Below are 144,179 nucleotides of genomic sequence, written 5' to 3'. Positions count from 1 at the left end.
AATTTATTTTCTAAACAAATGCACATTATTCACTCAGACTACAGATGCATGGTAATATTGAGTAAGTCAGAAACCCTGGGGGTAATTACTGATGCAGACCTAAGTTTGAAAAAAGCTAATAATCCATATGACCAAGACATCATTTTATTATCTAACAAATAAATCTAAGAATAGAGGTTTTCTGTCCTTCTTTCTGAGGAGGTGGCCCATCCTTTTTATTCCTACTAGATTATTGGGGTCTGACTCTCTGGAATGGGCCTCCTGAGGATTAACAACTGCTGACACAGTGTTTTAAAAACAAGTTTTTATTTTTTTGTACAGTACTTCTACTGTGCATTGTATAGACATTGGGCATAGCCACTACAATCACTGGTGTAACAATGAGATATTAAATGAAGAAAATAATGACACTGGCATTACATCAGAAAAATCTATTAGCACCGTATTTGTGAGCACCACTTACGAAACAACCTCAAAAGAATGGAAAATATTTGTTTTAGATTGGCTGCATACAAGTAAAAGTTACTTTTTAGTGGCATAAATAGGACCAAACCATAACTGCTAATGATTGGCACTATAAAAACTCTTTTAAGTGGGCAACAAAAAAGGCTGTAATTACTTCCATTAAACAACAAAGTTCCAAACTTTTAGCTTTGCTGGAAATGATTTTAAGATAATTGACAATAACGTGATATATAATAACATGAATAAATGAATTATACTGATTATTCTTAAGATCTTTAAGTTTTAATTGTGAGATCCTCAGGTCATTATGTGAAATTAAAATTAAAGTGAAATCAAAGCTCAAGTTCTTTGTTTTTATTTGAAGGTCAGCCAGTGTTTTGGGTTCTCGATGAGGATTTTATCCACCTGGTGCTGAGAGATGCCTCTCGTCAGCATCTTCGGCACGATGTTCTTCAAAATGTGAGAGTAGCCGTGACCGCCGTTGATGGTCAGACGGTTCCTGGTGTGGATGTCGTGTGCGACAACGATCTTGTCCTCGTAGCCCTCCTTTACCAGGAACGCCAAGCTGAACAGGAACAAAGAAGCGTCAAGTAAAGAACTGAAGCACAACACTACTGACAGTAAAGCTAAAGAACATACTGTAATTTCCGATCTGCATCTGTCCATTGTTAAACAAGTCAGTGCCAACAGCATCATATACACCGATACTAACTATATGTATTTATAATTTCCATCAAAAATGTACCTTATGGGATTCTGTAATGACAATGTAGACAATTTTAACCCTGGCTAATGTTACTCACATCTTGACTCTCTGGCTGTCACTGGGCATGTCCACCTCCAGGTTAAATGGGTAGTTTAGCATCTCTGTTCCGAATAGATCATACTCCAGGTAACTCCCCAGATTAGCAAACTCGAGCAGTTCACCCTCATCAAATATAGTCCTGCATGAAGAGAGGAGAAAGGGGATAAATCAAGGTGCTACATGTTTGTTTCTTCCATCCATCCATTACTGAAACCACCTATCCTGTAAAGGATAAAGGACTTCTTACCTGTCCAAGTGAGACATGACAGTTTTGCTGATGTCACCACCGGCCTCCTGGAGAATCCGGACTATTTCTGCCGGAGCAGCACGGTTCCTGCCGGGATGAATGATAACAGGGCACCCGAGCTGAGCCTGAGCATGAGCTGTGGCCTGCAGCACCTTCTTCTCGCTGTCTGTGATGGGCCAGCCGGTGCCGATCTCTCCAATCACACCACAGCGGATGTCGGTGCCGTCTGCACCATGAATCACCTCACTGATAATGATGTCGGTCAGCTGATTGGCAGAAAATGCAAAGTTAGTCAAAGCAATGTATATATTACAATGATTCTCTGTTCAGTCGTGGTGTGTAATTCAAGGACTAGACAGTGCTGCCAGAAACCAGTTCACATCAATCAAAACTCAGAGAAGAACATAAACAAACACAGCACGTCTCGACACAATCAAATTGTCAGCACCACAAATTGATGCAGCTCACTATCTTATCTTTCCAGACACACACTATAGGGATGAAGCTGAATTTAAAACTGCTTCGTGTGGCAGGTTTTGGGTGAACACACCTTCTCCACACTCATTTTCTTGGTGGCTTCAGTGTGGGTGATGTCCACGTAGTACCCTGCTCCTGCAATAATGTGGACCCCGGTGTCTTTAGCCAGCTGCCTCAGGGATGACATGTCCCGGTCAATGCCTGTTGTGGTGTTCTCTACTATGGTGCCCCCGCCAGCCTTCCTGTAGGCCAGCAGTTCGTCCCGCACAGCACTGATATCTTTCTTCAGCTGCAGGTTCGCGTGGCAGCTGTAGGGGTTTTGTTGCAGCCAGTGCATGTGTTGCATGTGGAACGGGTCCTCTGCCGCTGCCTCATCGCCTGCAGCAGGAGGGACATAGCAGCATTCAAAGCTCATTGTCAGGTGTTCGTGGGTCATGGTGCGGCCCAGCTGGTCTGGATCCACCAGACCCAGGACTGTTTGGACCTTCCCTCTTAGCTCTGACATGATGCTCAGTGCAATATTCAGGGTTTCCAACCACCTGAAAGAAAACAAACTACAGACAGTTGATATCAGACTTAACCTTTTCTGTCCTGTGCAACATTTACAGATCACACAGTAAAAGTAAAGACGCTCATACTGAGTGACCACTGAGTAGCAGTACATGCAGGAGTGAGACCTTTGGACTGCACGGTGCAGAATCCCTATTAAACTTATTAAACTCCGGTCTCAAAGCAATTTATTTCATGTAGCTTAATACTAGTGTCGTATTTTGCAAAACATAGTTAATTGACCTCTGCAACATGTTAATCTTTAAGTAACTCTACATAACTAGCAGCGTTTTGTGCAAGAGTAAAGTCAACTAAACTCAAATAAAATAACAATCACACCTGCAACATGAGACAGGCGGTTACTTAACACTTCAGCAACGTTAATTCTGAACTGTATCTGAACTGCAAAAACATATTGCTAACCTAGTTTTCCTCGCAGCGACCCACTTCCTCCGCTGAGCACCAACAGCTGATCCACCGCTTTACTGGTAACAGCACCATAACACGTCACGGGAAGTGGGAGTTATCGCGAGAGTTCAGTGGCGCTGACTGCCATGGTTAGAAATACATTTTATTTCTTTATTTAATTTAAATGTTTTTGTCTTTTATTTTGAAGCACTCTGGAACCTTACAAAGATTTCTGTAGTTTAGCTTTAATAAAAACGTAATGTACTCTACAGTATGTACATTTTGTACACTGTGTACATACTATGTGTGAAATGGAAAGAAGCATCCCCATCCTTAAATAAAATACCAATCACAGATAAGACGTACTCTGAATTAAAAGAAGGTTAAAGGTAACACACAATCAACATTACTCATATTGAATTAAGACATAAAATTTGCCTGATGTTACTCATGAGTCCCATCCCACTTCAGGCTATCATTAGTGACAAGAGACATTTATCTGGCTGACATGTTTCATACACTGCTAAAGGGAGACTAAAACAGGTCAACCACTGACACAGATCTGAGTTTGCCTTTTAATCTGTACACTGATCTAAGTGGCAAATGTAAAAATGTACTGAAAACATCGATTCTCATGGCCTAAACTCACCAGTGGGTTCACTATGCATTGTCACAGAATTGCATTTTCTTTGTTCCTCTTGTGCAATGATTATATTTTAAACATTCCTCTGTAATATACAGCTTAAAAAAGGCAGACTGTCATACTGAGTGTGACAGTGCCCTCTGCAGACTGAGCGGTGCAGCACTGAGTTTATTACACATTACATAGTAACCAAAAAAGCAGTCGGTCTATTGACTCTTGTGGAACACAATGATATGACATAGAGAAAAATACAAGATATGATTTGGACTGTGGATACAGCTTCAGACAGCAGGTATTGTGCTATGAGGAGGTCTAGGGTCTGACTGCTGCGGCTGAAGGACATGTGATTGAGCATCTCATTTCAAAATCTAGGCTTTAATGCGACACTATCCCAGGCTCCACTTTTCTGGGAAGGCTTACCACAAAAATTGGAAACTTGGCTCCAGGGATTTGCCCCCATTCAGTCAGAAGAACTTTGTTGATGTTGGGTCATAAGACCTGGCTCAGAGCCTCCGTTCCACTTCATATCAGAAATATTAGATATGATTGAGGTCAGCGCTCTGTGCAGGCCTGGTCAAGCTCTTTAACAATAAAGTGTGGATTTCTTTATAAACCTCACTTTGAGTCGATCAGTATGGTGTTGTTGTGAAACAGGATATGACCATCATCAAAATTGTTGTAACAATGTTTGGAGCACAGAGTTGTATGAAACATGCTGAGGCATTAGGAAACTGGAACCAAGGGACCAAACTCAAACCACGAGTATCAGCCCCAGACTGAAAGTATGTGGACAAAGTGTTCACAGTTCTTCATAGTTCAGCAATATGTACATCTAAGGCTGTGCCTTGTCTTTTAAGTTCATTAATGGGTTCTAATATGCTATAATGCAATAGTCAGATATTGGTGTTTATTATTAATTAATTTTAATTATTAATCTATCAACAACTACATCCCCTTCTGTGGACACCTGTAAGTGGAGGCTGGCATATAAGCAGATCATTAATAATAATATAGTAAAACACTGTTGTAATAATAAAAAATAAGAGATAGATATAATTAATTACATCCAATAATAATTGATGATAATTGATAATTGATAATTATTAAGAAATCAGTTTAAAATGTTTTTAATGTGTTCAAAATGTTGTTCAAAATAATGCAGTAAGAGTAATTTACTGTTGATAGTATGAAGAATAAATTTTTTTAAATGGTCTAAAAGCTAAAAATGTTGAGAAATTTCTAAGTAGAGAAAGTTAAGGTAAACAAATGATTACAACATAAATAACTGTACAATTCAACCCTGTTGGTGTACAAAATGCCCCGATGTTCATGTGAAGTGTCATGCAAATCACTTTTCCATGGGTCCACATGACAAGCGGGTGATGTTCAAGTTGGTGACTCATGAAGCATTATGTAGAAACTGGGACAACAGAAGCATCCACAAAGTCCTCTGAAGTTTTTGCCACCAGAACAAGAACCAAACTTTATGATGGCTGTAAGGACTATGGTTGTGGTCTGTGCTCTCTTTTTGGGAATGTGCAGCTTCACAAGTGGCAGGCGACCTGAAATAACACAAGCCTTCTGCAAGATTGGCTGGTAGGAGTTGATGTATCTGTGATCGATGCTAGATTTTTGAATTTAGCCAGTGTTTCATGCAGTGTGAACAAGGAGGCGGTGTAAGATATATTTTGTTCATTTCTCTTTATGTATTCAGGTTACTGGGTTTGCGGTGTGATCAGGTTAACTCGGCTATTGTGACTCACATCAGAGCCATGAGCTCATACAAGGTGAGAAATTTAGATTGTCATGGGTTTATTCTAGTAATGGACACGTAAGCAACAGTTAAATGCTTCATTTGTGGATTCAATGCAGCTCGGCCCAGTGACTCCACACCTTATTCAGGCCAAACACACTTCTGCTGACGGCCAGACTGAGAGCGTTAACTTCACTGTGAAGCCTGCCTTTATGGACCAGGGCTGCCACGTAGAGGTGAGGGATCCTTTTTTCTACCTGTATCCAAATCATCTCAATAACCACCAATAAAATTTCCAAAGAAATACACACAAGGACAAACTTTTACGTAAATGAATTTGGTTGTTGTTCAGGGGTCATCCGTGTCGGCATTCTGGTATGGCCTGTTCAGTAACGGCACCAACTACTGTAACCTCCACGATGTAATCCAAGGTACGTTTTTACTCTCGAGGTTTTTCCAGCAGTAATTATTGATCTTTTCTGATTAGTTAGTGGGGCAAACCTTGCTCAGAACCTCTAAAGGGGAATATATGCTTGGTATAAAATGGTATAAAATTACTTCCCACTTTTGTTTCTTGTCTGTGCAGGAAGTGGACTGTCCAGAGCTCCAGGCTTCACTGAATTCACTAACGCGTGGATCTGCCTTGGATATGGGAGTTCAGACTGCACATGAGTGTAAACTATGAACGATGCATTTTCTGCTTTCTCATGGGGGGAAATTCTATCCCGTCATTAAAAATAAAGAGAATGGATTTCCTAAATAAATGCTTGATTGTTAGACCGACTCTGTTGTGATGTGTTCTTCTCTTTCTGATCAGTTTGATGTCATCATAACAGACAAATAAAATCCGTTTCCTTCCAAAAACTAGGGCATTTCTTTTTCTGAGGACGGACCTCAAACATTTGGATGTTAGTGTACCTTTCTGTCATGAATCATATGCAATACAAGGCTCAGATTGCTTATGGTAACACATGGTGGTACATGGGACATGGTGACATGAGCATATACAGTACAGCTATTCTATTAACTGAGCGAGTTGTGCAGTGTAATTGTAATTTGTTGGTGAACTACATTTTAAAATTAGACTTAAAGATATAATTTCTAAATTGCTAACAGCGATTTCAAAACTTATCTCTCAAAACTTATTGGGGGTAGTTATTAAAATTAAATATGTACTGAAACGGCCATGCCATGCTTAGTTTAGGGTTTATATTTTATTTTAGAACCCCAGACCCGAAACTGGGGCATTTCACTATGAGGCAGCATGCAAACATACACTGACCCCAAGGTTTTGGGCTTCTGACCACGTTTAACAATGGTTATATGTTTCCTAATAGATAATACAGAATTTTCCCTAATTCCCAAAGACTTTTGCACAATCAAAGCTGTGAAATTGAACCCTACTGGTCTAAAAGATGCTATAACATTCACATGAAGTGTCATGCAAATCACTTTTCCACAGATCCACTTGACAAGCCCGTAGCATTCAAGTTACTCACTCAGTTTGTTAGAGAAGCGCTGACAGCACAAGGACTCAGACAGTCCTGTGAAAGCTCTGCCTCTGGAACAAGAACCAAACTTCATCATGGCTGTGAGGACTATGGTTGTGGTATGTGTTCTCTTTTGGGGAATGTGCATCAGCACAAGCAGCAGACGACCTGAAATAACACACGCCTACTGCAAGATTGTCTGGTAAGAATTCATGCATTTGTAATCAAATGTTAGATTTTTGACTCCAGCCGGTGTTTGCTGCAGTGTGCACAGGAGGGTGTAGAAGATAGATTTAGCTTATTTCTCTTTATGTATTCAGGTTACTGGGTTTGCAGTGTGATCAGGTTAACTCAGCTATCGTGACTCAGATTAGAACCATGAGCTCATACAAGGTGAGTAATTTAGATTTTCATGCATTTGTTATTTATTCTGGTGACAATCGTAACAACAACACAACAATTGATTTCATTTCAGCTTGGCCCGGTGACTTCATCCCTTATTCAGGCCAAACACACTTCTGCCGTTGGCCAGAGCGAAAGTGTAAACTTCACTTTGAGGGCTACTTTTACGGGCCATGGCTGCCATGTAGAGGTAAGTGATGCCTTCTTTTCCCTGAGTTATTTATATCGACATGCATTAATTTTGACCTTGTTCAGGGATCATCTGTGTCTGCATCCTGGTACAGCCTGTTTGATAATGGCACCAACTACTGTAACCTCTACAACATTATCCAAGGTAAGTTTTTAGTGTCTGGGATATTGTTGCTGATTTTATTTAGAAATGTATGAAACTCAAAGTTATATGTTCTGCAACTTGTGGGAATCAAGATGCAAGATGCTCAAACTGGGTGCCATTAGTGCACACTTTTTGTTTATTATTTCCCTTTTATTTCCTGTCTGTGCAGGAAGTGGACTGTCCAAAGCTCCGGGCTTCACTGAATTCACCAACGAGTGGCTTTGCCTTGGCTATAAACGCTCAATGTGCAATTGAGTGTGAAATCTGAAATCTGAATGCGTTTTGTCATGGTGTCATGAGAATATAAGTGGAGAGAATAAAATAAAATAAATAAAAGCTTGTTTGTGATGAAAGTGATGTTCCTACAAGTACAAGGCTTCTATTCTTACTTAAATGATTTTTTGCTTGTTGCACGTAGGGTGCACCATGATAACATGAACGTGTACAACGGAACAGTTTTTATTACAGTATATTTGTCGATGAACTCATTTACAAAGTAAAAGAATCAGTTAATGTGACAGCAATGACGACTGAGAATGACTTTGTTTTAAAACTTACCACTCAGCCGTCTCTTCTCAGTGGGATGGAAATGATCAGTATTTGGCTGATTTTATAATTTCGTCATTTTTAACATTTAATGCTGCCAGTTGAAAAAAGTGACATTCTCCTGAAGGAAGTGACTCACACTGAGCGATGTAATTTACATTTAAAGATTAAGGCAGGCAGACAGGATAAATTACTCCTTGACTAAATGTTGGACTTCCCAGAGGAACTTTCATGAACTTACCAAAAAAGGTTTAGTTAACAACAAAACGAAAATAATCTATATAGATTATTTGACCATTATATTTGTGCAGGTTGGGTAAAATTAGGTCACGATTTTAATATATGTTTTTAATAAAAATAAAACCAAAGACCACATTAGCCTAGCATTTTCTATTATTATGCTTCTGCAAAAAAGATAAACTTTGAGAAAACCATTTTCTTTTCATTTTCACATAGAGTCTGTTGTGTTCATTGCTTTATTCTTGTGGTATAAACAGGGTTAGACAAACTGTTGTTCTGAAAATAACTGTAAAGTGATTATGTATACAGAAGCATGATGCATAAAACTCTGCTGTTGTCACGATATACACATGACTCTTGAGTATTAAAAAAATTATTCATGCTCCATTTTCATTGTTTCCCTTCTCAAAATAATTGTTGTCTCTCGACCTTGTCCAGCCTTTTGCTTACTGTCTGGAGGATGTTGGTGTGTTTTATTTATTAATTTATTAATTTTTTTTTACCAAACATAATTTAATTCCCTTACTCATTTATTTATAATAGGACAATACATCATTAGTTTTTTGTCTTATTTTAGCGTGACTGACAATAGTTGGGGCACAGAAAATAATGTTCTCAGGATAACACTGGCTCTAAAACACTCTCAACAAACAGGTTTAGCCCACTTTGCTGTGCTATGCTGTATTAGGATTAGACGTTTAACGCATCAAAAAACGTATTAAAGACTACTGCACATTTTTCATCCAGCCACCAGATGCCCTCAGACGATCCCTCCAGATCCAACCACCTGACCTTTCCTCACCCACTCATACACCTGCTCCCACTGTGCATATGTCTGATATTTTCAGTAAATTGTTTGAATAGACGGAGAAAATAGTTTCTTATCATACCTTCTGCAAATTACTGAGTTAGGCTTCTTGGGCTTTATATTTTGTGTTTCATCTTTACTGTCAAAGACTGTTGGTGCTGTTTCTTCATTTAAGCATTAATCTATCTAAACGTGTTTCTCTTCTTCTACAAATTTTATGCAAAATCATTACTGAAATTAAAATAGTAACAGACTCAAGCTCGCAGCCTTCTGATTGGCTTCCTTGTTTTGGTTCCTTGTGCTAAAAGTCAGAATATATTAAGTATATATATATTATTATATTTATAAGTATTATTTTTATTTAGATAGTGCTGTTTAGTATTTCAAGTCATCATTAACAAATCACCAACTCACCATAATGTTGCAAAAGTAAGTTTTTCTCTTGGTAGACAACAGCAAAACCCACTGTGTCTTATTATATTTTCTCTCTAAGCCTCTCAGTATCCAAGCCATAAATATACTGTATGTGAGTGAATCACTGATAAATGTGTGGACTCACAGCTAATAATTTTTAGTGGGCAATTGTCCCAGAGCTCCAGAAGTCCCTGAAAGCACCAGTTGTGCAAACAGTTAAATATATCTTGTGCAAGACTTAAGCCACAATTCCTAAATAGTCTTTTCTTTCTCTTTGTTTTGGGTAATGGACTATAAAACTTAATTCACCCACATCTGAATTGAACGATACAGAACACACTCTTTGTGCACTTGTTTTATTTACAACATACATCTTTTTTCTTTATCCATGGAACAAATGGATTAAAAACAAAATCCTCCCGAGCAGACAGTATACACTCTGTGTTTATGTACACATTATGTTTACTTCTCATACACTATGCCACGGAGTATCTGTGTATAAGATCTTGACTGCATTGATTACAAGATGCTTCCCGTCTCTTCTGCATCCTTGATTTTTGTGGCGCATCAACTTCTGTCTAATCAGCTCCATCCACTTCCCTTAATGACACTCCAAATTAGCCCTAATGCTTAGCAGCATGTGTCAAGGCAGACAACAAAGCACTGAAGAGTCTGGAGATAAACAGGGACAGGCCAAAATAAATGAATAAATAAAGAAAAACAGACTTCATTCGTTGACCTTTTCTGCATTTTAAATGTTGGGTATTTCCAGCAACTTACATATCAAGAAGACCGATGTAAACATGTGTAACCTTTTAGTGTGGCTTAACCCGTCATGGAGAAACATTCACACCAGATAAACTGTCTATTGTGGAGGCAGTAACAGAAGGATCAGGTTTACATGTATTTTGTAGAAGTGAGTTAAGAAAAAAAATGCATTTCAGACCCACTTTATTGACAGCTTCTTGCCCTCGGTACAATGCAATGCGAGATTTGAGGTGCCGAGCACGGAGGAATAAATACAACGATAAATACAGTCTCAGTTCACCTCACTGGTTGTCTTTAATTCACACTCGCTGGAGCCCTCAGACCCTTTCCTCACACACACTAATTGATAAGACGTCATATGCAACACTGAGCTAAAGGTTTTTACTTCCACCTAAATTATAGTTGTCATGGATCAATGAGGGCTGATGATAATGACTGATGAACTTTTTCGTTCATCGTTTTGCCTGAAGATCAAACCCGGGAGGACAGATTGCAAGCTAGTCCTTTCTGTGGTTTGATTTGGAATCAGTCAATGCATCCAACAGAAATAATGATCATCCAAGACTGAATAGTAGGAAAGTGTCCATGGTCAACAGCTGTGACAGAATTACATCTTAGTTTAACAACGGCATGCATTGCCCTTATATAGGATTTTAGTTAGAGGTATTATCCCTTACAAATGATAATAAGATAACCCACATCTAATAAAGGTTCAACCCACCAACTAATTCATCTTTTTTTATTCTACATAATTTAAAATAAGTATAATATAAATGATCAAATTCCTTCTCTGATATGTTGTAAGACGACATTGGCTTGATATCAGCAGAAGTTTATGTCAGATATCCTGATTGTTGTTGACCATTTCAAGTAAAAAGGAGGAAAAAGGAGCAGAAATATATATACTTTTAAATTCACATCATGAATGCTCACAGGCAGGTCATCTGGCAGAATGTAAGAGACGTACACCGCACAACCACATTGTTACATGAATGGCAGGAGACCAAAAGGCAATTCTGAGACAATATACAGTATTTCATTAGGATCCGGGCTACGTGTTGCATTTATAACGCAATAAAAACGGAGAGAAAATTCTTCTGCTCAGCTTGGCTCCATCTCACACTAGATCTTCATAACTCTATGCTTTTAAATGCCTTGTATGATTTTTTTTTTCATTCTTACCTGATTAAATTAGTTTGAAACATAAATACTGTATGCATAAAGATATATATGTGTAAGATCACAGATTATGACATATACTTGTCATCAAACTTACGTTTGCTGGTTTAGTTTTTCTGATATGCCTGTTAATTCCAACAAAGTTAGTTAGAGTACATTTATTAGTAATTTGGTAACACTGGTGTTGTTTTTAGTATGGTGGTTAATTACAATTACAGTGCACAAAATGAAATTTGGCCATGTGTTCAATGTAACCAGGACACAGCCAAAACCTGTTTAACGTCTTTTCTAACATCCAGGATTCATTTTTTTAGTTCTGATTCATGTTATTTTTTCAGAACAGCAATTTTTCTTTGCATTTCCTTAAGAAATATTAGTACAACTTGGTGAAAAGATGGAGCAATCTGGGCGACGGCCACTGCTACAACGTTGGAGTTCCTAACTAGAAAAGCGGAGATGACGATTTTGTATGTTTGTCATTTGTCAAAATAGATACAGGTAGCTTTCTTTCTCTCTCTCCTACTTCTTTTGTCTTGCGCTATATGTGAAATATTATGCAAACTTACAAACTTTGTACAAATTTGAGAAAACAAAAAAACATGACATGGGTTAGTAAAGTTGTTTCAAATGTATGGACTGACACTTGTTTGGAGTATTAGTGTCCAAACATGGCAGAGAAATTAGAAAGCAGGATGTTAGGTGTTCCATAACCACATGACACCACAGTGCAATACGCATACAGTAATCTCTCGTTCACTCGCACACGCACACACGCGCTATCCTTCCCTTTCTCTCTCATGGCCTCTGGAGAGGCAAAACGATAGCTGGTATCATTTACTATCGTCATTTTACTTGCCAGCAGGTAGTACAGTTTTTCAGGAGCAATAAACCTATTGTGTATCAAACAGTCCTTTACGACGGGTTTTGAAGTTGCATTATGGGCAAAAAATAATGGCTTCACACACTGTGTCCATCCCAGTACACAGCTACCAGAGAAACAGAGAGAGAAAGAGGAGGGTGTTTAAGCAATCTGTGATTAAGGCAGTCTCATAAATATTGCAGAGAGAGTTTTGGCCCCTGTTTTGGAGATAGACTGCCACAACAGTCTTGAGTTGCGAGCTCTTAGTAACGGCTGCTTCCTATCCCCACAGATTACAGAGCAGACGGGAGGATATGAATAGAAATGGCAAAAGAAAATCTGAGTATGATGCCACAACGATCCATCCACGGAGGAAAATATTCCATCAAAAACAACATCGAGCAGTAATCCTCTTTGGAAGAAAAAGGTCATATTTGGTTTGCGTACCAGTCCTCCACACAATGAATAATCTTTTACAGGGACCCTACATTAAAAAAGCACAGCTCAGGGCAATTTAATTAAGAAATGAAAGAAACGTAGAAGCCTATATCTAATTTGTCCACAGAAGTTAGTGCTAGGGGCTTTTTAAGCGGCGTGCAGAGACAAGGATGGACAAAGGTCCCACTTACAGTACAGTAGCTTAATTCTGTCTCGTTTAATTGAGTTCATTCCAAGATACAGAAAAAAGTCTAAGCAGATACATACATATTAGTTGGACATAAGAGATGTGGCTGCCTCACTGTCTTTAGTTGACTTCTGCTGATAATCTTGATTCCTTGCAGCTTGTACATTATGAGTTCAAGCAGTTTTAAAATCTGCCAACATGGCAATCCTTATGTACTGTAGCCTGTACAGTGCTTCCAATTATTGTACTTAGGGCTTCAAGCAATTACTAGACCTTTATCAGAGCTTCACACCCCTCTCCATACAATGTAGGGACAATCCCTCACACCCACTCCTGCATGGAGCGCTTGCAGTACAGTATGTGGCGCTGCGTGCTCTTCCTCCTGAATTGGAAAACGGTGTAGAGGAGGACCATCATGCACAGCGCCAGGACACAGGGGATAGCAATGGCAACTGCCTTCTCCGTGCCCCCCACGCTGTCCAGTTTGATGACAACGTCCACATCACCGTTGTCATAGTGGCGCTCCTCTGCCACAGGGGGGCTCCAGTCCCAGTCCGGGTCTGCGGGTAGGCCATCGCAGCCCATGAAGTCCCTTAGGATGGATCTTGGGTAGCCGGGCTCCACACGAAGAAGCTGGTTATTGAACTTCCAGTACTCCTTTCCCTTGTAAAAGTAGGTGAAGCCTAAGTGGAGAGATTGTGGGACAGACAAGATAGAAAGTACAGTGTATAACAAGTACTTAGAGATTTATGTTGGTTTAAACATTAATTTTAGAAAAACTGTGGTATATAAAAATATTTGGCTCTATTGTCACTGTTTTAACCTCAGTAAATCTGGCATACTGTACCATTGGCCTTATCCACAAAAGCACCCTGCGGAGAGTCTGGGATGCCCTTCCAGATGGTGATAGGTTTGGGATAACCTGGGTCCATGGTCCTCATGTCCTCATTATACCTCCAGTATCTACAATAGGACAAATAGAAACATCAGAACAGAAACTGTGTTGCCGTTACTCTTCTAGTATGTATGGTATCAACTTTACACTGTAGCCTGATATTATGACAGCAAATCCGTCACTCCATTGAACTTGACTGTATTTATTATACTACTGTTTTTAACTTGCAGCTGGACTTAAAACGTCATTCTCAATTTGACCTTGCAATGATCACCAACTGACTTAATTCACATGACCTGAGACAGACTAACCTGTATTGTGTTTATCTACCTCGCAGATTTGTTTAAGACGTCATGATTGATCTGCTTCTCACACACAGACACACACACAGACACACACATAAATCTTGTTCCAACAGTGTCATTTCTTCAAATTAGAATAAACACCACTCTGTCAAACACAGCTTGAGAGATAAAATCTTTTTTGTGAAGCGATGGACATAATGTCCTGTTTGTCATGATATGCAGCAGCAGGTTGAAGGATGACAGTATCATGACAAAGCATTTTGTCAGCTCTCACCACAGGGTCTCCAGACCTCTGAGGATATGATTTATCATGACAGCTGGACAAACATGTGAGTCACACTGGCATTCGCTCAAAATGTAGGACCCTTGAAACACACATACGTAAACAACAGATTCTCTGCAAAGGTCTTCTTGGTGTCACTTCATTACAGGTAACAAACTACAAATATGTTTTCTTTTTAATTTTTTAAAAAGAAACCTGAACTCTCTGTTATCCTGAAGTAACACAGTTACCATTATAATGTAGCTTTAATACTAGATCAGAACATTAAGCAGCATTTGTCAGATGTTCAAAAAGCAATCAACAGTTTATAGGCAACACAAAATGTTCCAAGCACAAGTGAACATTGCATCGATTATTTGGAACAGCAGTGAAGATTAAGATTAAACTAAAATATAGTGTGTACTGATTGTGTATTTGTTGGATGTGCTATTTGGTAACACCGTTGACAAACAGCTTCACATCAGTGTCCACCTTTTCTTAACTTCTTAACAGCACTAATAATCATTCCACACAGACCTGTCTCCTTTGAAGAAGTAGGTTTTGGCGACATCTTCCCACCAGACAGCTGTCTCGATACTCTGAGTGGGCATGCCGCTCCCGAACAGCGAGATGTCCTGAGGGTACGAAGGCTGCAGAGTTGTGTCCTTGAAGACCCAGAAACGGTTTCCTAAAATACACACACAAGGTTGGGAGGCTCAGGGACAAATACATTATCATAAACATGACCTCAAAAATCATGCTAGACAAAACACTGCAGACTCTCAGCTCGTTCAAGCCTTCTGTGTGGGTTTTTTTTTTTTTTTTGTCTGTGAGTCTGTTTTATTTCTATGCACATGATTTCAAAGGTCAGATGCTCCACCTCATTCACAAAATATCTGCACAGCAGAAAATCTATGCAGTGTTATCTGTAATACAATAAACAGCAAAATGCTCTGGAGGCATCCCCACCAAGACTTGTTGTTCGGATTTTTGTTGAAGCTATTGTTGCATTTAATTCATTTTGATCATAAGTGCCTCAGACAGTGTGAGAGGAGTTGCGGTGGTGGTGTGCTTGCACTAAGTAGCTAGACGCTCACACAAACAACATGCAAAACACACACATCCACACGCACAGTTAAGTCCCTTTGAGTGACTAAATAAAGCATGAGGCACTGTGATCCCACAGGGTGACAGATGTCACGTTAATCTGGCTGATGGATGGATGGATGTCTGTACCACGCGTGTGCCTGTTCTTTTACTGTATAGAACACAAAAAGAAAAGAAAAAGCTCACGATAAAAGACTACTGTAAGTTTAGAGAGCTCGAACTCCACCACAATATGCACTTGTTGTGGTGCTACACAATAAAAGATGATTATTTTTTATTTTAATACTTTACTCACTACTCTTTTTTGTCATTTGACAGTTATTACAGTACAGTAGTGTGGTTTAAAGAATAAATACCATTATTAGCACATTTTTTAAAGGCCAATTTAATGTATTTTAATGTTATTAGACATTATTGTGATTTACTAACTTAATGTATTTTTACATAACATATATTATGTAAGAATAACATAGATAATTTTTAGATTTTTTTACATAGTCACTGTAATTTTGAAAGTGTTTTTAACCAAAATACATTGTGTCCTTGCAGTCGGACACATGTGTTGTGCATACCCATCTACATAAAGTCGCTACAGAGTTGACTGCAAATATTAATATATATTTAAAACAATATTTCTTCTGTATTTACTTGTTGTCCTTGGTTTCGTGGGTGCATTGCTACGTTCACCAATCTTCCTCTACACTACCTACTGGTGTTAATGTTGTATCTCATTTGTAGTTTATCTGTGGTGTGTTACCACAACCAGTTATCAACTAGCAAACACTGCAGCATTAAACTGGTGGTAGAAATACAGCAATACCTATCATGTAATCTTTTTTATTACCTTTGAAAAAGACAAATTTTCCTTCACTGTTTTCATAGACGGCATCAATTTTGGGCGGCAAGCCTTTCCAGAAGTAGTTGATCTGCATGGGGTATCCAGGGACGACTGAGTTGTCCCGTACCCTCCAAAACCACTGGTCCTATAGAAATACATGAAGTAAAATCATCACCAAAAACAGTTTTACACACTGTAGCCATGTTTCCTCAACCTGATGATCTATTCTACCTTGAAGACAAAAAGCTCCTGACGGAGGATGGCCAGAGTGTTGAAGCCTCCATCACAGATGTTGGGTTTGGAGTTGGGATTGGAGGGCTTGGCCCCCTGTGGAGGGCGGTGGGGTCTGGCATGGCGGTCATGCTTGCGGGGGTCTGACGGAGGGTGGAAGCGGGGAGGAGGAACGGTGGGTGGGGGCCTGGTAGGCTGCGGGGCTCTATCTGGTGGACCTAAAAAAAACAAACAAAGTAATGCTTTGTTCTTCCATAATTCTGCACTTTGTTAATATAATCCTTGTACGTTTGGATTAATTAACTATTTATTTATTCTTTTTGTAGATATCAAGTAGATATTAAATACGTTTACAGTTGATGACCAGTACACCTTTAATGTTGGCACAGATGATTTGGCCTCTTTGGATTTCTATCAGTTGACTAACTTTGTTTTGAAAAAGCCTGTTGGCTGCCCTGAATAACAGCTGACAAATGCTGCTTACTGGCACCATGAATGATGCAGCATTTGTAACCGTGATTGTTACTTCACAGCTTCATTATTTATTTTTCTTTGTTACAAAACTTCAAACAAATGTTTGAGCAATGCAATGTATGTGTAACATTTATAGAAGAATTACTTCAATGTATGAAAGGCAGGTTTACCATAGATTTTCTGGATGCCCTGTAGGTCATCGTGAGGTAGTTTGAAGTTCTCTGTGTCCATGTACTGGTAGAAAGGAGCCATGATAGCAGTCGGGTCATTAGAGTGCTCCAGGCCGAGGGCATGGCCCAGCTCATGAACCGCAACCAAGAACAGATCATTACCTAGAGAGAGGACAAGGCGAAAACGGCATTAAGAGCGCAATGTACAATATGACAGGTACAATATTTACAAGAGCTATACAAGAATGAATGCGAGAGAATTTGCACAGACACACTCATTAACACAAGAGGGAGGCAGATAGCACAGAAGGGATCTATCAGGGGATAGAAAATTAATAAGACAATGATACATTTTTATAATTAGTGTTTATAACTGTGTTATTTGATACTAGTTGCTACAACCACTTTGTTTTTCCAAAAGAGGGTACTGTCCTATATGCTGCACAGTGCAAGTGAAGATAAGATCGTGGTCAAAATATGTTGGTAGTAAAGCATTGATACATTATACTGCATTACTTGGCACTGAGAATCTAAATTTGTGAAGTTACTACTTTAGTTTATAGACAAACCATTAAATGTATAATTAAAAAGTAATGCTATAACTAATCAAGGAGGAAAGTAAGCATTACTTGCAGCACTGTGTTCCAGAGAAAAGTTCGATTGAGGAAATGTAGTTAAGTGCTGTCAAGCAAATTGTCAAGCATGAGCACTTTCTCTCTTCTGCTTCATAAGAGAAGATAAGCCACATGTGAGCCACTGCTCAGTGAGAAGAGAGGGAACCACACTCACGTTGCTGCCCAAGGCACCGGAGAAGAGTGAAAATACAAACACACATTCATGCAATGCACCTGAACACATACAAATGTTGGCCTAGTACCAGTAAACATTGCGAGGTAGCTCATTTTGCATTCAAACACACGTATGAAAAAAAAAGAAAAATGTCACGGTCAGTGTCTATGGTCAGCACTCAGCTCACGGTGTCAACCTGATTTAGAGAGAAGTGCACCATTTACGTATAGCTTGTGACTAAAGCTGTCCCTAGGAGATAGTTGCCCTTTAAAACATGATATCCACTCCTGCCAGCAGCACCACAAAGAACAGCCACTGACCCTCAGTCAGCAGCTACTAAAAGGTTACAACTTCTCCCCTCCCTGTATAGCTAACACAAACAGCCTCTTCCACCTAACCAAAAATGTACCACAAAGACTCCCAAGAGACAGGCCCGAGCTACCATTAGCGCACATGTCAACATGCAACATTTACAGTTACACTGCTGTGAAAGCCCATTAAAAGTTACACAGCTTTCTAGACACATAAGCTGAGACGGGAGCTTTTCAGAATCAGTCTCAGCACTCCACATGGATAACCATGGGACACTGCACAAGGGTGAACATGAATTTGACTTGGGAAGCTGAGACAATTACCATTTGGGTAGGGGAACAAAAGAGAAAGAGGGAGGAGAATTGATGGGTGGCAGGCAGTTTCCCAGAAGAAACACAATGTGAGCTGTAACCCTCCTCTCACACTAATGGGAGGATAAAGTATAAGTGTATGGCACATGGATATTAGTGAAGCACCCTGGTGCTCTTAGAAGGCTGGCACCCTGTAGGTAGGGTAATTAAAGTGAGTTTGGTTGTGCAGCTAAGAAAGGCATCTTATTTTTCTCTCTTACAGTAGCTGCTGCCCTTTGTCGGCTTCTACACCAGTTGGATGCACTTCACTTATCATAACATTACACAAAATAACATGGTACACCAGAACATAAACCATTTATAATTCTATATCTATCCATAACCAATCATAGCACAGCAAATGACAAGACATGATAATATAACCCTTAATACTGACATCATAGATGGCATCACAATACATAAAGTAGGGTATGTTATGATGTATAACATACTGTAACATACATTATAATATAACATGACGTATGGTACAGCACAAACAGCACAACACAACAGACAATATAACACAAGATGACCTGACCTGACATTATAATACAACTGTGGTAAAGTACTGGTGTGGTGTTTATTGGGTACAGTCATGAAGACGTCTTTTACATTATACCTCTGAGCTACATTAAATTCACTAAAAACAGAACAGCCATAATCATGTGCCAACAACCAACGTCTTAAAATAGCAGGGCTCTCTATCCTGTCATCTGAAGAGCTTATTATGCAGGAATAAAAACATCAAAATCCTGACAGATGGGGTGACGCGTCTTTACAGCCTGATCAAAGACATCTCTGCATTTTTTGTTTTTGGTTAAGCATCCCTCATACCCTGCCCTGTGATATCATCTCTGTCCCGTTGCCCTCCTGCCCCGCCATCTGTACTTCCATCAGCTGTTATCTTTCTTTCTTGATGACTGTATTTTTCTTCACATCACTACTACCCACTTCTTCCACACCACTTTCTTGTTTTCCTCCCTGTCAACAATCAGCATTTAACCACTTTTTCCTTATCTTAATCACTCCCTTTCATAGTTCACCTTCGTCTCCCCTGCTGCATTTTGTCCATACAGTTGCTTACTTATCTTTATTGGGGGCCTTGTCTCTCTACCAAAACCATTTTCTTTCTCCTGATTCAAGATTTACCCCCATTTTCGCCTCCACTTACCATCATGGTTGGGGTTCCCTAGAGTCCATGGTTCATCTGAGTCAAAGTGTGTGTCCCCTCCTATGCCTGGGCCAGGGAAATAGGCGTGGGCGAGGAATCCTCCCTCCCCGTCGAACGGTGAGCTGTCACCATGAAAACCCGAAGCGAAGATGATGGTGATGTCCACGTCACGCCTGCCAGTCTCCAGGGCACTGTATGGAACGGCCTCAAAGCGTAGGGGAGTCACACCCTGCCACACATCAAATGCCCTCCGGATGGCATCGTGAGTCTCGCGTGCGCCCACCTTAGGCGTGACATTTTTTATACTGTGGGGAAGAAAAACAAGTAAACCAGGTGAAAACGCAGTTCAGAGGCGAAAGCTATCTGATCAGAAACATTCTCTATAAGTCGTTTTCACTGTGCATACCCATTGTAATGTTTATAGATGTTAGGAGGTAGTTTTAAACTAAATATTAAGGAAACGCTTTAATAACAATACTGCGTCATTACCCTGAATCGTTATTTCATTAATTTCAAGAGAACATTTTTACTTTTTAAAAAAAAAAAGAAGGCACTCAAAAAAAAAAAAAAAAGTTGCACTTGACACAACTATTTCAAGCCCGGCAGCATTCAGTGAACTTTTAACACAGGAGTCGTTATCAGTCCCTGGCAGGCAGAGAGGACGGGAAATCTTCTCCCTCCCTCTCGCTCTCTCTCTTTCTCCATTTTCATGAATAAAGTGCAGTCAGCAGCAGCACTGGCTCAGCACTGATTGACATTCCATTAAGTGAGGTGGCTCATCAATTCAAATTCGGGCAAGAAGGAAGGATTTGAATAAATTGACAGTGTTATCGTCTATTACTGCTGTAACCTGTCAATTTGCAGTTGTGCCAGAGACCCATTTATCGGTTCTCCCCAGAACCTATTAAAAGCTGGAGCTTAATCAGGCGAGATATGAAGAGAGTTTGAATATTTCTGCTGAGATTATGAACGATTTACACTCAGGATTTTCCAACTATTTAATATGAGGCAGAGAAAAGCCTTCAATCTTCATGCTAAATTTGTTTTGTTTTAGGAAAAATGACAAACTAAATGGACAAGCATAAAGAAAATAAAACACACAGCCCGAGGCTGGTTTTCATTTTGCTAGCAAGGTATTTATACACTGGAAAGTAAACATACTCACAGCACACATGGGCACATTTATGTGTTAATATATGTGTTTCTGAATGTGTGACTGTGACTGTATTTTTGTGCGTGTGCCTCCTCATACGGTGACGTGTTTGCACAGTCTCTATGACAACACAGAACATGTGACCCCAGGTGGTTAAAGGATGAGGAGAACGGAGACATAGGAAAGCTGAGAAATTTAACACTCGCACATTTGAACCCCACAATAAGTCCCGTTAAAACTCAATGGTCGCTATGACGACTGCCTTCACTGTCTCTCACCTGTAGGTAATGTGTGTACGCTGCCACTTCTGCCCTGTGAGTGCATATCGGCGTGTCCGTGACCGCGAGGCGCTTTTAAATTTGTCCGGAACTCCACAGCGAGGCTTTTGCATCCAACTTGAGAGAAGAGAAGAGAAGAGAAGAGAAGAGAAGAGAAGAGAAGAGAAGAGAAGAGAAGAGAAGAGAAGAGAAGAGAAGAGAAGAGAAGAGAAGAGAAGAGAAGAGAAGAGAAGAGGGCTCAAATTTGCTGACTAAAAGTTGCGAGGTAAACACCATCACAAGACAACACAAAGCACTGAAGTGAACTCTGTGGTTCTCTTCCTGACGAGTGCCAGATAATCACAGCAACAAAATACGAGGATGTTGTGCAAAATAACACTAAACTACTCCAAACTACAGCCATTAGGACGTTTAAGATCAAAACCCCCAAATGGGAAAATCAAGAGTTACATGTCTCTCATTCATACTACATCAGAGTATCACAGGTACAAAACACACAATACATAGGCAACGCATTAATTCTCACCTCAGCGTGATATCACTGCATCATCGTGCAAAATGAGAAGAAGGAAAAGTGTTAAAACCTTCACCTGACGGTGTTTCAGGTGAGGTGATAGGGGTGAAATGAACATCTCTATTTAGGTTCGTATGTTCATGGATTCATTAAAAATATTGACAGCCATTTTTTTCTGCATTTTAAATCAATGAGTGGAACATTTGCATCAATGTGACATCAGTGGCCTAGTAAAAGTTCATGTGCTCTTCAGGCTGTGTATGATGCACGTGTGTTTACTCACTCCTTGGTTTTCTCATCCAGTGTCCCTGTGACATTGAGGCCATAGACGCGCTGCATGGCAGCAATGGCTGAGTGCATGGTTTGGGCCGAGCGCATGACAGACATTCCCGGTTCTGTGCGGGGAAGGTAGCCATATCTCTGTAGCCATCCCTATTAGGGGGGACAATGAGAACAAAATTGGACCTTCATATCAAGGCTAGTTCAAAACATGTTTTAGATTCAGTGCATTCATTAGAAAACATAAGAGTGTGATAGAGGGAGGGTTCAAAAGGAAGTGATGTGAATTACGATCCTGGGCTGAAATCCCATCCAGGACATTTCACATTTGCATTTTTCTGCCATGATGATGCCCATTTTGGTTCAGATAATAAATGAGAGTATGAATCTACTTCAGTGCACATGTTTCAACAGTAACATGCATAACAGCATATAAAATAGAGTTAGTACTTTAGAGACTTTTACGTTTTTCCCATTAGGACTTAATATGAAGTTAAATTTCCTTAATGTCATGCTGCAAATGTTGTAACCATCCTAATCACGTAAATGAGGGGGCCAAAACGTTAGAAACACCTTGACATGCACTCCAGTATGAATCCACCATGCCTTATGGACATAATAATAAACATATACTAGAATTATCACCTCTCTTACTATGTTTTCACGTCACGCCACAGGGTGGGTGAAACGTTGAGTTAGATACAATTCACTGTTCTATTGTTTGCTTAAATTTCTCTTTCCAGCAGTGGTTTAGGTTCAAGTTTGTCTGGATGTTTGCTCAGAGGCTCTGAGCAACCATTTGCATTTGAATCCCCACTGGTGACCTTAGTCAGAGTTGGTGTCTTGTGGCTGCCGGTCAGTGTGCATGTGCAGGACTGTGGCCCTGCCTCCTCTTGCCCTACAAAGTAAGAGTGCAGCGTGATACAGAGGAGAGAGGTGGGACAGAGCATCATGGAGGGGTCATTGCCAGACTCAATCCTGATGCCACAAGGTGCCCACGCTATCCACAGCTGTCCACACGCCAACCAGCTGCCTCCACATCCCTACACAGTCTATGGGATATGCTCCAGCTAGCTAATCTCACTAGCTATCTCCTCTGTCCATCCCTCCCCCAGTACTGCTTCTACCCTGTTTCTGCTGAGCTAAACGCCTTGTTTATCCCCCTTTTTTTTTTCCCCCGGCTGTTTCCTCTGGGTGTGTTTCCTGTGTGTGTTGTGTTTGTTCAAAAGCACCGATCTCAGAGAGATATCAGGCAGATTTCAGTGAGCCATAAAATTGAATAATGATGTGTGTGTGTGTGTGTGTGTGTGTGTGTGTGTGTGTGCCTGTCAGCCTCAGCATTTAATTTCTTCCGAGTGGTGGGAGGGGAGCCTGTGGTGAGGAGGAAAATGACATCAATTAATAAGGTACAATAAAGCAAATCCTATTATGCAACTTGTGTCTGTGAATGTTTAATCTCCTCCAACACTATGATGCTGCCACAACACGTCTGACTTTATGCTGGCCTGTCATAAAACTACATCTAGCAATAGGACCATAATGATGTAGAGCATCTCACTGTAAGTGCAATCATATCTGGGTTGCACATTTGGGATCAGCTCAGCTCACGCACCGCAGTGTAATAACCTCAAACGAGCAACATCCTTCTGTTTCATTGCACCCTACAAAGAAGAAATGTTGGTTATTTTCGCCATTCAGCGCCCGGGCTGTGTCGACAGGCTTGCGACGTCTCCACCGTTATGCGTTATGGTGATTGTGCCCACTGATGGCGTGGGGAGTCAATATATGTGGTTTTCACCACGGTGAGGGCAGGTGATGTGGAGGAGAGAGCACGGTCGCTTATGAGAACCAGGGATGGAAGGCCATTTATCTTACCTCAACGCTGAACTGATGAGTCTCCTCTCCGGACACGGCACACGAAATCCAAAGCACAAGATGCAAGCAGAACGCTGCCGCGTAAAAGCAATCCGGTGGTTTTCTTTTACTGGAGGATACTAAGGTCATAATGACCCGTTTTTCCCAAATGTTTATTAGAAGAAGCCGCCCGTCTGCTTTTGGCTCTTGTGTCAAATAAAAACCATCAGGCGAGCTGTCAAGGCAGTTTCCGATGAAAGCCAAAACGGCGTTTTTTTTTCTAAAATCCAGACGGTGGCATAAAATGTTCCGATGTCAAGCAGAGATAACGCGGCACGTTAGACCCGCTGGCCTCGCCATTCTTATTTACATCAGGGGCAACATCTATCCAGGAGCATCAATGGCCATGTACAGTATCCAGTCTGCGCAAGATAGGCTCCCTCCCGACTCGACGCCTGCGCTTTGATTTCTCACACAGTGCTGCGCTGCTTGGCAGCATCATGAGAGGCTGCACTACCGAGTGCATGAGGGATGAAATGCCATTTCCTCACAGCCGCCTGTTTGGTTGCCTTTCACATTGCTAAGACGACGACTGAGTGCAAGCGAAGCGCACATGTGCAATTTGATATACCGATCTTTAAATCCTGGTAGTAAACAAAAGGCCTGGACCCAGATCGTGGATTGATGTAACCTACATTATGTTGCTGGTGCCCGAATCACATCTACAGTGTGTGCAAGGATAAATGTGCATAATAATATGCAATAATATAAATTAATTCTAGCGTGAACATAGTAAATCCTGGTTCAGTGAACACCTTAATTATTAGAAGCAGGGTCTCTGGACATAAGGTGCCCATTAACCAGATTATTCTCACTTATCTTAAAATATTTGTCCCACACTTCACACATTTGTTGATCTCTGGCTTAAAGACTCATAACAGACCTGAAAGCTTGTCGGAACATTTTATAGCCCCTTCAGCTTTATCTTTATAGCCCTGATATGGCCTAGAATAATCCTGCCTGGAGCAAACACGCCACAAGATGGCGGTGTTTCATTGAAGACTGTGGCCGCCAGCTAGTCGCTTGCAGACCTGTGAGGACACAGGAGACTCTGGGACCTCTAAATCCACCCCCATAAATTAATGAACCGAGAAAGAGATCTGACATTGATTAAATATGACAGACAGAAAGGGCAAATGGAGAGCAGTGAAGAGTGTTCGTGGACTTTGGATGAAGTGTGTGTGTGTGTGTGTATTCTTGGTACTGATTTGGCAATTAATCAAAACTGATAACACAGATAACAGATAAATAACAAAGGCACATTTTCCATCCATCTTTCCATTATCAAACTAATCATTGATTCCTACTTACCTGTTCAAGGTAAGTAGCAATCAATGGAAACTTAGTGGTCTGGTTAAGATTTAAGTCTTGCTGTGTGTCCTGGGTCTATGCAGTGTGCTGTCAATAAACCAAGCATTTAAAATCTTAACTGAGCAGGTCCTCCTCACACTGAATCCGTCTTTGTCTTGTTACCCACAAAGAAACCCATATCTTAGCTGATTTACATGCATGTGCTCTATATATATCACACGTACCAGAAAGATTTTTGAATCACCTTCCAAGCTAACAACAGATTTGTGGTTCGGCAGTTTCTTGTCACCACAGATACTAAATGTTTAAGCCATCGGTTCTCTGAGCTCAGTCGACAGTCTTTTTGATTCCTTTCATCAAGATTTGTGAATGACTCAGAGATTCCTGCAGTTAGGTGCACATTTTACTAGACCTGAACAGTAGGAACAATGACACCAGCTTTGAGAGCGCAGACCCTCACTCCAGCTAAATCACACTGACTGAGCGACCTCCTGACCTTAATCAACGGGTGGGACTGTAAAAAGGGGGGTATGCAAAATTATGGGACTTAGTAACAGGTTGGTTACAGGTTTTCTAATGTTTTAGACGAAATACACTTGAAAGTCTAATTGTGGAGAGTTGCTGTCAAAGGTACTGTGAACCAGACTCGGTGAAGAGGGGGGCAGCAGTACAGAGTTTGACATTTTACCTAACTGTGAGCCTCTTTAGTCTCTTCTAAACCAGTCAGAGAAGGCCAAAATCAAGGGCGGGAACTCATGGCTGTAAATTTATACATGAATAAACTTCTGGTCTACTACAACCCTAACTTATATCTATAAAAGCTGTGAATTACTATTATTATATCCACGATGAGCCACACATATCATATTTCATCAAAACCTAAACTTCAAGAACCTTCATGAATTTATTTGTATTACACTTAACTGTGAACAATCTGCCCCATGTTTTCAAACAGGATGTAACTGGTTCAGAAGTTGAGAAACGGATTCCTATTGGATTAAAACAGGTTCACTCATTTACTTTGAGGTATTTACTGTGTAACCCATTGGGCTGCCATGGAGACTGCATGCTCTGGCAAGTGAATATGGCTCAGAGCCAACGAGCAGGGCCTCATCAGGAAATGGTAAAACACAGAGCAATAACACACATGGCAGAAATTTTATCGTTCTTCATAGCAAGAGAAAACAAAGTGTGCCTGTGTGTGTGTACTCACTATAATAAAACACTGTTCATTCCTACATTCAAATATTTGCCTTTACTATTTAAGTTTAGCTTAAGGATAATTTCCTATAGGGGGCAGATGGTGAGATACAAGGTAATCTCATTGGCTTCTCTAATTAAACCTAATTAAATTGGTACTTGACAGTTTGTTCTGAATGCCTGAGGCTTTTCAAACAGAATGCTGAAAACAGAATTTAGAAAGCTGTTATTAAAGCTTTAGTGAATTCTGTCACGGTTGATCCAATTTGTATCTCACATGTCAGAGATATGGCAGCCATGACAAAACATGAAACACAACATGAGTTAGTTTTCTAAATTTTAATGACATGTTTTATAAAAATGTATTTTTAGAATCAGTGAAATCAAGATGACGTTGATTACGACTTTATGAAACATCCTCACCAATGACACCAGTCAGCAACAAACCTCATTAGAGTTTGATGGTCAGATATCAAAGGTCAAGGTCACAGTAATCTTGTGTCTTGTGCTTTCATTTTTAACTGTGTGTCATCTCAACCTTTACAAGATACTCCATACGTATAATAAGGAAATAATCCCAACACTATGAGTCGGTGTGTGCGTGGTCCACATGTGCATGATTTCTTAATTGTATTGGACCATTTAGGCCCTGCTGTGCAGATCAGGCTAATAATCACTCATCTGACCTTTCTGCCTCACCGAATCACTTAACTAATTAAATACCATGTGTGAACATTAGTTAATAAAACCCTCTTGGAAGTTTTCTTATTATTTTACTGTTGTTGGAAAACAGATGCTGCAATCAAGCACATGTGCTGCTATTCAGGAATATTTGTGCTAACTCAACATATGAGATGGAAAATGTGAGAATACATGTATTTACTTTATTAGCCAGTGGCTGTCATCTCTCTTTTGCTGCACACACTTTCTTTTTCCCTCTCTGTGGGGTTTGTTCTCATGTTTTAGTGTCTCCTCTGAATCTCCAGTGGTCTGTTCATTATTCTGAGTTTGTTTAGCGTTTCTCCTTGGCTGACAGACAGCTGTGTCATGAGACTCTGAGTAGGCCTGGGCAAAACACGCAGTCTCAGGACGGCGATGGATGGCGACATGAAACGCTATAACAAATGAGATGTCTTTCTTACTGTGGAACATTTCATAATTGAGACATTTTGGCGAGTGGTGTAGAAATCGGTCACTGGTGAGAAGCCAAGGAGAGATTTCTTTTTTTTTTTTTTTTATACTTTAACAAGCCTCCTCTGTAGCTCAGTATGTGGCAGACCTTGACTTTTGTACATTTTAAACCAACCCCAAAAGTCAAAGTCAAACATAGGCTATGACCCTGAAGTGAAGCTTTGTTTTCCACTGAAAGCAGAACTGAGATATGTAACGTTTCTTGATCCACTTTGCAAGACTTGGTCAATCTAGACATGCCTAACCTTGCAAAGAGAAAGTTGCAAACTTTCTTAGTTAATGGGGTTACTTCAGTTATTTTATTTTTATTTTTTTAAGTAAGGCCCTGGACCGTTTTTCTGTTACCCAACAAACAGTAGAACATTCAAACAGACAGTTGCCTCACATCCACACCACAATGAAAACAGAGCATAGTGCCATCTCATGTGAAACGTTAGCCTCACATTAGGTAATATGTCCTCAAAGAGAATGGTCATAATTTCACCCAACACAATAACCTCTTCCTCTAACAGTACAACCGAAGACAATTTGCTGAACCATTAGGCTGCGGTAATGAAATAAACACCAGTGTGAAAAATGATTTCTATCACTCCTGTCCCCATAGAGTCTGATCTGTGTACAACAACAAACACATTTAAGCAGCTTGACATCAAATTAGAGTCCAGTGCAATCAGACAGACTCTCCATCAGCTGTCCAGACATTTCGTCCATTCAGCCCCTGTATGACAGCGACACTGATGACATGCAGATCAGGAAATAAATAAAAGTGAAAGAGTGATTTTAAGGATGCCAGAACTTACTGCTGACTGGCTCAAATTCAGTGAAACTTTCAGAAGTTAGGTTCGACATACTGGATGAGTCATCATCAGCCGTCTCTGTAACTTTCTATATGTCAGTGTTCACCCTAAAATAGCTTCAGGCACATTTGTGTCAGATTTTGTGGTTGAGATTGGAAGTGATGGAAATTCAATAAAAAGGAGACTTTTTTTTTCTGTAAATACAGTAAATGTTGAGATCTTGATGTTGATCTTTTGAATGCGGATAATTCTGCATGGTCATAAAGCACAGTCTCAGACAATTTGTGGTAATCTCACTGTCTTTGGGGCTGTGTCTTCCGGCAAATGGCCCAGATTTGGCCACTGACCACAGAAAATCTGAATAACAACAACAAGATGTTTGTTTACATACATCACAACAGGAAAAGTGATATGATTAATGATTAATAATGATAATGATTAACATCAGTGATGATTCTGCACCAGGTTGGACACACCAAACGACCCACTTCAGGGGATAGGAGGGGTGGGCATAGGTGTGACTATTAACAACCTCCCCTTCCACTGTTTCACCTAAAGAGCCTATTCAGGCCATGGGTGGAGTGAAACCAAGTTTGTGGTCTCTACCAAACTATCTTCAGACTGAAGAAGCTACTTAGTAGTAGTGAAAGGTTTTGACCTGACAAACAGGAAGTCCAGTTGCCGTGACTCAACTTCCAGATATAATGAATAACATGTATGGTGGGTACACTGCACTTTGGTGGGCCAGTTCCCTTAACACTGAAGTTGGTTGGGACACTGACATGGAAGTGAGTCAATGTCCGTGTTAGTGAAACATCATAAAGTCAGCTATGAAAAATATTTTTTACATTCTGTTACTGATTAGTCATAAATTGGAAATACAAAATGAGTTTTCTTATATTCTTTCTTGTTTAAACACATGCTAAATCCAAAATTCCCTATAGAAATACTACTGGAGCTTAATGCATGAATATACTATTGAGCAGGAAGAGAAACATGTTAGACACAAGTTACACAACTGTTTAATGTGAGAAATACTCATTTAGAAATGACATTTAGAGTTTGTCCACCACATAGATTGGTGGGTAGTTATTAAAAGAATGTATATATTTAAAATATAAAAAATAAAAGTATTAATAATATATAAAATGAGTGTGACAGTAAAAGGTTCAAATAAGTAGCCTACTTCAGTCTGCAAGTGAAAACCTATTGTGTCACTTTTCCACTTTTTTTTAATCTCATTTGAATGCAACTAAAGAAGCAGACCATAAACTCCTGTCATTTCCCAACCGCTATTTTGTTTATTATAGGACATTCTTCTTCTTATTATTATTATTCATCCAGCATTTTACACATCACTGCATCACAGAGAGTAACTGGTTCGAAAAAAGTGGGACATATATTAGGTTTCTGAACATTTAAGGTGTTTAATGCAGATGATGTGACAGTATCTCCTCTGTTTGTTTTTTATTGTTTTGTTTTTTTTAATCTGTCCTCTGAGCTTCTACCTGAGACGCGCAGATATCCTCCCTCCTGCTGACGTCACGGCAGCCAGTAGTTTGTCCCCGCTGCCTGAAGTCGGACTGTTGGAGATATCTGCGGGAAGGAGGAGCTGTCAAAGTTTCCCAGAGAAGGGGAAAAAGCCTTTTACGCTCAAAGAAGAGATTTTCCAGGTTTTTCTAAAGCGGGCTATCGCGTGTTGCTGGCATGGACTGAGCCCCTCTTCGCCGGGAGCTTTAAAAACACGATGGCAAACCGTTCCGTGAAGTGGATCAGTCTCACCTCTCTGCTTCTCTGCTTGGGCTCCCGTGTTCTGGCGGAAAAGAAAGGTATGTCAGGGAGCTTTTACGGCATCTACATGGACGTGGCTGCGCTGTAATGCTGAGCAAACTTTCGCTTTCCCCCTGTGATTGTCCCGCATTTACATAAATCTCACAGGAAAAATCACAGACCGCGCACAAAGCCGCAGGGAAACTTGATCCAGCGTTGGAGAAAAGTTTCTCACAGGCTCGCTGTTCAGCCTGTGACCTGCTAAAAGCGACAGACAGAGAGAGAGAGAGAGAGAGAGAGAGAGAGGGGCTCCAGCTGAAGATAACTTCGGCTGAGTCCTGTTGTGGAAAAAGTTGTGATTGATTAGCCAAATTACCCAATTGCGCAAATACGCTCTTAAGCCATATCCAGCGTGAACGACGACGATCCAAGGACAAACATTTGCGCCACAGGGGTGATGATGATGATGATGATGATGCAGGGAGGGGATGTGGGCTGTGGACTTTATTTAGTGGCGTATGTGTTTCTTTAAAACGTTTGTTGGGAGCATAGTGTGAGCAGTTTATCCTTCACTGTTACGCGCAGCGTTTGACCCGCTTGTTGGCAAAAATAGAATTAAAACTGGGACAAGCTGAAACACAGCAAAAGTGCAGAGGATGCCTTTTTTTCCCTCCTGTTATTCAAACACAGTCTCACATTCATGAAGGATAATGCCATGTTTTTAGGTATATTTCCCTGTGTCGCTCACTCAAATGTCCACGTTTACTTGAACATCCTCTTGCATCATAGAGACTCATGCTTGCGTGCAGTTGGTGGATGTCTCAAAGAAATCAGAACAACATGTGGCTTGTTTCATAAAGGATATGAAGCAGAGTGTGGTATTGAGTGATTAAAAGTAGGAGTAGAGGAGTAAGTGGAACAGGTTTCCTTAGTGGCTCTTGCTTTACTTGCCTTGGGCCCTGAAGTTATGGTCATGGCACTTTTAGTTTTTAATGATATGGCTGCGTTTTGGTTGTTACTTCAATACTAGGTTTCCATCTTTTACAAATAATGTCTATTATTTAATTAGCAAAAATTGCATGGCTGCCATATGGATGCCACACTAACGGCCAAATCAAAACTGAACCTAGATAGAGCTGGTTAATAAACACAGGTAGGATGCTGCATCTCAACGGTTAAATTAAATATTAGTGTCAGATTGAAAACACTTATGATGTCAAGCTTAAATTTGCTGCTCATGAAGACCAGATGTCAAGAGCGAAAGTGACCCAAAGTATCACTTTACTCTCTGATGACTTTAACTTCCTATTCCCATGAATCATCATGGTCCCATCACTGCAGTCTTGTTCCTCTGCACGTGCAAGTTGCATCTTTCCTGTCTGGCTGCAAAAAGTTACAACAAGTGCCAGTTTTCAGAGAACCATAACAAATCAAAGGTGTTTGTGAGCCAAAAAAGACAGAGCGCCTAAATATTTCTGCCCAGCTAAACAAACTGGACTGCGCACACTTTGACGCAGCAGCAATAAATGAGGATTTGAGGATTTTATTAAGACCTGGGAAGGTTAGGAAAGAGCAGCTGTAATGGTAATTATGGTATGCTTCACAGTTTGGTTTAATTACAGTTCATTTTTGGGAATGATCCCATTTCTGTTTCCAGGGAAGCTATGCCATATGGTGTGAGAGTTTTAGTCGTTGTTAGTTTTTGTTTTTGTTTTTGGCCGGGGGCAGAGACAGATGTTTGAATGTGGCACACCGTACTTTTCTAGCACACATGTCCATAACAGTCAAACTAGATGTGAGATGTCAAATTCCAATTATGTTTTTAGGCTTTACAACACACACACACACACAAATGGTTGCATACGTGGGCTGTTTTACATCTTGCTGAGCACAATTAACACATATTAGTTGTTGTTGTTGATTAAACATACAGTTTGGTATTTTTAGCATTATTTAATCTGCATTTGGGGAATTTTCTATTCCACAAATAGATATTAGACAAGTTTTATTATGAAAATCAGAGGTATTGTTTTCCTGTCTGGCAGGATAATAAAGGATTACCTGAATTTTCCTGACGCAACATGTCGTATGTGTTTGAATCTGAAAACATACCAACTAAAAATATGTATGAAGTTTTCTGTCATTTTTTTTATTTAAGGTCATTAAAATGGAGCGATTCTGTAATAACATCGCTTTCCAGTAAAACGAAGTATTTCCAAAATGTCTAAACAAGAAGAACTAGCATCGTGTCCTAATTTAGTAACAATGCATTTCTGAGATAATCCAAAGGGTTTCAAAAGGTTTTATGAGCCTTAAGAAGGAGGATAATTTTCTCAGCCCACAAAGGAGCATGTAATCCTTATTTTAAAATTACCAACCCAGTTGATACATGGTTCTCAGGGATGGCGACTGTTCGATTTAATGTAGTAGAGTCTGTTTGACTCTGGAGTGCTGCTAGGAAGCAAGTGAGAACATCTGGTCAGTTGTTTACATTTGGAAGTGGTAAAAGATTTTCCAGTTGAGAAAAACTTGAAATTGATTGAGCTCACAGATGAAAAATAAACCTTTGGTCCGTATTATTCTGTGTTTGGGTGTTCTCTTTTGGAGCAATCTGAAAAGGACAAATATTATCACAATTCATGGATCAATGGGCTGAAGAGGGAGAGAGAGCACCTTCAGTGTTAACAGTGTCCGCTTTATCACAGGTACAGGAATAAAACTATTAGTGGAGTGAAATGTGTATGCACGTTAGCACATGCACGCTTTTCATTGACAGTTTGCTTAACCCCTCTCCTGACTAGTGAGTGGTGGGGCTGAACTGATTCTCCAATCAAAGATGAAAACTCACAAAAATAAAAATCATACTTAGGTAATAAACAACCATGTGGTCACTCTAGTTCCATCCCTATTATGGTCAAGATATCAAGCCTCTCCCATAGATAACCACCTATCAGTCCTCTGGCCAGTGGCAGCCTGGTGTGATGGCTTCTGTGGGACTCAGACAGGACTTGCTGAATAATAGAAAAGCTTCTCATCGTGCGTTCTGGCATATTCAGTTTATTAACTGTCATCATCTGTGGGGAGGTTGTAAATAATGCCCGCAGCTTCATCCAGCCGCCAAGCCCAAGTAATAACTGGTGATTTATTTCCCAGATGAAAAGCTAAATGGTCTGAGAATCAATTGAACTCCTGTTTGTGACTAGAGCTGCACTGAAAGGAGATGATTACATTTTAAATTGCACACTTAGGCATAACTAAACTATCCTACCTTTTGCTGTATAAAGCTTCCAAGCTGCAGATAGGAGGTGAACCTGTCTGAGAGCCCCTGTAGCTGGGCAATGAGTTAACCTGTGAAAGATCAAACTAATCTCAGGGACATGTCAACGGATAAATCCTTAATCCATACTGCGGGGCTCCATGGCTCGTTTTGGGCACAAGATAACCCGCTTATATCAATATGCTTTCTCTGAGTTAATGGGTTATTTGAGTTCTCAACAGAATGAGATTAGAAGATGATATATTTAGGTGAAGTCCGGCGCCATCATTTCTGCATTTACAATGTGCTTGCACACCTGCAAAAGCAGAGTTGAATCATGAAAAAATTTCCCTCCTGCAGTGCATTTCAGCATCCTGACTAAGTGCTTTTCCCTCTGGCTTGTGTTGAGATCTAACAAGCCAGCGTCTCTCATCAGTCATCTGTTTTTTTTCCCCCCTTTCAGAACACCATGCCTTTTCTTTTCATTAAAGCCCACTCCCTGGGATTAAATGGATGTTGTTAGTGAAATATAGGTTATGATCCAGTGTAATCCTAGAATCTCTAGTCTGTGCTTGAGGGTCCAGAATGGCTCTGGTGCTACTATGGCCGCTGCTGCTGTGTTTTTGCTGGGCCTCTGACGACCTTCCCAGACTTCCATCTGCTGCTGCCATTGTTGGAAATATGGCTTTCTGGTGTAAGCCGTGAGAGCTGGAGGATAATTTCTCACTGCCCTCAACTCTCCTTGCTTTGATGAACTGCCTGTGTTTGAGTGGTTGAGATTTTAGAGAGCTGCTGGTGAGGGACAGGATTTTGGTTTCAGTCTGGGACAATGGTGCCTCTGTAGAGGGCAGGTTATCTAGCAGCACTGATACTTCTGTAGAAGAATCATTTTGTGTCGCGCAGCAGACGCACCCGAGGCTAGACGTGTATGTCATTGAGAGGAAACGCAGAAGTGAAACAGTTTTTGTTCTTTGACACTTCTGAATACAGTAAATGCATTGTGTAGCTTTAAAAATCAGGTAGTACTGCAGACATGCAACTGCTAATTACATGTCTGGTTCAAGTACTTTTGTGTCTAAACAAACCTCAAGCAACACAGTTTTATTTTTCTGAATGCCATTAGTATGTAACAAGCAAAGAAATAATGTCTACTACATCACTGTTGTCTGTCATTCCTGGTAGATCACCTATCGTGTCATAACCACAGCTATTCTAGTGTACTATACTCTTTACAGCAGTGTATACATCCACTGAGAAACACAGCGCGGAATAAGTGGGTGAACGTGGTTACTCATTGAACTGATTTGCGTCCCTTGTTTGTACATGGTGACACAGCCAACCACTGCATTTATGGCCTTTCCATGATCCTCCGGCTGTGCATGGAACCTCCATCGGAAAGAGACCCAGGAATTCAAGTTGGAAAACAGGTGCTGTGCTATCTTCTCCTTCCATCAGGTGCAAAACAGGCCACTAGTCTAGCTGAGTAATTAAGTCTGTCTATCTCCCAAAGCTCGTCTTACTTGAAGGGGTTTTATTGTCTTAATTTAGTAAAATATTGTTCTTTTACCTTTGCATAAAAGTGACCCAACTGTAGGGTATGCAGTAACACTGACAGATCATCATTAGTGTTTATGAATATCTTTCAATTAACTGTTTAATTGGCTAAAGAATAACACCAGCATAAACTTTGATATTTTTTAAATTTTTTTTAAGTGGCTGGATGAATAACCAAAGATCTTTGTGGGAACAAATGCATGACTTCGCTTGAGCTCATACAGAAACTAATGTTTTCTTTTTGTTGGCTTGTACACGTTTGCCTGTGCAGTGTACATGGCTTTTACATTTATGCATTCATGCTTACCAGCTAATTTCATCTTTGAGGGAAATTTTTGGGTTTTTTTGTGCTTGACAAAGCATTTTTGAATGTGTTTTGTCAGGCTGGAGCTGGTGAAACCTTAAAGTCTGCTCCAGTATTGAAGGTAAAGATGGAAAGTGGGCATGGAACACGTTTCCATCCTGGAGGCCTGGATGAAAAACATGGCTCTAACACTCTGTAAATCCTGCTTACGAAGTTTTTGCAGCTCAATTTTGTTCAGGTTAAAATGACAGTGAACAGATGAAGCTGTATGCTTTTTTCCTTGGAGCTGAAAGTATTTAGCACCATACTCTGTGGATCTTTGTGTCAAAATGCAAATATAAGCTATGGACAGGGGTGGTGCATAGAGCAAAGTAAGGATCACGGCAGGGTAGGAAAACAGGAAAGTCGAGGACACTTAAACAAACATAAAGGATAGGGTGAGACCTTTGACTTTAAGTTTTGAGCCATTCCTTAATCACGCATCAAAAAGGCTTCAAGCTGTCCTTTCTAGTTGCTGCTGCTTCACTTTAGTTTTGAAACTGGTGATGAGAGTATCTCCCTACTAGGCGTGGCATCATCTCTAATGACCCCCAGGTCATTTTGAGGAATACCCTGTAGGGAAAGGAACAATAGCTTCACAAATAAAACACAATCTCACAAATTTTCAGAAGAAAGCATTGGATGAAGGGTGGTGGCTGATGTCTGCAACATACTTCCCTCAAAAATTTAGCCTCTTCCTGTGTGGTCCATTAGCCTAGTAAACTAAATAGTGCATTCAAAGCTGTGACTCACTGTTTGCGTTGCATTATTGTTAAATTGTCATATTTTTTATATTGAATTCCTGCATTTGTTAAAAGCTATTGTAATAGTGATCCAGGATGTTTAATTTGTAATCTCTTCTGCAGTATTAAGAGGTCCCACTTGTAGACAGCTAAAAATATGTGGCATCGCCTTAAACTTTTTTTCCATTGCTCTACTTGAAATTACTTCAAACAACTGACAGTATTTCACTCAATGTGAGGGTGAAAATGTTAACATCAAAACATTATCTTTTTAATTTATGGATAACATAATCATTTGTGTCAAGACAGTCCTGATCAGACTTGTCTGGTGGTTTTCATTGCTCGACTACCTATGAAAAAGAGTTTTCTTTGCCAGTGTTATTAAGGCATTACACGCTTCACTGCAAGGGTGTGGTAGAGTATCAATCAAGATCAGTATGTAACTTTCCAGTATTTAATGAAAAGGTAGTAGTTGTGGGTAATAAGCAGTCAAATAGAAAGAGAAGGGGTTTATCTTTGTTTGGAGTTTTTGGCCCATATAATGTATCTTCAGCAGGGAAAAGGAAAAACAGCTTCACTGATGTTATAGACTTTTATCTTTCATTGAACTGCACTCATACATGCACTCACGCCAGGAAAATAGCTTATTACAATAGGAACATACTTTTAAAAAGCAGTTTCTCATGAGCAAAGTAAATATCTACAGACGTGCAGAATCACTTGTTAACTGATACCTGTATTGCCTCCAGGTTTCTTCTTGTCTGGCCCCCATCCGTCACATCTTTGAATGGGTCTGGTTTTGACAAGTTGCAGAGTGTGAAATTGGGATTCCCAACTTACAGTGTGCCTATTGTGGTATAAGTTTAAGAATAAGACTGAAAATTAGCCAATATATACGGTGGGTGGGTGGCAAAGCTCCAAACAAGATACAGAGAAAACATGCGTGGCTGAAAAATGTACACAAAGAATAAGTGCATGTGTAGAGCATACTTGGACGAATGAATCCTTCCCTGCAGAAACTCTTTGTCTTTGAACAAAAGATTCTTTATTTGGGACTGTGTTGTCCTCTTTGACACAGACTTATCTGTTTTCCATGACCTTAACTTGCCATGTAGACATGACATTACAGCCCTATGTCAACAGTGAGGAATAAGGAATCCCTGTTGGCTAAAATGTAGAAATCCACTTATATGTTTGGAGCTAGTAACTAATCTCACATACAAATAGCAGTAGATAATATCTTGTGTCTTGAAACAGTAAGCAGACTAAGAGTTAGCAGCCGTGCTCGCAGCTCTGTGATGATGTACTTAGGCACCATGGTGCTGAATGCTATGGTGATCATGGTTACACAGTTTAATGACAACGCTACCATGCTGATGTGTAGCAGGGATAATGTTTGCTGAATAGCTCTAAACACGGGGCTGGATTGGACCCAATGACTCAGCGTTAGATGAAATGATGAAGCATCCACAAATTTACATGTTCAACTATAGCACATTTTATGACATGTCTGTCAAGTAGCTGTGGAGATATTTGACTCACTCCCACAATTGTTAATCTCATGATGGTGCAGGGGAAAAGTCAAGGGTGTCACCATGGGTATCCAAACATACGCCTCAAGGTTTCTCCAGAAGTACTAAAACTCAGCAACAAAATAGGAAACCAACAAACACCTCTCATAATAGACAGTTAAGCAGAATTCTGGCAAGAAAATAACAGATGTTCCCCCTCGTGACACAACTGTGTCTGTGATGATAGTGCTGCTGGCATTGTGTTGTGTTGGGGCGTGTTGGTAGAGTAAAAGAAGATGTCATCCTTTCTCTTGCTACGGTTCCAACATTTTACAAGCCAACGTCACCTCTCAGGGATTTCATCCTAGCCATTTAAAAATGAGATGACACCATTGTTCATAATATTATAGCGGTGACGAGTCTCAGCTACACAGTTGATGTGTCATTTGTCTAACTCCAGGAGCACTAATATATAATATGCCCTAAACACATCTCGCCCTGTGTGCTACCTTTTTAAAATTGCCTAGTATATTTCAACAACATCAATGCTTCCTTGAGCTCAGAATTATTTCTATGGGGACTTTGAGCGGAACATCTTCATTATAGCATGTTTTCGTAATTGAAGCCAGATCCTAGTAAAATGAAGGAATTCTGATTGCTTCACTTCAGCGTTTCCTTCCAAAAAAAAGTTGGAACTGACCCTCTTATTGCAAGATTGCACACTAAATCATTAGTAAAGACCGTATATTATAAGTGTATACCTATGGTATACAACACCCAAGACACTTAAAAGACCACTGATAAATGATCAATATCTATTTCTCTCTCCTTTCATTTCCAATAACAACCCACTTCAGCTTAATAGTTGTTTGGCTCAGTGGAGAATGGGTTCCCTAGTAGATATTCCCTGGAGTGCATAGTTGGACTAGTGCCAGCCAGTAAGGATTAGCCCTCAGGACCTGCGGCACATTCACTACATCAACAGCTTCCTCCTGAGCTGATTAGGAGGCAGTCTGAGATTTTTTTTAATAAGAATCCACTTGTTTAGTTTTTATCTAAGAGATAATGCAATAATCAGGCGCCCGCAAGATTACCGAGAGATTAAAAATACTCAAAATCTAATTGGGTTTTCAGGTCAAAGGTCACATAAACAACCCTGGGGGTATTACATTTTCCTTTAGCCATCACAATTTGTCTTTTGTCAGTAAATAGTAAGTAACTCAGTTCTTTATGCCTGCACGTGTCCTACTTCCAACACATCAACATCAAGAAGTGACTGTTCACTAGCTGCATAAAATATCCGACCCTTTCACAAGTGGCATTGTAACAAGATAATCAGTGTTATCCAGGTTAGTAGTTTTACTGTGTGGCTGATCAGTTTATGTTTTAGGTGATTTGTTTGTTAACAGCAGTTCATCAATTATTGATTAGTTATTGACATCTCTATCTAAAACAGCTACAAATAGTGGACGCTATGTTGAGACAGTTATGTAAACTACTGTTTCCAAGGTCAAGAACTAGTTTCAGTTTCTAAATGTTTATAAAAGTCATGTTCAATGTGTAATGTGAAGTAATCATTGCATTAAAACTGGTTATATTTTCTGTCTGTAATTCAGTGGATTAACAGGAGGAGGAAGCCGATTTCCCTTTTTTAACCTGGTCTAGACATTGAATAACTATAATGTTGGAAAGGTTTCCGGCTTGTACACTGATTGTCCGCTCTTTGGAGTCTGTGTGTGTTTCACACACAGTGTCTCTGAGACAGGCTCCTTGTGTTCAGAAGTGTAGCTGATAGCAGCGAAGGGTCTAGTCTACCAAGTCAGATGCGTTTGATGATTGATGTAAAGCAGCCAAGCCTTAGGTTGTGCAGAAGTCCCCCTGTGTCTCTGTCGTAAGTGGGCAGCCTTAAAACAACCACCCTCATCAGACACAATCATCTTAAACAAGCGAACGCATTGTTTTGGAGTTTTGTTAACCGTGTGTGATGTGCTTTATTTGTCAGGAACAGGATAACGCCCTGCAGTTAACAATGGATGAAATCGGAGCCGTGGGCTTATGGAAGAGGTGTTTGATGAGAAACGAGCACTATTTTCTGTCAGTCCTTCCTGTTCACACTACTATGGTGGAAATAGAACTGTTTTGAAAATACTCTGAAGATTATAACTGAGCACTCAGGGGCCACAAGTATTTGGCAGTGGCACCCCATTGCATTTCAGACATTTCAGTTTGGTGTGTCATCCGGAATATGCAGCTAAGTTCTTCCGAGCTTTCCTTTGCAAATTAAATTGGTCATACCATTGGCAAGTACGGCACAACATGTAACAATATACCCCTTCACGGTGTTTAAAATGATGAGATATCCTCAGCTGTACAAACTAATTCCCGTAGCTGCATTTGCCCCTTACTCCTGCCCTCTGCCAGTGCAGATGAGAAGGAAAATACTCATCAGTGGATTTAAGGGCCTGTTGATGTGTATAGCAGAGGTAAAAATGGTGAGTAAAGGCTGAGCAACAGAGTAAATCTTACTAACACAAACCCTGGGGCTTTAGTGTAGTATTCCTTTTATGGGGTCTCTCTCTGAAGGCAGAGTTGCTAGAGACATGACTAAGGCAGTAACAGAGTTGTTGGCAGGCAACACACTACAAAAACGGCAGTCAGACCTACACAGAAATAAAGCCTCTCAGCAATTGGGCTAAAAATAAGAAACCCTTAAGCAGAAAGCACGCCTCGAAGAGCATCTATCTCCATTGTTTAGATGAAGTGTGAAGTCCAGTGAGTGAGAGTTATCTGTCCTCTGTGCTCCAACCTGGGCCTGCTGCTCTGCGCTGGGAAATGCTTAAACCAACAGGGGATTCCCGAATTGCAGCTGTATTCTCCAGCTGGAATGATGTGTGAAATGTGTGGGTTTCTTTGCTTGTCCTTTGTTGTTGTTCTTTCTCTTTCTCTCGCTTCGCCTCTCTTCCTCTGCTCTTCTTTTCCAGGCATGGCTCTGTGGCAGTTGGCGGTGGTGGGGTGGGTGGTGGTAGGGACTATGAGCAGTGAGTTAGCAGCAGCAGCGCTTGCCGCCCACTGCCTCTCCAGTCTTCCTCTCCAGCTTCCTGTGGGATTCGAGAAGACTATGGTTTTAACAGGGAAGGAGAGGGAGGGGAAAAAAAGAACAGTCTTGGCTAGAAAGGGCTTCAATAGGGAGAATGTCTGGATCTTTAAGAGGAAGTGGGCTGTGTGTTGGAACATTTCAGGAGAATGGTGGGTGCATTATTGGAATTTAAATGGAGCTGGGGCTGGTTGGAGGTTGTGTGAGTTTTGGGTAACAGGAGTGGGATTGTGCATTGCTTCTACAGAGGAACAGAGTTAATGGACTTTCCAACAGGACACATGGGAGAATTGTCTAACTTAAGATCTGTACTGCTATATAATTTGGGCCATCATGTTGAGACCCACTTATGTTGGTCACAGCTGTAGCATAATAAAAGTACAGCTGTGTTTTACTAACTCCAATAAATCTTGGTGCTCAGTAATTAATGCCGCCATTAATGCATCTTCTATAATTTATGGTTTATTTATCTGTTCTGTTACATGTGTCACTATTGGGTAATGAAAACAGCAATGACTATAGAGATAAATGTGCAGTATGTTGATTTTTAACAGCAGTAGCTGAAACCATTACCAGCATGAATACAATGAAAGATCCTCTTATAAGCCAGGAAGTGTATTATTAAAGAATATTTCCTAAATCACTGAATTTATTCACAACATTTACATAAAAAGCATTATATCTCATACCGTCTGTGGTATCAAAGTTATAGATATATTTTACCAGATATTGAGAAATTAGCTTTAAGATTTTGGGTGACTCTCTTGAAAGGGGGTGTATATTTAGGCAATTGCTTATTTTCAGTTCCACATTTGAATTAATTTATATTATTTTGTAGAGATCTGTTTTTACTTTGCCATAAAAGGGGCGTTTTTGTAAAACATTCAAGTCATTTTGGATTAAATATTAATATGTGAAATACTTTTTATAGGCCAATATAATATAGGGTGATCAGATTTTTACAAGGGAAGGAAAACATGTTATCCTACAGGTGCTTATTTATCCCAACAGATGACAAGGATATTATGTGATGTCATGTTTTAGGTGACCTGACAAATAGAACTTGTGTCGTCAAACTCTTTTCAATTCCTGTGGGAAGGATCTCGCTTCATCACTGCTAAATGATCAACTATGTTCACCAGCTGGCTGTTAACCTTTGCTGTCCGCAGTTGGAGGCTGAGCAGGTGGTGCACATCACATCGTCTTTGCTGAAAAGCAGCTGCCTAATGCAGCTGGAAACAACACTGATGAGATGTGAGAGGCAACTAAAACAGTGAAGTTTATGGGATGGAAAACCAAAACAATGAGCTGAAAGAGACTTTAAAGCCCTTTAGTTAAGAGCTGAGGAAATATGGTTAAGCAATATGGCAAAAATATCCTTTTCAAGCAGCATCACTTCATATTGGTTTTAAATACCAGAGACTACTTTTAGAACTTTGCAAGTTTATTTACAGTTTACAATTAAACTAATATTCATATCTTGAAAAATATATCCCTACAAGTGCAACTACCCCTAGTTGGAACTAAGTTCTTCGAACAGTCATTTCCATAAAAACAGACACATTTTGGTATTTAACCATCCATTTTAAAAGACACACTGTTTGCAGGTTGGAAAAATAATAATGATTCAGTTAGATACCCTTAAGAATGTAAGAAAAATATGTTTATTTGCTCCTTGGCTGAACCAGTACTGTATCTATATACTATATATTAATTTAAATCTAAGAATGAATTTCCTCTGAAAGTCTAAACTGGCTCTAGTTTGTCGACTAGACATTATTGTGGACTAATTTATATGCCTCGTGGTTTTGGAAATGCTGATCACAGTATACAGGAGTGTGAGTATACAGGCTGTATTCCTGTGTTTGTGCAGAACCTAAATCCACAGTTTCCTCACACTGAGGTGCAGAGTAAACATTATGATGGGTCCAGCCACAGGTATCTGAAGTGTCTCACTGCCTGGTAGAGAGCACTCTTCTGGAGCGAAGAGTAAACATCAGCCCTTTTGGTCTTTATTTGGTCACTTTGCTGAGCTTTTAGCAGACTAAACTTCACTGACTGTGCTCAAGTTCAGTCAGGACCAGCGGCTCTAGGCACAGGGGTGAACTGTGTAGCAGACACATGACTTATTCAGTGGGACTCTTCATTTGCTTGCGTTCTACAGCTGTCTGCTCAGAGTTTGTCCCCTTTGTTAGCCTTTAGGTCAGCTATGTTCATACATCAAATGTGACACTTTACACCCCCTTTCCACAGTTTGACCCCTGCATCCAGCCGCTACATCTACCACCTCTGCTAGTTAAGCCACAAATCACCCTCCTTTTACTTCTCAGTTTCTTTTTTGCCCTCTCACTTCCTTTCCTTTGGTTTTCTTCCTCAAATAGTACATTTAGTTATATTTAAACTGTCCTCTTGTCCTCCCCCCTGGAGACGACAGTCAGCTACCATATAGTTCAGCATCGCAGGATAGCCGTATGAAGCTGACCCTGTGCAAAGATCAACTTCCTGAGATGTCAGAGGGGCTTGTGTTGTTGCATTCACTGGGGATAGGGAGGGAAAACGGGGAGGGGGTAGTATCCTCTGGCCCCTTTTTTCTTTTCTGAGGCCCCAAGATGTTTTCTCAAAGGGATTGATGCATCTCCCACGCAAAGGAAGATTGTGTTTCCCCTGTACAGAGAGCAGGATATCAGGAATTTTTAAGTCTAAACTACAAAGTACGTTGAACAAATATAGCACACCAGCACTGAATGCACATACGACTACTTGCCCTGCTGGCTTTGTCTTTATATGACACGCGATCCATCTTCTTCTCCTGAATCTCAGCCAGGAAGTATGAGCTGAATGCACAGAAAGCATAAAGGAAGCGGCTTTTTTCCCCCTACACTCACAGATAGTGGGCTGTGGGAGATTTATGCTGCTATGAAAATTTTAAGGTCTGGAAATCTGAGTCAGTGCAACTCCAAGGATCCCTGAGTCTGTGTGTGTGTGTGTGTGTGTGTGTGTGTGTGTGTGCCTTACCGTATATTTCACATATGGGGGGTTAACCGTAATTCACCTCTAAATAGGGGAATTAATCTTGGCATCGATTTGTTATCAGCGGAGAAACACTGCAGATTGAATTACATAAGAGACTTTGCTATAATGCTGTTGACTTAGAGAGAGGAATAAACAAGTCATGTCAGTTAGCATTGTTACTTCCCTTTAATTATGTATAAGGTTTCAGATAATGTCATTATCAGACTCTGGGAACGGTGTAATTGAATTGCAGGTAGTGAATGAGAGGAAGAGAACGCGGCAGGGTCATTTCTGTTGCTTGTAAAAAGGTATAAAGCACGATGATTTAAATGTATAGTAGATGTACCAAAGGAAACCATTAGATGGGTTTGAGAAGTTGTTGCAGCGTCCCAGGAAAGTTTGGTTTGTGTTTGTGGACATTCACCATTTCCTCCCATGGCAAGGAAAATATAACTTTTCATGCAGACATGAAAATGAGACCTCAAAATGTGAATTTGTGGCACACTTTGACTGTTTTCCTTTGGTTGGTTTTGGTACTTAACTATGAACATTTTATCTTACTGTGTTTGGTTAATTTGTCTCAAACGTTTACTGTAAATTTTGTCTGCCGTGACTTTGGTTTTATACCCTGCTTCACTTGTTCCCCTTTTACTCTGTCAAATAGGTTTATCAGCTCCAAAGTTCAAAGAAAATGTTTACAATGTGCTGTTTGGGGCCATTAATGCTTATGTAATAAAAAAAGGTGGACTTAATAATAGTACTGATTAGTTTATATGTTACTCTGTTATGTACACACATCTGTTGCATGTCTGTCTGGAAGACAAATCCCACCTGTGTTGCTCTTCCTGATGTCTCTTCCATTCTGTACTTATCCAGTTTAAGGGTCTAAAGACAGGGGCTGTACCACACTGTGAATATCCAATATTGACAATGTGCAATCTAATGTAACAGACCTGCATAAGTGTTTTGGAAAAATGATAACACAGACACAGACAGACACAGTTTTTTGATGCTTAATCTGTACTTTGTAATGTTGTTCTGTTGGATTGCATCATATGGTAAGGTTGTTTGTTTTTCACCTTTACATACAACTTAACTTTAACTTCTAAAAAAAATTTTGAGCTGTTATTTCAAGCACTAAGTGTTAAGATCTGAGCAACATTTCTCTGATTTCCATCTTGAAGAGGTTTCCAGGCACAATACAGATTTTACCTGACAGTAGCTTCTCTGTTCTCAACAGTGTGGTCTTTCATTGAAATCCTAAGAGGAATGCATCTTGAATTCGAAACTATGCTGCCTTTTGGGAAAACCGTTGTTTTGAACCTGAACAACAAGTTAATTATCTCACATAATAAGCTTAGACTTTTTCTTTTTTGTAGTTTCACAGATCCTATAGCCTCAAGAAACAAATATCAACCCACACACCCTTGACTTCCAACACTAGTCCCCAAGTAAACATCAAAAGATTCATTCGCGACTGCACATAGCAACAAGCTTAGATGACTAATGATCGGGTTTATCAAGTGTTTTGTCTTTGCCTTGGTTTGACTGAGTGCTGATCGTTGCAGCGCAATCCAGGGTTTTCTGCAACCTGTACATGCCAGTACACACAGTCCCATCCACACATGCACACAGTGCTGAAGGTGAGATATACTGCGCCAGACCTGCCACTCCTTACTCCTAGAGTTACCTCTTGGACAATTTGTGACGTCAATACAGCTGGAGGAAGTGAAGCAATAGGTAATTAGTCTTTGTCACAGTATCAATTATGTCACTGTGGCCCTACCCTACATTTATGCACAGTGGAGTTAGTAAGCTGTGTTTTTAATATGTTTGATGAGTCAAAATTGAATCAGTATGGAAAACTCGGGTTTCTGGTAATTTCCAGTCTGTGTACTCCAGTAGTCACTAGCTGTTGTCTGTCTCTACTAGCAGAAAGGTAGTCGTGTTGCGCAATATTTTATGACATATTTAAGTTATATGGGAGTCATTTTCCTTTCTAGAAGGCTTGGTTGTTAGCAGAAAATTGCCACCGTGAAGCCATCTTTCAGTTATAACTTCAATATTTATACAGCCTCACCTTGTTCCTTTCTCGTGTGTTGCAGCCTGATGAGGAAGTCCGTTTATAGTCATAGAATATCAGGTCATTTATCACCTCCAGCAGGGTTCTGAATCAGGACAATTGGACAAGGAACATGTTTATGCAGCTTGTTGTTCAGCTATACTGCTGCTTGCTTGAGCAATCAACGGACTTTCTGTTTTTCTTCCTTGTGTGCCACATAAGTATAAACTTCAGTTAAAGGAAGTTTGAACCTTAAGTCACCTGCCCTATTTTGCCCTTACTGCAAAATTATAAATATTAACAGAACAAAGCATTCAGACAGGAAGCAGGCTGCATGTATGCATCTGGAAGGTATGCATAGATGCACTGCATATGGCATAACAACAAACCAATTAACCATAATCAGCATACCTATTAGCAAACAGTCATTTGGGATGTTCAAATCAGGTTGATTAATATTCATGGCTGCACAGTCATGACAACCTTTTTGTTTATTACAGTTTGGTTTCTCGGTCTGAGTAATAATTAGGGGGCTAATTACATCTCACATGGATCCTCTAATTAAAATGGTCAGCTTGCTTTTCCTAGTCTGCCTCTGTTGCCTGGGTGTTGGGCTGCTGGACTGCAGGGTTCATGTCAGAGAGATCCCTCAGGGACAAGCTAATGAGGAAGAAAAAGAAAAAGGGCGGGAGACAGCTGTTAGTGCCCAATTCTCACTGATTCTCTGCCCCTTGTTGTTGGTTTTTGTGAATTCAGCACAACAACACGACCAAAACGTACAGTAGAAGAGAAAAAGTGTGACGTATTGGCTTCTGATAGCAGTTTGACTGAGCTAAAAGATAATTTTCCTTCATATTGGAGAATCAAATGTGCCTCGGTGCAGTTAAATTAACTGTTGTATACCGTGTTGTGAGGTGTGTCTCAAAACTTGGAGCGCATGCTGTGGCTTTCTTTGCAGTCAAGAGCAGACACGTTGTGGAATGTGACCCAGGAGACATTACACCAGCACCATAATTTCTACTGTAATAAACGGGAGGATAAATCTTTTGTTTTTCTGCACCTATTACTCAAGTTAACCTAGAAATTAAGACTTCAAAGAGGAAAATCAGTTTAATGCCCACTGGTACGTGTCTATATATGTGTGTGTGTGTGTGTGTGTGTGTGTGTGTGTGTGTGTGTGTGTGTGTGTGTGTGTGTGTGTGGGATGTTTGCCTGCGTATTGGAGGGGTGTCAAAGCGATAATCAGTTACCTCTGTCTTCAATGCCAGTCAGAACCTGTCTGACCAGCTCAGGATAACTGAACAGAGGAAGATGACCTGATCTGTTAAAACACAGGTCATCACTTATCAGTAATACTATCTCCCTTTCCCAGACATTTTATTGCATAAAACCAGATGGGTTATGTTATTATTACATAGATCTGTGAGCCTCTGTATTAGTGTGTTTGTTGGTATTAGAAATATTAGATCTACACTAAGCCTTAGTGACTAAGGTAAGTGATGTTGAGAACTTCCCCTGTAATCACTTATACTTACTTAAGTTAATTCAGACCAAAAATAATTATGAGATTTAGACATGCGAAGTTCCCCCAAGAGACTCACTCGCCAAATCCCATGGAATCTGTGACACACCAGTTCACTTCTCTGAAATGAAATGATGGGCCTGGAGATTCTGGTCACAGTGGTTGTTTTTAACAACTACATAGCAGTGGAAAGACTCAGACTTTTGCCAGAATAAATACAGCCACATCACTTTGAGTCATGAGGCAAAACTCGCTTTGTCTCTGAGATTTGATTCCTATTGTAGATGCAACCCAGATCACTTATTTTCACATGAAAGCTAGTTATGACTGTGCAGGCCAAAATTCACAAACAGACACACATACCAACAGAAAATCAAATCGAGCCAGTGTGTTACATAAGCAGTGGATGTGTCTGACTGGCAGCACCATGGGCCTTTTGGCGATAAATGCTTTTTTTTTTTTTTTTTTTGTGACACCTCTGCAGTTCCAGATGATTTATAAGAAGTGTGCATCGTGTGTTCTAAGCAGCATTAAAATAAGCATGACAAATTCTCATATTGTGTGTCTTTCCCTGCAGTATGCCAAGGCATTACCAACCGTTTAAACCTTCTGGGTTCCAAAGACGACCACTACCTTAACATGGTGAAGACATACAGCAACTGCACTGTGGTTCTGGAAAACCTGGAGGTCACCCATATGGAGGACCACCGTGACCTGTCCTTCCTCAGGGTAAACACTGCACTGCGTTAGCAGCAGGGGCAAAACATGCACTTAACAGATGTGAAAAGGTTTCTATTATGTATTTTTATCTGTAGGATTCCACAGTATTTGGTGACGTGAACCTAGTTTGTCAGATAATCAGTGTCCTGGATCTGCAGGCTCTTATCGCTTTAACACAGATCATTAAAATCAGCAGAGTCCACAGTGACAGATGATTCACATAATAGTGTTTATAACCCTCTTGTTGGAGCTTTGCTTGAACTCCAGCTGTAACAACTAAGTTGCGAACACTGGGCAGATGTGATGAGGGACCACACACGCGTGCATGCAAGCTTGCACACACATAGAAATAACATACAGTCTGTAGAAATCATGCGATCAAAGATGTCATTCCAGCTGGGGATCAGGGGAGACGTATCAGCGCCAGCTGTTCATAAGTTATAGTATACAGTGAAACTAAATAGGATTTTAGATATGCATTAATATTACTGTCAGATTTTGTGATGTGATTTGAGAATCCTTGACTTTACACGTCAGCTTCTTTGGTTTACAGCCAGTTTTGTTTTTTTCTTCCACAGTCTATTGAAGAGGTGGGCGGTTATGTTCTTATCGCCCTCAACACAGCATCTAGGATTCCTCTGGAGAACCTGCGCATAATCCGAGGTCATTCGCTCTACGAGGGCGAGTTTGCCCTTTCTGTTCTTGCCAATTATGACAAAACCACAGGTCAAGGCACCAGTGAACTTCTCCTGACCAGCCTGACAGGTCAGTCCGCCTCAACATTTCCATGACAAAGTTTTGCAGTTTTGTAGTATAAGTACTGTATAAATATTTTATTATTGACGTGTTGTAAATTGTATTGTGTCATTTTATCAAATTTACGTTATTTTACCTTTGCAGAAATTCTTAAAGGAGGTGTCAAATTTGGGACCAACCAGCTGTGTAATGTGGAGACAATACAGTGGTACGACATTGTCAACAGTGACGGCAAACCTACCATGGAGCTCCCACTCGCCAGCAATAATCCCCTTTGTAAGTAACACATTTTACAGCAAAAACCTAAGAATGTCAAGGATGTGAAGTACTGTAAGCATTTACTCTGTTGTCTCTGCTGTGTTATAGGTAAAAGATGCGACTCAAGCTGCTTCAATGGTTCATGCTGGGCACCTGGTCCTCAGAACTGTCAGACGTGTAAGTTTTAATTTAGTTTTATCATCAAAATTATATGTATTACTCTGCTATTAAGGAAACAATGGATTTTATTAACATATTCACTGCAGCAGAAAGGAGAAACAAAAACCACAAAATCAAAAATAAATTACTTGCTACAACAGGTTCAGGTCCACTGACTTCGTTCTGTTCTTATTTTCAGTAACAAAGCTGAACTGTGCGCAGCAGTGCTCTAAGAGATGCAAAGGACCTTCACCCAGCGACTGCTGTAACGAGCATTGTGCAGCGGGCTGCACAGGACCACGGCCCACTGACTGTCTGGTGAGAAAAGGCACCTTTATATGCTGAACAACAGTAATAATATGATCGAGGATATGGGGAAGAGACAAAGTTGAACACCAAAATAAACTGCATGTTTCATATTGCATTCAGTTTGGATGAGACGTCTTCTACTAAACAAAGCCATCACTCAGCAGCATCTGTTTTTATTAGCAAACGTATTATTGTTGGTTTCAGTACCAATGAGACATAAAACTGCTGATTAAATCTTTCATTTGGCAGTGCCTCGAGTATCAGAGCAGTCTGCTCTCTCTCTGAGGATTAAGCCAAGGCTGTGATAGAGGAATGCAGTGTTATCATTAGTGTGGGGCTCTGTTTTGGTCCCAGTGTACTGAATGACTGTTGTTTGTGCTGCAGGCCTGTCGGGACTTCCAGGACGATGGGGTGTGTAAGGACTCTTGCCCAGGCCTCATGCGCTACGACCCCAACCTGCACCAGTTGGTACCTAACCCACATGGAAAATACAACTTTGGAGCCACATGTGTCAAGAGCTGCCCGCGTAAGAACAACCAAATGTTACTAAACCTTTTATGTTGCTAGACATTTAGATTTTTAGTGTATTAAAAGAAAGGATGCACTAGCTGTTTTAAAAGCTAAGATAAATAAAAGGGGTTGGCTTCACTGGCCAATATACAACACATTATGCATGATTACAAGCTTTTTCCACATTGTAGTGTGTTGAACAAGTGTCCAGGTTGTCGTTTAGGGTTGTTAGACATTAAGTGGTTATAGTTTGTCTCAGTTTAACTATAAACTGTATGAACAAAGAAAGGAAATTATTAAGTTCCAGGTTGAGTTAATGCAACAACTGCATTAACTGTCTCATTTTAACTTATAAAAGTCTGTCCCAGTATTACCCCGTCTATACTGTATGACCCCACAGCATCGTTGTGGTTATTCTTTTTGCTGATTGTTTTGATGAAGTTTCTGTGATTGTGATGTGAAGAAGCGCATATTTTGCAATCATTTCAGATAACTATGTCGTGACTGATCACGGAGCTTGTGTGCGGACGTGCAGTGGTAACACATACGAGGTGGATGAGGGAGGAATAAGGAAGTGTGCCAAGTGTGATGGGCTGTGTCCAAAAGGTATGGGGCAAAGCTGTCACTGTGCAACCTGGAGACGTAATTCTGACTCATACACTATATTGTACATAATATAATACAATTGCATTAGTGGACTGTAATTAAATACGTTTACTTAAGTCCTGTGCATTATTACATTTTAAAGGTTCTTGAGTGCTTCAGTTTCATGACATTAAATCCTAATGTAGATTCACAACTTTTAGTGGCCAGTATTGTTTTTGACATTTTTTGACATTATTATGACGCATATGCTTGTTGTTTTCCACTTATTCCAGTCTGTGTGCTAAGCTAAGCTAACCACATGCTGACTGCCATTATACTGAATGTATGAAAACAGTTTTTAAACTGATAAGTGCTTTTCTTAAATTGTTTATAGCGTGTAATGGACTAGGAGCGGGAGAACTCACTAACACCATTTCTATCAATGCCACCAACATTGACTCATTTAAAAACTGCACCAAAATCAATGGGAATATTGCCATCATCCACACATCGATTTATGGGTAAGTCAAACGGCATTGTTTGCCTTTATGCCCGTACGTTAAATCAACTCTAACTATTAGCCTCTAACATCTTTTTTTTTTTTTTTAGGGATCCATTTACTAAAACACCAAAGATGGATCCTGCCCAGCTTGACGTGTTTAAGACAGTTAAAGAAATTACTGGTAACATTGTGTAAAACATGAGTAATGCATGACACAATAAATGCACACTGAAGACTTTCACAATTAACAAACCATTTGTTGCTTCAGGATACTTGTGGATTCAAACGTGGCCAAAGAACATGAGCTCACTCAGTCCCTTTGAGAATCTGGAGATCATTCGAGGACGAACAAAGCGGTATGTTCCTTGTAAAGACCCCCTGTAGATTCACAACCGCTGGATCACAAGGCATAAATTTGTTTCTCATGAGCAGACTATTATTTAAGGTGGTCATAAAATCCTTCCTGACTTTTCTTCCTGTTCCACTTTTTTCCCTGTGATAGTGGGAGCCGCAGCGTGGTTATCATTCAGCTTGATATCGAGTCCTTGGGCCTTCGCTCCCTCAAAGAAATCAGCGATGGAGACGTGGTCATTGTTAGGAACCAGAACCTGTGCTACACCAATCAAAGCCACTGGACACGATTCTTCAAATCAAACAGCCAAAGTGCTACCGTAGAAGCAGCTAATGCGGCCACTTGTGGTAAACTCAAATTTGTTTCCCACACGATATCCAGTCAGACACTTGTTGTTCTGTTGTGTGACTAATATAGTAGTTAGTGCAGTTTTAGAATTGGATAATTGTGCAGGAAAGATCTTTATCGTCAGATTGTACGTTTGTTTTCAGCTCTTCAGAACAACACTTGTGACAGGAAGTGCACCTCAGACAGCTGCTGGGGGCCAGGCCCGAACATGTGTTTTGCCTGCCGTGACTACAGCCGTGATGGGAGCTGTGTTGACTCCTGCAACATCCTGGAGGGGTAAGGGAGGAATCTAGGCTTTACTGACTTTTAAGCTCTGAAATGCAGTGTTCCTTAAATTAGACAAGCTGTCTGAGCATCAGATCTGTGTGCTGTATTGTCCATCAAATCCGTTTTCATGCCATGAACATTTCCAGACTATGACATTAGATGAGTTAGGGGATTTGTTATTGAAAGTAATGCTAAAACCAAATAGGATCCAAGGTATTTTGAAGTTAAACCTCCAGTAGATCCAAGACAAACATTGTCGCTGAAATGGCACATTCATTCACATCTGTTTATCTTAGCGGATCTCTGTCAAACATTGAAGTTCGACATGCTTACAATTTAACTTCTGCCCCCAAAAAAGGGAGCGAGAGTTTCACTTCACATGTAACTGTTTGAAATGAGGAGCATCTACAGGGAGAAGTCTCTCAGCTTTTTCACTGTTTCTGCAGGGAGCCGCGGGAGGCAGTCATGAATAAAACCTGCGTGGAGTGTCACCCCGAGTGCCAGCGCATGAATGGGACTGCAACCTGCAGCGCACCTGTACGTGTGTCATCAACAAATGAATTGTTATTACAAACATGCATAAAGAAATCAGCTATGTGGAGATGATTTATGAATCTTAAATGTCAACAATAAATGTCATTTAGAATCAAAGAGCACCACAAATTACCCAGTATAAAGTCAGTATTGTTAGTGTTATAAATATCTATCAACAGAAGCCTTAATAGACCATAATGCAGTGCAGCCACAAGACACGTTGAGTTTTGAGTATGAGGTGCGGCTGTGTGATCTGTCTTCTTCTATATGCGTATAATCCCATATTTAATAATAACAACAAACATGTTCAGGCCCCTTTTTTTCAGGTATGTAATGCAAGTCTAGGAAATTTGGGCCATCAAGTATAGAAGAAGACAAGTTGAGAAAGAGGCATAACAAACAAAAGTATTAAATTACAGAGTTTTATAGCAATAAATGTTACAGAGGATTGAGTTGTACTGGCCTAAACTAAAGTGGTTAACATGACTGGGTGGTTTTCATCGCTTTAACATTTGCATCTTTATGAGGAAGATGGATTCAGCTTGCTTTGAGAAATTATTACTATGAGACAGAGTGGTGTACATAATATTTACTACTCGGCTCAAGGGGGTTATAAACATCATGAGTCTTCTTATTTTTTTTACTTTCAGGGTTCTGGAAACTGTACTAAATGTGCCAGCTTCCAAGATGGACTGTTCTGTGTATCTCGCTGTCCCCAAGGCGTTCCAGGAGACGACGACACGCTAGTGTGGAAATACGCAGATGAGATGAAAGTGTGCCAGCTATGCCACAAAAACTGCACTCAAGGGTAAGGCGCATTGTTCCGACAAACTGACAACTGGCGCTCGATTTCCCTGTGTTGCAAACATTTATCTGCGGTAATGCTCATGCAGTAACTTGATCCTAGCCAGAAGGATCAGCTGTGGTTCTGTTAGCACAGAGCGGAGCGAGATCAGTTCCAAACATGAGGCCGTTTTTCACTGAGATAAATGTTGAAATTGGACAAACTTGTGGAGGTCTTGAAGACAAAGTTAAAAGGGCCATAGCTGTGTTTTTGCATTGTTTTCTATTCATTTCTCTAAGAAAGGCGAGTGTAATGGCAAGATAAGGTTTATGTTGCTACAAGTCACATGTACCAGTTTTGTGTCTCATCCTTGGTCCCGCTCAACCCCTGTAGCCATTTTCATACATGAACCATGTCTGGAGAATGGTAAATGAGAAGTATTTCTCATACTATTTTAGTGTTGTGCTGAGTAGATCGACTAAAAGGGAGTATCTTCAGCACGCCCACTCGCACATGGCCTCAATTGGACATTAGTTGGACTTTGTACTAAGGAGCTGGTTGGGTAATGTCCTGGCCGACTGACATTTGTGTCCTCACACACAGATAATCTGGGTAATATCTAGAGAGGCTCTAGTGCATGTCTGAAAACTGCTCATAATTAATTTGCCATATGTAGTGCAGATTTCAGACAACCTATATAGTTTTATTGACAAGAATCCGGTTTTCATCCTGCTTGTGCAAATAACAGAGCTGTTTTTTCATTTAATCAATGTGTCAACAGTGATTGGTGGATACCAATAGCACAAAGCACTTCCCTGAGTGGTGAATTTGTGATATGAAAGCAAACTGATCTGACAGATTCTTTTTTTATTTGTTTGTTTGTAGGTGCATTGGGCCTGGTCTTGAGGGCTGTCAGATTAAATCGTGAGTAAATAACACTGGTCGACTGTGCTTAAGGATACATTTTCTCTTCCCTTATTAGACATTAAATCACTGTCGCACCAGGCGAATAAAGTCCCACATGTGCTCTGTTTTCTATCAGCACTCTTAAATCAGCTCCTACCTGTCTTTTAGCCATTCTGGTCTTTCCATGATTGCGGCTGGTGTAGTTGGTGGGCTGCTGGCCGCTCTTATCGCAGCCCTGTCTGTGTTTGTCTTGGTTCGCCGGCGCTACATAAAGCGGAAGAGGACCATGCGTAGACTCCTCCAAGAGAGAGAGGTAAGACGCAGAAAGTCACAGCTTGTTTGAAGACAAGGTGAGATGTTGAAAGGTGTTGTTTTTGAGATGTTAATATCAGTTTACAGATGCACGCCTATGCTATGTGCAGGTGTTGTAATGGCTACCTGTGTTATGTCATGGAAAATTGAAAGTGCAGGCATTAGTTTCAAATGTTGTATAAGGAATTCTATTTTTCTTATAATTGCTATTGAATATTAATCTGCATTTTTGTGAATTCATTTTTCCCCAGTTGGTTGAACCCCTGACTCCCAGTGGAGAGGCACCAAACCAGGCTCTGCTGCGGATCTTGAAGGAGCCTGAATTTAAGAAAATCAAAGTGCTGGGCTCAGGAGCTTTTGGAACTGTTTACAAGGTAATAACACGCCCCAGGTTTGTGTGTCAAAACACCTTGTTGTCAAAATTTCACTGCACTGCTGAGCTTTGCTGAAGTTCATGAGTACTGTACACTGTATGTGCCAAGTCTGCATAACCAGCACTTCAGTGGTGTCAGTGTTTTCACTACATCTACATCTGTTGTCAATTTTTCAATTAAAAGACATTTTTAAGTTGCCAAGTCATGCATGACTGATGTCCTGTTCACTTTTGGTGCTCTCTGTCTGTGTATGTGCTGCACTTATATTATTAATTAAATATGGTGGATGCGTGTTTTCACACTGATGCTGTGGGAATTTGAGACTAGAAGCTGCACTCCCCAAGCTTAGGAGTAATGCAATAACAACTGTGTTTTTGGATTCAAGTTTGGATTTCAGTTTTAGCTTTAGACTATGAGAGGCTAGACATTTATTTGAAGGCCACTGAGGGTTAACATTTGGTTATACTGCTATAATTAGGTTTAGGTTGTGACTAGGATAAAGGTTAGGTATTTAGTTGTGAAGGTTAAGGTTAGGTTTTGTCAGAGGAGAAAGAAGGTTAACATCTACAGTTTAGTTAAACTACCAATATAATGCTATAAAAATGTCCTATTAAATAAAGATCCTACATTAATAACTTTAATAGATTTAAAAAGGATTGAAAGCATTTTATAATAAGTCTCACCCTTTTTTCTATATGAAATACAAACAAAAACATGAAGTGCAATAAAAAGTACAAAATTACACATTTTATAATATAGTATGAAAGACTGTGTATGTGTATGTGTAAGTGCGGTATCCGAGGACCTACAGTAGTTTTTTTACCGTTGGTCTGGAGTAGAGGATACATGTTTGGGTGCTCTAGCCTCCTGAGACCCTGTAATTCATTTTTGTCAGTCAAACTTGAATTCTTGTATAGTTCAGATTTTTCCAAATTGCCTCTTTCTTGTCAACCACATTTTGTTGGGGAAACCAGTAAAAATATATTTAAGGCATATGATTTTCTCTTTGATATGCAACTTTTGCTTTCTTACTGACGCATCTTTACTTAATATCCTTTGTAGTGGACATCGGGGGTTTTTTTCTTTTGCTTTTAACACTGGTAGCTGTGGTAGGTCTGCTCCACAGGAGGAGGCCTGTGTGGCCTGTAGTTTCACTGTGTTAGGAATGTGTGTTGGTGAAAGTAAAGCATTGTGAAACATGTAATGCAAGTACAGTGCCATAACTGTTTTGCACCTAACTAAGTTTTAGTGGGTTATTGGTTATATTTGTGCGTTGTCATCTCTGTGGTTGTTCCAAAACTTTTTCTTGAACCTAGATTGCAAAGTAAAGAGATGAAGTCACAGTGTCCACTACAATGTTTGACATGTTAAATAAATTGTCATATAAGGTGTTTTTTTTTTATCTAATAGACTTATCTAAAAAGTAATGAAATATACACACATCTGTTTCTCTGAGTTCCAGGTGGCTACATCAATATTTGTAATGATATTGTATAATTAGTTCTTGTATTCACATAGGTTCTCTTGATGATTCACGTGTGAATAAAGCCTGTGAAATAACAAAGTGTGTGTCTGCACAGGGCCTGTGGGTTCCAGAGGGAGAAGATGTGAAGATCCCAGTGGCCATCAAGGTTTTGAGGGAAGCTACATCACCAAAAGCTAACAAAGAAATACTGGACGTAAGTTTACTGATTTATGTGGTAGTTTTTTGGACTCCAAGCGCACACAAATACTGAGTCAGATCTAAAACAGCAATTCATTCAAAATGTTATTTCCTGAACCTCTTCAAAGAAGTGTGTGCTATGTGGCACAGCACAGCAAAATGTGGGAAATAACTGTGGAAATATGAAAGTTAGAAACTCTTTTACACCTTTTTTAAGTAATTGTCACACTATTTTGACTTTGATTTCAATGGCTCACAAGTGCTGGATGTGTTGCACAAAATGAGCAATGCCTGCCAGATGTCAGATTCATTGTAATATAACCTGTAATTTATAGCACATGCAACTCATGCAAACTAATGGACCTGTATTTTTCTTGTAACGGAGAATGTGTCCATGCAGTGACCCTTATGTGGGGGATGTTGGAAATTCAGTGGACGGCTGTGTGTGTGTAATCCAAGGCTGAGGTGTTCTGGAAAGGAATGCAGTCCTGAGAAAGCAGCCTATTCAAAATGCATTTAAAAAAAATGCTGAACGTGCATCTCGGATCCTGTGATGCTGAGCCCTTAGTCACTGTACATCTGGATGTTGTGATGGACAAACATAACCTCTGAAGTTCATGGCTTGAGGGCAGAATCTTGCTTTTTCAAGCATAAGGCTTTTTTTAATTGCTTCGGAGCCTGCCAGAATTACAGAGCACCTAGCAAAGAAGTGGTTATTTACTGAATAATGTTACTGTAATAGCTATGTAGAAGATATTTGGGATACATTTAATGCAGACATGGCAGGAAACATGCTAAATAAAGCTCAAAGTGCAGCAACGGTAGGAAGCCTTTTGTTGGTGGCCAGTGCGGATTATCCCCATGCTTTTTTTTTAAGACGCTTTTCTGTTATGACAACTGAAACTTTCCACTTTGAGCTGAGCCAAATAAATTACAGTTGGCTGAGTTTGCCTGCTGCTAAGAAACCTATTTCTCAACACTGGATATCTCCACAAATGTTCTGTTTCTCAAGCTATCAGTTTGCAGGATAAACGCGGAGACCTCTACAAATATTGGTTCAATAGAAGATGAAATACTCCGTTAAACATTTTACTCAAAAGGACAATTTCTGTTTTGTCTTTGCACCTTTAATTCCTCAATATGAATTATACTTATTTGTTTACTCCATGCACTAGAGAAGGGGTTTGTTTTGTTTGTGTCACTGTTGCAAATTATATTGAACATGCAATGACAGAAAACTTGTTGTACGTCTGTGTGCACACTGCAGGAGGCATATGTGATGGCCAGTGTGGAGCACCCCCACGTGTGCCGCCTGCTTGGCATCTGCCTGACCTCCACAGTGCAGCTCGTCACCCAGCTGATGCCCTACGGCTGCCTCCTGGACTATGTCAAAGAGAACAAAGACAACATTGGCTCCCAGCACCTGCTTAACTGGTGTGTGCAGATAGCCAAGGTAAGAGACGAACCTTGTTAAGGCGTCAAGTTACACAGCATGGTCTAATCAATGGGTCCAACCTCTGTGGGGCTGTATTTCAGCACTTTTGTCATGTGTGTTATCACGTCAAGCTAAGTTCCCATATTTTGACATATCAGACAGCTAATGAAAAAAAGCAGTGCTGTTATGCAATAACCTGTACTTCAACATTTGTTTGACAAAAGGGTATGAACTACCTAGAGGAGCGCCACTTAGTGCACCGTGACTTGGCAGCCAGAAATGTCCTGGTGAAGACTCCTCAGCACGTCAAGATCACTGACTTTGGTCTGGCCAAACTCCTGAATGCAGACGAGAAAGAGTATCATGCAGATGGAGGAAAGGTTGGTTGGAGATTCAAGTAGTTTACATTCTTTAGGGTGATCATGTCTGTCCAGAAAATGCCTACAAGATAAAAGAACTTTACTAAGTTACCAGAATACTAAGACAAAGGTTGTGCCCTACCACTTAAACCTATGTTTTAGATTTATAGTTACTAATTATAGTTGCACATAAGCAAGGTTGTTGTAAACAACTATATTTGCGTCTTTCAAATACTAGGTGCTGGTAAGACAGATGATTTTCCTTTGCTCAGAGTCATGAACAATGGTATTTTTGTACTTGTAGTTTTGCTCTAGATTTTACCTTATGTAAGTGTTGTGGTGTATAAATAGTTCTGTCAGTGAGCAGAGTTCTGAGAGAAATGATAAATAAGTTCCATCTCTTATCAAGACTTCTTTGAATGAAAGCCCAAAAAACCCACAAAAAACTGTATAGTGTCTATATTTACTCTATGCTATTACCCTTAATATCATAAGTCCCTTTTTTTCAAATCATGTAATAATAATCATAATTCGGACCCATATTGTAATAAGATATTCACTATCAGTCCACAGATTTTAATGCTTGTTTGTATCAGACAGACAGATGTAGAGACTCATCAGGCCCGAGCTGAACTGCCTTCATTCTGTTTAGTTAAATGCATTGCTATTCTTAAACGTGCTTTTAATTAAACATTACAGGACAGTTTTCCAGACAGGGATTAAACCACGTCGTAGACTAAAATAAAATTGAGTAGAGACAGTTATTAAAAAACATATTTGGTGTGGGACTCAACTTAATCCTTGCACAGGAAACCGTCCCAGAAATCATTATTTAAGCTCTGTGTGACGCACTTTCTCCAATGAGAGCATGCTGCCTCTCCTCTTCTCTACATTAATTTACATTTCTAAAATTGAAATTAAAGTTAAACATTAGCATTTTCATTACCAATGAACCATTAAATATGAATTTTTGAGTTGCAGCTCTGCACCACTAGGTGCTAGTGTGTTGCTGGCTTGTAAAATGCTACCTTTCTTTTTAATAACATAAGAATCAATGTACAGAATGATATTTTTATTTACTATTAATATTTTTAATATTTATTTATTAGTTGCTTTATATTATTATTATTTATTTCACAGGTACCAATTAAATGGATGGCTCTTGAATCTATCCTGAACAGGACGTACACACACCAGAGTGATGTATGGAGTTATGGTAAGTCTTGCCCTTTATGTTGGCCCTCGACGTCCCCGCCACTCATTATGCAGATTGATTTTGAATCCTTCCGATATGTAAAACAGCTGGGCTTCTGTATTCCTGAGAATTGGTGACAGCCTCACTGGAGAAATATTTATTCAGTGCTAAATAAAGTGTTTTACCAGCAAGCCACACAGCGAGGCCATGTCTTCTTGAAGATACAGAAGGGATGTTGTTTTTGGATCTAAAAAGGCTCGTCAACATTTTGAGAAACAAATGAGAGGAAAGAACATCTTGCTAGCATCTGCGATATTTAGTACACAGGTAGAACACACCCACACACACCAGCAGCCTCAGATGGACAATGTCATGCCAGGCGAGATTTTTGCCTTAGCACTCATAAACAGTGCTTCCAGCTTGAGAGGACACACATGCAAAGAGGCCTGCACACACACACACACACACACACACACACACACACACACAAACAAAGATAAAAACCGAACACAGCACAGCCTTCTCGATTGGGCTAGCTTCCAAATCTTTTCCCGAGGGTTTGATCATACCTTCTCAATATGGCAAAAGCATCAGCAGGCCCTGGCAGAACTGACGGGCTTCCTTTCCTCATTTTCCTTTCTTCAGTTCCCCAAGCACAGAAATGCATCCTGCTTACTCCCACTTCTGCAGGCAGAGCCAATTTGTCAACATAGCTATTTTGATACTGTGTGATACTTGAGCAGCTTACAGCCTGTCACCCTCATTTCTTCTCTCATATTGGGAGCGAACAAAGTGAATGGCAGCTCGTCAAACTGACACATACCAACTGTCGTCCTCTCTGTAGGTGTAACAGTCTGGGAGCTGATGACATTTGGGACCAAACCATATGATGGGATTCCAGCCAGTGAAATAGCCAGGGTCCTTGAGAAAGGGGAGCGACTGCCTCAGCCACCAATCTGTACCATAGATGTCTACATGATCATGGTGAAATGTAAGTTTGGTGGGAGGCTGATCTGTGTTTCTGTTTGTCCATATAATAACTTTGAGAATGTTTTCTAATACTTAATTCTTCATAAGCTCATTTTAACACAGCATTACATTCTACTTCTATCATTTAGTTGGTTGCTAAGGTAGTATAGTAAGTATTGTGTTGTTGCAGTTAATTTCTGTAAGTAATATTATTATATACTTCCACATATTTAAATATTTCTCTGTTTCTAGATGAAAATTGACAATATCTTGGTCAACCTGCTCCTTAAGAGCCCCCCCAGATAACACATGAGCTAAAAAACTCCAGAAGCAGAGATATTTTATTACAATTATGGGAAAGGGAAGTTTAGTATATTTACTTCCCAAACGAGAACCATCAGAAGCGAGTTGAAAATCGATAATGTCGCTGTTTAAAGTTTCATTTAGTTAAATCAGGTTATCTTGATGATATCTGCCTTTGTGCCTCACAGGTTGGATGATTGATGCAGACAGCCGACCACATTTCCGGGAACTAATAGCTGAGTTTACAAAGATGGCACGGGATCCTTCCCGATATCTTGTCATTCAGGTATTCCCGAAATTTCCTAACTGAAATCTGCAGTGCATTTAATGATGAATAACAATAACACATGAAACACAAAAAAGCTTAACAGACAAATCATTTTTCTATTCCAGGGTGATGATCGTATGCACCTGCCAAGTCCCTCAGATTCTAAATTCTACCGAAGTCTGATCAGTGGGGAGGAGATGGAAGATGCTGTGGATGCAGACGAGTACTTGGTGCCACAACGTGGCTTCTTCAGTAGTCCCAGCACCTCCCACACCCCGCTGCTTCACTCCGCAGTAAGCTCCTTTAAGTATAAAATACAATGAAATGTTTTAGATTAGGTATACCTGTCCCTCTGCTTCACTATCTGAAGTTACTTTTGTTGTACCATAGCTCACATTTATTTTCCTCCCAAAACCACTTCTGATATTTCACAATAACTTTGAAGGATGACTCATTTCTGCTATGTGGTCAGGCATTTAAAATACAAAAAGAATGCTATAATTTAAAGACATTTTTAACTCTAAAAGCCAATAACGCCCCATACTAGGGGTCGTAGTTAAACTTAAGGTTCGACTTAAGGATTTTGCTATAATAACTCTACAGTATATCTTCAACAGAGAGGTGTAGTTAAATGTCATTTATATGTTCACCTACTCTGTTTTTAATTACATTGTACAACAGTTCAATTCCAATCAAAAAAACAAGGAAGAAAATTAAAGAGTTAGATAATTGTACACATAGAATAAAGCATGCTGTATGCACCATACAGTATTTCCATTTGAACTATAGCAGCTACTGACCTGGTCCACACATTTATTTGTAAAGTAAAAAAAAAAATGACAGAAATCTGAGATGGAGTCAGCTCAACTAAAACAGAGTAAATGTGCACGTGTAATGAGGCGCAGGTACCTTCACCACACACACTCACACCAGGCTTACTGACTCTGACCTCGCTATCCAAACAAAAGCGAAAGAATTCCAGCTGGTTTGGAGGCAGGGTTGAATTTCCCTGAAAAAGCACCATTAATTGATTAAAAAAAATGGCACCACATGCTTCAGCAGTTGCACGCTTTACCATCATGCAATCAACTGCTTGAGAATCTAATTGAGCTATTTTCACTGTGTTTTGGGAAAATGGGATTTCTGCATAAATCATTATTGTGTGAGTCAAGATGGGGGAAAAAAAATAATACACACAAGGTCATTTTTTTTAAGCTTGTTGAAAGCAATTAGCTTTCCCTTCAATCAGCAGAAGCTGTTGAACTGAGCCTGGATGACCGTGCACCATGGAGAGTCGGGCTAATTGCCCCGACTTGAACCAGTCGCACCCGGCCTGAACCCTTCTGCCCTCGGTTGGGCTCATTCTATTTAACTCTCACCACTGGGACTATTTCTCCACTTCCTGACCCCTACCCACTCGCCCTCATCATCATCATCCCCTCCCGCACATTTTCTCCCAGGTGCCCTTTGATTGATGAGAACAGAGCAACGAGAGCTCTTGTTGCTCAGGTTCACTGAGGGCCATGCGTAGGTCTGGCTTTTCTACCTGGGATCTTTGCCGGCCACTGACAGCCTGGTTATCCTACACAAGCTTTCATGTTTGATTACCTTTGCAGGCAACTAGGCAAACTTTTTCAAGTGTTTGTCCAACAAAAGCTTAGCACATGCCTGCTTTTGGAATATAACTGCTGCAGCCTGGCCCGCTAAGGGTCGAGAATATTTTACAGATGGCTGCTCCTTCAGCGTGTTTAATTTCCTTTTCTTGTTGAAAGTAATTGCATTGTCACAGCTGTCACTGCTTTCTCTTTATTCACTCAGTTTCCATGGTTTAACGCCGTTTGCATTCCTTTGACTCAAGAGTTTGACAGACAGAACAAAGCTTGTCAGATTGCCTGAATGAATATGAAACTGATCAGTGGACGTTTATTTCGATGCTCATCGGTTTGTACTCAGATGACAGCTATGGTTCCTCGGGTAATATAAAAACGTTACTATCACTGTTCTAAGGAAACGTAGTGTCCCCTGGTGGGCTTTAAAATAAATCACAATGCCTGTAAGAAACATCCAGATAAAAAAATAATCAAAAGCAGTTGGAATCAAAGATAACCAAGGAGAAAGATAACAAAATAAAGGATTTACCTGAATCAAAACTTAAGCACTGATGGCCAGGTTTGTCGCGTGTATTGCACTGACATTGCCTGTTTAGCTTTGGTTGTTAACCTTTTCTCAGTGTCTGACTTATGCGCAATAATCTTGAGCTGGCATTAAATGAAATCTAATGAATTATTAATTACCTTGCATTTGCTGTGGGGGTGTGATATTAACTTCTGTTTATCTATTTTGCAGAGCCTCAACAGCAGCATTGGAACGTGCCACAGTAGAACTGCCTTATTAGTAAGTGAAAGCCAATCTCTCTCTCTGCAGCTAGAACAAAATAACTTTCCCATTTGAACTGAATTATTTGTGTGGTTTTTACAGAGTGCCACAGCTTTAAAAAGCTCCGTTTTTATTTTTATTTTTTACAGAATGGGTTCCCGAGCTGTGACGGAAGCGCAGTTCTTCGGTACATTCCTGACCCCACTGACAAACTATTAAATGATGCCTTCCAGCCAGCTCCAGGCAAGTATCCTCTGCTGTTGCAACCCCTCAGTGGTTCTACTTTTTTATGTGTTCAGTAGAGCTCTCCTGTGTCCCACTGTGTGATTCACTGAGGAAAAGGGACATCTAGTGGACAAGAAGCATACTGTTTCTCATTGGGGCAGCAGGATGGGAGAACATGCTTTTTACAATAGCATTGTAAAAGCCAAAATCTTTAGTCTTGGCATCTATACCATGGAATGTAAAATGAATACGAATTAATGAATGATACTGTTTGTTGTGGTCAAATGGATTTTTTACTGCAGTGAATACAAAAAAAATATTATTTTAATGTCATTTATATTGCACAGTAACAATTACTTTTAACGAAGCACTTGTAAACTAAATTATAACAGATAATGACACCAACATTGTTGGGTTTTCATTTCATACATAGGAGACTGAGACTTTTAAAATTAGTGAGGAGGCCTTTAGGTTGTCTTCAGAAGCTACTGTATTTTATTTACAGGCCACCAGATGTCGCTGCACCTGAATAAAGCTGAACACAGATTTGGCCTTTGGGAGCTGATCAGCAGAAATTTATAATTCCTAGTTAATAGGCTAAAAATGCAAAACCAGCAGTGTCCTGTTTACTTTTTACTTACGTTACTCCAAGTTGCATCTTCTATTGAACAGTAAGCATAAAAGGCAAAAACATGCAAAACTACTATAGTGGCCCATTACAACCTGAGATATGCTTAGTGCAAACCTGTCTCGTATCCTTGCTAAAGTACTGGCTTTCTTACAGACTACATAAACCAGAATGGCGTCTCAAATATGATGAACCCCGTCTACCAGCACCCGGGTCCTCCTCGCACTTTCCTTCCCACCATCTCTTCAGAAGACCCAGAGCGAGAATACCTGAACTGCTTTAAGAACGGGTTCAACGGGCCCGAGTACCTCAATGAGATTTCATCCCCTGCCATTATCCCGCTCACTTCCAACGGCACAGTCCACAGCATTCAAACATACCAGCCGCAGAACAGCATAGACAACCCCGATTACCAACAGGACTTCACTCCCACCTTCAAGACCCACACCAACGGACACATCCCAGCAGCAGAGAATGCAGAGTACCTGGGCCCGGATTGAGGACTTAGTGAATACTGAGAAGAAATAAGAGACTACTTCTCTTTCCATTAAGAAGGGGCACTGATTTGTTGGCACAGCTAAGTTGTACCACTCACTATTATCCATACTGTGTCCTGAGTCAGGTGACACTTTGTGCAGCTTTTTGTTTGTTTGCATGCTGTCATACTTGTACAACCTGTCTCATTCCAAAGATTTTACATTATAACCAAACCAACTTTTTCATGACGAAAGCGGGATCAGTAGCGACTCATACATGACTCAGTTGATCTGAGTGTTGCAGGACCAGATACATTCCGTCCTGATCTCCAAACCCCTGCAGGTTCCGAAAGCCTCGGATGTGAAAATCTCTAAATGTTGTGCACAAAATGCTGTATGTGATCCAAATGTGTTGGAGGAGGAATGCTATTTAAAGGATGGAAATGCCTTGTTTTTTTTTTTTGTTTGTTTGTTTGTTTTGTTTTGTTTTTTTTAGAGAGAGACAGAAGCTCTATTGCAGTGAACAGAAAATGGCAGCTCAACCCAAAATACAACTAAAGGTACATGTGTTGTACAGTTGAGACACAGTCAATAAACAGTATTGATATGTTGGAATTTAAAGGGGTTGACGTTTGTGCACTCACTCGATGCTGATGTGAAACCTCAGAACATTTCTCTGCGGTGATGTAAAGACGATTGAAGGGAGTTTTATTTTAGTATACAATACTAGCTCATCTGTTGGGGTTCTCAGAGACCTGACGACACTCTTCCTGAAGGATGAGTCAATGAGGAAACAAGATATATAGAATGTATCAGTCAGTTTAATGGGGAATACTGGTGAATTAGTATCATTTAAATGTGTTACCTTTATGATTTAGGACAGTTCTGTGTGTATTATAAATCCTGTACGTTGCTTTTTCTCGTCAACTGAAACAAGAGAATAGAGTTTCCTGTGCCCCCCGATGCGTGATATCACACCAACTATGTTGAGAATGTGATGATAAATACAGCAAATGTGATTGTGGTCGTATTCGCACTGCTGTGTTTTGTAGCTGAAAACCTGCAGCACTCTTTTAACATGAATCATATTTGTGTGGACTCGGAGCTTTTTATCGGTGTGGCTTATTGGTTAGTGCACACAGGAAGCTCTTTTGTGGCAGTGAGTGATTACTTCTTATAGATGGTTTATTTTTAACACCCCTGACTGTGAAAGGAGATTTTTTTTTACTCTTAAGCAGCACATTAACAGCTAAAACATTACAGAAACGTTAAAAAACGATAGCTTCCGATGCATTCCCATAGAGTTTTTATTTTAGTTTATTGTTCGAAATGCTGGTTGAATTTTCTTAGGTCACGTTAGAAACTCTGTTTGAATTTTTAAATGTAAGTAGCATTTCCCTGTAAATGAGAGACTATTTCAATGACTTTATGGCACATCAGAAAGTGAGAATATTTCTGAATTGAATGCAACTATATTATTTCCAGGAGACTTTTCCTTAGTTGATTTGTTTTTTAAATTGTAATCAAGAGTGTATACGGTTGTTTCACACAGGGTGTTGACACCACGTCGATGAATCTATCTGCTCCTAGCTTCAAAGTCTTGTAGTGTTGCAAGAGCATTAACTTTGCAAATATAATTCCTAGTTTTAAAGGAATATTCTATTGTAGCAAACTGTAAACCTACTTTTGCAGATTTTACACAGGTACATGTACAGTACAGAAAAAGTGATTATGTTGTAAAATGCCACCCCCCCAAAAAATAGTCACCTATAATTTATCTGTACAATGTTTTGTCACATCATACATGAATATGCACTTATTCCTATTTGTTGATTATTTCATGCAAAAGTGAATATGAATAAATCTTCTTTTTTCTATGGAAATGCTTCTGGGTTGGTTTTTCCCTCAAAGCTTAAATGAGAGAAAGGAGGGGGGGGCTCTGTGCATGTGGTCAAAGAGCTTCAAAGAGCCACTTGAAGTACGCGCGTCATTTCAAATAAAGGTTTGATGAATAAGCAGATGCTTAACAATTACATTTATTACAGATTAAAAATGCTCTGACAAACTGAATTTGACTCAAAACTGCAATTTACAAGAAGAAAAAAGAAACTCGAAAATCAATGTGTTAATGAACGGTAATGTACACAGTAAAATAAGTCAAGTTGTAATGTAACAGATTGGAGTTTATAGTAGAAATGTTTTACTTTACCAAGTTGTTATATTTTTCATTGTAATGAATGTAACGTGATGAATAACTGAGTACTGGGGTACTGTGGATGTCTTATATTGACAGTTTTACGATTACATTGAATCTAAATTGTTTAAACCACAAAAAAAAAAAAAAAAAAAAACTTATATGGCCATGCTGTCACTTATCTTGGTGTGCCAAAATTAAGTAATAATGTTATGATATTACCAAACTCTATTTGATATTAGTCATGTTCAGTGAAGTGGCAGCACTCCCAGTCACTTGAAGTAGATGGCTAAAGTTCATCTATATAACATCACAGCCATATTTATTTAAGGAACCTAAATCATTATACAATACATCTGAGGAAAACAGGAATCAATATTTTATTTTGTTGTTTGTTAATGTTATCCTTTATTGTCACCGCAACAAATGTTGACAAGAATTTGACTTTGTGTTCTCAAACAGCATACGACACATGAGCACATGAGCATGAAGGAACTATGAACATATTTAAATGTTGACAATTGACCAAACAAAAACAAAAAATAATAACAACACCATTACCTAAACCACTAAATAGTTATAATGAGAATGTTATGGATATTTATCCCTGCAAATTTACTCTGCAGAAATTCGTGTGGTGTAGTGGCGTTTATGTGCACTTGGTGGCAGCACTGAGACGACACTTTGTCTCCGCCCCCAACAAATCACCCGATGAAGAAGAAACCGTCAACAAGAAGTGCGAAACTTTCCCGACGCTGTCACTTCGATCTTCTCAGTCGTAGGGATGGGAGTTTCACCGGGGAGAAGCTTTTTGTGTACATTATCCCTCATTATACTTCTCTCCGAGGGATATTTTCGATGGGTAAGTGTAATTCTGCTGTTCTCCTGATTAAAACACGACTCACTCTTTATTGTGGTGGATATCTGCGGCGGCGGCGGCTGCTGCTAGCGAAACTAAGCTTCAGGTGAGGTTAGCTGGGCTAGCTACAGCTCCTAGTCTTGATCCAGGGTTAGCCTAAAACTGGTTTATTGGTGACTGAAACATATGACAAACGTTATTGATACCTGAAACCAGCTACAGCATCCTAGCATTAGCTATAGCTATAACTATAAATGGATAAGATGAGGTGTTAGCGTTAGTTAGCTTTCACAGACACAGTGCTAGTACAGGTTTGTCCTGCTCCCAAAGCTCGCGTCCAAATACCTTTCCTTGTCACATCGCTGTGTCATAGCTGAGAAAACACCACGTTTGTATTATATTTACTTACGTTAGGTAAAATGAAGCTTAATAAGGTGCTCTTTGGGGTTTGATTGTCTCAATCCTTAGCTTTTTAACAAGTTTAACTAGCTCACAAAACTTGAATGAAAACATTCAATGGTTGGACAGAGCTCCCATCTTAATTCATCTGACTGGTACAGTTTGAAGAAGAAATGCCTTTTTATGTGCAAAATTCCCTTTTTTATTTGGCCCATGCCTGATTACTGAATGTCAGTTTCGTTTTATATTTATGAACCACTTTATATAAACCTCACATGGGTCAACACGTCTTGTACCTTATGTTCTGGGTCTTGTAAGTGGACTTTGGATAAGTACTTGTTAAATTCGTGCCTTTGCAGGGCATCCTAGAGTTGCACAGAACTGTGACTGAGGGAATAAACAAGAGAACACTGAAACTAAATAGACAGTGATAAACTAATGTGACTAATGGTAAACTCTCACTCCAGAGTCAAAAAACAGTAATAAAATGTATATTTTTGTAATTAATGGTATTGGTTTTGTTGGATTAAAAGTATATGTTGAGACTGAACTTAATTGTAGCCATAACAACATTGGCTTTTTTGTTGCCATAGAAATCTGACATTTCTCCCTCTTTTGCTCTTCCTTTTTTTAAAGTGTCAGATTAGTCAAATTAAAAGTGTGCAAGATGACTAAACTGAGAGTTTCTGTGTCTGCTGTGTCAGAGGCTGCCTCTTCAAATTCTGGCTTGCAAGGGAACAGTTTTGCAGAAGTGAAATGTATTCTCAGACATGCAAAAGGCGACATAGTAGAAACACAGGAAATGAAACATGACTAGAAGTTAAATCTAAAACCTCAGGTACATTGGCTCAGGTTTAAATACAGATCACAGTGGTTAAACCACATAGTCCACTATGGCCTTTAGAGGAACTTTTTGGACATTTGATGGCAAGATATTTCGTCGTCCTCACTAGATAAAGAGAAGTAGGATGTTGCATTCAAAGGATAAAAGTAAGTATATTGAATGCCAATGAGCATTGTCAAGGCAACAGCCAAATAAATGTTTCTGTGAACACATTATCATCGTTTTTCCGTTTCTACTGTCAGGTTGAAGCTGAGCACTGCGTGTGGTACGGTGAATGTTCAGAGATTGAAAAGCATCCTGATAAAAAGTACAACTGCAATTACACTGGTCCTCCCATCCCGCTACCATCTGAGGGTTATGATCTTCTCACGGTATATTTCTAAATGCTTTTTTTGTACTGTTATTGCTGGCATCTGATGAAACCAGTATTCTGTCACATACTTATTGTATGCTCTCAGTGATTATTTATTTACGTCATTGAAATAATTTTAAAAATAATGCCATTAAAAAGTGATGTCATGCTCTTTGTGTTTACTTGCAGGAACTTTGTCCTGGATATGACTATGGGAATCGAGAACTCTGCTGTAATGTTGACCAGTTGAAAACTCTCAAAAGCAGTCTGCAGCTGCCACTTCAGTTCCTGTCTCGGTATGCATCGCTGTTAAAATTAACTAAAGAGGCACATGATCACAATTCAGAGCACAAAGTGTGGGAAATTTATACTTTTTAAATTGTCAATATATGTCATGTTAAATTCTGGTTCTAACATGCACACATTGGCTTTGCATGTTCCAAATTATGAGTTGCAGACAGGCTAGTTCCCGGGTCAGATGACTGATTTGATCAGATTGTAGGTTTTATTTTTTTACTTCTCCACATTTGTTATTGCTTTATTTCCCTCCCCCGTGTGACTCTTTGACACTTTTAAACTTCTTTTATTGTTGTTGTTGTTGTTGTTGTTTTTTAAGTTATGATGCCTTTCTGCTTTTTTTTTAAAATCCAATTCTGCTTTCTGTGACATCTGTACAGATGTCCTGCCTGTTTCTTCAATCTGATGAACCTCTTCTGTGAGCTGACATGCAGCCCCCACCAGAGTCAGTTCATGAATGGCACCAAATTCAATGAGACTAATGTAGTGGAAGTGCAGTACTATATTGGAAAAACATTTGCTAATGGTAAGTTCACAGCTAAATGCAGGTTAAAAAAAAAAGACCCTTTGCCTTGATGCTTGTTTTCATAATTTTCTGGTCAAGCTTAGAAAAAATAATGGTTTGCATGTCAAATCTGCTGAGTAGACTTCATCTTTTGCCTACTAAAACATTAAGTGATGCTTTCAGTTGTGAAATCATGTGAATGACTAATGGTCACAACTGTCAAATCTTTTGGACAAATAAAAGAGTAGATGGGCAATTTAACCTTTCTTGAGTTTTGACCTAAAACAATTTATTGAACTTTTCTTTTTTTTAGCCATGTATAATGCCTGTCAGGATGTTGAGGCACCATCTAGCAATATGAAGGCCCTATCAATTCTGTGTGGCAAGGATGCAAAATACTGCAATGCTACTAACTGGATCCAGTATCTGTTTGATGTTAGTAATGGACAGACTCCTTTCCCTATCATCCCAATATTCTCAGGTAAATAATTTTGTATGTTCTTTTTTGTATTTTGTGAAAGATCTTGCTACAGAAGTAGTATCGCTATATGATTTTGAACATTTCCACTGTCTTAAACATTTAGATGGTTAATCTGTCAACTTGTGCTACACTGTTTATTTACTGTAGATGTCCCAGTGTCTGGTTACACTCCCATGAACAACAAGACATATAACTGCACAGAGGGCTTGGAGGATGGTTCAGGTCCTTGCTCTTGTCAGGACTGCGCTAAGGCCTGTGGCCCAAAACCCGTACCTCCCCCTCTTCCTCCACCCTGGAAAATCTTTGGTTTGGATGCTATGACTGTCATCATGTGGATCTCCTACATGGCCTTTTTGCTTATCTTTATTGGAGCTGTACTAGGAGCTTGGTGTTACAGGTAAAGGATGTTTTGCTGGTGTTCAGTATATTTGCAGGCCCTTACCCAGCATGACAATAATATTTAGTTTTTGTTTTGAAGTTAATGTCTTCTTCTTTGTGTTTACAGGAGAAGCACAGTCATGTCAGAATACGGCCCCATACTAGAAAGCAACAATCCACTGTCTCTTAACAGTGACAATTCAGACCAAGGTATAATAATAAACTTAAAGTTCAGGTGTTTGTATTCTTTCTGTAATCTGTCTGTCAAACAATTGATTGAATAGCATTATAGGTATGATATTAATAATTGCTGTCATTGCTGCATGACCTTAACTAAGTCTCAGTATTTTTCTCCTTCAGTAAATGCATCATGCTGCGAAACATGCGGCGAACGGTTTGAGAATGCACTGCGGACCGTCTTCAGCTCCTGGGGTTCCTTCTGTGTGCGTCACCCCTTTCTGGTCATTTGGTGCAGCCTGATACTGGTGGCAGCCTCCTGTGGTGGACTGGTCCATATGCGCCTCACCACTGACCCTGTTGAGCTGTGGTCATCTCCCACTAGCCAGGCTCGTCAGGAGAAGGACTATTTTGACAGCCACTTCGGCCCCTTCTTTAGAACCGTACAGCTTATTATAACCACTCCACTCAACGACACTTTCATCTACTCTCCATACTTTGGAGGATCAGATGTCCCATTCGGAGCCATACTGGATAAAGGCATCCTGCATCAGGTGGGTCAGTTTAAAAGATCACCAGTAATTCTGCTTAGACTGCTTCTTATTCTTACCAGATAAGAAGCACGTGAAGAGCAGCTGCATCTCTGAAACTGTGGTTTATTGGTTCTCTTTTGTTTTTCTTTCTTTCTTTCCTTTTTTTTTTTTTATTAAACCTAACCAACCAGATACTGGATCTGCAGCTTGCCATTGAAGGAATTGTAGCTACATATGAGGGCAAAAACGTCACCCTTAAAGACATCTGTGTGGCTCCACTGGCTCCGTACAACAACAACTGTACCATTTTGAGTGTTCTCAACTACTTCCAGAACAGCCATGCTGTGCTAGACCACAGCATAGGGGACGATTTCTATGTCTATGCTGACTTTCACAGCCACTTCCTCTATTGTGTCAGGTGATTTGTCTGAAGTTATTTCTGTTTCTTGTCCTTTTTTAAAAGATAGTTTTTCTTGTAAACTAATCTTAAATGCCAAAACAAATCTGTTGAACAAAAAGGCAAAATAATCAAACCTCTGCAGCTCACAAGAATCTATTTTCTCCAGATGCAGTCATGTGTATTTTCTAAGAATTACTCTGGAGTAAAGTGTCTTCCTAAAATAGCACAATCATACTTCCTCATCAGTTGTCATGTCATGGGGTTACTTTTAATCTGTTCTTTTTAACTACAACATAGTGAAGTTGGCTATGAACAGTAACTTGTTATGTGGTGAACTTTAGTTCAGTTTAGATAACTGATTACTAGGTTATGTTAATAATGCTTTTTGGGTTTGTTTCTTTTTTCCAGGCCTTTAACTAAGTTTTGTCTTTTCTTCTACAGTGCACCAGCATCCCTCAATGACACCACCCTCCTTCATGACCCCTGCTTAGGCACCTTTGGCGGCCCTGTCTTCCCTTGGCTGGCCCTTGGGGGTTATGATGGTAAGCTGAATTATCATAGTGGACATGCAGAGCAGTATAAAAATGTTGTAGTTCCTAATTTAGATCACCTTTATAATCTATTTAGAGTTTACCTGTATGTTGTTTTTCCATGTATTAAACTTGTGTATAAACAAGTTCAATGACTATATGCGGCAGTCTAAATTATATTTAGGAGTGACATTGTGTTTCTGTAGTTAGCGGTTTAGTGGAGCCCCTGCTTTATTTGGCATTGTCTTATAATAGCTATAATTAATTGTACTTACAATGTGTAAATGTGCTTTTGTACAGCAGTCAGGTTATGTGTCCTTTTATATTAAATGCTGTATTATATAGAATTCAAATTAAGTAAAAATGTGTTATTCTTACTCTGACCATTATGAGAGCTGACATAGCAACCAATCACAACCATTTGCCTAAGAGGCAGTCTTGGACTACATTTATATGGACTTAAGTAACCAGGTTACTCAGAGAAAGTAGGTTTCTGAGATAATCTGGGAAGAGATTTACAGGCACTGAAGAAACCCTTTGCACACATGCAGAGGATGAGTCATTTCTCTACCATTGGCTTATTTTGGAATCATGGCTCAAATATTTTAACTGTATATGACAGAAGATGCTGCTTCCCTACTTGTGTCAGAGAGCCTTGTTTGTTGGCTGCCACAAGAGAGAGACATACAATGCTCCTTTTCACAGCACAAACTGTCTGAATTAAAAAGAAATAGACCTGGAAAAGTGACTTACTTAGACATCTATGGGGGACTTTGTGTTGTAGTCGGATTGTCCCACCAGACTTGAAAATTAGGCAGCCTCACTCAGTGTGACATCTATCTTAAATGTTTTTGAAAACTGATTTTTTTTTTTTTCTTCATACTACAGAGTTCAACTATAACAATGCCACTGCTCTTGTGATCACCTTTCCACTCAACAACTACCTGAACGACTCAGTCAGACTGGGAAAAGCTCTGGAGTGGGAGAAAGAGTAAGATATTAGTCCATTTCTAAAATTATATTTAGACAGCAGTTACTGCTGTATTTGTGTATTCACTATGTTGCTCTGTGTTTCAGGTTCATCAAGTTTATGAAGAACTTCAATAACCCCAACCTGACAATAGCCTTCAGCGCAGAGAGGAGTGTTGAAGATGAAATTGACAGAGAGAGCGACAGTGACATCAGCACCATCTTAATCAGCTATGCCATTATGTTCATCTACATCTCCCTGGCCCTGGGTCACATTCACAGCTTCAGGAGAGTGTTGGTAAGAGACAAGCCTATAATTTACTGTTTCCATTTTCATTGGTTGTAGTGTAAATCCTATTTACGTTCTGTGACGTATATTTGTCATGTTACTTTGATCCAACAAAAACATTACAACACACTTGACAGCTTTTTGCTATTTGAGCGTAAAAAGCAGCAGAAGCTAAGAGAAGGTGACTGATGAGCTACCTTTTTGCCTATACAGGTGGACTCTAAGATTTCTCTGGGTATAGCAGGCATCCTGATTGTGCTCAGTTCTGTCTGTGCCTCACTGGGGATTTTCAGCTATGCTGGTGTCCCTCTCACTCTCATTGTGATTGAGGTTATTCCTTTCTTGGTCCTGGCTGTTGGAGTGGACAACATCTTTATTATAGTACAGACATACCAGGTAATGTCTCTCAACCCATGCAATATTATTAACTGGTCACGTGGTCTAATCTTCGTTAACAGTACTCGAATCTTTCCATTTCTAAACAGAGGGATGAGAGGATTCATCAGGAGGAACTTCACCAGCAGATTGGCCGTATTCTTGGAGAAATTGCCCCTAGCTTGTTGCTCTCCTCTTTCTCTGAGACAGTGGCTTTCTTCCTGGGTAAAATAGATAAATCACTGTATTTATTACACCCTATAATTATGCAAAACATTTAAATGAATCTATAACATATCTATTCTTAACAATGAATTTCTTAAAATATATTTTTTGGACAGAATTGCCACAGTTGTCACAAAAAGTGCCATTGATTTCTGGCAGGCCACGGGATGATAAAATTGTTTACTTTTTCCTTTGCAGGGGCCTTGTCCAACATGCCTGCAGTGAGGACTTTCTCTCTCTTTGCTGGCCTGGCTGTTTTTATTGATTTCCTGTTGCAGATCAGCTGCTTTGTCAGCTTGCTCGGCTTGGACGCCAAAAGACAGGAGGTGAGATTGAGGGGAAACGGTGTTGACATCCTCGATGATACTAGATGGGTTATAAGTGGTCATAGGCAGTTGTGCATAAATGTTTTACAGATCTGTACAGCTTTCATTAACCCAATCACTGGCCAAGCTCATTTAACAGAGTAGTTCTACTTATCGGTTGTTTGCAGAACTGTGGTTATGAAGTGCAGAAATAGTTTGCCGTTAAAACTTAGGCCTCAGTGACAGATGGTTGAGAAGATGTTCCTTAATGAATCAATCTCCAGATTAGGTACAAACATTTCATTTCTTGTTGTCTGTTGTGACCGAAAGGAGAATCGTTTTGACATCATCTGCTGTGCGAAGCTGCCAGAGGGTCCAGAAACAAAGACTGACGGCCTCCTCTTCCGTTTTTTCAAGAAAGTCTATGCTCCCTTCATCCTCAAAGAGTGGGTTCGTCCCATCATAGTAAGTACCTCAGTGGCAATCCTGCATATCTGTCACTCAAATTTAACCAGGACATCCATCCCTCTTGTTTTTGGTCAGAATGTGATGAATAAAATGGTTTTATATCTCTCCTTTTTAGGTGGCAGTGTTTGTGGGGATACTTTCCTTTAGTATTGCTGTGGTGAATAAAGTAGAGGTTGGACTGGACCAGAAATTATCCATGCCTGATGTAAGTCAACTGTGTGTTCATGGGTTGCTAGTGTACACTGTTTGAGCTCTTTTACTGGATAAGGTCGAAGTAGAATTCTTGTGCTTTGAATATTTGCGGTAACACTTATTACGTAGTTTTGCTGGTATGTTTCTGCTTTTATTAGTCATCCAGGAAGCCAAATGAATTATATGTCATGTGTTGTCATTGTGCAACAACTTTCCTGTTCAACGTTTACTGTAGAGTATCCTTGTCATACATTTCTCTGCTGAATTCTGATGGTTTATCTTTTTGTCTAGGACTCATACATGTTGGACTACTTTAGAAACCTGAGCGAATATCTCCACACTGGAGCACCAGTGTACTTTGTGGTAGATGATGGTCTCAACTACAGTAGCCCGAATGACCAGAATATTGTGTGTGGAGGGGTGGGCTGCAACAACAACTCTCTGGTTCAACAAGTCTATGAAGCCTCACTCATCAGCAACTAGTAAGTCAAAGCTACTGTAGGAATACTGTTTTCTAATGCATGGGTATATAGGTTTGTGTAGGTGATAAAAACAAAACAAGAGAAGATAATTATTTAAGACTTTAATTGCATTACACATGCAACATACGTTTTAAACTATGTAGTGATAATATAACACAAGCTGAGTTAAGTCAGGTAGAAATCATGAAGGCACACAAATCTTTCTAATTTGACTCAAGATTTAAAGTATAATCTGTTCATTTCCCTTTTTATTGCATTTAGCTCAACCATTGCCTTCACACCATCCTCCTGGCTCGATGACTACTTTGACTGGGTGAAGCCTCAGTCCACCTGCTGTCGATATTACAACACCACTGGGGCCTTCTGCAATGCCTCGGGTAAAGTTTTATCCAGTGTCAACAAGCTTTGAAACCTTGTCTTGTGACTCTAGTGTCACAAGCTGCTGCATATACTAAGATCAGCTTTTTACAGTTCTTCATACACAAACACAGCAAAACAATAATAATTTAATGGCAATTCAGGCAGAAAGAATAGCACAAATAAGACACTAAAAACAAAATTTGAATGTAAGTATAGTCTGACCAAAGTTCTAGTATAACAGGTTGTAATAACCATATAATTCATTCAAGTTGTATAGTATTTAATGGTTTCATAGTATTATGGAAAGATTTAGTATAGACATTATGTAAATGAATTGAGCTATTCCACTAGTAACGGATTCCTAGTTCAAATTATTTTTATACAGTTTAAAGTAACATTTAAATAACCACAACAGCTGGTTTATGGGAAGTTGGGAGAAAGTAATAGAGAAAGAAGGAAACGACAAACCCTTGATCACATGTTGAACCATGTTGGGCGTTTTCAGTGCATTGTATATCTTTGTAAATGATGAACTCGCAGGGTTAGTCAACAGAATGTTTGAAATGTATTTGAAATTTATTTTAACTTTCAAATACATATATAGTGTACAAACTATACACAATTCATACAGTATGGCTCCTCCTTTTTATAATATATCTTGTTGTTTTTTTATTTTTTGTTTTTTTTTTGTTGTTCTTGCCAAAAACCTGTGGTATGTGTTTATGCATTTGTTTTCATGACTTTGTCTTCCTGCTAACTTTTCTGTTATATATCCAAATGAGGATCCTCCTAATCTTGTTTTCCAGTGGTAGACCCATCTTGTGTGCGCTGTCGGCCCATGACTCCTAGTGGAAAGCAGAGGCCTGAGGGAAAAGACTTCATGCATTTTCTACCCATGTTCCTGGCCGATAATCCCAACCCCAAGTGTGGAAAAGGGTAATTTTGTAGTGCATTCAAAACGATTATATATATTTATTTATTTTTGTTTTTTATGGAAAACACCCAACATACTGCTTAACTCTAACTTATTTCATTAGAAAGTATAGCAGTTTTGTTGTGGTTTGTAATTTTCCCGTTTTTAATCTAAAACATGTTAATGCTTCTGCAGTGGCCATGCAGCTTATGCTACAGCAGTTGACCTGTACCCCAACAACACTGCGATCGGAGCTACTTATTTTATGACTTACCACACCATCCTGAGGGATTCTCCAGATTTCATACATGGTCTGAAAATGGCCCGAAACCTCGCTGACAATATCAGTCAGTCCATAGACCACAAGGTTTTTGCCTACAGGTAAGTACTGTTGCGTTGCTTGTTGCCTAAGATTTTATCTGAACGTATTTGAAGTCTCGTAGCTGGATGGGGGTAGCAATGCAGCTCATGTTTGATCTTAAGTGCTGAATTCAACCTGTGTCTGCTATATTATTATCTTTCAAATTCAGTTATCAAATACTGAGATTTAGCCCTGTATTCTATATAGAGGCTCAACTTTAAATAGTAACTAGGCAACAATTGTCAATGTTTTTCACTAATATACATGTTTTCCTTGTTTACAGCGTCTTCTATGTGTTTTATGAGCAGTACCTGACCATTGCGTATGACACTGCTCTGAACTTAAGTGTGTCACTGGCAGCCATATTTGTGGTGACAACGGTGTTGCTGGGATTTGACCTGTGGTCCGCTGTGATTGTTTGCATTACCATCGCTATGATTCTGGTCAACATGTTCGGTGTCATGTGGTTGTGGAACATCAGCCTCAACGCAGTATCCCTAGTGAACCTGGTCATGGTGAGAAGCAACACGAAAGTGAACGTTTTAGGATTTTTAGCTGTGCTAATTATCTAAAATTACTTATAGAATAACAAAATAACACATTCTAAAGTTTGACTTATAGAGAGGGAAGTTTTTTTTGTTGTCTCTTCTTTTCTGTTTCAGATCTGTGCAAGTCTCTGACTTGTTTGCATTTGTGCATTTTAGCCAGAGGGTGTGTTTACATTCTGTCTGGTCATCTGAGCTGATCGTTTTACTTACTCTAATGGACTTTGTTCTATGTCAGCAGTTATTTTAGCAAGTCAAATGTAACCAGCAAGAAACTGAAACTGATTACAGTTTTTCTTCTTAGTCTTACCCATGAAAATTCATTAGTCAGGAAAGGCAAACTTCAGTTGAGTGGCTTTTCATTTAAATTCCATGTTTCTGCTGCTGAGTTGTTTCCTATCCTCTGTTGCAGAGTTGCGGTATCTCGGTGGAGTTCTGCAGTCATATTGTGCGAGCTTTTTCCATCAGTGTGAAAAAGAACAGGGTGGAGCGGGCTGAAGAGGCTCTGGCTCACATGGGCAGCTCTGTAAGTTTTGCATTACCCGTTGCCAAATATTAGTAATTAAGGGTTTATTTTGACTTTAAAATGTTTACATGCTGAAAATGTGTCTGTGTGAACACTTATCTATAGTAGCTGAAAACACTCAAATGTCATTTTGATGTGTTTGTGTCTTCTTCCCATTACGTGACGTTTATGACATTTCACAGGTGTTCAGTGGAATCACATTAACAAAGTTTGGAGGTATCCTAATCCTGGCGCTTTCCAAGTCCCAGATCTTCCAGGTTTTCTACTTTAGGATGTACTTGGCCATCGTCCTGCTGGGGGCTACACATGGCCTCATCTTCCTCCCTGTACTGCTCAGCTATATAGGTCAGCAGTGTCCTACATTTAAATTCCAGTACATTAATCACACAAAATCTAAGCACCAGTTGAATTAATAAATGAATATGTTTTGACTTTTTCACAGGTCCTTCAGTGAACAAAGCAAAGGTGTTTGCGGCTAATCAGAACTACGTTGGTACAGAAAGGGAGCGTCTCCTGAACTACTAGCAGGCTGTTTTGGAACAGTGAACCGTTTGTCTGGAAGGGACCGTGTGAGTGTGAACATAGGCCATTTCTATGATTACTGACATACTCACCATCATTGCAACTACTATGCACAGAATTAACTCAGGAATATACCTGGAATAGGAGTGCCAGAGGCCTTGTTCAGCTGGACACGTTGATTTATGCAGAAGACTTTGGACCCCCACTGTTCCTCCTCACACTACAGGACAATTCAGACCTCAGTACGTGAAGCACGAGCAACATACGGTGGAACTGAATCAACATTTGACGGTGTGGAAGTAGGAGAGATGCAACTTTCACTGGTTTACAGAAAAGCCCTCATTCAGATGTATATGCTATAAGATAATTAGATTTGGGAGAACTTAATTTGGTAAAACTGTTTTGTTTTTGTTTTTTGCAATATTTACTCATATGGGACTTTTTCCTATTTAATATTTTGAATCCTCTATTGACTGGAACACACCACACACTGGCACCAGCAACAGATAGTGAAATCACCTGGCATTAACATGAATCCTGTGGCTACTTGCTGTGAAGCCAACTAGTTGTAGCTTGCATGTGCACAGTAAAAAAAAAAAAAAAAAAAAAACTACTTAACTTAACGCCACTGGATCTGAGATGAAACAATGCCTTTGAGGTTTAAATGCTAACGTTCAAACTGATTTTGGGTGTGTACACAGTCACGTTGGCAGAGCAGCGCAGGTGTAGTCCCTTTTACTTCGGAATCCTACATTAAAAGGCCATCCGCACGCATGTGGACATAAACAGCCTCAAAGTTGAAATGTCGTCATTGTTTTATTTCAAATTCAGTGTACTAGAATTCAGACACAACACAAAACGGTTCTAAACTTGCAGTCTTCAAAATGTCTGGTGCCATATTTAATTGTAGAGTTATTTAAAGTATCGCTGTGTCCTTGCAAAGTGTTTGCATCACTTTTGTCTTTGCTGCTTTTTACAAATGGTTCTTAAAAACAAACTGTTACATTGGTCAAGATGCATGCTCATGCCAGGTGGAAATGGTTCAATAATGGTAATGACTCTAATAATAGTTGCTCTACACTAAAGTATAAATGATAGTTACTGAACAAAACATCTTTAAGAAATGAAGCAGCACAGCTTTACATTGTACTGTAAGCGCACACACAAATTACACATTTTTGATTTATTCTTGGTTCAACTAGTGTGTTCTACTGAATGAGGAGGAGATAACGATACAGTCCCAGGTTTTTCATTCCGACACATTTATTTTTTTATATTGTCGATTATTAATTTTGTGTTAACAGCTTGGTTTTCAATGAAGTAAAAAAAAAAACCAAACAAGCTATGTATAATCCATTTTAAAAAAACAACTAACTTTACATTCCAGGACTTTGGTCACTTGTTTCACCTGCAGCGTGTCTGAGATACTGATTAGTGGAGGTGATCACTGTTTGCACATTGAGGTGGTGTACACCCACTAGTTTTATTTGAAAAGGGTTGTGGTGGACAGAGATCAGCATGGGAAGAATTGGCACCAGCCACAATCAAACGGCCCACGCTGCATTGCAGCTTGGTGGCCATGCTGACGCCTATCCACCAACGCTGTAGCGGACAAGTGTCGATGATGTGACCGATCGGTCTGTAGAACCAGTACCCTTCATTGTTTTTAGTTTTGTGGTGTTTATTTGGAATTTAAGGCAGAACTGTGTCAAATCTTTGAGTGACTGAAACATAAATACAGAAGAATTTAACTTTCTTAACAGTGCTTTGCATTGACATGAACAACTTATCACTGACACTGAACAATATTTGTGGTGAAAAACAGAATAAGCATTGATATACCCTAACAATTTTAACATTAAAACATTGTATAGTAGAGCCTGCTTCTTCTTGGTGTATGAATAGATATATGATCCGATTGTGTTTGCAGACAGACATTGGACAGTATTGTACATTGCTCATTTAATACATGACTTTAAAAACTTTGTCAGTTAAACACAAGAAGCAGCTTAAAAGTCAACTCCTGACGTAAGTTTCAGAACATAAGGACGCTGCTACTAAAAGATGAACCACATACAGTGGTGTTACCTACCTGGTGTTATTGTGCTGTGATTGTTCAGACTGACCACTGTGTGGCGTGCAAATCCATTCATGGACTTCAGTCTGAACCATGTTCTCAGTAATGTAGTGGGGTTGACCTAATTGTCATGAGGAGGCGTAAACCTGCAGGGCTTTAACATAGAAGTTATTTTAATTGGCAAGTCAACAGAACTTACAGACTCAAGCATCAGAATCTGCAGCTTTTGCAAATTTACATCAAAAACATTAAAGGCCATAAAGTCAGTCACATCCTATTTGAAAGTTGCTGCCAAACCCAGAGCTTAGTACTTCCTCCCAGCATGTGCTGTTGTGACTGTCAGTCCAAAACCTGTTGTCACACAAACCTCCAGCTCATGACTTATTTATCTGTTGTCCTGTGAGAGTGGAGACTGTACTTTGAATCTGGCTGAGAGATTGAAATATTAATTTCCTCTGCAGGTCTTCTGTCTGCAGTGGAGAATATGTAGGTAGTGAGAGTAGTATTATGTAAGATGCACAAGGCTCACCTCTCACTAGGTTCTGGTTCCTCACTTTTATTTTTGACATGCACTGCGCAGCATGGGTAATTCAGCAAGGTATGAGAAACATTTTACAAGCAGTAGTAGTAGCAAAATCAATTTTTGCTTTGCAGACAAATGGAAATTAATTCAATGAATCTCACATTTTTGGGGTGAAATCCAATCTGGAACACAAATGAACAGCTCATTTCATATGCCATTTTATAATATATATTATTTATAATAGATAGTATGAAGATACAAGGTTTAGTTCAGCTCAGCTTCAGACTTGTACATACCGTGAGTTTGTTCCATTTGTGCAATTTCCACACAAAGTTACTCAGAATTATTCTATGATGAAATAATGTTTCATTGTGCAACTTGTTCAGATGGGCAGAGTGCCAATTGAATCTCCCTCTAAATTCAATGTCTGCTGCCTGAATCACAGTGATCCTGGGTTCTCAGAGATATAGATATAGAACTATATTTAGCTTTGGCTTTGTCCCACACAATTTGTTTTCAATTTCAGGAAATGCAGCTTGGTCAGTTAACAATTGTGCGTTTCCTCTAGTGTGAAAGCTGAAAGAAAAAAAAAAAGATTAACCGACAAAGGTAAACTGCACTTTAAGAACAATTTTCAACGTGCCCCCCTTTAATAACAGTCTAGCAAGGACATTTCTTATAATCAACAACACAAACAGGCTCCAACCATGTTTATGATGTTATTGATAAAATAAAATAAATAAATAATAAATAAAATGATCGCAACAAACACTTCAAGTACCAGAGCATTATCAATCATCACATCTGCTTCTAAAATGTATTTGTTGACTCATATAGAGTCTACGCCGTCTTATCTACACCCGCCCCTGTGTTTCCACCCATACTTGTCCTTGAACTGACATTGAGGCCTCCACCAGAACTACTTAAAAAGTTGAGCTGCGTGTAAGAAAGGTTAATGTCCTGCTCTGCGTCAATGGTTTTCTGTTACAGTGGGTTCGGTTGTCTCTGAAACTGACTCTTGGGGTGGAACAAAAGGGATTAGGTAGCCTTGTCAAACACGAAGCCAGGATCAGATTTTCAGGTCCACCCGCAGTGCTTCCCCCTCCTGACCAACACTACAGTTACTGAAGAAAGACACTGGTGGGTTTGGATTTTCACATTATGAAAACTGTTCATAACAACGTCATTTTACTACTGAACCAAATTCAGTGTTGTTGTGAACAAGTGGTTCCTTGTTTACAAACAATTGTAAATATCGGAAAAGCCCTGAGTCACAGTGTCATGACAGGAAAGGGGCAAAATGCAGTTTCAGCCAAATGTTATTTTAAAGGGAATGTCAATAGACTGCAGCTTGCCCCAAACGATGGTACACATACTTTTACAATGAGGGTCACTTATGTGTGAGCAGGGTTCAGGAAGGGCTGTCAATAGACCCCTTTATGAGGCAGTGAGGGGGGAATTAGGCCGTCAATGGAGAGGACTAAGCCAGATATGCCCATGTGTCCACACTCGGGCCTGGCCTGTTTGTTTTGATGGGAGCACGAGACTGGCGTGACTGCTGGCCTTGTTTACTTTGGATGTGTGTCAGGCAGGAGTTCCCACTCGATGAGAAACGGACCTCTCAGATTGCATCAGAGCTGCAGGTGCAATTCATCTCCAGGCTGCGGAGAGTCACACCTGATATACTGTACTGAAATGATAAGTCCTCATAGCTTGGAAATATCGGTTATGCATTTGCAAGCCAGAGGGAAAAGCTTGACTTGACTAAGCCATGACTCGTTTACAAACTGCTGGTTTATGAATCTGCAACAGACATCACATCAGTTGACAATAAAGAAATCTCATATGTAGAATAAAACCCTGATGTTTGTGCCCACTGAGATCCAACTACACTAAAGCTACAGCCATAAGTTAAGACTGACGTTTTTAGTGTTTTATTATACCTGCAGTGCATTTAAAAAGCACATGGATTAGTGCTAAACATTACACTCAAAAAGGAAATGACCTCAGATTGTAAGTATGCAGTAAGTGTAGGCTGCATAAAAACATGTCTGGGAGTCAGCGTTTACATGTAATGTTAATTAAGTTGCAGTGCAGCAATTTAAGGAAACCTCCAGGGAGAAACTTTTCTTCATGAGAAAACATTTGCCAACTAAAATATCTGAATTATAACCCAGTTACCAGGTGTTATGTTTAGTCATAAATTAAAGTACTGGACAAACTGTAATTTGTAGATATTTCTGCCTGGACCAAAGCTGCGGACCTATTTTTAGAGTCATGCCTCGAGCATGGATAGAAGTAGTCCGATTAGTCACTCAATAAACAGAGAGACTCAGGTAAAGCGGAAACATGCAAGAGTCTTGTTTTGATTGAACAAGCAAAGCAGTTTATTTACAAACATACACAGGTAATAAGTGTCGCCGTGAGTCTGTCCTCACGGAGTTTTTAGTAATCTAGTGTGCATCTTACAGCGAAATCTTTGGGCTTGCAAACAGAAATAAGCTCAGTTTCACGTAGGCCTACAGTGTGTTTCAGATTCCGTGGCCTCTCAATACTCTGTGGTGTTGTGTGACCATTTCAAACACGATTAAAAAAAAAAAAATAGACAAGTGGAAATAAATGCTAAATAAACGGAATAATACTTTTTAATTGGTCACACTGCTACAACTGCTAATTTTCAGTCTTTTTTTTTTTTCCATCATCAATTTCAAATCAACAAATGCTAAATCAAGCTAAGCAAAAGTTTGAGCCACCTTTGATCCCTGTTGGAAGAGTGTTTACATTGTCTCCTCGGAGGAGGAGGAGGACAGGGACCAGCTGAACAGTAGGCTCCCTGAAGACTGGAGGAACTCACTGTCTTGGACACTGAAGGACACTTCAGCAGAAGAATAATTACTGGCACAGGGTCTTAACCCACATCCTCCACGTGAAGGCCATTCTCTCTCAAAACTAGAGCACCGTGCTGATAATCCTGATCATTGGTTAAATGGCATTTTCGAACTCACAAAGAACTCTTCAGAACAACAATCTTGACCCCATTATAGCACTTTAAATGTGCTACAGTAGCAATACACTCTAACATAGAGCACAGTAAATTCGACACTGATAAAAGTCTCCAGAAGTCCGTAGCAAGAATTTGACTGGTAGAAAACGAATGCAATACTTCAGTGAAAATAGATAGTCCTATCTCGCCTGCAAGTACCTGTGTACAAACAATAGTTTCTTCTCATGCAGATTGTTGTTGATAGAAAACAGTGAATAAGCCGTAAGAGAGGAAAAAAGAAATGTCCAAAATGACTTCGGTGGGTGTTTATGAACACAGCTTATTTTTCAGGGTTAGTTCCCGAGCAAGTCTGAAAGTAAAAGTCTGAAAAAACATCCCAGTGGCCACCAAGTCTCGCCATATTCAAAAAGTGCACTTTTAAAATGATGACTTGCAAAAAGATGCGTCATTCTGAGGAATAACAGTCCAGCCGGAAACAGCCACTTAAAAGGCTGTCGTTTAAAGTATACGCAGGCCAGGAGAAACCAACCATACCAAAGAAAATGTACAAGATTATTGAGAAGAGATGATAAAAACTTTACAATCATTGATTGTTTTAACTGAGATAAAGGTTCACTATTAGATTCAAACAAAAAAAGAGCAACTCTTAATCAATAAGAGAGGTATAAAATACACAAAGTGATGTAATGCGACACATGCAAACGAGAAAAACGACTTGTTTGCAGACGACAGAAGCTTTTCTTTCATTGTTCCATGTAGTGTTGAATGTAGAAGTCAAGCAATGGAGGAAAAAAAAAAAGGTGCTGTCCCTTTGGCTATCAGGTGTCTGAGAGGAAGGAGAGTGTTGTTGGTAGTGATAAACGGCTGCAGCTGAGCAACACACGGTACCTTGAAGCTGTCAGACGAGGAGAGAAGTGGGAGGGATGGATACCATGGAAGGCAGAGGATCAGGAGGAGAACCAGGTTGGTCCTCCTCCTGATGGGTCACTAATGCTAGGAAGTCTGCAGCAGGCGTCTGTAGTGGGGCATGATCTCGTGTTCTGGCAGGTGCAGGTTGAACTCCAGCGCCACCAGGACAGGGAACTCGAAGGCTATAAGCTCTCTGCGGTTCACTCTGAACCTCTCCTCCAGTTTCTGACAGGAAATTAAAAAAAAAAAAAGAGAGTAAAGATTAAACATCGAATCCGTGCAATGCTGCGTGAGTCTTACTCAAGAAGGCACTGCTAAGCTGCTTTTATTTTGAAGGAATTTTTGGAGCATATCCCATATTAGACATTACAAATATCAGGATATCCTTAATGCATGCCTGTGTTTCTCACCTTGCTGCAGTGACATACAGCTCGACTCCACTGTTGGGTGTGGTTAAAGGTGCAACAAAGCTCACGTGTGACCACACCTATTCAGCAGTAATGCTGGGTGTGATCACATGTCAATCAAACTTAAAACTCAACCAGCGGCAGCAGTGAAACGCTGTTTCAACACTGAAGTCTTAACTAACTCTTAAGATCAGATTTCATAAAACTGAAGGGTTATGTCAACACTTGCTGTATTTATTTTAGACTGTGACTGCAACGCTCTCTGCTCTCTTATACATTTTCTTTAGCCTCATGATGTCAAGTCAAGTGACACGATGGTTCAATTGATTAAATCACTTAATTAAAAAAAAGAAATATATATTTTTTCACTAAGCCCCTACAGGTGTCATTCAAACAGGTCTGCTTTTTCCTGCCCAGATCTTAATTTATCTGCTGCCTCCCTCGGCCAAATTATGTTTGTGGTGGAATGAAATGTCACATTTAATTTTGTTTCTTAAAACAATGTGCTACTCAGAATAAGCCAGATTTCTTCTTGTTCTTTTAAACATCATAAATCCACAGAGATTTTTATTTTTTTTGGATGGGATTTTTGGAAAACTTACATCTATGAGGAGCTTGACCTCGTGTTTCTTGAGATCACCGCCGATCTTGGCCGCTAGAAGGACACAAGCTCCAGCGCAGAGTTTACGATTCTGTTTGTTTAGTTTGCCTTGAAGAACAAGTTTTTCAAAGTAGACAAAAGCCATGGCCACGGTCGGTTCCTCATAACCACATTCATCCTGCGCCAGCTTTCTTATCTCCCTTTTCAAGCTGTCCAAGAAAGAGAGACAGAGCATGAAGAGAGGTTAAAACAGAAAGTGGGAAATGAAAAGACAGCAGGCAGCAATGTTAAATAAGGCAACCCAAATGTCTGTTTTCTACACTTCTGTCCGTTTACCTCCTTATCTTGCTAAGCGTAAGCCTTATATGGGGGAATTTCTCCTTGAAGGTTTCGTTCATGTCCTTCTTGAGGTCGGAGGGTTTCACGTATTCAATGACCGTAGTCTGAAAAGGAAAACCAGAGGTGGTGTCAGAGTGATCACACTGTCAGCACTGAGCAAGGTGACTGGATCCTTACACCCCAGTGTTGGATTCCACTGCTTTCTGATTGATGGCATTGCTTACATTACTTAAAGGATAATTGTAGTGACATTAAATATTATTCTTATTGTCAACAAATCCCATGAACAGACCAGAAACAAAGAACTGATCTTAATGACACGTATTTCCTGTGTATTGAAAGCCTCTTTGTTCCCTGAGCACAATAAAAAAAAACACACACAAGTGAGCTACACCACTGCAGTAGGTGACGTGTTCCTTCATATCAATAAACACAGTTGTTTATTTAGTCTCGCTCCAAATATGCTGTTTATGTGCTACTTACTTCTGTCTCAGTCATGTTTGATAAAATCTGAAGGGTAAAACTGGGACAAGCCGAGACTCTTCCTGAAGTATTTATTTCTGAGCTGTTTGTGCAGATGTCCATTAGGGACGAACAGGGTTGGGTTCGAGTGCCAGATTGCTGGTTTTGATTTTTTTAAATTGGACATGCTAAGTATAATAATAATAATAATAATAAAATAAAAAAAAAGACTCGCCAGCATTTTCCTTTAAAAAAATCCAGAGGACACTAAACATACTTGATTTTCATCGGGCTACTCTTTAACAACCTTCAGCGCTTGTTCCAGCATGTTTGGAGAACCAGGTGAGTAAATCACATTAGGACAGTTTAACGAGGGGCTGAGGGTTTGTGCTTGGAATGAGAACCCCTTTAACAAAGCACGCTCACAGCTCTTAGCTGAATTCCCCATTTACATTTAAGATATAGCCAAAACAAATCTTTGCCACCACACAACATAATCCTGATTTATTAATACTTATTTTGGCAGATTTGACCCTCACTCTTTTTGCAACAACAACACTGGAGTTCCCAAGATATTTCCAACACGACACCAACACGATCAGTCAGATGATAAACAAACCCTGACATTAGCTAAACTTATGTAAGTGGACATATCCAGCATTCTATCCAGATCCTGAAAGCAAACAATTACCCAAAATGTTCCTTGTAAACACCCGTCATGGTTCAGAGACTAACGTCTTGGTTCAACTTTGACCCACTTATACTTGTTGAAGCTGTGTGCAGGATTATTACAGTACAAACCATTTGGCTGCACTCACTTTCAGGTTGACCTGTAGCACTTCAGTCAGATTATCTAAAAACACCTGTGCATGCAGACGAGCTTATCACTGTACTGACATATAAAAAAAAAAAAAAAAAAAAGTAAATAAAACACACACACGCCCCCTTTTCTTTTTTATCTAAACCCAGCTCACACATATCTTTGACCTAACAGAAGGAGTTACAGAAGGACTTTTGAAAGCTGAAAGAAATAATGATAATAATAGTATTGTGCAAATAAGACAATGTAAAAACAAAATAATTAAATTCTAAAAGTGCCCACACAATCCAAGGATAATAATAAAGTTAATATCCTCTGCTTAAGCTTGAAAGTTCATTTAGAGAGTCGCGTCTTCTAAGCAACCTGTGTTTATTCTCGGAAATGATTAGAACGTACTGCTTCCATTTGTGTAGTAAACACAATAGCCATTGTTGGAAACACTGGATTTTGTAATTGGAGGAAGAGAGGAGAGGGGAAAAAAAAGCATAGCCTAGCCTTGACTGAACATTTAAACTATGTCAGTGTATTCTGCCAGTCTCCGTAACAAAAACAGAGCCAAGGAAAGAATGAGGGAGGAGTCTAGTCAGTCTACAGGTTTTTCTTTTTCTAACCACAATAAAACATCCGCTCTTTGCCGGAAAAGTGCGAGAGTGATTAGTGCTGAGACATAAACCTCACAATAACTGTAGGTGCCTTAGTAAAGTGGATATCTGACAGCTATTGCCCACTTCAATGGGATAAAGTATTTGTATTTATTCAGGCCTCAGAAGATGGAAGGGAGTCTAGGCCGGTGACCTTGCTGATTAAAAATGTCGGAAACATCCTCCTGCCTCACTTTGAAAAACAGCTGATAACATTCAGGAGAATTAAAAAGAAAAAGACAAAAGAAAGAAACTGTCAAGCTTGAAAAATCTTCCCGGTGTGTTATTGTTCTTATTTCGTGGGAAAACTGGGCACAAAAGGTCCATAATGATAAAAATAACCATCAACATTTCATCAAAAACGGGAAAACAGCACTGGATCTATTTCAGCAAATCATGTCCTGGATGAAAAACAACCTTTTTCCATTCAACCCTCAAGAGGACAAGTGTGCAGTTGCGGTTATTGTTGTTACTGGTGGTGGTGGTGGTGTGTTACTTTCTCACCATGTAGGAGGGGAAGATGAGGACTCTCTTGTGTTTTCCACAAGGCCACTGTGGATCATCCAGCAGATTGGGGTCGTATTCCCGAAAGTCCCCCAGATCATTCCCTGCCAATAGCAGAAACAACAACAGAGGTTTGAGCCAGAAGTGAATGTTTGCACAATTCCTTTCCAATAAAAAAAAAAAATGTACCGGGTCATGAAAAACAAACTGAGGGTTATGAATATGCAACAATCATAATGAATATGTTAAGTGTTCTTTGGCAGCTGACTAACCTGTGTCTAGGCTGCTCTGGTTGCTGTTGGCTCGACCCAAACTGAGGCTGCGGTGGCTGGCGTTACGAGACTGAGAGAAGGACGAGGTGGAGTCGATGGTGTTTCTTCGACCACCCAGCACATTAGTGGGATACAGGAACTGGGTGTAGGACACAGTCTGCGGACACAGGTTTATACTATATGTTCACAAAAAGCAGTCTTATGTTGCATCTGCTGAACCTACAGTAGATTGTTATTTTGTCATAGCAGCAAAAGCATGAACAGTTTCATTCAGTGCCACATTATGTTATACCAGAGAGGCAGCATCCACTTTGGCAACATCAAGAACTCTCTATTATTTCAGTTACAGCTGGATGCAGAAGTTTGGACACACTGTGACTCGTGTGCAAAAACAATGGTGGTTATATTATTTTTCTTGTTAACATAAAAAGGTGTGCTATGCAAAAAAAAAAAACAAAAAAAAAAAGAGTTAGAGGTTCTGAAGTGTGTTCAACCAAAGTTCATTCCAATGAAGAGAGAAGAGTTCGCGTACCTAAATCCGTAGGAGTTTTCTTGCATGGCGTCACACTGTGACTCCATATGCTGATATAAAGCAAGATGCAATGAAAATTCCTGCAGATTTGGGTGCATGTCACAAAATGTTGAATAATAACTCCTGTATCATGAAACTGATTTTAGATTCTTGCCGATACACAGCCTGCAGTACATGCTGTCTTATTATAATATTGATATTATGCTGATTTCTCACCTTTCCATCTGCTCCCAACTCCACTCCCTCCAGCCCGATCACCATCTCCTTGGCACTGACGCCTCCTGATGGGTGCCGCTGACGCCCTCCTTCCACCTTTACATCCCTAACAATGAGTACAAGACCTTTAGAGCTTTCATGATACAAGCACTACCACATCTAATTTCATTCCCATTCCTCCCTGCTAAAGCCTGTCCTAGCTCACCTCTTCATCTCTACCTCACAGACATTGCCCCTGTATCAATCTGCACTAATCAGCTGGCCTAGATTTTTTTCTAATTGCCCGAGTCTTTGGGTGCATCTCAGGCCAATCTGAAATGAAGTGGACCCCTGGGGGGAATGATAGAAGCAAGTACATGTTCATTGTACCAGCTGCTGTCTCACCAGTGCCTAAAATGTGACACTGCTGTGGGAGATTTGCAGAAGGTCAAATGGTCTGCTGAAGCTGAACGCAGACAGCTGGAGAGGAAAGTGTGTCAGTGGAGTAAACAGCAGAGTCACATGACTCGATTTTTATATTTAATGTCTGCCGCTGACAAAGTTAAACTGTGTGCACGTAAAGTCATATTTGATTGGCATTGTCATTTTTGGATATAAGGATAAAATGGCAATGCCAGTCAGAGCAGTAATCTAAAAGGTAAAACATACTTAATAAACAAACATTGGCTTTTTACATTGCTGTGAAATGACAGCAGACGGCAGGCATTAAATTCAATAATAACACTGTCTTGTTTTTCTAATCTTTTTCCCATTCTGTTGTGCTTTCTGTTAAGACTGGTGCCCAGATAAGAAGAAGAAATGACACAGTGATGTCTCATGTGACTCTCCCAGTGTTTTGGTGACATGTGGGGCCAATCTGTTAATCTGCTGTAATGGAAACGGCGCTATCGGGCAAACCGACCTGGACATGCACGTCAGGACACAGTGTTGACAGATGCATCATAGACATAGAGATCCCCAGGCAGCAGAAGTCAGACAGAACAGTGGAGATGTAATGAAAAGGAAAAAACATAAAAGGACGGAAAGCTTTCTAGAGAGAGAGAGAGAGAGAGAGCTTTTCTATGAAGCCAGCCCAGAAAATAAAAAAGGTCGTGCTTCAGTCTGCTGATAAGGAGAAATGAAAGGAAACCATTAAAAAAAAAAGCTGACATTGCCTAGTAACATGCATGAATAGGAATCACTGGCTTCCCATCTCTGTGTTAGTGGAGTTAGAACTTATGCAATGTGCTCATTGAGTCATGCCAAATGTTTCTAAATCTAGCACCAAACAAAGAATAAACATTAATATGGCTAAAACAATAGAGCCCAGTTGGCTGTTGTGCTACCAAATACTTTACAGCCCCTAAAAACAGTTGGCTCGACGAGCTTGTAACATTGTTCCACTACAGACTTATTGTATTAAACCTGCAGCAATCACTAAATTATTCTTTATTAATCCCTGTGAGGACATTTGCCTTTACAATTGATCCATCTAGCTTTTTACCGCAGGGGTCAATTGTAACTACAACTCAGTGCCAGGAGCACAACTCAATTCAGTCTTTCAAGACTGAAGAATGCAGAGGAAATCTGTGCCTGTACTAGGAAACCATGCACACAGAATATCTACAGCTGACCCTAGAAGGGTTTGAACCCACAGCTGTCTGCAGGCTACTGTAAATATGAAGGCACCATCAGCAAAGCTTTAGCGCAGGTTGAAGCCAAAAGTCTTATCAGAGCCAAAGTGACTGCACCTCTCTGAGGAAACTTCCTTAACTAACACATTTTTATTTGTTTATTTTTTTTTATGGTGCTGGTTTTTACCTTTAGATAGAACCATGACAGCTGTTTCCTCTTGCTAAACAAATCTAGCCATCTCCTGGCTGCAGCTTGATGTTTAACAGACAAACGTGCTATCAATCCTCATATCTAACTTCGGCAAGTAAAGCAAATGTCACACTATGGTAAGCAATTCGGATAATTACCAGTCTATGGTGCAAAGCAATGTTCGTTCGTGGGGCAATATTTATAGACAGAGACGGAAGACAAAGGAAAGAAAGAGGAAAGACTATGCACATGCAATTAGCCGTTTTGTGTGCAATAACAGCTGCAGTGAAAACACTTTGAAGCAGCCAAAAGCTAGTTATAAACTGTCAATTAGCAGCAAAGTGCAATCAAATGTATTAGATAGCTCTGGGGGTTTATTAACCCTTGGCCTCGCACTGATTGGCTGTGTAGAGCTTGCATTCCTGGGTACTGTGCTGTGATGTTTCTCTGACCCCCATTCCCTTTCATTTCCTCCAAAAACACACGTTCACGTTTCATGTGATTGGAACAGAAACAAGGCTGCACCAGAGCTATCCTCATGGAAGCCAGGCGGGATCCCTTTGTATGGAACATTTTGTTGCTTTAAAACATAAAAACAAGCATCTACAAACACACCACATTTCTGCTGGAGCTCCCAGACGAGTAAACTCTATATCCAGGTATGGAACAAGCAAAAACAGACATGCAACAGAATCTCCAGTCTGTGGATGATTAGACCAGTGAACAACACATTTATTTTAAGGTCTAAAATTTCTAAGAAGAGCAGGACCCCCAGGAAAGATGAGTCTTAAATGCTACACAGCAAAGGCAGCAACAGACAAAAATGGGTTGACTTGAACAAAAAGGATGAGTGCCCAAAAGCCACCAGAGCCATTATGGAAAAAGCAAGCGTTAGGCTACAATATAGTCAATATATACAAGGTAAAGCCTTTATTTTTTTATATATGAAATAGGTAAAAAAAATGCATCCACCAGAACCAACCCGTTGCTATGTATGCACCAGTCAAAGTAGAGTATATCTACAGAAAAAGAAGGATGAGAACACAAAGGAAAGGAGGGAGCATAGGCTGGAGGAAGTTACAAAGTATGGCATGCTGTAGGATACATACCCTGCTTGGCTACAATCTCGATAGGGCAGGACAGAAAATACACTATAGAAGGATCTTCTGCCACTGATAAGGACTATCCTATAAAAACAAAAATGGCAAACAAGCTAATCAATATCTATCTGACAAGATCCACAGGTTAAAGATGGAGAAAGTGTGCAGTCAAAACTCAGAAGGAAGAGAATGAACTGAAAGTTCAGTGTGAGTGTGTGGTGCTGTTTTGTAGTATTGCAGCGTATGTAGTCGGTAACTATATGGCATTTTTACAACAAGTTAACATTTGCTATTTATACTTAATACTCTTGTGTCTGTGTAAACAGGCACTCAGTATCTAATCAGACATGTTTACCAGTGATGAGTCAACAGCACAGAGAGCAGAGTGCCTTTGACTTTGAATAACACTGAAAATGACTTCTTTTAATAGCTGCAGCTCACAGACACACGATGACACCAATTCAACATCAGGGCATAAACAATGTTGATCCAGTTTACCAGTACTCCTGGATCTGTATAAGGGAAAAAATCTTCTTTAACTATCAGGAGACTTAATGTAGTAGGTAGAACTGAAGAAGAAAGTAAACTAAATGTGTAGCTAGCGACACGCCTGAGATCTGTTGTCTCTGAACTTTAAGTTCAGAGACAACTGAAGTTAACAAATCTGCTCCAAACAATTCACCTGAAAAACATCTGACTCAAAAAGCACAAATCAGACTGTGCATGACTAAGTACTAAAAAAAAAAAAAAAAAAGAACAGCTAACTCAATTATCTTTCAAATCCAAAGAATGTGACATTAATAATAATAATAATAATAATGATAATGAAATTCACCACTCTGGTGCTACTCAAACACTCGGCTGGTCTCCTGGTCTACAGTCAAACGACCATCTCTCATCTGCACACACACACATCATCATAAAAGTGATCCGTGTTTAGGGATTCGTGTGATGTATACTACATGCTTGTATAAACTGTGACGCAGTGATTTAACCTTTACTAGTGGAGTAGAGTGATTACGTAGCACGATTCCAAAACCTTGACAGTGATGATAACATAATATATTGAAAATAGATATGCATATATGTCTCAAGTGAGAACAGCATGCTGCGAGTGTTCGCCTGCGATGCGACTTGTAATGTGAGAAACATTCGAACTGCAGTTCATTGACTGGGGCAGCTTGCCATTATCCACTGACAACTTGTATTGACTGGGAGATGGTGTTGTTTGCCTTCATACCTTCCATTGCGCATATCATGTTGCCTCATGTTCTTTATGAAGTGGACCCTCTTGAAGCTCTTTGGTCGGGGTGAACCCGATAGGGTTCGGCATCTGAAAGGTAAAAATGCAAAACATCAAACAGAGGAGCTGTGTCAGTGGGATTACACAGAGCACAATGTCTCAGATTAGACACACAAAATCCAGTAGAACATATGTGAATGTGTGCAGTTTACTACCTGCGTAGAGGAGCATTTTCCTCTATATCCTCTAGTGTTTCAAGCGAAGAGCGCTGAGAGATGAGTCTTCGCCTAGGAAGGCAGAGAAAAAAGTTATTTATATGACAATGTCAGGCAAAACAATAATAATAATAATACTTAAAAAACATTCTTCAAAGCAATAATAATAAAAAAAGGCATTTTCCTGGGATAAAACCATGACTTGGATGGCCTTTGATGTCAGTCTGTACTGAAACAGTCCAGAGGTTTAATAATAATAATAAGAGCCTCAAAAGTAATTTTACACTAAAGCTTGGTTTATGTGCGCCTGGTCACTGACCCTGGGACAAGCATCAAACCAAATTAAATTAGCAGCTGTATATTTATGTTTTATGGCTAATTTACACAAACTGGTTCTTGGGTGGTCAAGCCCTGACTGTCATCCGTCAACACCACTGTTTGTCTGTGTGGTCAGCTCCGCTTCTCAGTCTTGAATGGATCAGAGAATTTTCCTGGATCGGAGCTTCTAAGAGGATAATGAGCCGGCTCTGCGAGCACTTTGTGAAACACATTTTTGTCACAGATGGCCTTTATTTCACACTTTAGTTCAACTACTCAACGGGCTAATTCTGCTGCACCACTTTTATATGATCAGCTGCCAGTTTCAGAAACAAGCCCACATGTGATCGCTAAGTATGCCTGAGCTGTTCCAAAATTAGGTTGTAATAGCATGTTTAGCACCACAATAACAACGTAATCCAACTCATTACTCAGCCTTTCAGTGGGCCACATGTAAAGTAGTGGAAATTAACACATTAGTGGTCAAATAACACATACCTGGCACACTCTTCCTAGGGGTCTGTTTGTCTCTACGCAGTAAATAAATCTTCTGTGGAGTCTCACTAGTCTGCCAGTGTAAACAAATGACCGTTCATAACAAACTATTAATCATCTTGCAGTATCTAATTTTTGTCACACGTCAAAATGTGCTGTAGCACTGAAGACAGCCTGCAGCAATACAGCAAGGTGCAGAAACTTGACCTTAGCTACCCCCTCTTCACAGAGCATCTCAGCTGAAGGGGGGAGACTGCAGAGCATAAAACAGAGTGGCTGGTTAATAAGTGGCAGAGCATGAGGACAGATTAACAAATGATAACTCCGTCCTTGAGGATCTCCCAGGGTTTAAACCAACACAAGCTGAGCGACCTCTGTACGCCGGAGGAGATGGGGTGAGATAAGTGTTTACATGAGGAGCCAGACTGTTGAAGCAGACATGAATCCATTATTATGTTGCATAATACCGGCTAACCCTCTATTATGAACCTATTGATCATAAAGTGTAGGAAAGAACATCAAGCAATGATAAAGGGCATGCAGTAAAATGATTACAACAGTGGTCCGTGATAGCAAAGCCGTCTCAGCCAGTGTTGAAAGGGTCATAAGAGAGGGGCCTGATCTTTGCCTGAAGGTCAGACAAGTGGGATCATGTGATTTATGGTTGGTCATCCTTCTTCAGTGACAGCCTTGACTGATGGATCGTACTATAGTATCTGCAGGTATCACTAGACAGACTTCTGGTTTTCTCTGATGGTACATAACTTCATTCTTTGAAATACTTCATACAAAGTTAATTGCTGACACTCCGTTTTAGGAAAGAAACACTTTTATAATAATACAGACACTTTTTTTTAGCCAATTAGGCAGGAAAAATAATTGTATGTTTAATTTAATTTTAATTTCTAATCTAAAAATGGTACGAAGGCTTAACTTAAAGCTGCACTGATCAATATTTTCACGCAAACAGTGGATAAAATCATTATGTATTATATGAAAGGCATCTCTTGCAGTAACAAACCACTTCATTACCAAACACTGCAGTTTTCTTCAGCTCGGTGTCACCCATCTTCTTACTATTGTTTTAAAGCTATAATATGCAACTTTGGGGACTCGATCTAGCAGCAGCTTGACACACAAAAGTATTCCACTCTGCTCTGTCCAGCGCTCCCATGGCCATCAGGTACAGGTCTAATTGGATCACAAATAAGAATGCTGCAAAACCTACCAGTCGAGTAAAGATAATTGACCTCCTCTGATTGTTTAAAAGGGTAAGCCTCCATTAAAATCTATTAGAAGCAAATATCTTAGCACTGCTGTTCAGTAAGTCTGGGCCACAGAAGCCACTGGTAGCAACTCAACACCTAAAGACGTGTTTTTGAGCATGTTTTTAATAAAAACGTCTTTTAAGTAAGTAACACCATCATATATAATAGCCTTATCGAATCCATCCGTTTCCATTCTGTGTGACATTTTTCCAAATCTCAGTGAGTTGTTAATGTTCTTCAAAAACCATTCAACACTTGCCTGAAGGGCATGTTTCCAGTTCATGAGGACACAACTGAACAGTAGTTTGACAGTAAGAACAACGACAATCAGCATTTAGTGTCTTTTAAACAATGGCTGCTTTTGTTGCCTCATGACTTAAGTGCGTTTCGTAATTGTAACACAATACCATCCCCTTGAAATTGAAATACGTTTTAAAAAGCCACTGATAATCCAGCACAGTGGTGCCATGCAATAAAGCTATAAAACTCAAGTGGACTATTTAGACGTGAAGATTAAACTGTTTCAGATGTACGCCCAGTTGGCAGCTCGCCACATGACATAATCATTCATTTAAAAAGGGACTCACTGAATGGAATAAAAAAAGCCATGTTGTGGCCTTTTTTCACAGAAATGTGATTATTTTGATTGTTAAAAAAAGTCCATTCAGAGTAATTCAGTGTCACTGATCCTCAAAGACACCAGGAGTGCAAATGACATGTATCGGCAGATGTGATAAATAAATGAATGAAAGAGAAGTTCAAGACACAGAAACACAAATAAGACTTGTACTATGAGCAGCAGTAACATAAGGCGCCGTCAGCATTTTATGATGAGAAACTGAACAAGTCATAACTTCAAACTGCACAGCTAATGTACTGTGACCCGTTACTCATTCTTATAGTTAGAATGCTTTTTGTCAGTCAACTCTTTTTCCATCTGTTGACAGCTCAGAGACGGAAAACGCTGCACGAAAATGAAGCATTCTTATATAATCCTGTGTTCATGCCAACCATGACCTCAGCGAACAACAATCAACCTCATAGCCAGAAGTATGTGACCAATTCGCACAAAAACGCCACAGGACAATTACTGTGGCTTGTGCTGCTTGTTTTCCAGCCAGTTTCTGCAGCCTCGAGCTAAAAAAATCATGTACTTTTAAAACACTTCAAAGTACATGATTCAGCAATTAAAAAGAGCACAGGGGGAGACCCGGCTGAAGACCTAGATTTAGTTGGGGAATGGAATAAAATTGCTCCACACCTTCGTAGGTAGGCAAGATTACAACCGTTACACTATATTTAAACTGCAGAGATGAAAGCTGGGGAGTGGAAAGAAGAGAAGGTTGAATAAAAACTCATCCATACTTTTCATGTGTCTGATTAAGATATGAAGAAAGGTTTGGCCTGAGATAGTCTATTCTGGCTGAAGCACTGCAACTTCCTCAGTAAGCAGGGCTGAAGGCCAAAAAGTCTAAGGGGAGAGTGTGTCTCCGATGCCCCTGGGAGAGGAAGTGGACAACAGAAAATACAGAGAAGAGAGCCAGGCTGCTTCTCAGAAGGCCTGGGCATCCTGCCTCTCCCAGCCAGGGACCTATGGACACGTTTCCACCAGCTGCCCTCAGAAAACAAACCAGGCACTGTGCTTGTCTGTCTGTGCGTCGGTGGAATATGGCCACTCTCCATCAACAGGTTGGTTACTGTTCGGCATTAGAATTCATTTTGCGTGGACATCCTCCAAGCACATACCAAACATCAAGGTCCAGTACGGTTTCAACATATTCATACTGTATTTACTGAGTGAGCAAAGGAAATGTGCAGCAGACATGATGCCAGACATGTAAAACCATAGCTATGGGTTTGCAGCAGCACAATGTATACCGTTATATTTTGTCAGGTCTTAAACTTTACACTGTGAAGTGCCTTGATTTGACTTTTATTGTGACTGGGTGCTATTTAAATGCACCAAACTGAAATGAATGGTTGGAGCTTGGCATCTTTTGAATGTGTTTTTTCAACATACGTGTATCCACATTAAGTACCATAAATATACAGCAGTGGAATCACTATCCAAATTCAGAGGTGGAAATGGATCATTTCAGTACATCGAATGGTGTATTTTTGTGAAATACAACGTAACGGCCACATACATTTACAATTCAAACAGTGACTGGCACAAAAGTCACACCACAAAGTATTAAATACACTTTTTGTTGTGCTATTGTTTTGTCGACTGCTTAAACTTTCAATTTCAAATATTTTGCCAATTTAAACAAACTCAGGAAAACGGAAACTTAACCACAACTGGACAAATGAAGGAAGAAAACCAGAACAGTCACGAAATGGTCTTTGTGGTTAGATTGTTTAGTCTCCTATTGTTAACTTTTTTATGGGTGTGTGCAGTGATTAATCCGTAAAGATGTATTTGGTGTCATTCTGGATCATTTTAGTTATTGCTTTTCATTCCCTGCACTTTCTGAGAGTCAGTAAACTATAAATAGTCTCATAAAATACAAAATTATAAAAGACTGTTATATAACTTCTCTAATGTGCCGCTTTCTCTGCGAAAAAGTACAGATTAAGACTTATGGAAGCCGTTAGTTCAGCAGTGCCATTTGCACAATGTCAGGAAGTGGAGCTAGATGCTTATTGAGTGTTTCACCATGAAATAGAGCTTCCTGAGAAGTCTGGCAAAGCTACCAGAGGGAGGAGACGATTAGGGGAAGAGAGGAACTCTGAATGGAAATCAGAGCTGAGAGGATTTGACGGCAGGTGTTGACAGTGAGAGTAGGATGGAAGGACTGTTACTGACAACTGTCCTGCTGCGAGGTGAGACCCTCCAACCTCTACTTGTGCCTCCAAAGCAAAGACAAGGGGGGCAAATAAAAACAGATGGAGCAGCAAGCCTTGGTTGTATATGTATAGGGGTGTAGAGTTACAAGGCAGTTTATGTATTACGGAAAAGAAAGAGACAGCAGGTGTGTGCCAGAGTTTGAAACGACATCCACTAAAAATAATTCGACATCTAGTGAATCTGACACAAAGCATGAGCACACGTCACGTTCTCCATGGTTTATTACACAGTCAGTTGCAGCTCCACAGCTGTTGGACCTGTGCTCCTGCTGTATCTGTCTACATGCGGACCGGCGGGGTCACAAGGTGAACCATCTGTAGGAGCTGGACTCTCTCTCCTCCTGCTGCTGTGTATTGTTGTGCGGTTGCTTGGAACCAACAGCACCTTTCTCAAAACAGCTGACTGGAAGAAATGTGCAGCTTCACTTGTCCAAGGCCCGCACCAAACACGTTTGTAGGGAATCAAAGCACAGATAATGTACCCATGGTACGCCCCAGCTCCAAATGAAACATGCTCTCTGTGCTCAAGAGGTTTCAAATGACTGATTTAATCAAATGTGACAGATTAATCAATTATAAGCTGGAATATTGCAGCAAATAAGATCATTTAACAGACATTAAACCTCATCTGCAGGACTCAGATGAGACTTTTGCAAATGTGGGAGGACTGCACACTTGCAATGGCTCACTTGGAGAAACATGTTTGTGTCTTTGCTATGGTCACAGCTTAGTGACACGATTGTGCAGAGAACTCTGCAGAGAAGCTTGAACCCATGACATCCCCCTCACATTACACCACTTGCCGCTTGCTGCATGTCCCTCAAAACACAAAAGGAGTTCGCATAGTTACCTTGACCTCTGCAGCTCTATCGCAGAGTTGGCTATCTGTCCGCCCTCCAGGCAGTATTGGGGGGACTGCCTGCAGTAGGAGGCAGGAAGGATTCCCTGAGTGTACGTCTGCAGCCTCCCTCTGGTCGAGGCTGGGAGCGCGGAGAAAGGCGAGCTGAGTGTCGAGGACACGAAAGCGTCGCCCTCCGCGTCGGTACCCAACGGGAAAGCAGCGGGACCCGTCCCAAAACTGGCCCGATTGCTGGCGAAGAGAGCCTGGTTTGCAAAAGCGAGCGCCTGTGCGGCCGTGGTCGCCTCCGCCGCCGCCGCCGCCGCCGCTGCAGCAGCAGCAGCAGCAGCAGCTCCGGCGGCGCCAGCAGCCCCGTACGCCAAGCGCTCCGGAGAAACCAGGCTCTGTCTAGTCCTGGCTTCCAGCGAGTTCTCCTCTTCGTTTTGCTTGTCTGCATCGTCCTGCACGGGTCGCCCATCTAACGAAATGTTGCTGAGAAAGGACAGCGCCGCTTGCCTCCTCCTCGGGTCTATGCGTTTCCGCGTATGGTCGATACTGGGGTGCTTCATCTGTAGGGTGGCTGTGGATGTGTTGCTGCTCGTGGCAGCCGCCATGCTCCACTTCCAGTGATCCGAGTCCACCCAGCTGCGATCTTACCTTCCCGGCATGAAGAAGCTGTCAGTCGTGCTTGTGTTGCTGAATGGTAGTGGCCTGTCTTTTAAGTACATGCGTTAACTGGGTGAAAACAGGCTGGTCACGTGTGTGCAGTATTGTGGCAGCACAGGGAAAATGTGGACCAATGGGCTGTGAGGAATACATGTGTGTTTTTTTTTTTACCTTTTCCTGACTGCTAAGGCCTCTCTCGCTTTCCTGGTGGTGTGTGCCAAAATTACATAAACTAGGTGATCCATCTGTAGCAGCCGGGCGTGCGCAACTGAGGCTGCGACGCGTTTGTTTTTCTTTGTGTGGCATCGATTTTCATAACACATCCCTACAAACGTACTTCACACAGTGGCTTGAAATGTATTATGCAGGTTTCTGTGTTAAGAAAAATCCACTCAAGCCATGGTAAAAAGAGCTGCTGGCTGCTTCCTCAGTACGCAGCAGCGTGCGCAATGAGCGGTGGTCGCTGACAGTTTGGGGACTTGGCTCAGTTTTGAGAAAGTACGTAGATCATTTTATGAACTGTGCAACTCAGCAGCTCTGCAGAAATTGCGCCATCTGTCTGCCTGACATGCACTGTGCTGTTTTGGCCAAAACCCAATTACTTATGCCATCTAGTGTTTTTTTTAGGTAACAGCCAGTCGCACACTGAAGATATATTATTGTGTTAATAGGTTTATTTCTCCTGTGCTGTAAATTGCTCATTCCCCAATTATAGAACATGGTTTGAAAATAATTGGAAGCGCATGTGAACTGTGGAGAATGAAAAGCCCCTACCAACTCGTAAATATATTTCTGTTTCAATTAAATTAGATTTTATTTAATTAAATTTGATTCAATTCAGTTTTATTTAAGCACCAAATCTCAACAAAAGCCTTCTGAAGGAACTTTACAGTGTTTAAGGTTCAAGACCTTACAAAACAGAAGAGTATACAGAATTATGTAGATAATTAGTGGAAAGGAAAGAGGAGAGAGGAAAGAACAGAGGGAACAAAAAACAACAACAACAAGTAGGAAAAATACTGGGCAGGGTAGAGGGACTAATAACTGGACCCTGGAGATACACAGCTCTAAGGCCGAGGATAGCTGAAGTAAAGTAAAGAGGGAGGGAGACAGAGAGGAGGAAACAGGAGGAGAGAGAAGACACAAAACTGATATACAATGGTGACATTTGGATGGATAGAGTGGAGGAGCTCAGTGTATCAGTAGAGGTCCCCCAGCAGACTCATCTGTAGTGGTTCAGTCACCTGATCCATCTCTAACTATAAGCTTTATAAAAAAGAAAGGTTTTTAAGCCTATTCTTAAATGTAAAGAGGGTGTCTGCCTAGTCTAGTGCTGTTCTTTTAATTCCCAATAGCATGTTCTAGTCTGTGTAATAAAGTGTTGTGATCTACAGTGTCTCAGATGAACCCATTTGTGAAAGGAATAATAATAATTTAAAAACTAATTTAAAAGTTATCTTGTTGGCACATGGGTTTGTTTCATACATTGCTGACTAAGTTTTACTTCTCCACCAGAGGTCTCTGTAGGACCTCAAATCCACCCGTGCTGAATGTTTCCTGCCTTTTATTCCTGGCAACACATTTAATTGCTGAAAAGTGACCATTGAGTAACCAACACAGGCTCGATGCACTGATCATATTAACTCTTTAATTGTCTTAACAGCTATTACTGTACAGTAACGGTAATGATATGCAGTACTGGTGGTTCATCATATTTTTTGTTTTATATAATATATACCAATTTTCTGTTTCACTGAGAATCTTTGAATCTTTCACGTGATGTTTTGTTGGATGAGAGAAGTGTAGCCAACATTCAAAACCAAAATGCCATAGCCGGTATGAATTTAGAATAAAGTCTGTGATACCAACACCATATTCTGCTGATCTATACTCTGATGCCTTTGTCCAGACGGCCCAGGCAGAAAGAAAGTGTAGGAACTGCAGGTTCTTTGGCCCCAGTTAATCTGAGCGCCCCATCAGTCTCTGCAGCGCCACAGCAAAAACTCCTGTTCAGTTCGAAGCACTCAGCTTCCTGTGTTTGTGTTAAGTTTCCTACTCATGAAGTACTTCAACACCTCATTGTAAGACTTCATGCATATGACTGTGCTATTACTTCAACAATGATTAAAGACAAACATGCCAGCATGCATCATAAATTTTCCCTCTCGACCACAACAATACTGTAGTCACAGTGAGTAGATATTACATTGTGCAGAAGCGCAACAAATATGGATTTAGTAATGAGAAGTGAGGTTTAAATGAAAAATGGGATTGAGGTGAGGGGGTAGAATGTGGAAGGAAGAGGGCAAAGATCAGATACAACAATGAGGAAATAAAATGTAGTCGTCCACGTATTTATTGTTCCACTAAAATAGAGGAATTTAGCACTCACTGAGAGAAATCCCCATCACTGATGTACAATGAGTCTTTCTTATAAACCCACGCCTTGTTTTTTTTTTTTTTTATACCTAAAACATTGTGAGCCATTGCAGGGTAATGCAATTAAAATGCCTTCCAAGCTATTTCAGGGGTGCTAATGTCACTGCTTGCCTTAGTTGGTCTTGCTGGGACGTACTCTTTACATGCTTATGTGACACCAACGCGCACACACACACACACACACACACACACACACACACACACACACACACACACACACACACGTGCAGAGTTAGTAAAGCATGACAGCATCACCTGTAGAGAGCCTTATCTCCTGCTGGTGGGCTATACTAATACACTGCACAGCCAACTCTTAATCAGTTAGGATAATGAAATAGAAATGTATCCTGTAGTTTTAAAATTCAAATTCAACCATTTTCCCCAGTTGGAAATGAAATCTATCAACATTAGCAGCTGTGGTCAGATTAGGTGTGTGTTGATGAAGGATTTAGATAAGAACGAGTGTGTGAGGCCGGTGCTCAGCTCTCACACAGGGACGGCTCATCTTAATGGGTCCAGGGTCTTATCAGAGGAATCTAAAGAGCTCCCTGAAGTTCACCTCAGTTTAATCGCAGGCTTTTGTTTGACACTTATATAGCACAGTGATGTACTTGGAGGCAAGGACCATTCACTTTCACAACAGTGAAAATCATGGGAAATACATTCAGTGAGTCAATCTTGATCTTGATGAGTCAGCTGTCATTGTGAGCAAAGAATCCAGACTGATATTTTAGGGAATTATTTGACATTTTGGGAAATAAATTCGAAATCAAAGTTTAAAAACAATGTGTCATAGTGTTGCCATAAAGTTATCTAACTCTCGATCAGTCTGCACGAAAACAAATGAGCGCATTTGTATTTTGCACTATTCCTTTAAAGGATGATTATTTTATTACATTATATTATTTTAAAACAGTAATGTGTGTCTGTGTGTCAGAAACCCGTCGTCTCAGAGTCTGTCTGTCTGTCTGTGCCCGATGAAGACAGATCCACTATCCTGTTTGAGCGTTAGTGCTCTGTGGTGAAGAGGGCAGGACTGGTCGTGGTCGTGTACAAGTCTAAAGGAGGAGGGAAGGAGAAGGGCAGGAGGCATAGAAAGGTGGTCGAGATCTGTGGTTGTGGCCTGGGATAACGACTCTGTTACAGGTCACGGAGAAGAAGCCCACCCGCGTGCCACAGCTCCCCCCAACATCAAACATGCCATATTATGTTGATCTATGGAGATGGCTGGACAGCACTTTCAACTGAGTCAGGCCAGGTCCATCAAAGGATTTATCTCTTCACAAGATTAAAGGGGGTCAAGGCGTCTGCCAAACAAAGGCTAACTTTGGGGGTCAGCGTAGGTCCTGGACTGAGAGATTTACACTGAGACAACCTTCAGATCGTAGTGAGACCAACAAGAAGACTCTCTGACATCTACCTTGAATCTAAACAGTTAGTAAATTCAGTTAGCAGTCGGATAGCTCACGATCACATCACGATTACCCATAAATATAATTTCATAGGCATTTTTCTCAGCAACATCATCTCACATTAGCACATACTTTCTGTCATTCTGTGAGGCAGGCAGAGTTAAAATTATTCAAAGCCTCCTTTATATTTCTGACATGTTCCTGGCATCTTCGTAGATTCCACAGTAGTGACGACACTGCTTTTCGGGCTCGTTCGGTCGGTTATTTTTTCAGATTTTCTTTTAAATGCTACTCTGGGATTTATAGTTAATCATATGTAAAAATTTGAGCTGCATTTGTGCAAATTTCTGTCAGATCCAGTGACTTGTTCCTGTTGCTTTGACCTTTGCGCTCCCTCCTATTAGTCACTTTGTAATGTTTTCAGTCTAGGAATGCAGGCCTGTTTTACTGCTGCACTGCATGCTTGGGATAATGACCAGCTAAATGCCAAAAATAAATGTGAATGTGCAGAATTTGGATCACAAGTTGAACGTTAATTATTAACAATGTGTCTCATTTTACTGTAAACAGTTTCGAGCTTTCTCTTCTTTCTTTTGTCTACCAGCTCTTTTGTAGTTTGCACGTTAGCCAAGAGCAGACACGTAAAACGATTTGACCATAACTTTTCTTTTTTTTTTGCCCAAGAATTTCCTACTTTTGTATTTTGCTCCTTTTAAGAGTATTAGCCAGTGTTTTTGGTAACATACTTTACTGTTTTCATTCTGTCTCACAAGGAAAACATTCATTTATATTCATTTGGAATTGAGTGGGTGACAGACATAAAGTGGGCTGGTGGCAAGATACGATCAGGCACTGGGACAAAGTGGGCTCTCTCACATGAAAATGGAGGTTTCAAAGAAAGGGGCATGCCTTAAATCATGGTAAAAATTCACATACCATGCAATACATCTCACATGGGAATATTTGTGTATTTGTGTCGGGTGAAGCTACCAGAGAAGTGATTTGAAGAGGAAGAAAAGACTTTAATTTGAGATGTTCCGCTGAAGCGAACTCTCTAAATATGTAAAATATCTTATATCAATACATACATCCATGCCACTGATTAATACAGTCACTACAAGGTATTAATTGGCAGCCATTTTCAAATTCTTAAATAATAGTGAACATGGATTCAAACTCTGAATGTTTTTAGGCAATGAGCAAATATTGCAGTCTTTATTTTAAGAGTGTGTGTGTGAGCGTATATGTTGTGTGTGGTATCTGGTGGGCCATGAGCATACACGCCTATCTGCGTATGCACATATCAGTATTAGCACAGTGTTGCTACGTGCTTCACCACCAAGCCTCGCCCATAGTAGGAGGAGAGTACAGGGCAGGGTCAACACTGTGTGAGCCAGAAGAGACGCTGTGCCTGGCACCGTCACACACACACACACACACGCACACACACAAACACACACACACACACACACGCAAGGCAACCTTGGAAACTGCAGCCAAAGCAGAACAGAATGTACATTAAGGAGGTTGTCTCTCTCTTCTTATTATTTCTCTCCATAAACCTTACATCCTAACCACAGAGTTAGGCTACAGTCTCTAAACTAAAGTGCTAATTCGAGGTGAAACCCTGCTCTTCCTCACTTATTATACTTCTGACTTCCTTCACATTTCAGCGAGCGAGACGCAAGAAGACGTGCAACTGAAAGATGTGGCTTAACTTACACTTCTACCAGCAGTATGCCATTATCAAGCGTTCGCCCTACTGCTCCCTTCCTCCCTCAGTCACTGTCAGATAGTTTTAACATTCAAGGTCACATGGCTAAACTTTGCCTTGTAAACACCCATTGCAGGATTTTACCTTTGTGTTAAAGGTCCTGTTTTAACAGTGCACCCAATGAGTAGCAGATGAGGGGAGTTGTGTATGTAAGGTTTTATAGGTGTGCATGTGTCAGTGTCAGGTGTGCCGTCATGTCGGCCTTGGAGGATCTATTGCAGATCTTGGGACTTTAGGATTAGTATGAGGAGGAATAATGCTCTGTTTTACAGCCAAAATGCGAAACGTTATCCTTAAAGGTAACTGACCCACAGACCACAGACGGATCTAAAGCCAGGGATGCCAAAGAAAGGTCAGTTTGACTGTTGTTCCATTATGCACTAAAAAAGGGATCCACTTATTCTGCTTTGTTACAACCTCTGTCGTTTTGGATTCTTGTTGGCACACAGAACATGTCATTACCGAGATCTAGGAGGATGATGCTATTGATAAATGTGTTTTGTAAAATATCCTAGAGCCCTAAATTGTGTGCACATTGTATAATTTGACACTTCACTATATACTTTGAATGAATGCAGGAAGTAGTGATGAAATTGGAACTGGAAATTGGAACTTAGTTTAAGTGAATCTATTCAAGTAGGTATTTTCTAAAAGTACATTCAGAGAATGTACAAAATTGCATCTTTTTTTTTCCTATCTGTGCTGAGCTGCACTGGAAGGAAGAAGAATGTAAATGTTCAAACATAATCCACTTAATTTGTCCAACTCGGGCAGCTTAAGCCTCTATTAAATGTTGGATAAAAAATTGAACATTGAAATTGCATTAGGAGGAAAGCTTTTCAAAAGCCAATATAAACACAAGGAACGGTGTTATAAAGTTATGAACCCAATTAGTGAGCTTACAAGTGCTGGTGTGTGCATTTTATTTCCTCATTTCCCCCTGCTTTCAGTCTTTGTGCCAAATTGCCATAGAGACGTCATGAGAGTGGTATCGATCTTCTCATTTAACTCTTTGTCAGAAAAAGAATATTTCAAAGAATATTTCCCAAAATGTTGAGCAATTCCTTTTACCAAAAATTAAGGTCAGACTTTAAAAACAACACGACCTAAGGTGTAATAAACCAAAATGTATTTTTAGAAAATCACCATCCTGGTGATCCAATGTTCATTGTCCTATGTCATATCCCTCTCATCATGCTTCTGCATCTTCCACTGTTAACTATTTTGTCTTATTCATATTTTAAGAAGGTGTTTCTAAATATGCACGTTTCAATTCTGTCTTAATCGTATACTCACCAATGTGTCTCAACAGCTCACAATTGTCAGCCACTTCTTCCTGTTATGGATCCCTGCTGCTGTTGATGAGAAAGAGTTGAGGGAGAGAAGAGAAAACACAAGCAGCAGATTTCAGGCATTCTACAACGCATTAGGTCATGAGAATTGGAACTAACGCTGTTTAAATGATGAAATGGCTCACCAAAGGGACCTCGACTGAGGTCCACACAATTGGTCACCATGAGGTCATCTACATCCAAGAGGAGAGAAGGAATGATAAATACGGCTCCACACAATTATTAAATTTCTGTGTTCTTTTTCTTTTCCTCCGGTCAACAGTAAATGAAGGTCTTGTGAATTTGTTTAGGTTTGAACATGAGCTTGGTCTCCATGTGGGAATTTGATTGTGACAGACACCCAGAGAGCGACAAGGGCCAGAGAACAGAGAGGTCGTAGCCAGACATCAGAGCTATTTTTGTTTGTAGAAATTCAGAAGTGGTCCTGTTACCCTGGAGGCGGCTCGTGTTTTCCATATAGCTCAGCGACTTGGCAGGCCTCTGTAGGGCCAGTTTCACATTGAGCCCCCTCCTAGCCCTCCCCGCCTCATGCTCCTCTCTCTCCCCTGAATCTTCCCCACCCTTTTCCTTTCCTCCCTCTATCCTCCCACCATCCTCCTCTCACCCCTAGCAGGAAAACGCTCGAGTTCTGCAATGGAGACAGAGTGACTGCGCAGGCGGCCTGGCAGATGCACTGAAGATAAGTTTGTGTGCGTAAGCTGGGCCGCGACCCTCTGCAGCAGGACATTGACCAGATCCTGTCAGTGAGAGGGCAAGAGCTGGCCCTGCACCTCCTCTGCTCATTTGCTTCCATGCCCCCACCACCACCACCACCACCACCAATACTGCTGTCTCCACGCCTGGCTTCCCCAGCAGCTCAGTAGGGGCCAGAGGGGAGGACAGGCCCCATGGAGCCAGGACCTTCCTCTGGGATTCAAGACTCCTGCCCTGGACACATCGACACCTCCTGCATGCACAGTAGAGCTCCCACAAACACACTTACACATGCAGTCAAAACTCCATCAAGCACACAATAGGTCCCCCAAGATAACTTCCCCTGTCCCGTGGAAAGATAATGGATAGTGGTGTGTTGCAGGCTTTGTGACAGAGACGCCAAACCTCTTGTGAAAACACCATCCTTCATGCCAAGTCAGCACTTTTTTGGTTTCTTTTGTCTGTGAAATAGTTTCGGCGGAAACGTCTAGGCTGGAAATGTGAATGATCTGCCATCTATAAGCATTTCTGATGGCACCAAGTGGTCCCTGAATGAGAAGGGTGAGGTTTTTTGAATAGTCAGGGTTTTTCTTGACCAGGCACACAACAGTTTTTGCTCAAGTTTCATGTCAATAATTCAGAGACAGGAAAGGTACTTTGGACAAAAGACATAACTGGTTGTTAAGGTACAGAAACAAGATCTGACTAAACTGAATCTAAAGCAAAGATGATGGTTTCTATACAGGGCCTTGCCAGTCCTCCCACATCTCAGAATGCCAAGCAGCACCAGTGACATCCTGACTCCATCTAAGCACTTGGGCCTCAAGCACCGTGGGCAGAGATGAAAGAACTTGAAATGCCATGGGGATGTATTGGCAATTTGGCTGCTTTGAAGTACAGATAATTGAGCTTTGACTAATTTTTATCTCCTCCTGTGACTATATTTAAACCCCTAAGCACTGGCTGCTGTCATTTAGATCTTGCCAGCAAGCGAGTGGACAGATCTCTGTGAACACAAATCATGTACAGTTCACTTTAAAGGGTCATTATAGTGGTTTTACATGTTTTAGTCTGTTGAAAGCAAATCACCAAATACTTTACACCACAAAATGTATTTTAAGTACTTTTGCAACATATTCATTGCATTGATAAGAAAAACTTTTCTTATGTTCACTGTGATGGGATGCACTACATGTCAAAGCCAATTAATTAATTAATACAAGCTGATATGATTCAGTCTTTGAATCTGAAGCTTTATCTGATTCATACAAGCATATTATAATTATATTCTTGGGAACAGTGCATCATTATTACATGTAAGGTGAAAGGAGACCATCTTCCTCTTAAAAACTAACTGGTATAGGTCATCTGTGGAAAAGGTTTATTATGACCTGTACATATCTTATATAGTTAGGTGACTAGACAAAGATGAAAGAAAAGTGACATAACATCCAAAAGGACGACATTGTGGGTGGATTCTGTTTCAAAATGAGTCACTGCTGTTTCTTTTTCAATCAGCATTATCTTTTTCTTTAATACTGTAATCACAGTGACAAAAGTCATCTGGGCCAAACTGTGATTGACAAAAGTTGTTTTTGTGACTAAACCTAACTAAACCATGGCATTGTGTTTATTATTGTAACTACAACAATAAAGGTCTGGTTCACCTGCTGGAACAGGAGATGCTCTCATGTGTCATATGAGAGGGAGAAAATGACTTACTTGGCTAAATGGGTGGAAGGATTTTTGTGACTATATGTTTGCTAACACGTTCTCAACATGTCAGTGTTTTGAAAGTAAACAGTTTGATCTGCTGCCCCCAGGTGACCAAAAATTTATTTTTACATAACATTACACTAGAAATGAAGAAATGACTCCTTTTGCAGTTGCTCATGTGCCCTGACAGAGTGACCAACTGTGCTTGTGACTCAGATCACAGCATTTTAGAAAGAACATGGATCCATAAAGCCTGAATCACCACTAAAATTCATCTCTCACCACACAAACTCCTCCACACGGAGCAATAAGAAGCTGAACCCAGCACCTCATAGCTGGGAGGTTAAACCTAGTTTGTCATCAGATTCCGATGGGAGGAAGGGATGAAGACATTGTGCAAAGAGCAACGAGGCCTGTTCACAGGGAAGCTCTGACTCCTACTGACACCTCTTCTTAGAAATTTCATCAGCAATTCCCTTTGAAATGAGGGGTTTCACGCCTTTCGGTACATACTCCTCTTCCTGGTTCCCAGAGAAAATCAATTATGTTGCGAACCTTGAACATAATCTATCTTTGCCCCCAACTTATCATGAAAAACAAGTTGCTCCTAGTTTAAGGATAAGTGCAGTACAGTATCTAACCTTAGTTGACATTTTTAGCTAGAAATACGCTCCAAAATGTATTTGACAGAGTGAGTTTGAATGCAAAAGTGACCCAGAGTCACTGAGGAGCACCGGCAGCAGTGCAGAGATATTTCCCTGCTAAACGTTTTTAAATGAGTTTCATCCTTCCAGCCAGTCAGAGAATAAAAAAAAAACCTGCTTGATTAGGATGCTACATTCATAGCCCGAGAGGAACAATCTAATTTATTGTCATTTCATAACGACACCTAGCTGATGTGCTGAGCAGAGCGTGGTAGAGCGCAGCAGATGGTACGGGAGAGCGAGGGGTGGAGAGCAGAGTGGGTTGAGTCCCATGTTAGTGCTAGATTGAGCTGTGTATTGCAGCTTTAAGGTGAGTGACTGAATCAAGAAGTTTTGCAAATACACTTATTCCTTTCCGTGCCAGTTGGAGTTAGTACAGACTGCATCTGTCGACTGTCAACTGTCACGAACCATCCAGCAGCCAACTAAGCTAACCTCTTTCTCCAGTTTAATATTAAAAGGGCAGGAAAAGGATGAGTGAGAATTAAGAGATGAGAGTGGTATAAATACTCTCATTAGGTAAGTGAATATGTTAATTTGCAAAAATGTCTGACTATTCCTTTAAAATCTATTGAACTATTACACCTTATTATCCAGAAACTAGATGTTTCTTGTGCAGCAATGAGAGACAACTAAAGGAATCACAGCTATTGAAAGCAGACACCTCTTGCTCACACGTGGCATCATATTAGACAGGAATCATTTCCAGGAATTAGTGAGAACTGTATTGCAACAAAACAGATGGTCTACAGGAAGCAGCCCCTTCTAGGTGTATCATTTCTCAGTGGGGCTTTATTTAATTTTTGTGCAGCATTTCATTGTGACATCAAGAGAATGCTAGAGAGGTTCAAATGAATGACTTCATGTTTTTATTATTAAAATATGCATTACCTATGACCATTGGGTAACTGGCCACTGACAAACTAGAGTTTAAAGGAGTACTTCATTCAAAATTGGAATAACGAAGCCATGTTTACATTTGCTTAGATTGGTTCGGTTGGGAGGAATACAATTACAGCAAATATGTCATACAGTGTGTGCTTTGTGTTTCCTAAAGACAAATGGCCTCACTGTACAATCCAAAAAGTCCAGTTTGTACAGCGAAGTTTTGTCTGTCTCCACAAAATTAATATTATTGTAGTGTTTTGTTTTTTAAAACATTGAGCTTTTGGTGAGTCATTCCTTTAAATGGTATAACCACTGTACGTCAACAAGAAAGAGGTCATGGAAGCAGATTAGTCCTTTTGAGCCAACCATGTGGTGGAGCTTAAGAAGTGCATTTGTGACATTGCTCTTCAGGTGCTGTGGTCTAAAAGAGTGATGACAGATGTAATGTTAAGTACTCCCCATTGTCTTTCCATGATTTTCCTGTAGCATTGCAACTCATGTGAAAAACTGTGATTCAGAGTAAGGATTGTCATAGCATGATAATGATTCACACTCAAATTCTCAAGTGCTCTGGTGATTTTGTACTAAAACACATATCTTCATCATACTTTGCTTCTGTCTCTGGGAAGTTTAATAAGGCTTAATTATCTCCAAATATGACTCTAACAAATATATTTATAAATTCTACAGTCTGATCTGAGGAGCCTGCATCATATTTTGGATGATGTTTCAATAGTTAGATAATATGTAGGTCCTTCTCACTGACAAGATATCTACTTTGGTTTTACTTATGTGGTTTCCAACCGGTTTTGTCAGATTTATTTAATACCCTACACTGTAATATGCCTATGTTCATGTCTGTATGTAAAATAGAAGAACACCAGTGATAAACTATGACCATTTCCCCAACAGCCGTTTGTTGAGGTTGTGCATTTGTTGTCAGTTCACTGTATGTTGCAGACATCTTGCTTTGAGACATCTATGGTTAATTTGGTTTGTTTTCTGCTGTCATAATAATTAATGGTGCTTTTTATGGGAAAATGTTGCACCATAACTCATATACTTCATTTTCAATTAGCATGTGAATAACCATGTTCTTGAGGGAGTGTCTTGTTACAATTAATGTGCTGTTCCTTTGCACGGTGCTCAGTGATCCCGGGAATATGCGCGGTGTTCTTAAGGACTTGTCTTTCAGCGTGATCGAATTTTATCAACAACGTTAAAAGACTGAAGGAATATTACAAATATGTTGGGTTACTTCCCAGATTAGAAATGATATTAAAGTTGTTTTTCCTTCTGACACAGAGAGAGGAACATTAGTGTGACAGATGTGGCATGTTTGCAGTGGTAATAGCTGAATTATTCAAGGTTTCACAGAAATACTGTACATCTTTCCTTAATCTGGGATGAAATTACTGTCACTGAGAGTGTGAGTTAAGCCACATAAGATTTTGGCAAGAATATTCTTCTTATATGTGTCTAAAGGAATAATATACATACACAGCACGTATGATACAATGGGTAAATTCATGATTATACTTTCAAGAATAAGTAAAGGCACTGCAATTTTCTGGTTTTCTGAATAATGGGTCACTAAATTTGATCTATTGACTATGCAGACAACGTGACAGAATAACCACAAAGACGTTGCAAGAACACTGAATGTCTCAATGATCCTTCCATTAACACCTTTGAGACTGTCATACGAGCCAACGTCACCAAGCTCATGTAGTAATTATTGTTGTATTGTTGCTGCATTGATACCAACCATCATCAAAAATACAATTGGTAATGCATCAGAAGCTATGTGTCTTCTTCTCTTGTGCTAGGCAGAGCCAAAACATCCTCTATCTTTCCACTATTTTACATCTAGCTATAGGAAATTCCAGGTCAAGTGAAAACAAGAAGAGAACAAACAGTCCTGGCGGCCGCCAACCTCTCAGTCAAGACTAAATATCAAGTAGAAAGAAAGTCTGACATCAACATCCGCTGACTAAACATAGCGTAGGTAAAATATTGTTCTCTGGTGTTTACCTTCACACACTGGCGGCCTTTGAATCTCTAATCCCTCTCTTAGCCCTCAGACAACACAGGCCAAGCCGAGCCATTGTATGGAAACCTACCTTGCTCTCTCAAGGTGTGTGATTAACCCCTACTGTACATAAGAGTAAACACGGCATCAAAGACAGCCACAGAGGGTGTCTGCAGGTGACAGGTCAGTCGGAGGTGAGGGGTCAGTCACAGGCTGGTGGAGAGACCACTCTGTGCAGGGATGGAGAAAACTAAATGAAAGCTGGTTGGCTGAGGTTTTTTTTTCTTTAACTAATGGCTCCTTTCTACCTCTGCTGAAATTAAACTGTTGCCCTTTAAAACCAAATAGTCCCAATGTGCCTGATGAAAAATGACATTAGACGATAAAGTGGACAAGACGTATTCATCACAGGACTGGCTGAGAAATGTGTGGCTCTGAGATAGGCAGTGATTTTGAGACGCTGTTCTTGTAATTTATTTGTCTAACTTGCGAGAGAAAAGAGAAAAGAAAGTCTTCACTACATACACGTTATATGTAAAATATTTAAAGCATATCCAATATCAATACAAATTGCCTGTGATGTTGAACAAAGAAGAATGCATGGACAAACACAACAAGACATGCTTCATAAAATAGGGTTTTGTTCCCATAGCTTCCATGCAGGTTTCTTAATGTTCCAGAGAGTGAATTCTTTGCTTATTGTCATTTACGTGTTTTTCTTTCTTTATTATTCTTTATTATGTTTCTTTATATTTTTAGTCTAATTTTACACTAATCTCAGTAAATTGTTCGTAGTAAACATCCATTACAGAGCAGCATGCTGGTTCAGCTTTTACTTCCCCATTTTAAGATTTTAAGTAGATAAGATGATAAAGCTAACATATCAGCTACTTACAACTTATCTGACCTTATGACTGCCTATGTTTTTTATAGTTCACCTCAGTTCAGTCACAATTAGGAGACACATAGAGATCTAAGCAATTCATTATATGTCATTATAATCACATACTGCTGTCTTAATGAATAGAAATGAAGCCCAAAAGTGGAATAACAGGACCTAAGTTTGAAAAACCTGAATTAGTCTCTAATTCTTGAAACAACTGAACCAACTCCATCTGTTAATGAAGACAGGAAGATACAGGTGAAGCTGTCAAGCTGGAGTTACAGTCTTGGAGAAAAATGCTCCTGACATGCTTATATTGTAGTATTTGCAGTATGAAAATGAAAAGCATTTTGCATTTGTCCTCTTCACTTTGCTTTCCATGTCTCTCTGTGTTTTTCATTTATTTCTCATTGGGGCAAAAGTTCTATTTAGCATGTGCCGGCATCAGTGTGGGGTAAAGTTGAGAAATGATGTTACGTTCAATAAACATTGGGAGAGTCGGCACAAAAAAATACTTACCACCTACAAACTTTGTCCCAAGACCACACAACCTGTATTTACACCTTGCATTTCTCTGCATAAACACTCCAGCTATTAAATGAACTCACACTGTTTGTGTATTGATCTGTGTTGCTAGTGCGTGCACTAATTGAGAGATTCAGAACAGGGCTTGTGCACGCCACCCCCGCTGCTCTGTCAGACTGGGATATTATTGGAGTGGCTGTCAGACGAGGGTCCAGAGCAGCTTGAGAGGAATGCAGCCTTACTGCTTGTGAGCCAGCAACAGACCCTTAACTGCAACTGCAAACCTTCTATTATCCACCCCTTATTCCCCCTAACCCCCTCAGGCCAATCAGTCAACAGGACCCCAGGGGCCATTTTCAAAACCAATCACTCTCTCTAAGTAGTCAAGAGGTGCCAGGGCTAATTATAAACAACCTATTGATGTTCTAGCAGAGGATTGTGCTAGTCAGTGCCAATGCAGTAAATGTTTGTGTGTGAGTGCATGTGTGTGTGTGTGTGTTAGGGTCACAGGAAGGTTCTGCTTGACAGAGCATTCAATTGGCCATTTAACAGACCTCACCCGAAGTGAACGCTCCATGAAGACGGCTACAGATTCCTTATGACAAGTGCTTGGATTTCGCTAAAACAAATAGCAAGAAACTGTAAATAAGAGAAAATAATAGCCCAAGTTCTGATCATCATGCATTTTTTGTGCATTTTGTGTAAACTGAAAACATAGATTTTTAATTTAAATCTACTTTAGACCAAGATCATTGTGGAATGCAAGTTTGTGACATATTCATTAAGCAATTTATAAAATAAAATGTATGAATATTCCAAATATTAATACCAAGCATGACGTTTATACATATTAGTATTAGTATTCAAACTAGATTAAGTGTGTACAACATATTTTTAATGCTGTCATGCAGTGCTCAGGCACAGCAATGCTCCAAGTTAAATGCAAAGTAATTTGCATGCCGATATTTAGCAGATATAATGTTTACCATGCTTGTGATATTAATTTACTATGCTAGCGTTTGCAAGTGCACAGTAAAAACAAAGCACTGCTGAGGCTGTAGTGTAGGTATTTTATAGTTTAGACCAAAATGGATGCGACAACTGACCAACAACCAAGCTGACATTTCCATCTCTACAACTGTGATGCTAAAAAGGATAAAAAGTATGAAAACATATTTAAAAGATTAAACACAATGCTTACAGTCTCAGGACATTAACTCCACTGTGACACACACAAAGAATCTTGTTTCACTGCTGAGGTTTGCAACTGCAACCAGTCCACTTTAAAATAATGTATTTAGGTCTAACTCATGCGATAAGGGTGCATGCTGCTGGTCTGTGCTGTGTGACGGAGACAGAGAGCAGAGTGACAGACGTTCTGCAGAGCCAAAGAGCTCCATCCTCCTCCGGTTAAAACAACAGCTTTTTCAGAGGAGCTATCGCACTATGACACATGGTCTGATCCAAGAGAGCTGTATTTATTTTGGTATGGGCTACATTTCTTTCCTTTAAGTAATGAATTAAGAAAACACAGGGCCTGGCGCTGAGATGTGGAGATGTGTGGGAGAGAGTTACAAGTACTGTCTAGCTGCAAAAAGGAATGGAGTTGGGGGGTTGGGGTGGACATGAGGTATCCAAGGATAGGAGCTTTCCCTTCATCTTCTCCTCCTTTAATTTTTTTTTCTTTTTTTTGACCCTGCAAACTTTCTCTCTGTTGAAGTTTTCAGTCCTCTGTCCCAGATAGACAGCCAAAATTGGGAGGACTGGATGAAGTGGGAGACAGAGAGTAGTGGAGTTCAAGGGAGTAGGGGGATGTCTTGAGAACAGTCAAAAACACTTAATGCCAGAGAGAAGACAGCATCAGTGTTTCTATACTATGCTTTAATATATGAGTCTGCAAGCGCTTTGTTGCATGGGCTTGTACAGTATGTGTGTTTGCAAGTGTGTAGGATATCAGTTAAGGTTGGTAACGGGTCAGCCAAAGCGATTCGGGAACAGTTCCCTCCTCTGCACACCCTCTACAGAACAGAACACCTTCTGCAGAGGGGTTAAATAAATGTTAGTGATGTGATAACCAGCCTGTTTATTGAGGGGCCTCTGGAAGGACATCTAGTAGGCCTGCTTGGGCTTCCTCTTTGATGATGTCATGCCGCCAGTCCACCAAATCAGGCATCTTTTTGCTGCCCACCAGTTCTCATGCATTACTGAATTTGGAAGAACCATGCTGAGTAAATTCAAAAACAATATGACACAGTCTCAAGTTTGAGAGTTTTGTCATTTCAAGAAATTTAAAAAAAAGGTTTTCAGAATCAGTGATAGTGTAGAATGACTTTACTTCAATCATTTTTTCCTTTCAGTTCAAGACCAGGACCCTATTAATCTTGACAAATAAATAAAAAGTTGGCAAACATTTTTCCTTTGTGTTAAAATTAACAAATTAAAACAAGAATCCAGCCATTCCTCACTTGAGGAAGAATGGGAAACTGGCAATTCCTAGCTGCAATATCTTTTGTATTACATTATAATTGCCATCTCCCTGCTCACTGAAATGATAACAAACATAGTAAAGATCTGCTTAGCCTGCTTCCTAAAAACAGGATTCTGCAGTTTTTGGCAGTAAGCCTGTGAATTAGCAGAAAGCTGTTTCACATTGCAGCTTCATGGAATCACAAAATATTAGAAAAATAAAGGTGTGCTGAATTTAGAGCATTTCCTTGACCTCTCCATTACAAAAGTCGGGTCATGTTGCGCTATGAACAGTGACACATGGTGACAGTAGAATATATAGATCATAGATCATTTGGCGTGAACTCTCTACTGTCAAAGATGTGCACTTTAATGTAAGAGTAATGGGACGTTAACTGGTCAACATGGTTGTGTTACAACTGGGCACATTTGAGAGCCATCTGATTTATTTATATTCTATGGTCTGCAGCTCTGTCAATCTTCCTGCACATATCGTGGATCTTTACAGTGTTTCATTACAGACACTGGCAGTAGACCCACCCACAACTTTACTGATCTGACACGAAGATATCATGGCAGAGAACAATAGATGGTATTCACCTGTTATGACTAATGAAACAAATTCACTTCCTACCGTACTTTATTCTTTAAGCAGGCCAAACTCCAGGTTTTTCTAAAGAAACAGTCACTCAGATGAATTCCAACCCTGGTTTTGCTTCACACATGCCTTCACTTTCTCATCCTTTTTCCTGTTTCCCAGAGAAAAACACAGAGGGTGAGGCCTGGAGGTGAGTTTTAGGTCAAAGTTGAAAAGGGCACCACTGAAAAACGCTGGCAGGTATTCAACAAATGTGGTGCATTTACGATAACAGTCAAGTTGACTTGGTGCCGCTGTGCACTGGCTAGATAGATTTAGGTTAACTGAAAAAAGCCGGAGAGAGCTACGAAGTGTGTCTGCTGTCAAGGTTACTTTGTAGATTTGTGTGCAGTCTTTCACTCGGTTTACACGACAATAACAAAAGCCACGTCGTGAAGTTGCCCCAAACAGCACAACATCAGTGCTGGCTCTGCGGCGGGCCAATGTTTGTGCAGTGTAAGTGAAAGCTTGACCTCATAACTGCTTAGTGTTAATACTGCAGGAATTCACTGGAATTTTGTTTTCATAAATGAGGACAGGAAAGGGTAACAGTGGAGGCATAAATCAGGGATTTTTTTTTCACTCTCCTACGAATAAGTGACTACATGAGTGCAATAATAAACATCACAGGCAGAGATCGATGCTGGATGGGCCTGACTGAGGGCACGTAGTTTCGAACCCATGCGCAGGCTGTGCCAGACTCAGGCACCAACTCTCCTCAAAATTCCCACATTATTCGGGGGTGAAGCAGGAAGAAATGACAGACACAATTTCCCTGTGATCAAACATTGTTGATCTGTACATTAACATGGCCGATGCAATCTGTGCTGGGCAGAAAATAATTGAATGTGCTGAAACTGGGAACTATTCTGAGGTATTTCCTCTCTTCAGAACAGCAGGGCAGATTGGCTTAATTAAGGACGGAAAAACAGGAAGTTTTAAAGTCACGTCTATAATTAATTGGTCGCCTCAGCCAAAGGGTCTGCCTGGTCAGGGGAGCACAAGGAAGCAGCTCTGTTGTTGTGCTCAGTCACTGGGTTCACATCAGACTTAAAACAGGTTTTGTTACTGCTGACGTTCTTGAAAGGGAAGCTCCAGCATATTATAACGAGGGTGTTTTGTTTTTTTTAAATCTCTGGCCATGAGCTCTTTTGCTAAAAACAGGCATTCAGTCATACAGATAATAAACAAGCTACAATCCCTCATGCTTTTAACTCATCATTGTGATTCAAGTGTAATCAAGTGCAAAATGATCATATGTAAAAGCGAATATGGGATAAATGAACATATATGAATGTGAATATTCAAGCACACAGAACTTGTAAGTGATGGGATTTTAAACTCATCTGCCTTATTAGACTATTCACTAGGGGAATAGACTGCAAGTACTCTGCAAATTATAAAATACTTTGCTTTACTCAAAAAGATCTGACTGCCTTAAAAAAGGAAGTTGACTGAGAATTACATTTTGCACAAACTAATACTTGAATTTAAATAACTAAAAAATGTACAGAGGACCTAGTGACTTGGGGCAACATACATTAGCTCATTGTCTGAGAGTCATCTGTGAACCCCAAGGTCAGTGGCTTCTTTCCACATGTCAAGGTCTTTGGACCTTGACAGTAAGGCTGCCATCTACTGCAGCTGTCCAAAACAACAATAGGATCAATAAAGTATGGCATTATTAGCAGCATTTCTACTAGAGATTCAAGTTCTCAGTTGTGTTTGCTTGAACAGCAAACTAAACCAACTGGGGTCATGGGAGTGCTGGAGCCTGTAACGCCTGGGCAAGAGGTTATCCACCACAGTGTCAAAAGTATTTAATTGAACTGAATGAACATTAAACCGCACTTTGTAAAAATTGTACTCGTTAATTCACTCTATATATGTCCCCCTTAGGCAGTAGTATTAAGAAATTAAGAAACAGTCGCACATATCTATTGCTATGCAGATGATACGCAGCCATATTTATCTATGAAACCAGAAGAAACGAATCAATTAGGAAGACATCAAGCTTGTTTAAAAAACATAAAGGCCTGGATGTCTTCCAATTTCAGACAAGACAGAGGTTACTTTGTTTGGTCCTAAACATCTCAGAGATATGATGTCTAATCACATTCTTATCCTAGACGCCATAACAGACATACCGGCCTTCTTCCACCTGAGTATTGCTTACATTAGGAGCATCCTGTCTCAAAGTGATGCTGAAAAACTAGTTCATGCATTTGTTACTTCCAGACTGGACTACTGTAATTCCCTATTGATAGGATGTCTCAATGAAAAGCCTACAGTTAATCCAAAATGCTGCAGCCGGAGTTCTGACTGGAATTAGAGATCATAGAGAGATCATATTTCCCCTTCATTAGCTTCTCTCCATTGATTATACTACTGCTCCTACTGACCTGCTCAGTGTTTTTGCTGCTTGTTGTTGTTTTTTGTTCCCTCTGTTCTTTACTCTCTCGTCTTTCCACTCAGCCCAACCGGTCGAGGCAGATGGCTGCCCACCCTGAGTCTGCATGGTTCTGCTGGAGGGTTCTTCCTCTAATGCTGCTCAAGTGGGGCTTTGTTGGGTTTTAAAAATAATTCTGTATACAGGTATATTTTGTAAGGCCTTAAACCTCATGCTGTGAGGTGCCTTGAGATTACTTCTGTTGTGATTTGGCACTATACAAATAAAATTGAATTGAATTGAATTAATACTCAATACCCTGTATTGTCTCTAAATGAACATATAACATGTAACATATTTCTGTAGTAGTCGTTTTGGTAGTAGTCGTATTTTAAGTTGTTAAAAGTAAAAGTGTAAATGTGTAGATTTGACCACAATGGCTAGTTAGATTTTAATGAGTGTCTGTATCTTCTGTTTGGTAGCCTGCCATTCGTCAGCCTGTTATTTACTTTAGATGCTCATTTGGTTATCAGGAGTGTTCATAAAAGTCTCAGTGGAGAGCTGCCCAATCAGCAGACAAGAGCGGAGTCTCACTGGACTCCTCTGTCAGACTGCTGCATCCTGCAATTTATCCCCCCGTCCTCACTTTGTGGCTCTGCTGCTATCTTGAGCTCTAGATGAAAATTTATTACACTTCAAGACTACAGTGAGCCAAATGTTGTTTACACAAGCATACCTCGTTCTGAGAGAGTGCGGGTCCTGAAGTCTGGGCTGCAGTGCATTGTGGGTAGGAGAGATGGTAAAATCCCATCAAAATTCACAGCCCTCAGCTGACCCAAATGACTAAAGCTATGACTAGAAAGTTGGAGACTTTGAGTTAAACAACTGATACCAGTCAGGAAGACGTGGTTTCCTCTCTGCTATTCATCCAAGTCAAACATAGACATTAAAACAAAAACAATACATCGTGGAAGTACTGGCGAAGTAATGACGAACTGAAACAATCAGGAAAGATTTATGCCACCAATACAATATGTCTCTGAACAAAAAAACTAAAACTGAACTATGTTTTATCTGTTAGTCGTTTGACGATCATAGTTGACTTCTGATCATACATCACCAGGAGAGAATTCGGTCTCCTTGTCGAGACAATGATTAGCATATTATTTGTTGACATATGTTTAATTGATTAAAACAGGCCTGCAGTGATTTCACTGTGTTTTGTTTTTAAAGGCCATGGTTCTGACAGAAATAATTCGGGAAGTATTGCATTTGGCAGCAAGCTTGAGTTCTCATACATGAGAGCACTGAACTTAATTCAAAACGCCTTGGACACAGGGCTGACTGTTGGGCTTAACCTTGCACTGAACTCACAAGAATCTCAGCGTACTCCTTGGAAGCATTGTGGCAGAAAATACTGACACGAGTTACATGATTTAGTGGCTGAGTTTCAAAGCTCAGACTCCTTCAGGCAGAAAGCTCGGTAACACAATAACATTTCCATTTGAGAGTAACGGCACTCTTCCCTGACCAAACTGACATTACATTGTCTAGAAACAGGGGTTGATTTGGTAGTCAAATTGTTCTGGGCTTGTCACATACATACCACATTATTCTTTGTTCCTGCAAATAGAGCACAGCATGAAAAGGAACATTTCCACCACTAAGAGGGAGTTTCCCGAAGAGGTGACCGGTAACGAGACTATAGCAAACACCTTGTGGCCAAGCCCATGATTATGGTGTGTTACTAGCAATGGCAGTGTTGGTTGGTCCACAACATTTGCACATAACATTTCTCACTCCCAAAGGATGAATCCTAACTTTTCCTCTAGCAACCCTCCTGAAGTGGACATTTGTTGTTGGCAAAGAACTTATCATACAGAAATGCTTTCTCTCAAAAACAAATGCTCCACACTTCTCCTTCACGTTGACCTTGTGTTTGTGTGCACCTCGAAGCATGTTCGGCACGCTGTTGATAGCAGAAAGTTCCCAGCAGCTTGTACCTTTAGGAAGAACAACAGACTGAGCAAACACAAAATGTGACCAGCATTTTTACTGGCATTTAATCCCAACACTGTTTTATTTATCTTGAATGTTTGCACAAAAGAGTAGAGCTTTTATTACAGCGTTTGCACACCCAGTCACAGTCAAGTAGAGAATTTTAGTCTTCTGTTTTTTTATATATGCTGTAAGTTTTCTGTAGTTTTAATTTGGGTCAGATGAGCCCTACCTGGATGCTACCTTGTGGAGAGCTACATTGCATAACTTCAATTACTACCACAATTAACATATTGTGCCTTGACTCATACACAAGATGAGATGGGGGGGGGGGTGAGAAACAGAGAAGTGTCTCATGTGTCACACGTTGTAGATCATCAGAACTGATTTTATTCACAGAAACTGGCTGAATCACCATTCCAGTCCATTTAACTTTGATGATGCCCTGACATTGACATTAATGTGTTTTTATGGATTGTCTTGACAACTATTGAATTCACTCTCATCTACCACAAGGTGAAGGCGGTTGTGTGTCCTCTAAGGATGAGCTCTGACCTTTTTTCATCAAACTGTTATTTCTTGTTAACAGTTTATGATCAAACTGGTTACATGCTAACAAACCTGGCCTTGTTGTTCCTATCTAACTTGTGTAGCTCTGGATTCGCTGACAGGTGAAAACATTGTAGCTTGTCTCGAAGTTTTCCTTCTTCATCTCAAAAACAGCCTTTTCCTCTACTTTCAGTAATCAATCACATCTCCTCCCCATTACATCTAATTCTTGACTTCTAACTTCCTGGCAACAACACCCTCACACACAGATACACACACATCCACAGTACACTCATATACACTGACTCACGCCAAACACTTGTGTCCCACCCTGTGATTTTTTTCTATTCTCCTCCAGAAGTGTCATTTGCTCCAACACCCTGCCTTCCCTGAACCCACTCCTACTCCTACCTGTGACTATACATAGCCACAGTATATGATGTCATCACTGCACTATGCTGAGCCATACTTGTTACTGTTGTTCAGTGTTTGACAGCAATGCCCTTGAGTAAGACTGTGAGAGTTTACGACAGGAGTGGAGGATGCTTTACAGTGCTGGAGATCAGAAGGCAAAAACAGAAAGCATCTCTTTGTACCGGTCTGCAGCTCTACATGCACCGCATGGCTTTCTATTAATCTAACAATGTGAAGAAATAACAGGAGAGATAATCCAGAACAATAAACAGTTTACACACACAGTACACACTTTCCATTAGCGATTGTTCTCCAAATCTGAAAAGACTCCACAAGCAGGACAGCTATCATGCTTTTAACTATTTTTTTCTTTCTCCCAGAATGTGCCTCTGTGTGTGTCGAGGAAACCCAAAAGGGCTGAGTCAGAGATCCCATCTCTTCCGGAGGCAGGGCCAACAGTGCTCTCCTTTGAAAGGCAAAATGGAAAGATCAACGGGCATCTCCCGAGGGAGCTACTGGGCCATGTTGTGCTGCTACCTCATGGCCAAACAGCCGTAGGGCTTGTAGTCTGCTGCGACTGTACTGTTTACTTTGGGAGGATTTTTAACCCTGTGCAGTCACCAAGATCTCTGTCTTCTCCCTCTTTGTCTACATCTGCCTCATCCTCTTTTTTTCTCCTCTTTCCAGCTTTTGATCGCAGATTTGGACGGAGTTACTATTCTTTTCCAGTCTTGCATCTCTGTAACATCTTTCGCACCCTCCTCTATCACTCTGAACGATAGCACCTATTGTATAAACTTGCCATTTGCATCACTTTCTTTGAACGTGGTTGTTGATGTGACCCTCAGCTCCGCGAACATCTATCCAGATGCAAGCGCAGGGAGGATTTCTGCACCGTTGTGTTTATATTTCCTCCCTCGCAGCACCATGGATACCAGTCAGACAGTGCCAAGGTAGGACCACCTCATAAATTCAGAAACCTATAAATATTTGCTCATGTTTTGAGTTCAGCACTAGTTTGCATTTACATATTTAAAGGGGGTTTTGTAATATCTCTGATTGGAAGCTCAAAGACTTAATCCCCGGTGGTCTCTTTGTTTGTTTAAATTGGAATTTATATAACACCTAGCAGTAAATGGACACATGTTTCCATTTGCAATTTACAACCAAACTTGAACATGGATAACACTAAAAAACAATTTTTGATTAGAAACATATAGAAGTAATTGTTTAATTTCAGTGAAGAGTCAGAAAGTTAATTTTTTAGCAGAGGTAAAAAATATCAATACTCATTTCCAAACTGTGGATGTGGCTGTTGTGCAGTGCAGCACATTCCTCCACACTCAATAAACTCAGCTAAATCAATATGTCAAAGTGCAGACAGATAACACTAAGCCCAGACATAAATCTTAACATCTCTAAAATCTTTTCATGTGGAATTACTCACAGGCCATATTCCCTTAAGTACAGTAAACATTGTGACAGGTACTTTGAGCTGCTGGTTCAAGAGGACACAGGAAAGAGGACTGTGCTTTGGGCCCAGAAGAAAAGAAAAACTCGTAAGTAAAAAAGCTGTCAGAAAGAATAAAGGCTTTCTTTAATGAAACATAAACAGCGTGTGTGGAAGGAAACCACTCGAAAAATACTAAAAAAAATGTTTGATTAATTGTCTTTTAAAAATGTGCTGTGTTTCTGAGGAAATCCTTCCTTTGCATTAGTTGATGTTGATTTTTTTTTTCCACATGCATGAAAAAAAAAACTGAAAATTTGCAGCTATTTGCTCAGTTTAGGAGAAATAGTGTGTTAAAGCTAAACTGGGATTGCCTCATAAGTATGACTCAGAAAAAGTGATGTTACGCAAGAACACGGTTCTTTCCACAACTTCAAAACACTGATGCGTTTTGGTTAAAACACACGGTAACTGTAAAGTCATTTGCATCACCAGAACAATTTATTGGACTGAATTTAAATAAAAATATTTTCTTATATGTTCCAGAAAAAAAGAAAAAAAAAACACAACAAAATAATGTTGCTAAACTATATAACATGATATTCAAATAAAAATAAATAAGTCCAGCAGAATGAATGAAATGTCCTTTATAGATGAGAAAAGCTGTGAAAATAAGGAAAAATAAAAGAAACATCCTTTACTCCTAGTTTGACATGTAACTCATCAGTCTTCAGGTGTGAAGCTCCCCATCATTGTTCTGTGGCCTGAAAATAGCTTTTGGAGACTCCGCTCGCACCACGGTTGCAGGACACGGAGACACGGAGGCTAAAGAATCAAACATACCTCTCACATGTTGATTTTGAATGGCACCTGTTGCTGCTGTGAACTCAAATTTCTAACATGAGGAGGGTGTATTAAAAGAAAATGTTGCGTTGTAATCTATAAATTGTTTGCTTCTTTTATTTCCTGTTCACATTGTCCACTTTAACACCTGCTGGCTCCTGTTAATCCGGAGTGGGATTATCATCAGCACACATTTGTTCAGAGGTGACCTCACTCCCCGCGTTGATCTAATTTAGCTATAATTTACGCAACAGCACATATTCGCATTGTGAAAGTTATACAGTTATACAGTGAGTCAGGTAGTGATGCCAGCAGTCCTCTTTCGCAGTTTCTGTCTTGTAACACAAAGGTCAGTGGGCCCACGGCTACTCTGGGTGTGTTTTGTTCAAACAAGCCTTCCAACCGCCTCACATTTGTAGCTCTGCTCTCAGAAAAGTACCTAAGATCGACCCAACACCTGACAGCATTTCATTTCACAAAACCTAGTGTGTGGGAGTTGATTCTTTGCAGTAAATAATTAAACAAAAACACAATATGACACTGTTATTTATACCCTGTTGAAACCAAACTACCTTCCGTCAAATACAGTAAGAGATTTCAGTGAAAAACATGCACAGATTCCACACTACTGTATTACTAACAAGCACTTATAAAGAAAAGAAAATGGAAAGAAGACATCAGAGTGGTTTAACTTCTACTCTCTATTGATATCTTTATTAACAATCATAGCCATGTTTTCAACAATGGAAGATTTATAAATATATATTTTTTTGTCTTCTTCTGATTCATAAAAGTTGTCTTGGCACTTGTGGTATGATTCCAGTTGTGGGAAGAGAAAGAAAATCTAAATGTCCTTTTAAAAAAGTACAGCACTTTGTGAAGCACTGTTATCCAATCAACAGAGAGGAAATCCATAATGTACTTGACGGCTTTCTTTTAAGAACCCAGATCTGGTTCTGTGCCACAGGTGGGAGAGGAGATATCGAGTGCACAGCAGGTCCAGAAAGCATCCGCAGAAGACCACCTGCTTGATCATGTTGCCTGGAGTTCCCCTTTTTTTTTTTTAAGGCCAACAAGATCCCCACACTAATCTGGAAACAAATCCAGATTGGACAAAGATATTCCAAACTCGACTGGAGGTGGTCTCACCTTTCCTTCCCTCTCGCCGACTCTTCTTGCATCAGCTGCAAGGAAGGAAACAAATATCGCCCCTGAATACTTCCACACTACAGAGCATCCAGACAGAAGGGGCCAGGGAATGCTGTCCTCCCAAAAAGATTTAGATGTTCAAGCTAAAGCCATAGGGCACCAGGGTTCACCCCTCACTGAAGCAACATCTGAAGGCTGGGTCAAGCCCACGCTGGTGTACAGGCCGTCCTGTCCTGGGTACTTCACCGTTGTGCCAGAACCTGGTCCCTCCCCCGAGCTGGACAGCACAGATGAACTGACCTGCAAGGTCACCAGAAATATTATTAACCCAGAGCTGTGATCAAAAAGCCCACATTTCATGCAGAAAATAAACAGTTGTCCCCTCATTGCAGTGTGATTCATATTTGGCTTTTGGCCTCAGATGCCACTTGCATTCCACATGCTGAGAGAGACGAAGCTCATCTTTCTGTGATCTGATGGTGTTAGCATCTGTCATCACCACAAAGTAAATAATCATTCAGCAAATTAGCTTTTTTTTTTTAACCAAAACACCTGCAGTAGCAAAAAATAAATTAAATAAAAAATAAAAAAAAACCCAACGCCTTCATTTAATCATTACAGAATATCCAGCTTTGTTAATGCCTCATGAACTAAATGACTGTGAGGGTACTTTTTTTTTTAACATTAATCCCAATTAACTGCATTTTAGATTTTATTAACAGATTTATTTGATGTTATTAATTCAACTAGCGCTCAAGCTGTTTTAATTAACAAAGAAAATGTTCTTACCCCTGACACCTGTCCGGAGGGAGAGCTGGTTTTTGAGCAATCTTCAGAATTGGATGAAGAGGTGGACGTGGGAGTCATAGAAACAGAGTTGTTATTTCCTACAAAAATATAAATTATCTCGTTGAGATCATGTCGTAAAAAGGCATATTTTCTATTTTACAGGCTGAGCATCAACATCAGTAACTCACCAGAGGATCCCTTCGTTTTATTCAGAGTTTTGGGTTTTCTTTTTCTGGTCTGGATTCCCTCTTTCTTCATGGCGAGCGGTCGAGGTACCTGCAGAAACAGGTTATTATTAATATTTTATTAATATCATTATATTATTATAATATAATACACGTTTGAAAGCCATATAAGATGAAGACTTTTACTCACTCCGTGTAGTTTTGTGTAGAGCCCACACGCGTTACACACCGGCTCTCCCTCCGCGTTTCTGCGCCACAAAGTGGTCGTGCTGGTTTGACAATTGGCGCAGGACAGGCCGATTCTCCTGGACGTTGACTGGAGACAGAAACATAGAAAATTAATTATTATGAGATGAAACAATTAAAAAATGTTTCTTTTTAAGTGAAAGCCACAATCCACTAACTGATTTACAATCTGGCCATTCAAACCCTATTTCCTAACAATAATATCCGTCATGTTATGATCTCCATTTCACTGGCTTTGTGCGTACGCTGTCTCCACAGGATGTTTCATTTCGAGTAAGCCTATACGTGACATTTGTTTTCCTGGTAAGAAAAACGTGCTTAACGCTGCGCACAATGGCACCAGGAAACGATTTGCCTCCATTTTCGCCCGTTTGGAGTAAATTACCCAACAGAAGCACCAAATAAGGCGAGTGACAGATGACTAACATTAATAAATAACCTGGATTGTGAAACGTGTTTGATTAAACGGCGTTAAAATAAATTAGTATGTGCACCCACAAATAGAGGCCCAATCTTTCAGTTCTGAGTCATTTTAATTTCTATCATCGTTAACTGATAATTTAATATAAGGTTATTGGTTAATGTGCTAAAAGATCATCAATCTGCCTAAAGAGCATCAACCCATTAATAACATGTGTTTGGATGTAGGCTCTATTACAAATATATATTTAACCATTTTATATTGTATGATTGATATGTATGAATTTACTAATAATAAATTAATAATAATAATAATAATAGTTCACGGAAAGGTCTCTTTTTGTTCCAATCGCACTGTTTAACACGAATATCGTCGTCGAGGACCTCCAGCCATTGTTTGCAACAGTTAGGCAGGAACTAGAGCGCTTCAGTGGGCCCCTGCTTACCGTCCGCTTCGGTGTTTTAATGAGTGGTCGGCTCAGACCGTTCATTTTGCTGTAAAGGCCGCAGGCGTTGCAGAGAAAGTGACCCGTGCCGTCGCGCCTCCAGAGCGGAGTGGAGATGGAGCCGCAGTTGACGCACTCCCTGCTCTCCCCCATGTCGTCCAGGATATCTGCAACTACAGAGAAATGCTTAAATCAGAATAAAGCACCCTTCTTATTCTCTGTACGCGTGATCACACCTGTCAGGGGAATCAAATTAAATCAGGTCCACTGGCTTTATGAATTCAAGAATACAGATTTCAAATGAGTAAGAAAAACAACATAATGATATAAAATAAGGTGTTTTAAACCTGACTTTTTTCATAATACTGCTTGAATCCCGTGGGATTGTGCGTTATTCTCATGTTGCTACATATTTTGGTCAGTTGCAGGCCTGCGCACACAAATAGGCCTGAATTTTCTTTGGAGGAATGATAAACACACGACCATTTTAGGCCGAATCCAGGACTGTCTGTTACGCACGAGGGATATTTTAGTGATATTTTATTTAGCATGATCTAGTTAAAGTCATTTTTATATTTAGATCTATAGCCTCACACTTACATGAGTTTTTTTTGGGGTTTCAATGTCTAAATAAATAAATAAAAGCAGTAAAGTTGTCACATATCTGATTAAATTCGTTTTTCTTTAATCAGCCTCCCACCATTTTGCCCCCCTCTGTTCTTTATTTGCTCTCACCTCCATTTGGTCCTCGAATCAAGGGCGCACCTCTGCTCTGCAAGGTGTGCAGCATCGTGTTATCGAAAGGTCCCCCGGTCCAAGGCGAGGGAAGCTGGGGGAGCTGTGGTGCGACGTACGGAGAGTATGGACTCGCGTAGGTCCCGCTGAGGGACCGAGAGAGGCCGTACTGGTCTCTGCTGCCCACATTCAGCGTGTTACTGTAGCCGGTGTCCCTGGGCGTCCCGTTATTCATAGGCGGGCTTGGAGGGTAGTGGAACCGGCTGGAGGTGTGTGGGCTTCCTGTGCTGTATGAAGGGCTCTCTGGGGTGGACTGCGACCAGACCGAGTGGCTGGAAACTGCGTGGCTGGGTTGCGCAGAGCCAGCTTGTAGATACGAGAGACTGGGTATCATGGGGCTCACCCGAGAGCTGGGGACATACACAGGAGAGTTGGGGTTGGAGTGCATATAACCACCAGAGGACGAATCATATCCAGTCTGGCTTTGGGCTGCGGCGATGGCCAGTGTTTGGTACATGTCGGCCGGGTCCACCAGCAAACTCGCTTTGTGAGCTCCGCTGGAGAGGACGAGTTTGCTGCCCTGGTCTAAATCCGTAAAGAGAGGAATGTCCTCGGTGGTGGACTGGCTGTTGTTATGGTGTCCGAAGTGCACGTAGGAGTGGAGTGATCTGCCGTCGGAGCGGCGGTGCCCCAGTGCGTCAAGCTCGCTCGGAGGTGTCCTCAGCTCATCCGAGGTGGAACCCTCCCTCCTGCTGTCACCGGGCAGGTAGGTGTGTTCAGCCGGTGACCCTGGGCTGCTGGATACTTCTCGCTTGACCATGGACCAGCTGTTTTCGCCCAGGTCCATCCAGGAGCACTTTCCATACACCGTAGGGGTTAATTTAAAAAAAATGGTCAGGGAGTAGCCCGCCCTGTGGAAAGAGAGCAGGAACAGTTTGGAAATCAGGTGAAGTACAGTTTAACCAAGTTCTGTGAAGTTTAAAATGTGTCCCACAAACATCTGGAGATAAACTCGTCAATGTCCCGGCTTCACCTCTCAGGTGCTGGTTGTTTTCATGTTTAAAGGAGCAGCCCACCTCTCTACAGTAACAATATTAACTCCACGACACGCTCACCGACGTGTGGATCATCTCCAACTAATACAACTCATCCAATCTACTGTGACTGCCATACTCCCATCAAGAGCTCTTATGAGGCACGGAACCATGCGTGTCCAATCCCCGTCCTCCCACAAACACACGCACCTACACGCACACGCATACACACACATATAACAGATAGGAAACAAAACGCAATATGTCTTCACAGCAAAAGTGATAACCGTTTGATAAGACTCTGAACAGATAAGGGACGAGAGGCAGGCTGATAAAACAACCCTCCGAAAGGATGAGCCCGGTCTCGCTGCGCTCGCCACCGCACGGCCAGATGTTTAAACCAGCTGTGCGCCATGGAGAAGAAGGGAAAGACAGAGAGAGAGAGGGAGACAGAGGAGACTCAAAGTCGCCTTTTCACCACGTACCTGCTAGTTGTGTGCCATAGGTCGCACGCAAAGTTCCTAACAGTGAGTCGCAGCTTCTCTTTGGGAAGTAATGGGAAACGTCCGTGCGCTCTGACGAGGTTTATGAGAGGAGGCGCTTGTGGTGGCCGCGGCTGCAGGAAGCGGACCAATCATGTGTGAGTGTGAGCGACTGGAAAACGCGATGGGGGTGCCAGCCTTATGAACTCCTCCAATCAATCACGGAGAAAGAGAAAGAAAGAAAGAGAGAGAGAGAGAGAGAGAGAGACTCGATCACGTCTGAAGCTTAATAATAATTTGCAAATGTAATCAGGTTTTCGAGAGTCATCCTTTTGGACACAGAGAGCTGGCTCCACCCTTTCTCAGCTGTTGCTCACTGATTCTATCAAGTGTGTTTCCTGATCAATAGCCGCATTCTTGTGAGTTTAAACACAGTGTTTAATGTGTAGCTGTGCCCCATACACTGTTGATAATGTTCTAGTCTTATTTTATTATTTTGTATTTTGCTGTTTTGCTTTAAAGTTTGGGCTAAAAACAAATGTTGCTGACATTTCTATAAAATCTCTACAGTGGTGGGATTGAACAGGCACATTAGGTACATTTAGCACGGGTTTGAAATGTAAATAATTTTTTTTTATTCCTTGTATTGATCCTTTATTGAGGGGGAAACGTACTTTTAATTTATCCGCACATTTCAACTCAACATGTAACAATAGTGAAACTACATAAAAGTCAAATGAGCAAATTGTTGTGATTAATGCAGCATTAATAATAATCAATCGATCATGTTCTTCTGATTCAGGTTTAATAATAATAAATATATATTTTTTTTAAGTATAGTATTTTATCATTATAAAATGAGTCCTTTGCTCCTGTTGGACTATTTAACAGTTGTATTAGGAAAAGATCTAAATCTAAAATCTTATTTTCATTCATTGTTAAATGTGTGTATCTAATAGCTGTTAATATTAAATTAAATGTGATGTGTGAAAATGTAAGATTGTTTTTATTAAACAGCTCCACAAATGGATTGAAATCATGATGTAGAGTCGTTAAATAAAAATGAATATATCTAAATATATGTTTGTTGTGAAGGTTCTTCATTTCTCCAGTGTCTCTTCCTCTGTGTTTATTCTAGTCTCAGAGCCATGATAAATAACCCCCCCCCCCCTCCTCATTAGTTTATTTAAGTCAGACGCTCTCGTTCAGGATTAAATGGCTTCATCTGTGTGGAAGCACAAACTCTCAGCACGTCTCTTCTCCTTTGAGCCGCGGTGATTCATTCAGCCGGAATATACAAAGTGAGATGATCAAAAGTGGCCAGGTGTCAATTGAATCATTCACTCATTTACAGGTCTTCTCGTGCGTGTGTTCACAGAGGTTAACAAATAGTTCTCGGTTCATCAGACTCCCGACCGTTCAGCAGGTATTTGTGTGTGTTTACACTTTGTCTGGGTGGCAGGTTACTGCGCCCTGGAGACTGGAAACCTCAGGACTCCACCTTTGACGACCAATACTACTACAACCACTGCTGCAACTAACCGTGCAACCGACTGAGCTGCAGGGAGAGCTCCACCTATTACTGCACTTACAGAAAGACTGAGACCTTAGTAGTAATATTACTACTTCTAGTACTGACCCAGTATCACCTCTACTGCTAAATATTACCTCTATCATTAAAACTACTCCTACTGCTGCTAGTACCAAGCTCAGTAGTAGTAATTACAAAGTATTAATGTAGTAAAAATTCATGTGGACTATTACTGTCGTGTATTATCATATTCTAAAACTGTAATATTTGGAGCTATCACTTCCACTGCCACAGCTTTATTACAACTGTAGTAACGAATTAGTGTCAGCCGTACAAACGCCATTTGACTACTACTCATCTTTTATTGTTGCTGCTTTTGTTCCTCTTATCTTTACTCTTTCCATACGACTCTGCTCTAACTGCTGCTTCCACGATGCTGCCATTACTACACTCATATTAACATTTCCGTACCATATTCTGAGGTGGTTACTGAATATGGTGCAAACCACAGAGTATAATTTAGCTGCAGTGCACAACACGGGCCTGTTATCATGGCTGCTGCTGCTGCTGAAACTCCACCAGGCGACAGGAGCCTTGTGACTGTTATAAAACGATCCCTGCTGCTCTGAATGGCAACTTTTAGAAATGTTGTGCAGCGTGGACGCTGTGCGTAAAGTTCATCTGATGGACAGTTTTAAATTCCCACATGCGTTAAAACCCTCTATTACGCACGCAGACGCACTGTGCTGTGGTGTGAGTCGTAAAACAGAACCAAACTTATCTGACAGCAGTTTTGGAGATGTGTGTGTGTGTGTGTGTGTGTGTGTGTGTCAGTGTGTGTGTGGGTTTTTTTTTTTTTCAACCAGAGGGAGTAACCAAACCGTGCGCTACTGTCTCCCATCCCATCGTCTCAGTGAGAAGTTGTCAGGGAGGTGCGAGAACCTAAAATCTTGTTGTTTTTTTTAGTTGGTGTTTTTTTTTTCTCTCCCTCTCCGGCTGCGGAGCCGCGAGTTGATGAATGAGGTGTTTTCGCAGTGATGTCAAAGTGTGCTGCTCTGAAACACGGAGCCTGTGAGGAGAAGTGGCAGGACGCCGCCCTGTCTCCACATTTATCCAGACACGGTCAAACACTGTGGGCCTGCGTGGTCCGTGTCAGGCTCGGTAAAGAGAGGCAGGCCTGTAATCTAATTATCTTTATCATCTATTTAGATGGAGAACGCCTTTTTGAAATTGTACGCTGATAGGCCTACATGCCAGCTGCCAGGACTAATAATAATAATAATAATAATAATAATAATAATAATAATAATAATAATAATAATAATAATAATAATAATAACGATTATTTGTCAATAAAATAAAGGCAGTGTGGCTCTAACTTAACATATATTATATTATACATTCTAACAGTTTTATTATTATTATTATTATTATTACAATGTTATTATACCGTTTTACATCAGTGTTAGTAACAACAATAATAATAATAACAATAATAATAATAATAATCATGGTATTTATATTTTTTTCTACTTGTAGGATGACAGTTCATGTTGTTCATTAATTTTATTTTATTTTTTTACTCATCAGCTCCAGCTCACAGTTTGTTTCTTCAGAATAATACTTGTGTACTTCAGGAGAGTCCGACCCTCTTCAGGTGTCACTGCCTTATGTACCGACTTGACAATGATTATCTCCAACACTCCTGTTATAGCCTGCTCCTGATTATCCAGCACAGCCAGGCTGTGTACATGATGCTGTGCAGATAACAAATGTAATGTGCCACGATTCACTTTTATTCTTTTAAAAACTAACCTGATTGCTTGTTCGTTTTTTTTTTTTTGTGGCTCCAAAGCCACTGTGGACATTTAACACGCCCTACACACGATCTGTGTCTCCGATGTCTCTGATTGTGATTAATGAGAAACGACTGCAGCCGCAGGTTGAGCACCAATCAATTATTTTTTGATTGTATTTAGTTTTATCTTCGCATTTCACACGAAATGTAAATGTGTTTACTGCCAGTGAAGGAATTACAGCAGAGGTTTAGGATGAATAACACGTTTTGATCTACACTCTTTTAATGACATCGACATGAAAATGTGGCAAATTGCCACTAAAAGGGGCATTTGTGCAGTTTTAGTTGTAATTTGTACTGAAAAAAATAAAAACACTCTCATACATTGTGTGGATTAATGTAGGATAAGACCTGTGTTATTATTTTACCCCACAGATTATTAAGAGCCACCTTAAAACAACGATTTATGGTCAGTTATGAAGTTTATGATTTTTATTTTATTTGGAATAATTAGATATATTTTTTTAAATTACAATTATTAATTATTAGATTACATGTCAACAGTTTTATACAGGCACAAAACTTAATCTCCCTTGTTTTCTGTGTAAATCCATGCAGGGTGGATTAGTTCTCTGCAGAAGCTAATTCCTGATATTATAATCCTCGTGTCCTGCTGCTGGAGCCTTTACAGCATTATTTGCTCTTATTTTATGGATGTCACAGTTAAGTTTTATCCCTGAACAGATCTGTTGTTTTTTTTTTTTTTCTTGTCCTCACTTGTCCAGCTCTGCAGGAGCAAAGGCTGCTGGGAGGCCGTGAGCTTCAGACTCTCCTGTTTGAAGTGGTAGATCATTAAACGGGCCATGACAGGTGTAAAAGCAACCTTTGTCATTTTGAACATGCTCCGTCCTTGCTTCCCCGGCTCACCCACAACGGAACACCCTGCTCACCTGCCTGCTCCCAGTGACGCGGCCTTTATTATTCTGCCTCCATAATAAGTGAGAAGTGGACTTTCTGGAGCTGACTGCAAACTGCTAACTATCCTGCACCATCACTCTCCCTGTCAGTGACATGTGATGAATAACTGACAGCCCTGCTCATTGGAGAAGTGTAAGCTTGTTGCTTGTGTCTTTATGGTCTTGGCTTGTTGCTGCTTGGTGTAGAGAACGTGAACACGAATTAAAATGTCCTGTCTGCACTTTGAGAACGATGGCGTCACATTTATCTGTTCCTCTGGATTATGATTCGTGTCTCCAGCAATCATCCATCACTTCAGTGCCATGGTGTCATATCAGCCTGACACAGACTCCAGGGTTCAGCTGACATATTCTCTTAACTTAGGCTCCAACTGTAGCGTATGTTATTGTATTGTGAACTGTTTTTATCACTTGTGTGTGCTTGTTGTAGCTACAGTGTGTGTTTTCCCTTGAAATGGAGTATTAGTATCAGCAAGGAACACCCCAGTTAAACAAAGATAAAAAAAAAAATACAGCTTTGGTTAGATACAGTATTTAACAGTAAGACTTGACTTAACAATCTGTGCCTATGCATGTTTTACCAGATATTATGTGGATTAGTAGAGCAAAGTCTTGCTGCATCTAATTATAATATTATTTTTATGTACTGGATGTGGGATTAGGTGGATGAGTGGGTCTCGTGCCTTATGAAATTATGAAGCACGTTTCAGTGTCTGAAAAAGTCCAGACAGATGACAAAGAACTCCACTAATTATTTTCTTTTTGGTTACAGAGGATGAATGCTGATTATAGCACACAAGCAAAACAAAAACTGTTGCATTGCAGAATTAAAACAGAGCAAGAGGCAAGAAGTGCTCTGTACTGAACTCAGCCTCCATGTCTTATAGTGAATTCAAATTTTTCTGTGTAAGTCAGGTGCTGACACAGAGCAGGAATCTTCGGAGCGTTCGAAGCGTCACTTTTTGGTCCCACGCTGGTCAGATAAGCTCATCATTCATCATCTATAAACCTTGTTTAAAAAGCCACTGAAACAAGATAAGGCAGAGGTGCTCAGTTCAGCTCAATTCAGTGCTCGTAGCCATTTTCATTCACAACTACAAATGAATAATAGGACATGTGTTCAGTGAAAAAAATATTTCCAGTTGAGTGTTTAATTTTAACAAGGTGAAGGTCTGTTTTATTATAATTCACAAAATACTTAAATATTTCATTAAAATACAAAGAATCAATACTACACTGTTTATGTTCTTCTTATACATATATATATATATATATATATATATATATATATATGTCGATTACTTGTTCATACTAGAAGTTCACCCCAGAATAGATTATTTGAGATCAGTAAGAGATTTGAGTTTGATCCACTCCAAGACACTGGACAGTGTGTCTCTCTGTGTCCGTCTCTGGAAAACCGAGCCTCATCTCTTGTGTCGATTCAGAGGCTTTGTTATTGTTTCCACCTTAACGTCTCCATCCTGTGGAGCCAGCCCCCTCTCTATATGTTTTGTCTTAGGAGAGAAGGTCAGCCCTGCCGTACACTTGGAGAAAACAGCCTTGGACTGAAGTGATGTCACTGATAGGAAAAACAACGACTGTTCTGAGGCGAGTAGGTGGTGCTGCTGCTGGTGCAGGGTTGGATACTTAGGACACTGCCTGGCAGTGTAGTGTAGCATGGGCCGAGCAGCTGGCAGACCTTGCAGGCCCACTCATGCCTTCAAGGTCTACAAAGTCTCAGCTGCGAGTTAGAGAGATATGAGAGGAGTGAAACTGTGGAAATTAAACAATCGTGAATTGTTAAATATTAAATTAAGGGAAAGATGGAGGATTGACTACACCTGCAGCTTTGGCTCAAACAGAAATGTGCACAAATATGTGGGAAATGCTGCTTCGGGTTCAAGGTCCTGGTATTGTGGTTATATTGGTATTTATTGACATTTAAATTTACTTTTTGAAAAAAGAAATTGACACAAATCTACTTGAAGGTGCGCCAAGAATATTCACACTTATCACAGGACCCACAAAATACACAAAAGGTTGATAAAAATAAGAAAATGCTCTTCAACAAAGGTGAGACAATGCATCTTTTTCTTTCTGAATGCGTGCAGAAATAGTAACAAGATGCTTAAACAATGTTTCAAAATAACTGTCTGTCCAAGGAGGAAGTGCCAAAGTTTGGCTTTGACCTTCTGCAAATACAGTTAAGGGGGAAAATGTGTTCAAATGTGTCTATAGCTTTTCAGTCTGAAGAACAAATAAGCCCTCTGAGATCTGATAAGATTTGAGTTTCACTCAAAAGAGGTCTGGAGCTCCACCAGACGCGGCCAACTTCGCATGGCACTTGTCCTTCTGTGACCGTACAGGCTCACCTCGTCTATGCACGGAGACAAACACACACTCACACAGCTCCCTTTCCACACACATTAAACACTCACTCCGTCTGACTTGGAGCTTTCTGTCGCCCTCTCCTTCACTTTAGTCAGTTGCCAGACAATGAAAACATTGAAAGGCAGTTTCTATGGCGTGACCAGGGCTTTTGTTTGACTGAAAAACATATGCATTCTACATGCTCCAATTATGGTTTTATCAGATCGCTGTCAAACACACCAATCATGCACTTTCCTTTGTGCCCTCTCTAGCGTTGTGTACTGTACCATGCGGAGCAGTGGCTCGCTGTGTTTGCATGTTTGCCCATGGTGGGAGTATAATATCTGAGACTGGTTTGTGTCCCTGTTTGTGGAAAACACATGGCTTAGTCGAAAAGCAATGTGTCACAGTCCCTTCTACTTCACAGTAACAGATTGATTTCGAATGCAGAACTTCCTTGTGTGAATATCACCGCAATAATGAACATGAACAGTGCTACTGGTATCCAGCAAACATCTGACTGCCACCGCTGGGTCTCCTTTCTGAAAAAGGGAAGGCTATATCAGGGTGATCTGCAGCACGTACAGTTAAATCCCTTATTGTGACTTTCACTGTGCGTTTTAACAAAAGAAGCCGAGAACGACATGGCCGATCTGACTTATCATTGGCTCAGTTCTCCATTGGCACGACTTCCGTTCAGTGTCAAAGTCACGTCCACATTGCCAGTTATTTCACAAGAATGCTGTTATCGCAATTCAAGTTGTATAACTATATTAAATATATAAAGAGGGTGCAACACACCTGTGGCTGGAACATTGTTAGTACATCGTTTTATGAACTTTATTTTTTATTCTCCTTTCCACATTGATGCATTTTAATCCTTTCCCTGAACTTCAAAAGCAGAGATCCCACTTTGACCCCTGCTATTATCCCTGTTAACACAAAGACAAACCAAGACAGTGTGCAGGGTTTGTTTTGATAGACGCTGGTCAGCAGCTTAGGCTCCACTAAATCCAGTGTTTACAGATCTGCTAGAACGCAGCCTTGTAGCCTCAAGATGCTGCCTCCGTGCAGGCAGACATCACCGAGGTCTAGACTGGCTGACATTACACATGAAACATGATAATACTGGTGAATCAAGACAAGGGCGACACTATGACATAATTGATTAAATGTTTCGATTGTGGAATAATGGAGCATGAAGTTCCTCAACGTTTGCTTTTATAAACTATATTCCTGACCTACATTAACCGACTGCAACTGGGGGGTATTTCTTCAGGAAACAAATCCCACTGCGTTTATTGGTGTTAGATCAATACCACTGGCATATTTGTACATTAAACATGGAGGCGAGATGGTCAATAGGCATCTAGCTTAGCCTGCCATTAAGACAGCTAGCCTGTTTTTTGAAACATGCTGACCAAAATTATTAAAGTGTGCTAATTAATATGCTGTATCTCATTTGGACATTAAAAATTTGAATTTATAAATTGGCAATAAGTGGACGTACTCCCTTTAAAAACACAAAAGTCATATATCTGTGTACTTTAGATGTGTTAGTAGACACAGTTGGAAGGACACTCTATATGTCAAGTTAAGTTAATTGCCTCCATAGTTGAGCTTTAAACACACACAACACACAAAAAAATATTTAATAATGAAAAAATATTTTCATTTATTGCCTTCAACTACATCAATGTTTTTCACAAAATATCAAACTACTTGTTTAAATACAAAATGTTCTTATTTGTGGTTATTGGAGGTGTATGGTTAGCAAACTGAGAACAGCTGCAGAGATTCTTTATATTAGAAATTCATTAATAAGAGTCTTTATCTTATGTCACCATGCTGGAAAAATAATACAACACAATGCATTGTAAAGTTGTTATCACAAAACGTGTTCGTACTCCAGGACAACACCTTTACATTTCCTCGTGTCATAGCAGCTTGTGTTGCCATACATGTGCTTAGACTTTTGCCCCAGAGTAAAGTACCTACAGCCCTGCATGTAAAACGCAGTTACTCTTAATGTAGCACAAGACGTATCTGAGGTTTTGGCAACTTTATGGGAGAAAGGATAAAGGCCATCGTGAAGGTCGTTGAAAAGATCCAACGAGTGAGAGGACTGAACTGCGTGAACAAGTATGAGTGGGAGGCATAGAAGCAAACAGGGATGAATAGAGGGAGGGAGAGGAAGAAGGAATTATGACTGCGAGGGAGGCCTCTTTGCAACACTGCTGTTGTGTGAACGCCACACCACGGCAGCGTGCACACCCACAAATACACACCTTAGCGGGATTCCTACCTGTGACTCAGGTCAGTGGGAGTCTCAAGAGCGAGAGGCAGTAATCAGTAACAGTTTTATATGGCTGTGTTAATAGTTAACGCGGCCCCGAGACACTGTGCCCCTGGCCCAAGCACCTGCAGCCCCTTTTACAGGCATCATCCACGGAAAGAACAAATAGTCTGAATGCTTGTTGAGCAAATCAGCTTCACATGGACCATCTCATCTGGCACAGTTGTTGTGAGGAGAAAAAAGTCTCCAGAAAAAAAGAGATTTTTGGATAAAAAGGTGGAAAACAGGAGCTTGAACTTTGTTTTTAGCGCCATAAATCCCCGCCATGCTCTGTACGACTTTTTACAACCCTCTTCTCTCTCGTCATTGCTTTCCACCGTGTTACTGTCTTCACATAAACACACATATGAGCATGTTATAGCACACATGCCTCCCTAGGCTCTTGATAAATACAGGCAAGCTCAGGTCAGGATAACCTCGTGGTGACCTAGTGGCTCCATCTCCTCTTGTGACCTCTCTCACCACCAGGTGGGACTTTTTTTTTTTGGACACACCCTTCTACCAGGCCCACCGGACACACACCCACACAGCACCCAGTACTGTAGCTTACAGCTCCCTTTCCTTTTCCATCGCTTTTTCAAAACCTTTTTTGTCAGTACTCCACGTCCGAACAGCATTGATCAAGTCCCAAAGTCCAAGAGCTTGATGCGAACGTAATGGCAGTGACATCAAGAGAGCACTAAGGTGATGTTAATGCTTCTCTATGCGAGCAGATGGAGGTCTGTGTGCACAGTGCAAACAGACCCTTGTACCGAGGAAGCTAAGCTGGAGCACTCTGCAGTGTAAAAAAATCTGGGCTAATGTCTGTTTCTCTCACTAAATAGTTTTTTGATAAGGGAATATCTGCAGATAAGTGTTGTCATTATCCCACTGTAAACCGGAAGCCAGTTCGATAAATTTCCTCTGTGATCTAAAGGGAACCGTGGGCAGTCGCTGCCATCGACAGAAAGCTGCCTGCTGCACAGTGTGAAAAGTTCTCTGATTAAAAAACAGGGGAGAAGTCTTCACACTGTCAGCTCCTAAAAATTGATAACATCTTAACATTAAACAAACGATTATCGCTACTCATTCAGGATTACTTTGGATTTGTTGACAGATTGAAGTAATACTGATAGCCTTTGTCAGTTGCCTAGGGACAGAATCTCTCTTTCACGATACGCTGCTCGAAGAAGTGAAACAAAGTTGAAACATGTCAATGGGTCATTTTCTGTGCACCTGAGACGGGGCCAAGATGGAGGCCCAGTTTAACGATGCCAAATGTACCTTGGACATCCCTTTATTACAACCACTTACACAGAGGATGTTTGTACAAAACACACACAGCAATGACATTTGTAAAATGATGTTCTCATCCCAGTTCCCACTTGGCGTCGCATACCAACGCTAAAGGTATGTGTCTTGCGTCTCTCCGACTCCATGGGAATGGTGGCAGCTGCCCGTCAGACCTCTCGTCATAAAAACAAAAATAAACAATGGTTATGATTGACTTTATTCACAAAGACAACTGGGTCAGGTTAGGTGAAGTTGAAAGATAAACTAAGAACCTCCTGGAACAGTCGTACATGTTACAACCGAAGACGTCGCACGCAGTCAGCTGCCAGCTCTGTGCATCTTACATCTATGCTCCTGGTTTGATGTGCAAAGTCAAAAGATGTGAAAAAGCATTAGTAAGAATTGTTTGTTAACAATTAGTAAATATTGAAAGCAACTCAGGATGTTTCTACATTTTTTACTTCCAAACAAATACTCTATTTACTCTTTTTGGAGGAACATTTGCTGAAAAACAACAAAAATAACACAGAAAAAAAAAACTGATTTGCATCTTCAGGAGGAACAAATGGGCTTCAGGTTTAGTTGTTCCGTGGCAGGATGGGGAAGTCAGAAAGCACTGAAACTAGAACTGAAACATTATTGGTTTTGCTTTGTTCATGATATTTACATGAGCAAACATAATAGGATTATATATTAAAAGAAGGTATGTTATTTGTTTAGCACATGTACCACTAATGTCATATCTGTGAAATTATTGCAAAAGACACGTCTTAGTAAAAATAATTTAAAATACAATAAAATATAACTTCCAATGTATTTGTAACCAACCATACTAACTAAATTAATGAGTAATTAGCTGACACCATGTTCACAGCCTTATTTGTTGTATCCTCTTAACTATAACTATATGTGTTGTTCACATTATTGGCAACAATTATCCAAACTAAAGGACTTTCATGACAATATTGCATGAAAATGATCTGTCAGAGACGTTTAATGCATCACAGTAAATATTTAAACCTGGATGACAAATAACCGTTGAAACCCTGCAGTACATGCGTGACTGTTTCTCTAAATACACCAATAAGGAGGCGGGGGCCACCGTTGATCAGTTGGCAGGGCTGTTATCTGCAAACCCCAGGGTTGGTGGCTCAATTCCTGGGATCCCTGAACAAGACACTGAACGCTGGTGGCTTAAGAGAGCTACTTTTCAACTAGAATTTCCCCAAGGAGAATAAAAAAGTATGAATTATTATTATTAAGGAGGAACGGTGAGATGTGTCCCCTGTTTGCAAAATATCAAAAATGAAAACAATCCAGTTTAAACAAAACGAATGTCAAGGTAATTGAATTGTGTTGAGTTGAATGTAAGCCACCTGCTGCTTAGAAGGTAGGAAACTATTGTTATGAACGTAGAAACTGGCTGTTCTCCAAGAACCACAGAGGCCTTGACCGTATTTAAGAGTCCTCCTCCTCCCCTCCCCGGTGACCCAGGCTCCCAGGGGTTGGTGTTAAGTAAACTTTGTCAGCCACGCAGTGGTCTCCAGCAGAGAACTGTCTCTCTGCTCATCAGGAGACCTTCTCTACGACCCCCACCTCTCTGTCTTAGCATTTTTCTGCCACACCACCTCCCTGACCCACCTCGTCT

General features: G+C 40.3%; 6 protein-coding genes and 1 long non-coding RNA gene across 15 annotated transcripts; 3 read left to right on the top strand and 4 right to left on the bottom strand.

Annotated features, from left to right (window-relative positions):
- Positions 1-314: 314 nt before the first annotated feature.
- On the bottom strand, positions 315-3,035 carry LOC113171566 (phosphotriesterase-related protein). Of its 3 annotated transcripts, none has more exons than XM_026374015.2 (5): positions 2,967-3,035; positions 2,068-2,548; positions 1,518-1,783; positions 1,269-1,409; positions 315-1,030 (listed from the first exon to the last, which is right to left on the bottom strand). In XM_026374015.2, exons 2-5 carry the CDS (start codon positions 2,497-2,499, stop codon positions 820-822), a joined length of 1,050 nt encoding a protein of 349 aa, XP_026229800.1. In that variant the 5' UTR covers positions 2,500-2,548; positions 2,967-3,035; the 3' UTR covers positions 315-819. The 3 variants fall into 3 exon arrangements, with proteins under 3 accessions (XP_026229800.1, XP_026229799.1, XP_026229801.1); XM_026374014.2 differs by having other exon boundaries at positions 2,068-2,533; XM_026374016.2 differs by having other exon boundaries at positions 2,068-2,533; positions 2,883-2,976.
- A 6,902-nt stretch (positions 3,036-9,937) lies between these two features.
- Positions 9,938-24,424, bottom strand: mmp16b (matrix metallopeptidase 16b (membrane-inserted)). Of its 2 annotated transcripts, XM_026373965.1 has the most exons (11): positions 24,016-24,424; positions 22,145-22,293; positions 21,874-21,888; positions 21,348-21,464; positions 19,917-20,221; positions 17,295-17,456; positions 16,651-16,868; positions 16,426-16,564; positions 15,012-15,162; positions 13,860-13,975; positions 9,938-13,695 (listed from the first exon to the last, which is right to left on the bottom strand). In XM_026373965.1, exons 1-11 carry the CDS (start codon positions 24,142-24,144, stop codon positions 13,334-13,336), a joined length of 1,863 nt encoding a protein of 620 aa, XP_026229750.1. In that variant the 5' UTR covers positions 24,145-24,424; the 3' UTR covers positions 9,938-13,333. The 2 variants fall into 2 exon arrangements, with proteins under 2 accessions (XP_026229750.1, XP_026229751.1); XM_026373966.1 differs by lacking the exon at positions 21,874-21,888.
- Positions 24,425-29,791: 5,367 nt separating this feature from the next.
- egfra (epidermal growth factor receptor a (erythroblastic leukemia viral (v-erb-b) oncogene homolog, avian)) lies at positions 29,792-66,872 on the top strand. The gene is made up of 28 exons (XM_026373948.2): positions 29,792-30,382; positions 47,998-48,149; positions 48,719-48,905; positions 49,041-49,172; positions 49,263-49,331; positions 49,513-49,631; positions 50,007-50,148; positions 50,622-50,738; positions 51,112-51,238; positions 51,327-51,400; positions 51,488-51,575; positions 51,722-51,918; positions 52,063-52,195; positions 52,633-52,723; positions 53,371-53,528; positions 54,390-54,428; positions 54,579-54,723; positions 54,974-55,096; positions 56,677-56,775; positions 58,027-58,212; positions 58,419-58,574; positions 59,694-59,769; positions 60,593-60,739; positions 61,209-61,306; positions 61,414-61,581; positions 63,635-63,682; positions 63,814-63,907; positions 64,674-66,872. The coding sequence occupies exons 1-28, from the start codon at positions 30,301-30,303 to the stop codon at positions 65,015-65,017; spliced, it is 3,591 nt and encodes a 1,196-aa protein (XP_026229733.1). The 5' UTR covers positions 29,792-30,300; the 3' UTR covers positions 65,018-66,872.
- Positions 66,873-67,909: 1,037 nt separating this feature from the next.
- On the top strand, positions 67,910-81,352 carry npc1 (Niemann-Pick disease, type C1). 2 transcript variants are annotated; one of them, XM_026373947.1, is made up of 26 exons: positions 67,910-68,049; positions 69,532-69,660; positions 69,831-69,937; positions 70,319-70,464; positions 70,757-70,924; positions 71,072-71,321; positions 71,430-71,512; positions 71,663-72,033; positions 72,204-72,430; positions 72,854-72,954; positions 73,831-73,933; positions 74,020-74,209; positions 74,414-74,596; positions 74,686-74,800; positions 74,999-75,126; positions 75,436-75,570; positions 75,689-75,778; positions 76,057-76,247; positions 76,509-76,624; positions 77,414-77,543; positions 77,716-77,901; positions 78,165-78,396; positions 78,839-78,952; positions 79,135-79,297; positions 79,395-79,521; positions 79,619-81,352. In XM_026373947.1, the coding sequence occupies exons 1-25, from the start codon at positions 67,972-67,974 to the stop codon at positions 79,475-79,477; spliced, it is 3,819 nt and encodes a 1,272-aa protein (XP_026229732.1). In that variant the 5' UTR covers positions 67,910-67,971; the 3' UTR covers positions 79,478-79,521; positions 79,619-81,352. The 2 variants fall into 2 exon arrangements, with proteins under 2 accessions (XP_026229732.1, XP_026229731.1); XM_026373946.1 differs by having other exon boundaries at positions 79,395-81,352.
- A 3,082-nt stretch (positions 81,353-84,434) lies between these two features.
- Positions 84,435-102,189, bottom strand: cables1 (Cdk5 and Abl enzyme substrate 1). Of its 2 annotated transcripts, XM_026373983.2 has the most exons (10): positions 100,924-102,188; positions 95,143-95,214; positions 94,925-95,017; positions 93,694-93,771; positions 90,782-90,887; positions 90,034-90,190; positions 89,762-89,865; positions 87,332-87,438; positions 86,997-87,204; positions 84,435-86,212 (listed from the first exon to the last, which is right to left on the bottom strand). In XM_026373983.2, exons 1-10 carry the CDS (start codon positions 101,523-101,525, stop codon positions 86,072-86,074), a joined length of 1,668 nt encoding a protein of 555 aa, XP_026229768.1. In that variant the 5' UTR covers positions 101,526-102,188; the 3' UTR covers positions 84,435-86,071. The 2 variants fall into 2 exon arrangements, with proteins under 2 accessions (XP_026229768.1, XP_026229769.1); XM_026373984.2 differs by lacking the exon at positions 93,694-93,771 and having other exon boundaries at positions 100,924-102,189.
- Positions 102,190-124,969: 22,780 nt separating this feature from the next.
- LOC113171593 lies at positions 124,970-128,002 on the top strand. Its single transcript, XR_003299713.1, has 2 exons — positions 124,970-125,401; positions 125,934-128,002. It is a non-coding gene; the product is annotated as an uncharacterized LOC113171593 (long non-coding RNA).
- Positions 127,808-132,328, bottom strand: gata6 (GATA binding protein 6). Of its 4 annotated transcripts, none has more exons than XM_026373991.1 (7): positions 132,231-132,328; positions 130,712-131,622; positions 129,977-130,149; positions 129,055-129,180; positions 128,868-128,955; positions 128,680-128,777; positions 127,808-128,190 (listed from the first exon to the last, which is right to left on the bottom strand). In XM_026373991.1, the coding sequence occupies exons 2-7, from the start codon at positions 131,556-131,558 to the stop codon at positions 128,029-128,031; spliced, it is 1,494 nt and encodes a 497-aa protein (XP_026229776.1). In that variant the 5' UTR covers positions 131,559-131,622; positions 132,231-132,328; the 3' UTR covers positions 127,808-128,028. The 4 variants fall into 4 exon arrangements, with proteins under 4 accessions (XP_026229776.1, XP_026229775.1, XP_026229774.1 ...); XM_026373990.1 differs by having other exon boundaries at positions 128,680-128,720; positions 132,231-132,303; XM_026373989.1 differs by having other exon boundaries at positions 129,977-130,143; positions 132,231-132,303.
- Positions 132,329-144,179: the final 11,851 nt, after the last annotated feature.

This window comes from Anabas testudineus, chromosome 17 (assembly GCF_900324465.2).
Source record: "Anabas testudineus chromosome 17, fAnaTes1.2, whole genome shotgun sequence".
Lineage (NCBI taxonomy): Eukaryota > Metazoa > Chordata > Actinopteri > Anabantiformes > Anabantidae > Anabas > Anabas testudineus.
The sequence above is the reverse complement of the archived record's forward strand: the minus strand, read 5'-3'. Positions and strand labels throughout refer to the sequence as shown.

Bases quoted from the DNA above. Each gene is read 5' to 3' on its own strand.
- LOC113171566 (XM_026374015.2), bottom strand. From the start codon at position 2,499: ATGTCAGAGCTAAGAGGGAAGGTCCAAACAGTCCTGGGTCTGGTGGAT. The intron at 1,784-2,067 runs GTGTGTTCACCC...TCTGCCAATCAG, and splicing joins AGAAAATGAGTGTGGAGAAG to CTGACCGACATCATTATCAG. The intron at 1,031-1,268 runs GTGAGTAACATT...GTTCCTGTTCAG, and splicing joins GACAGCCAGAGAGTCAAGAT to CTTGGCGTTCCTGGTAAAGG.
- mmp16b (XM_026373965.1), bottom strand. From the start codon at position 24,144: ATGACCTTAGTATCCTCCAGTAAAAGAAAACCACCGGATTGCTTTTAC. The intron at 17,457-19,916 runs GTAAGTGGAGGC...TCCTCTCTCTAG, and splicing joins AGGGAACCCCAACCATGATG to GTAATGATCTGTTCTTGGTT. The intron at 16,565-16,650 runs GTAGAATAGATC...GTATTTCTATAG, and splicing joins AGGAGCTTTTTGTCTTCAAG to GACCAGTGGTTTTGGAGGGT.
- egfra (XM_026373948.2), top strand. From the start codon at position 30,301: ATGGCAAACCGTTCCGTGAAGTGGATCAGTCTCACCTCTCTGCTTCTC. The intron at 58,575-59,693 runs GTTGGTTGGAGA...TTTATTTCACAG, and splicing joins ATCATGCAGATGGAGGAAAG to GTACCAATTAAATGGATGGC. The intron at 63,908-64,673 runs GCAAGTATCCTC...GCTTTCTTACAG, and splicing joins TGCCTTCCAGCCAGCTCCAG to ACTACATAAACCAGAATGGC.
- npc1 (XM_026373947.1), top strand. From the start codon at position 67,972: ATGGGAGTTTCACCGGGGAGAAGCTTTTTGTGTACATTATCCCTCATT. The intron at 72,955-73,830 runs GTAAGCTGAATT...TTCATACTACAG, and splicing joins GGCCCTTGGGGGTTATGATG to AGTTCAACTATAACAATGCC. The intron at 76,248-76,508 runs GTAAGTCAAAGC...TATTGCATTTAG, and splicing joins GCCTCACTCATCAGCAACTA to CTCAACCATTGCCTTCACAC.
- cables1 (XM_026373983.2), bottom strand. From the start codon at position 101,525: ATGGCGGCTGCCACGAGCAGCAACACATCCACAGCCACCCTACAGATG. The intron at 87,205-87,331 runs GTAAACGGACAG...TTTCTTGGACAG, and splicing joins ACGCTTAGCAAGATAAGGAG to CTTGAAAAGGGAGATAAGAA. The intron at 86,213-86,996 runs GTAAGTTTTCCA...ATTTCCTGTCAG, and splicing joins AGGTCAAGCTCCTCATAGAT to AAACTGGAGGAGAGGTTCAG.
- gata6 (XM_026373991.1), bottom strand. From the start codon at position 131,558: ATGGACCTGGGCGAAAACAGCTGGTCCATGGTCAAGCGAGAAGTATCC. The intron at 130,150-130,711 runs GTGAGAGCAAAT...ATTTCTCTGTAG, and splicing joins GATTCGAGGACCAAATGGAG to TTGCAGATATCCTGGACGAC. The intron at 129,181-129,976 runs GTAAGCAGGGGC...TTCTGTCTCCAG, and splicing joins TTAAAACACCGAAGCGGACG to TCAACGTCCAGGAGAATCGG.